The 140300-nt window shown below is 54.4% G+C and overlaps 1 protein-coding gene across 3 annotated transcripts; it reads left to right on the plus strand.

The window, feature by feature from the left end:
* Positions 1-3808: 3808 nt before the first annotated feature.
* Positions 3809-101204, plus strand: ARHGAP32 (Rho GTPase activating protein 32). 3 transcript variants are annotated; one of them, XM_071576108.1, is made up of 17 exons: positions 3809-3889; positions 7569-7661; positions 10215-10337; positions 12059-12136; positions 18540-18621; positions 54316-54465; positions 73017-73119; positions 81145-81289; positions 82462-82544; positions 84413-84520; positions 87668-87813; positions 89933-90134; positions 90957-91102; positions 92021-92095; positions 93376-94215; positions 94854-95710; positions 96815-101204. In XM_071576108.1, exons 2-17 carry the CDS (start codon positions 7581-7583, stop codon positions 99047-99049), a joined length of 5454 nt encoding a protein of 1817 aa, XP_071432209.1. In that variant the 5' UTR covers positions 3809-3889; positions 7569-7580; the 3' UTR covers positions 99050-101204. The 3 variants fall into 3 exon arrangements, with proteins under 3 accessions (XP_071432209.1, XP_071432210.1, XP_071432211.1); XM_071576109.1 differs by having other exon boundaries at positions 96818-101204; XM_071576110.1 differs by lacking the exons at positions 3809-3889; positions 7569-7661; positions 10215-10337; positions 12059-12136; positions 18540-18621 and adding an exon at positions 35481-35709.
* Positions 101205-140300: the final 39096 nt, after the last annotated feature.

Raw genomic sequence — 140300 nt, forward strand, 5'->3', positions numbered from 1 at the left:
CTTTCCATGGGGTCAAACTGGAGTGACTTTTGCCATGGATTTTCAGCTCATATTCTGGTCTCCATCTCCACATGGCCTGGAGGGTTCAGGAGAGCATCCATGTGATCCCTGGGAGGAAAGAAGCAGCTGAACCAGAAGAGAAGGGTCTCTCCCTGCCTTAAAATAAATAAATGTGAAGTGCTGGAGAGCAAAGAGACTGTGGGGCAGGAGGGTGGGCAGAGAGGGGTCCTGTGGGCACAGATGGGGAGAAATCCAGCTGCAAATGGGGGGTTTATTAATCTTTATTGCAGAATTTCAGCATCCAGGGTTTGGTGGTTTATAAATCTTTATTGCAGAATTTCAGCATGCAGGATGACTCAGGATGGGTCAGGGATGGCTCAGGATGGGTCAGGGATGACTCAGGATGGCTCAGGATGGCTCAGGGATGGCTCAAGGTGGCTCAAGGATGGCTCAAAGATGGCTCTGATGGCTCAGGATGTCTCAGGGATGGCTCAGGGATGGCTCAGGGATGGCTCAGGGTGGTTCAGCATGTCTCAGGATGGCTCAGGGATGGCTCAGGCATAGCTCAGGGATGGCTCAAGGATGGCTCAGGATAGCTCAGGATGGCTCAGGGATAGCTCAGGATGGCTCAGGGATGGCTCAGGGATGCCTCAGGATAGCTCAGGGATGGCTCAGAATAGCTCAGGATAGCTCAGGATGGCTCAAGGATGGCTCAGAATAGCTCAGGATAGCTCAGGGATGGCTCAGGGATGCCTCAGGATGGCTCAGGGATGGCTCAGAATAGCTCAGGATGGCTCAGGGTGGCTCAGGGATGGCTCGGGGTGGCTCAGAGATGGCTCAGAGATGGCTCTGATGGCTCAGGATGTCTCAGAGATGGCTCAGGATGGCTCAGGGATGGCTCAGGACAGCTCAGGGATGGCTCAGGATGGCTCAGGGATGGCTCAAGGATGGCTCAGGATAGTTCAGGGACAGCTCAGGGATGGTTCAGGATGACTCGGGATATCTCAGAATAGCTCAGGATGTCTCAGAGATGGCTCAGGGTGGCTCAGGGATGGCTCAGAGATGGCTCAGGGATAGCTCAGGACAGCTCAGGGATGGCTCAGGATGGCTCAGGGATGGCTCAAGGATGGCTCAGGATAGTTCAGGGACAGCTCAGGGATGGTTCAGGATGACTCGGGATATCTCAGAATAGCTCAGGATGTCTCAGAGATGGCTCAGGGTGGCTCAGGGATGGCTCAGAGATGGCTCAGGGATGGCTCAGGGATAGCTCAGGATGGCTCAGGGATGGCTCAGAGATAGCTCAGGGCTGGCTCAGGGATAGCTCAGGATGGCTCAGGGATGGCTCAGGAGGGCCCAGGATATCTCAGGATAGCTCAGGGATGGCTCAGAGATGGCTCAAGGATATCTCAGGATGGCTCAGGGAGAGCTGTGCTGTTGCTTAGCAGCTGCAGAGCTGCAGTTTGGAGGTGCCAGGCAGAGGGTCTGGGTTACCTTCGTGCCGCTCTCCGACTGTGGTACTGCCCCTCCCCATGAGCTGTGCAGCACAGGAGGAGCATCCCAGGGGACACGGTGGGGCCAGAGCCAGCAGTGCTGCCATGGGGTAAGCTGTCCCTCTGATCTGCACCTTCTCCTTGCTGTTGCTGCCTCGTGGGTGGGATGGGGTTCAGCTGGATCTGGGAGTGTGGGGGATCCGTCACACCGACTGCTCCAGCCATTCCTCTCCTCACATCTGACTCTCCCTGCCTTCAGTCCTTCTGGACAGTGCTGTGGAACGTGCTGGCAGATCTCCAGGCCAGCACCTGGAGTTAGGGACAGGCTGGGCAGCATTTGGCAGATGGGGTTGTTGTTTGGGTGGTTCCTTTGAGGTGGTCCTGGCACGTCCAGATCCAGCACCACAGGGATTCCCAGGCTGTGGTTCCTCATGGTGGTGACCAAACGTGGCACAGCTGAAGGTCACACTGGAGCTCAGTGAGACAACAGGGACCTCCTGATTGCAGGAGATGGAGGAATGGGCAGGGCTGACAGCAATCTGCTGAGAATTAGACTTCTACTCCTGGCTTTGTTTTTCTCCTTTAGACAGAAGGTAAAGTGGCATAACGGGAATTCCAAAGCATTTGTGTGCTGTGCAGGTGCCCCCTGTGTAGGGCTGTGAAATGTGGTGATTTCCTGTGAGCTGAAAGCAGAGTTGATGAGCACAGAACGTGGTCAGGAGTTGTCTGAAATGAATTTGACAGAATATACACATTTACAATTACCTCAGAGGGTTTGGGTTTGAACATGAAAGTGCTGCTTGGAACTTTGCTGATAAAGAAATGAATAGCAGAGCTGTGGTTGGCATTTCAGGGCAGGCCATGTCCTTTGTATGCCAGGGCAGAGGGCCCCTGGCACAGCTTTGCCAGTCATGTTGTGTCCCCTCTCCCACCACACATTCCCTGCTTTCTGCCCTGCTTGCCAGGCATCCCTGTGCCACTTGGAATCCTTTGCTGTGTGACCTGGAGCAATTTGATTCCTTGATTCCTTCCACATCTCTGGAACTGTTCAAGTCTGAGTTGGAGCAACCCGGACTGGTGGAAGGTGTCCCTGCCCATGGCAGGGGGTGGAAAGGGTGGATCTTTAATGTCCCTTCCAACCCAAACCACTCTGGGATTCTGTGATTAAAGGCACTGCTTTAACCTGTAAACTGCTGCATTATTACAACACTTTTTATTGATCACGGTGGGCTGTGAAGCATTTAAAGGCATCAGGAGGTATGAAAAGCTTCACAAAGCAGCTTATTCTGTGCTGCCACTGTCCCTTCCCTGTCCCCTGGGGCTGTGGTTTAATTGGGGACATGCTCTGCCCACAGCTGGCCTTGTTCAGCATGGGCTGGGTTTTAATCCAGCTGAACCCTTGCCTGGGGCACCTGAGAGATGTTTTGCAAGCCTCAATCTTGCTTCAGATCCCAAAGCTCCTCTCCTTTTGTCTTTGCAGAATCTCATTTCACGCTGTTGATACAACCCCTTTGTCGTTTACATTGGGCAGAGACACCTTGTGCAGGAAAATGCCACAAAGTCCTGGGGGACAGGTGGAGGTTAAAGCTCAGGATCAGCTCAGGGTGCCTGTCAGTGTTGAGGAATCATTTGGACAATGCCCTTCACAACATAATTTCACCTTTGATCCATCCTTAAGTGGTCAGGGCTAGATGATCATTATAGGTCACTTCCAGCTGAAATCTCCTCCTTCCCCTCCTTTCCCTCCTTCTCCTCCTTCTCCTCCTTCCCTTCCTTCCCCTTCTTCTCCTCCTTCCCCTCCTTCTCCTCCTTCCCCTCCTTTCCCTCCTTCACCTCCTTTCCCTCCTTCTCCTCCTCCTTCTCCTCCTTCTCCTCCTTCTCCTCCTTCTCCTCCTTCTCCTCCTCCTTCTCCTCCTTCTCCTCCTCCTTCTCCTTCTCCCTCTCCCTCTTCCTCTCCTCTCCTCCCTGAGTCTCCTACCCCTGAAACACTTCCATCAAAAAGAAAACCAGGAAATCAATGCCAGGCCACATCCAAGCCCTGGGCAGCTGCTGCCAATGGGCCCTTGGGAACAGTTGCTGGGCAATGGCCCAGAGGGTTTGGAATGCCCAGCTTTGGGCACACCCACACAGGGACAAACTGGGCACACCTGCTCAGCTGGGACAGATGCTTTGAGAAGAAAGTGCTGCTTCTGCACAGGTTTTGCTCTCCTAACCCAGCTGGTGCTGGGTGTGGAACAGTGTCCCTCTGCTGTGCCCTGCAGGGAAGGAGCTGGATCGTGAAGAGGAGCTATGAGGATTTCCGGGTGCTGGACAAGCACCTCCATCTCTGCATCTATGACCGGCGCTTCTCGCAGCTGGCAGAGCTGCCCCGCTCCGATGGCCTGAGGGACAGCCCCGAGGTAAGGCGGCACTCTGGGCACAGCTGTGGCACTGGCAGGGCACCTGCAGCCACCTCCAGGCACCTACACCCACCCCCAATCACACAGAGCCAATTCCGGTCACCTACAATCATCTCCAGTCACAGCCACCTCCAGTTACCTCCAGTCACCCTCAGTCACCTCTGGTCATTCCCAGTCACTTCCAGTCACTTCACGCCACCTCCAGCAACCTCCAACCTCCAGTCACCTACAATCATCTCCAGTCACAGCCACCTCCCGTCACCCTCAGTCACCTCTGGTCACCCCCAGTCACTTCCAGTCACTTCCAGCCACCTCCAGCAACCTCCAACAACCTCCAGTCACCTACAATCATCTCCAGTCACTTCCAGCCAGCTCCAACCACTCCAGTCACCTCCAGCCACCTCCAATCACCTCCAGCCATTTCCAGTCACCTCCAGTCACCCTCTGTCACCTCCAGTCACCGCCAGCCACATCCATCCACTTCCAGCCACCTCCATCCACTTCCAGTCACTTACAGCCACCTCCAGCCACCTCCAGTCACCTCCAGCCACTTCCAGTCACCCCCAGTAACTTCTAGTCACCCCCAGTCACCTGCATCCATCTCCAGCCACCTCCAGCCACTTCCAGTCACCTCCAGTCACTTCCACTCACCCCCAGTCACCTACACCCATCTACAGCCATGTCCAGTCACCTCAAGTCATGTACAGCCACCTCCAGCCACCCCCAGTCACCTACAGTCACATACAGCCACCTCCAGTCAGCTACAATCATCTCCAGTCACTTAGAGCCACCTTCAGGCACCTCTAGTCAGCTACACCCACCTTCAGTCACCTCCAGCCATCCTCAGTCACCTCCAGTCATCCTCAGTCACCTCCAGTCACCTCCAGTCATCCTCAGTCAACTCCAGTCACCTCCAGTCATCCTCAGTCACCTCCAGTCACCTCCAGTCACCTCCAGTCATCCTCTGTCACCTCCAGTCACCACCAGCCATCCTCAGTCACTTCCAGTCACCTCCAGTCACCTCCAGTCATCTCCAGTCATCCTCAGTCACCTCCAGTCACCTCCAGTCACCTCTAGTCATCCTCAGTCACCTCCAGTCACCTCCAGTCACCTCCAGTCACCCTCAGTCACCTCCAGTCACCTCCAGTCACCTCCAGTCACCTCCAGTCATCCTCAGACACCTCCAGTCACCTCCAGTCATCCTCAGTCACCTCCAGTCACCTCCAGTCACCTCCAGTCACCTCCAGTCATCCTCAGTCAACTCCAGTCACCTCCAGTCACCTCCAGCCACCTCCAGCCATCCTCAGTCACCTCCAGCCATCCTCAGTCACCTCCAGCCATCCTCAGTCACCTCCAGACACCTCCAGTCAGCTACACCCACCTCCAGTCATGTCTAGCCACTCCCAATCATCTCCAGCCACTCCAGTCACCTCCAACCACCCTCAATCACCTCATACAAATTAATTAAGCTGCCAAGTCTGGAATGGTTATTGAGAGTATCAAGAAAGCAGCTGTTGGTACCTGAGATCCTAATTGTTTTTTGTCTTTGGAAATGTTGTCAATCATGTGGATGTTTCCTGACTTTGGCAGCTCAGCATTCCTGGGCAATCTGCTGTCCAAGGCTGCAGCACTGCAGGAGCCCTCCCACTGGGAGTGCCTTTTAAACTGAATATTCCTAGAGCTGCTTTTTGATGCATCAGTGCAGGATTTAAATGTTTTTAAAAGGCTGTTTTTCCTGCATGGCTAAGAGGTGCTTTTCATTTCTTGACTTACTGTCTCCACCTGGAATATGAGGAGCTGAAATTCCTTTGGCTTCTTTCCTGCTGATAATTGAAAGGTTTATTCATGTCCCAAATAATCTCCTGGAAAGTACCAGGTGCATCTTTTGGGAGGACATGGAGGGAGAGGCAGGGAAAGGGAAAGGAGGGAGTTCCAATCCAAGCACTCCAAGAATCACCTGTCCAGGAACTATAAATCAGGATCTGTGTTCCCTCAGTGCTCAAGGGCAGGGTTTGCTTTGGAGCCACACACAGGGGTTGAAATGAATGCCCAAGGAATTCCACAGGGTGTTTTAAATTGGATACAGGGAGCTGGTCCTGCAGCAGACAGACACATTATTCCTTCCTTGGGCTTCACACAGGCTGTGTCTGAAGAGAATTTAAAGTTTTTAACCTCTTAAACTCAGCAGAAGCAGCAGGATAACAAATCCCTGGGTTCAGTTTTTATTGTATTTTATTCTATTTTATTGTATTCTTATCTCTTGTGTCTTTATTTGCACAACTGATTTAATATTAATGGCTTAGAGCATGAGCCCAAAAATCTTCAATTTTGGTATTTATGACTCCACTGATTTCTTAATGCACTCTCAGTACTCTCTCCTTGCCTCACAGTTACCTCCTGTTCACTTCAATTTAATGTAGAATCAGAATCCCAGACTGTTCTGAGCTGGAAGGGACCCACAAGGACCATCGAGTCCAACTCTTCAGTCAATGCCCCACACAGGGGATTGAACCCATGACCTTGGCATTGTCACAGCCAAGTTTGAACCAACTGAGGTGGCTCCAGCCATTTCAATGGATTGCAAGAGCCAGGCCTGATCTCTGCCAAGCTGTAATTTGGGATGGCAGCATGGTTGGCCTTTGCAGAGGGGAGGAGGGGTGTGAGTTGCTTCCTGGAGATGATAAATCCATGAGATAAAGCAAGCCCAGATCACGGACATGGAGCTCGGAAAGCGTCTGGTGGCACTGCAGGGAAAGGGGTCACAGCTCCACTGAACAAAGGGGAGTTGGACAGGGGGCTGGGAGGGACTTCCGGGTCAAGCCCTCCTCCTTTTCCCACCCTGGGATGGCCACCTAATGTCATTCCAACACTGGTCACAGAATCCCAGACTATTCTGAGCTGGAAGGGACCCACAAGGACCATCGAGTCCAACTCTTCAGTCAGTGGCCCACACAGGGGATTGAACCCATGACCTTGGCATTGTTACAGCCAAGTTTTAACCAAGCACAAAGGATGTGGAGTCCAAAAGATGGAGAGCTGCTCTGTGAGATGCAGCTCTGCAGCTGGGGGGTGTCTCATCATGGATTTCGTTTTGGACTGGCCACACTGGAGCAGATGTTTGAGCAGGACAATGTTTTGAACAGCCCTGCAGACTCTGGGCTACAATAGTGCCTTATGACCCTGTCTCTGAGAGACCTCAGAGCTTCTCTTCAATAACAACAAGGTCACTGTTCACTGGGGACAGTGCTGAGGGTGTTTTTAAATCCCTGTTTGAAATATTAGTCTTTCCCCAGGGGTGAGTGTGAGATGCCACATCCTTGAGGGTGGGTTTGGTTTCACCAAGGGGCTCTCAGGTGGACCATGACATGGTGTGAAATCCCTGAGGAGAGAAGAGCTTTAGATTGGAGGTATCCTGTCAAGGCAAATCATGAAAATCCAAATATCTCATGAAAATCACATTATTATCCTCCCAGTGAGCTGCTTCTTTCCACCTTTCTGGTGCAATCATTCCCACCCTGCTGGAGCTTCATGTGACACAAATTCCCTGCAGAAAGGAACAGATTTCCATGACTCCTGCCTGTGGCAGGGGATGGTTTCTGCTCTCTCCAAGACTGGTTTCTCCTCTCTCCAGAGCCTGCTGTGCTAACAGGGGTGTGTTTGTGTGTTTGCTCTGTCCCAGCTGGTCACCCAGATGCTCATGGCTTACCTGGCTCGACTCTCAGCCATTGCAGGCAACAAGATCAACTGTGGCCCTGCCCTCACCTGGATGGAGGTACAGTACAAACCTGGGCTTGTCCTTCCTTTCCTCACCACAAACCTGCTCCCTTCCAAACCTACAATCCTCCCAGACCTGTTGGTGCCACTGAAATTCCCATCCTGAGAGCTTTATTCCCCCATTCCCAGTGTGGTGGTGGCCACAGAAGGGAGAGGGCACAGAATCAGAGCCAATATTGGAGCTTTTTGCCCCCTCCTGCTTGGATTTTGCCACCCAAACCCACATTGTTCTGCTGCACAACCAAAGGAGGTGGCAGTTCCAGTGGGGCAGAGACTGGGCCAGTGGGCACAGGGCTGGCTCTCCAGAAGCAGAAAGCTCCCCCATCCTTTCCCTGCCCCTTGCCAAGGCTCTGCTGCAAGTGTGGCACATTCCTCAGGCTGTTGGAGCTGCCTCAGTTGGGTTGTTGGAGCTGCCTCAGTTGGGATACTGGAGCTGCCCCTGTTGGGCTGTTGGAGCTGCCTCTGTTGAGATGTTGTAGCTGCCTCTGTTGGGATGTTGGAGCAGCCTCTGTTGGGATGTTGTAGCTGCCTCTGTTGAGATGTTGGAGCAGCCTCTGTTGGGATGTTGGAGCTGCCTGTGTTGGGATGTTGGAGCAGCCTCTGTTGGGATGTTGGAGCAGCCTCTGTTGGGGTGTTGTAGCTGCCTCTGTTGGGATGTTGGAGCTGCCTGTGTTGGGCTGTTGGAGCTGCCTCTGTTGGGATGTTGGAGCTGCCCCTGTTGGGATGTTGGAGCTGCCTCTGTTGGGATGTTGGAGCTGCCCCTGTTGGGATGTTGGAGCTGCCCCTGTTGGGATGTTGAAGCTGCCTCTGTGGGGATGTTGTAGCTGCCTCAGTTGGGATGTTGAAGCTGCTTGAGTTGTGGTGTTGGAGCTGCCTCTGTTGTGGTATTGGAGCTGCCTCAGTTGGGCTGTTGGAGCTGCCGCTGTTGGAGCTGCATCAGTTGGGATGTTGGAGCTGCTTCTGTTGTGGTGTTGGAGCTGCCCTTGTTGAGAAGTTGGAGCTGCCTCTGTTGTGGTATTGGAGCTGCCTCAGTTGGGCTGTTGGAGCTGCCGCTGTTGGAGCTGCATCAGTTGGGATGTTGGAGCTGCTTCTGTTGGGGTGTTGGAGCTGCCTCTCTCGGGATGTTGGAGCTGCCCCTGTTGGGCTGTTGGAGCTGCTTCTGTTGGGCTGTTGGAGCTGCCTCTCTCGGGATGTTGGAGCTGCCTGTGTTGGGCTGTTGGAGCTGCCTCTGTTGGGATGTTGGAGCTGCCTCTGTTGGGCTGTTGGAGCTGCCCCTGTTGGACTGTTGGAGCTGCCTCAGTTGGGCTGTTGGAGCTGCCTCTGTTGGGATGTTGTAGCTGCCTCAGTTGGGATGTTGTAGCTGCCTCAGTTGGGCTGTTGAAGCTGCCTCAGTTGGGATGTTGGAGCTGCCTCAGTTGGGATGTTGGAGCTGCCTCAGTTGGGATGTTGGAGCTGCCTCAGTTGTGGTGTTGGAGCTGCCTCTGTTGGGCTGTTGGAGCTGCCTCAGTTGGGCTGTTGGAGCTGCCTCAGTTGGGCTGTTGAAGCTGCCCCTGTTGGGTTGTTGGAGCTGCCTCTCTGGCTGTTGGAGCTGCCCCTGTTGGGATGTTTGCCTGCCCTCTTTGGTTATTATTTGTCCCTGTGAGAGCTCCAAGCTGGTGGCCCTGCTGACAGAGCCCCCCTTGTCCTGCAGTGCCACTCTGGTTGGTGGCAGCTGCAGCTGCAGCTCTGGGTTGGTGCCCTTGTGCCCCTGGAACAATAGCCCCGAGTGGAAGGAGGGCAGGGCACTCTGGGCTCCAGCTGTCCCTGCCCAGCCTGGGCACAGGCACGTGTGGCTTCCCATTCCTGCACTCCAGGAATAAAACCAGCTCCAATTAGGCTGGGGCAGCTCATTTTTAAATAGTTGGGATGAGGGTGGGGAGTGTGTTTTCCTTCAGTTCTGCCCCTCCTCACCCTGAGATCTCTGGGGAAGAGAAAAATCCTGGAAAGCTTCTCAGGAAGTGCGAGAGGATTTACAGCAGCCCAGTGGACCTGGAAGTCACAGCAAAGCTCCTGGAGCACAACATAACCCCTGGGATGAACTGGGGATTCAATCCTCCAGGATTGGACACCAGCACAAAACTCTGGGAATTCTGGAAGCAGGCTGATGATTGCAAGGCAAATACAGGAGTGGGAGAAAGTTGAAAGCCACCCCCAGTTTTGGGTTGACAGAATTTCCTCTTCTCCAGCATTAATTCCTGGGGGAGAATTTTTCTCTGTTGCCCTTCGAGGTGCTGCAGGACAGGCAGTGTGGGTTGGTGTCCAGGGGGGTGTGGACCCTCCCTGGGTGTGCTGTGTGGGCACAGAGCTGCCCAAGCACAGCCCTCCCCTGCCCAGTGTGGGCACACAGGACCTTGGGCAGCTCCCTGGCTGAGCTGTCTGTGCTGTCTGTCCTGGGGCCTGAGCTGGGCTGTCTCTCTGCATCACTTGAAGCCTTTGCCATGTGTGAGCACCAGAAAAGCCCCTCCCCACTTGTCCTCAGCTGTCTCACACTGTGCTGTGCTCTCTGTTCCAGATTGACAACAAGGGCAACCACCTGCTGGTCCACGAGGAATCCTCCATTAACGTTCCTGCCATTGCTGCTGCCCATGTCATCAAGAGATACATTGCTCAGGCAGCAGATGAGCTGTCCTTTGAGGTAAATAAAGCTCTGCTGTTCCTCGTTGTCCTGCACACACGACTCTGTTTGGGGTTCTGTGCCCATCAGGGATGTGCTCAGCCACTTCCAGAATGTTTGGGGAGGTGAAACTTGGAAGATTGGGGTAAATATTCGACCTGCAGTGGGTTGGAGGCAGGGAGAGAGGCAGGGAGAGGGGCAGGGAGAGGAGCAGGGCAGGGAGAGGGGCAGGGAGAGGGGCAGGGCAGGGAGAGGGGCAGGGCAGGGAGAGGGGCAGGGAGAGGGGCAGGGCAGGGAGAGGGGCAGGGAGAGGGGCAGGAGCAGGGAGAGGGGCAGGGGCAGGGCAGGGAGAGGGGCAGGGAAAGGGGCAGGGCAGGGAAAGGGGCAGGGCAGGGAGAGGGGCAGGGCAGGGAGAGGGGCAGGAGCAGGGGCAGGGAGAGGGGCAGGAGCAGGGCAGGGAGAGGAGCAGAGAAAGGGGCAGAGCAGGGAGAGGAGCAGGGCAGGGAAAGGGGCAGGGAAAGGGGCAGGGCAGGGAAAGGGGCAGGGTGGGGAGAGGATCAGGGCAGGCAGAGGAGCAGGGAAAGGGGCAGGGCAGGGAGAAGGGCAGGGAAAGGGACAGGGCAGGGAAAGGGGCAGGGAAAGGGACAGGGCAGGAAGAGGAGCAGGGCATGGAGCAGGGCAGGGAAAGGGGCAGGGAAAGGGAGTGGAGCAGGAGCAGGGAGAGGAACAGGAGCAGGGAGAGGAGCAGGAGCAGGGCAGGGAGAGGAGCAGGAGCAGGGCAGGGAGAGGAGCAGGGCAGGGAGAGGAGCAGTTGTTTCCACTGCTCTGTGCTGTTCCCCAGCCCAAATCAGCCCTCTGTGTGTGGGGTGTTCTCCACTGTCAGTGGCAGCTGCACCAGGGGCTGAGTGGGATTTGCCCCCCAGGGGGAGAAGCACACCCAGTGTCTCCCCTGTCTTAGGGGACAATTGCTTTGCTCTTGGTTCACTGTTCCCTTGAGGAAATCACTTCCCTGTGGCTCAGTTAGCCCTGATGAAAGCTGGGGATGTGTCTCCTTGTCTGTCACACACTCTGAGATCCATCAGTGTACAACATCTGGGCAAAGCTGGGCATTCCTGGCCCCAGTTTTTGCTCCTCCCTGCAGGGTCTCTTCAGGTTCTGCCCCTTCCCATCCCTTGTCCCAGAGCCCACACAGCTGGACTCAAACCAAGTCAAATGGAGCATTGGTGGTTGTGATTTCCTTTGGAACTGTTGGAGCATTCCATCTTGAGGGGAATGTGCAAAGCTTCAGAAAGCTGTTTGGTCTCCTTGGCCACTTTGCACCCCTTTCCACCTCTCCTCTGCTCACACCCTGACCAGCCCAGCACATCTGGGGCACCTCTGGAGCTACAGAGGCAGCTCTGAACCTTTGGCTGTGAGAACAAACAAGGAGACACATGGCAGTGCCTACACACAGATGGGCAGGGCATGTAGTTAAAATTAGTTCTGCTACTCAAGAATATTTTCCAAAGTGTCTGACACCATCCCTGCAGTTTAATTAGAAAAATTCTGTGCCCCTGGGCAGAGATCCTGCTGCTCCTCAAGGCCCTTTCCGTGGGAACAGCTGGATGATCCAGTGACTCTGCTTGGCTTTGCTTTTCTTTGGCTTTTTTGGAGGAGTTGAAAGGTTTGTGCAGTGCTGGAGGGTGGATTGGGGGAGTTGTGCTCCCTGCAGGCTCTGGGTGATGCTGTCCCATCTTCTGCAGGTGGGAGACATCGTGTCTGTCATCGACATGCCCCCCAAGGAGCTGACCTCGTGGTGGAGAGGGAAACACGGATTCCAGGTAGGCACAAGCCCCAGACCTGGTGGGGAGAGTGCAGTAAAGGCAGGAGAGTCAGCAGGAGCTGCTGTGCCTGCCCAGGGTTGGTGTGGGGAGGAGCAGGGGGTCCCTGTAGCTTGGGCTGCAGCACCCCAGGGCTCTCTGATAGCTTTGAAATAAATAACTGCTAAAAGCTTTTTGTCTTTTTAGCAGCAAAGGTGTTTATTGACAATGTTGGAGGCACAGCCAGTTCATCCTGGGCAAAAACTTGCCTGACTTTTTGTGTAAAATGAGCCATTTATAGTCTTAAGTTCATAGTTTACACCTTCTAATTTCCATATTAATGACTGGGTGAAATCTTGGGCAGAGCTTTCCTTTTGGCTTGAAATTTGGGTGGTGCTCTCCTGACTTCATCCCTCAGGTGGTCTTGAAGCAACTTCACAGAATCCCAGATTATTCTGAGCTGGAAGGGACCCACAAGGACCATCGAGTCCAACTCTTCAGTCAGTGGCCCACACAGGGGATTGAACCCATGACCTTGGCATTGTCACAGCCAAGTTTTAACCAACTGAGCTGATCTCAGGGTCATCATCACTGTTGGTCTTTGCCTTTTCTTTGTTCAATGGCATGACCTGTCAAACTTGCAAAATCTTGGCTTTAACTCTCCAAAATCTTGGTTCTTTCCCATTTCATCCTATTGAAGTGTCCAACTCACTTTAAAGTGTGGCTTCTGCCAGGGGAAATTGAAGTTGGAGAGCAGAAAGAAATTCTTTGCAGAGAGAGTGCTCAGGGATTGGAATGGGCTGCCCAGAGAGGGGGTGGATTCCCCATCCCTGGAGGTTTTTCAGCGGAGCTTGGCTGTGGCACTGAGTGCCATGATCTGGTAAAGGGACTGGAGTTGGCCCAAGGGTTGGACTTGATGATCTCGGAGGTCTTTTCCAACCCAATCCATTCTGTGATTCACATGGGCAGGAGTGCCAGCCATGGCCCTGTGTGATGGACAGATGTCCTGATGCTTGTGGCAGCTCTGCTGCTCCCCCTCCCAGGCAGCTGACACTGCTCTTCACATCACCCTGGTCCTTCCAGGAGCTCAAAGCAGCTCAGGCAGAACATTGGCCACACTTTGAGTGTTGTGTTCAGTTCTGGGCCCCTCAGTTGAGGAAAGAGATTGAGGGGCTGGAGCGGGGCCAGAGAAGAGCAACGAGGCTGGAGAAGGGACTGGATGTGGCACTGAGTGTCCTCTGAAACACCTCCAGGGATGGAGAATCCACCATGTCTTGATCCAACCCTACTGTGATTACCAGCCCAGGGCACTGAGTGCCAGAGTGATCCCACTGGGGTTGGATCAAGGGTTGGGTTTGATAATCTGAGGTCTCTTCCAACCCAACTGAGAAGAGCAACGAGGCTGGAGAAGGGACTGGAGCACAAGTGCTGTGGGGAGAGGCTGAGGGAGCTGGGGGTGTTCAGGCTGGAGAAGAGGAGGCTCAGAGGTGACCTCAGCACTGTCTGGAACTGCCTGAAGGGAAGTTGTGGCCAGGTGGGGGTTGGTCTCTTCTCCCAGGCACTCAGCAATAGGACAAGGGGGTACGATGGGCTCAAGCTCTGCCAGGGGAAATTGAAGTTGGAGAGCAGAAAGAAATTCTTTGCAGAGAGAGTGCTCAGGGATTGGAATGGGCTGCCCAGAGAGGGGGTGGATTCCCCATCCCTGGAGGTTTTTCAGCTGAGCTTGGCCGTGGCACTGAGTGCCATGATCTGGTAAAGGGACTGGAGTTGGCCCAAGGGTTGGACTTGATGATCTCAGAGGTCTTTTCCTTTCTATGATTCTGTGTCTGGAGAGGAGGAGAGCAGGAACTGGGAAAAAATCCCCTATTTCAGCAAACAGGATAAAAAAATCACTTCTTGACTTGGTTTGTGCTCTGAAAGCAGCTGTGGTGGTGTCTGTGGGCAGGACATGCCCTCCTGCCTGTGCCCACCCTTTGGGGCAAGGGCAGGGCTGTGGGCTGGGCTGGAGCAGTCAGGGCACAGCAGGGCTGCCCCATGGGTTGCCATGGCATCAGAGCTGCCCCCAGGAATGACTCCCTGGCTATCCATGGCATCTCCATGGCATCTCCATGGCATCTCCATGGCATCTCCATGGCATCTCCATGGCACAGGCCCTTCCTCCCTTCCCTGAGCTCCCAACTGCACTGCAAGACAGTCCTGGGCAAAACCACCCACGAGGCTTCTCAGCATCTCCTCTGCTTGAAGTAAAATGATTTTAAAAGATGTTTTTCCTCAAGCCTCTTTCTCTTCAGCCACCCTGAGTGTGAGTCACTCCTTTCTTTGCAGGATTGTTCCCTAAATTACAGCCACCTCCACGTTCCCTCTTTGTTCTCCTCTGCTTTTGCTTCGTGCCTTGTCTTCTCCAGCAGTGACTCTGTGGCAGCTGAACCACGTGGGACAGGACAGGCCCTTGGTGGAGACACAACTCCTGGGGGTGTTCTGAGCAATCCTGGGCTTTAGGGAAGGTTTTTTAATCAGGATTACAGGAGCTTGAGGGGCTGGGAGACTTCCAGAGGATCCCTCAGTGGTTGGAAGGGACTGTAAAGGTTGTTTCATTCCAAGCCCTGTCCACCAGCCCAGGTTGCTCCAAGCTCCATCCAACCTTGGACACTTCCAGGGATGGGGCAGCCACAGCTTCTCTGAGAATTCCATCCCAGCCCCTCCCCACCCTCACAGCCAGGAGTTCCTTCCCAATATCCCACCCAGCCCTGCCCTCTGGCAGTGGGAAGCCATTCCCTGTGTGCTGTCCCTCCCTCCCTTGTCCCAAGTCCCTCTGGTTTCCCAAAGTCCAGGCTGCAGACCCATCAGGAAGGGATCATGAACAACTATCACCCCACACAGACATTTTCTTTGGTGACTAAAAGAATTCAGAGGAGTTTGTGGCCAGGCTGTTCACTCCCTTTGACCAGAGCTCAGGGACCAACAATCCCATTCCCCCTTAACTGGTGTCCCTGGAGTGGGACAGCACCTGAGCAGGGGCTGCTTTGGCAATGAGGTGGGTTATGGAGTCCCTTGGCAAACAAAACAGTGCAAATTCTGCTCAGGGAGACCAAACAAGCAGTAAAAAGTTGCTGTTTCCCTGTTAGATTTTGCTTGACCGCCACCAGGAGAAGAGAGAACTTCTGGACTGAAATTCAAACCACCCTTTGGATTATGTCAAAAGAAAAAAAAAACAACAAACCAACTAAAATGCCTCAAACAACGTTTGATTTGATATTTTTGTTGCTGCTCCTTTCTCACTTGTCTCAATTCCCTGGAAATGGTCACTGTCTAATTAGTGTGATACCGGGGAATTATTGCTGGGAAATTATTCCTGCATTTTCCCCTTAAAGCCTCATAGAATCACAGAATGGATTGGGTTGGAAAAGACCTCCAAGATCATCAAGTCCAACCCTTGGTCCAACTCCAGTCCCTTTACCAGATCATGGCACTCAGTGCCACGGCCAAGCTCAGCTGAAAAACCTCCAGGGATGGGGAATCCACCCCCTCTCTGGGCAGCCCATTCCAATGCCTGAGCACTCTCTCTGCAAAGAATTTCTTTCTGCTCTCCAACTTCAATTTCCCCTGGCAGAGCTTGAGCCCATCGTGCCCCCTTGTCCTATTGCTGAGTGCCTGGGAGAAGAGACCAACCCCCACCTGGCCACAACTTCCCTTCAGGCAGTTCCAGACAGTGCTGAGGTCACCTCTGAGCCTCCTCTTCTCCAGGCTGAACACCCCCAGCTCCCTCAGCCTCTCCCCACAGCACTTGTGCTCCAGTCCCTTCTCCAGCCTCGTTGCTCTTCTCTGGCCCCGCTCCAGCCCCTCAATCTCTTTCCTCAACTGAGGGGCCCAGAACTGAACACAACACTCAAGGTGTGGCCTCCCCAGGGCTGAGTCCAGGGGAAGGGTCACTGCCCTGGCCCTGCTGGCCACGCTAGTTTGGATCCAGGCCAGGATTCCATTGGACTTCTTGGCCACCTGGGCACACCTGGGCACACCTGGGCACTGCTGGCTCATGTTCAGCCTCCTGTCAATCCAACCCCCAGGTCCCTTTCCCCCTGTCCCTCTCCAGCCACTCTGTGCCCACCCTGAGCTGCTGCAGGGGGTTGTTGTGGCCAAAGGGCAGGACCTGCACTTGGCCTTGTTGAACTTCATCCCATTGGAATCAGCCCATCCCTCCAGCCTGTCCAGGTCCCTCCTGCCCTCCAGCCTGTCCAGGTCCCTCTGCAGGTCCCTCCTGCCCTCCAGCCTGTCCAGGTCCCTCTGCAGAGCCCTCCTGCCCTCCAGCAGGTCGACACTCCCTCCCAACTTGGTGGCAGCAGCAAATTTGCTGCTGATGGACTCAATCCCCTCATCTAAATCATCAATAAAGATGTTAAACAGGACTGGACCCAATACAGACCCCTGGGGACACCACTGGTGACCAGCTGGACACAGCCCCATTCACCAGCACTCTCTGGGCTCTCCAGGCAGCTCCTGACCCAGCAGAGGGTACACCTGTCCAGGCCATGGGCTACCAGCTTTTCTAGGAGTATATTATGGGAGACAGTGTCAAAGGCCTTGCTGAAGTCCAGATAGACACACCCAGAGCCTTCCCCTCATCCACCAGGTGGGTCACCTGATCGTAGAAAGAGATCAGGTTGGTCAGACAGGACCTGCCCCTCCTAAACCTGATGTACCTTCTAGTTTTGGCAGCCAAATGCAGATTTATCCAGAGGAGGAACTGCAGGACTGTTGGCACCAGCAGCCTGTGCCTTCCCCTGGGGAAGGTGTGCAGGGATCTTTTTAACCTTCAGATGACCTTGTGTTTATCTGAATTTATACTCCCCTGGCTATTAAGTTTTGGCCATTGCCAAATCCTTTAATCCTGGCTCAAGCCCTAACAGTGTCTTCCTGCATCTGTTGGGATTAACTCTTCGACTAAACTCCTTTATTTATACAAAATCATGGAAAACTTCCCATGGGAGGGAAAGCATCTTTGAACTGGGGGAGAACGAGGCTGAAACTTTGGGGTGTGACCCTGGTGATGATCTCTGGGGATGAAAGTTAGAATAAATCAGTCAGAAAATTCAGTTCATTGGACTGTCAGCAGTGAGGGGACACCAGGGAGTTTGTCACCACCAACACGTGTAAAAATTGTTGTTCCTTAGAAAATAATTAGTGGTGGGAATGTGGTAAAAACGGTGAGAAGGTAAAATGTTGGGTTTGGGAAGGGCTCTGAGCCCTGTGGAGGCAGAGACACAACCCCCCAGGGGCTTCATTCCTGAGTTCCTGCTCGGTGTGTTGGGCAGTGCCTCCAGAAACAGGAGGAATGTCATGGCCCCAGCAAAGGAGAGGAGCTTTGGTTGCAGTGAGGGGGCTGAGGTTGCATTTAAATCCAGATTTAGGTGATTAATGGGAGGTTGGGGGCCCAGCACTTGAGGTTTCTTTACCCATCTCAGGCATAGACATTGGGGCAGTTCCTGAGAATGAAATAATAAATAATAAATAATAAATAATAAATAACTATGATTTGAAAAGTTGTTTCTCTTCTCTTCTGCTGGTCTGTGCTGGTTTAAGGGTAAACCTGTAGGAGAAACAAACCCAACACAAAGAGATTATAAATCAGAGTTACAATTTAATAACAATATTCCAATCAATGCAATGGCACAAAGAGAAATTGGGTTTAACCCCCAAGCCCAGCAGTCTAACCCAGCCCCCTGGGGCACAAACACAGGGGGGTTTGGTGGCCCCTGTGCTGAGCCCCACGTGGTTCCCCCGAGGCCAAAGGCAAAGGAAGGGACAAAGCTGTTGGTGCAGATGATGGCACAGTCTGGGCCAGAGTGGTGGCTCCTCCTGGCCAGGGGCTGCTCCTCCTCTGCATCCAAGGAGTGGTCCCAGAAGTCCCCAAAGCCCCAGATTGTGTCCCCTGAGGTTTGGGTGGGAGCCCCCAGTGCCTCCCCCAGGGCAGGGAGTTCCACCCTGGGGGATCTGACTCTGGCAGTCAGGGGGGATTTTGGAATGGTTGCTGGCCCATGGGCAGAGCTGAGCCCTCAGGTGGGTGTGGAGGTGCCAAGGAGTCCCTGCAGGGCAGTTCTCCCAGCTCCTCTGCCAGGCTTCTTTCCCAGCCAGCTCCCAGCCTGAGGGCTCAGCTGTGCCCTGGGCAGCTGCTGCCAATGGGCCCTTGGGAACAGTTGCTGGGCAATGGCCCAGAGGGTTTAGAATGCCCAGCTTTGGGCACCCCCACACAGGGACAAACTGGGCACACCTGCTCAACTGGGACATGGTCTTTTGATGATTGATGATGTCATGGAGCATCAGGCAGGGGGGATCAGGGAACATGTTTTGCTGGTTGAACAGATCAGAAAACCCCTTCAGGCCATGCCCCCACTCCACTCAATGCTCTTCCTCTCTCTGTTCCCTCCAGGTTGGATTTTTTCCCAGTGAATGTGTTGAACTCATCAATGACAAAGTTCCTCAGTCCGTGACCAACTCGGTGCCAAAACCAGGTATGTGAGAGACCTTTCTGGGTGCAGTGACCTGAGGTGGAGTTCCCTCTGTGCTGCTCCATGCTCAGTGTGTCCCTGACATGTGTGTTGTGTGTTGGTCGCCCTCTGTGCTCCCTCTCTGTGTTTCCCCTCTCTGAGCAGCTCCCACTGTTGTGTGAACTCATTTCAATGTCCATCTCCTGCCTCACCTGAAGGATTTGAAGCCTGGAAAGGACTGAAGACACTTTGAGCAATCTGTAATTAGGATTTCAGGCAACATCCCAGTTCTGGCTCAGAATATGATGTGCAGAGCACATCATGGGACAGTGTGGAGCTCTTGGCCACCAAGGACTCTCCACACACAGGACTCCTGGTGGTGGTTGGTCGTCCCTGGCTCTAGTTGGGCTGAGGATGGAAAGCAAAGAGCTTCCTGCCCTGGGTTTCTATTATTGTTGCTAATTAGAGGATTAATGTGCATTTTAATAGAGCCATAAAATATTGCAGTGGTCTCTGCTGCAGCTCAGATGGGGCTGGAACTCAGGGAATGGCAGGGGAGGGTTGGGATGGAGGGAATGGGAGAGGAGGGTTGGGATGGAGGGAATGGGAGAGGAGGGTTGGGATGGAGGGAATGGCAGAGGAGGGTTGGGATGGAGGGAATGGCAGGGGAGGGTTGGGATGGAGGGAATGGCAGGGGAGGGTTGGGATGGAGGGAATGGGATGGAGGGAATGGCAGAGGAGGGTTGGGATGGAGGGAATGGGAGAGGAGGGTTGGGATGGAGGGAATGGGAGAGGAGGGTTGGGATGGAGGGAATGGGAGAGGAGGGTTGGGATGGAGGGAATGGCAGAGGAGGGTTGGGATGGAGGGAATGGCAGGGGAGGGTTGGGATGGAGGGAATGGCAGAGGAGGGTTGGGATGGAGGGTTGGGATAGAGGGAATGGCAGAGGAGGGTTGGGATGGAGGGAATGGCAGAGGAGGATTGGGATGGAGGGAATGGCAGAGGAGAGTTGGGATGGAGGGAATGAGAGAGGAGGGTTGGGATGGAGGGAATGGCAGAGGAGGGTTGGAATGGAGGGTTGGGATGGAGGGTTGGGATGGAGGGAATGGCAGAGGAGGGTTGGGATGGAGGGAATGGCAGGGGAGGGTTGGGATGGAGGGAATAGCAGAGGAGAGTTGGGATGGAGGGAATGGCAGAGGAGGGTTGGGATGGAGGGAATGGCAGAGGAGGGTTGGGATGGAGGGAATGGCAGAGGAGGGTTGGGATGGAGGGAATGGCAGAGGAGGGTTGGGATGGAGGGAATGGCAGAGGAGGGTTGGGATGGAGGGAATGGCAGAGGAGGGTTGGGATAGAGGGAATGGCAGAGGAGGGTTGGGATGGAGGGAATGGCAGAGGAGGGTTGGAATGGAGGGAATGGCAGAGGAGGGTTGGGATGGAGGGAATGAGAGAAGAGGATTGGGATGGAGGGAATGGGAGAGGAGGGTTGGGATGGAGGGTTGGGATAGAGGGAATGGCAGAGGAGGGTTGGGATGGAGGGAATGGCAGAGGAAGGTTGGGATGGAGGGAATGGCAGAGGAGGGTTGGGATGGAGGGAATGGCAGGGAAGGGTTGGGATGGAGGGAAACTCTGCCTGGAAACTGTTCTCACTGCCTGGGGAGGGCTGTGTTTGCAGCAGGGAGAGAAAACGGGGCATACAGAGGAGTTTTATTCCATTCTGAACAGTCCAACTAATAAGAAAGGATATTGGTTTTGCCTTGAGTCAACAATGAAATGTATTTGACAATGAAATTGGGATTCAGGAGCCTTTGGAAGGTGCCTGGGGAGGGGTATTTTCTCCCCAGTCCTGTGTCTTGTTTTATTCATGTTCAGGCCTGTAAGAAAATGCTTTTTTAACAGTTGGGATGCAAAAACTGCTTTCCTGACTGTTTCTATTTATGGAAAATCCCTGTAAAACTCCAGGAAGGGTCTGTGAGCTCATCAAACCCCACATTTCCTTTCTTCTAAATTCTTCCAGTATCCTGTACAATATTCCAATGATACTTTCTCAGCCTGAAAGATTATCTTGAGTTCATATCCAATATTTCCCAGGTAATGCTGCCAGTTTACCTGGATTTCAGTGCCACAATAGGTGGAATCAGCTCCTATTTAGGAAGAGCTTTGGAGATCCAGGATAAAGGTTGCATTTGACTTCCAGACATTCAATCAGAAGTGCATCTTGGAAACATTCAGAAGGAAAAATGGGAATGGCTGCTCTGCTTGTTTCTTCTAAGGGAATATTTGGGAGTTGGCCGGAGGTTGTGGCTGTGTTGACTCTTCCCATTCCCCCCTGTCCATCTCTGGTTGGTCTGTTTTTGGGAACAGTGTTTTTGTGTCTCTGTGTTCTTGTTGTCCCCACTCATCCTCTTGGCACACTCAGTCACAGGCAGCTCATCTCAGCTCTCCATCAGTCCATTCTTCCTCCTGACCCTGAATATTCTGGCTGTGCTGGTTGAAAGATAAACCTGCAGGAGAAACAAACCCAACACAAAGAGATTATCAGTCAGAGTTACAGTTTAATAACAATATTCCAATCAATGCAATGGCACAAAGAGAAATTGGGTTTAACCCCCAAGCCCAGCAGTCTAACCCAGCCCCCTGGGGCACAAACACAGGGGGGTTTGGTGGCCCCTGTGCTGAGCCCCACGTGGTTCCCTCGAGGCCAAAGGCAAAGGAAGGGACAAAGCTGTTGGTGCAGATGATGGCACAGTCTGGGCCAGAGTGGTGGCTCCTCCTGGCCAGGGGCTGCTCCTCCTCTGCATCCAAGGAGTGGTCCCAGAAGTGCCCAAAGCCCCAGATTGTGTCCCCTGAGGTTTGGGTGGGAGCCCCCAGTGCCTCCCCCAGGGCAGGGAGTTCCACCCTGGGGGATCTGACTGTGGGAGTCAGGGGGGATTTTGGAATGGTTGCTGGCCCATGGGCAGAGCTGAGCCCTCAGGTGGGTGTGGAGGTGCCAAGGAGTCCCTGCAGGGCAGTTCTCCCAGCTCCTCTGCCAGGCTTCTTTCCCAGCCAGCTCCCAGCCTGAGGGCTCAGCTGTGCCCTGGGCAGCTGCTGCCAATGGGCCCTTGGGAACAGTTGCTGGGCAATGGCCCAGAGGGTTTGGAATGCCCAGCTTTGGGCACACCCACACAGGGACAAACTGGGCACACCTGCTCAGCTGGGACAATGGTTTAACAACATCCAACCCCACATCTCCCATTCCACCTCATCCATCCATTTGTTTCGTGTCTTTTCCTACCAAGCAGCATCTTGCTGGGGCCAAACTTCCCTTCTGGGGTCACTTTGAGGGGCTTTAGGGGCAGTTGTTGCTGGGGGAGCTGCTGATTTCAATGAGGAAACAAAATAAATCAGAGCTGCATTTTGTACTGGGACACTGAGAGTGAACAAATGGGGCATAAGAAGGAAATGTTCCATTTTTTTACTTTTCCCAGCTGAAAAATAAGCCTGATCTGGTAAAGGGACTGGCGTTGGACCAAGAGTTGGACTTGATGATCTCAGGGGACTTTTCCAACCCAATCCATTCTATGATTCTCTGTTGGTGGTTTCCCCATCCCTGGAGGTGTTTAAGGTGACACTGGACGTGGCACTGAGTGCCATGATCTGGTAAAGGGACTGGAGTTGGATCAAGGGTTGGGCTTGATGATCTTGGAGGTCTCTTCCAACCCAGCTGATTCTGTGATTCTGTGATCTCTGGCTGTTGGACACACAGGCCACTGAAGCACCTTCAGAGGGCACTACCTGGGCTCCTTTGCAGTGCTGAGCTGCAAATGAGGGTGTGGATGTCTCCAGAACTCTGCATGTGACAGGCCTTGCTTGGCCACCCCCTGAGTGATGGGAAGTTGTGGCCAGGTGGGGGTTGGTCTCTTCTCCCAGGCACTCAGCAATAGGACAAGGGGGCACGATGGGCTCAAGCTCTGCCAGGGGAAATTGAAGTTGGAGAGCAGAAAGAAATTCTTTGCAGAGAGAGTGCTCAGGGATTGGAATGGGCTGCCCAGAGAGGGGGTGGATTCCCCATCCCTGGAGGTTTTTCAGCTGAGCTTGGCCGTGGCACTGAGTGCCATGATCTGGTAAAGGGACTGGAGTTGGCCCAAGGGTTGGACTTGATGATCTCAGAGGGCTTTTCCAACCCAATCCATTCCATGATTCTGTGATTCTATAATTTCTAAACCTTCAGCAGATCCTCAGTCTCATGCAGGGCAAGCAATGAATAACTCAACAGCTCTGCCCAACTTCATGGAGGAGTTCCAAATTCTTGTCTCATCCTCTCATTTCATTCAGATCGAACAGGGAGAGATGCTCTTCCAAGGCAGGACACACCAAAGGGGGCTGGTGGTGTCCCAGCTCCTATAAATGGCTAATTTGCCTTTTTAAAGCATCAAGAACAGATTAATGTAGCTCAGCAAACCCAGCCCAAATAATGCCCTGAGCAGGAGGCTGGAAATTTTATCTCCTGCAGACTCTGTTCAGTGCTGAGTGAATTCATTTGAAGGGTAAAAAATTCCAATGGAGTTTCATTCACTGTCTTGGAACTGTTGGAATCAGAACAGGCTCCCCAGAGGTGGTTTTTTAATCTCTGGAGAAAAAAAAAAATTGTTGGGTTTTTGTCTTAATAAAAATCAGGAAGAAGGAGGTGCCAACATAACTAAAATTCTGCAGCTGCTCCTGTTGAACAACCATTTGGGCATCATGTCCTAATTAGTACCTTAATTAGGAAAATATGGGAAGTTAAATGGTCATAATTAATGCCAGTCTCGTTAATCTGATGTCAACAAATGGGTAGTTTGGTCTCCAGGCAACTGTGTCATTAATGAGGAGCAAATTGATGGAGCCAGAACAGGACTCCACTTCCAGCAGGGAAGGGCATGAGGAGCCTGCCCAGGGGGCAAATCTGTGTGCCCAGGGCTGCCAGGAGGTATAACTGTGTGCCCAGGGCTGCCAGGGGGCAAATCTGTGTGCCCAGGGCTGTCAGAGGGTATAACTGTGTGCCCAGGGCTGCCAGGAGGTATAACTGTGTGCCCAGGGCTGCCAGGGGGCAAATCTGTGTGCCCAGGGCTGCCAGGGGGTATAACTGTGTGCCCAGGGCTGCCAGGGGGCAAATCTGTGTGCCCAGGGCTGCCAGGGGGCAAATCCGTGTGCCCAGGGCTGCCAGGGGGTATAACTGTGTGCCCAGGGCTGCCAGGGGGCAAAACTGTGTGCCCAGGGCTGCCAGGAGACCAAAACTGTGTGCCCAGGGCTGCCAGGGGGCAAAACTGTGTGCCCAGGGCTGCCAGGGGGTATAACTGTGTGCCCAGGGCTACCAGGGGGCAAAACTGTGTGCCCAGGGCTGCCAGGGGGTATAACTGTGTGCCCAGGGCTGCCAGGGGACTAAAACTGTGTGCCCAGGGCTGCCAGGGGGCAAAACTGTGTGCCCAGGGCTGTCAGGGGGTATAACTGTGTGCCCAGGGCTGCCAGGGGGCAAAACTGTGTGCCCAGGGCTGTCAGGGGACTAAAACTGTGTGCCCAGGGCTGCCAGGGGGTATAACTGTGTGCCCAGTGCTGCCAGGGGGTACAACAGTGTGCCCAGGGCTGCCAGGGGGTACAACAGTGTGCCCAGGGCTGCCAGGGGGTATAACTGTGTTCCCGGGGCTGCCAGGGTGTATAACTGTGTGCCGAGGGCTGCCAGGGGGTACAACAGTGTGCCCAGGGCTGCCAGGACACCAAAACTGTGTGCCCAGGGCTGCCAGGGGGTATAACTGTGTGCCATGGGCTGCCAGGAGACCAAAACTGTGTGCCCAGGGCTGCCAGGGGGTATAACGGTGTGCCCAGGGCTGCCAGGGGGCAAATCTGTGTGCCCAGGGCTTTCTGGGGATAAAACCTGTGTGCCCAGGGCTGCCAGGACACCAAAACTGTGTGCCCAGGGCTGCCAGGACACCAAAACTGTGTGCCCAGGGCCCCTTCTCACAGGTGGATTTTCTGCATTTTCTGCTGGTGGATTTTCTGCATTTTCCTGCAACTTCAGGCTCCAGATCTTGAGAGGGTGACGATGCTTCTCACCCCCTGTTTCGGTGGCCACGTGGCTTTTCGTCTGTGTCTCACAAATAACCTCCTTCTCCCCCCACCAGCTGCTGAATTTCTAAATATAAAACGTTTTTCTTCCCCCAACTGGGGCCTCAGAGGGCTCTTTGCAGAGTGTTCCAAACCCTCTGTGACCACTCGAGGGAGGAAAGGACTTGCTTGGATGAGAGAGGAGAGGGAGGTGGTGGAAGCTGCAGTTCTGTGGCACTGGGAATGTGCCCAGATGTGGGTGGGAGCCCAGAACAGCTGGGTAGTGTTGGCATTGCCATGGCAACACCCTGCAGCTTTTCCCAGGGAATATTGGGGAAAATCAGAGTGTTCCAGAGGCTCTGAGGAGCTCAGATGTGGCCCTGGGGCATCTGATGTGCCCAAATTCAGCCTCACTTATTGGGAGGCCTTTGGGCATCTCAGTGCATTTGTTTGGTTCAATCAGACCTGGGCTTTTGTTTCTGCTTGGGGAAGAAATAAATGGAATTTTAGGAGAGGCCTATCCTGATACCCAACAACTGGTGAAACAGTTTATTAAAGAGGGCACTGCTTGTGCAATTCAGAGATTAAAGTGCTTGGTAAGTGCCAGGAATCTCTTCTAATTGTGTTTCAACTGCCTGCAAATCTTCTTGTGGTTTCTGTGTGAAGCTCTGCCTCTGTTTAAATCCTCCTCTGCATTCCCTTTCTGCCTCCTGAAGTCACCAAAGGCAGATTTATTTTTAAACTGGGCTTTAGGGCTTTGTTTCCCTGCCATAACAAATGCTGGGTTCGGGCTTTAAGGAAAAAAAATAATATTATTTTGCTGGTAGTTTTTGTCTTGGATACATTAGGAATGTCCAGCTCCTCCATCCATAATTTTCTGTTGCACTGTTGGTTTCAGGGCAGTGAGTCCTGATTTTCCTGCCTGTGGATTGTTCAGGAATTACCTGATTTTAGGAGGAGGGGATTTATTGAACAGCTCTGAGACTGGTTAGTCTTTTTAGGTCTTTAAATCTTCATTCCAATCAGCAGCATTTCCCAGGGTTTGCCATTTCCTTGAAGTCTTCTCTTTGCCTCCTTTTTTTTTGGAGTGATTCTTCCCCTTCCCTTGTTCTGGCAGAGATGGAAAGGGTTGGGAGCTGTGGGAGTATCCAGGATTCATCTGCTGCTCCATGGAATGGGCAGCAGAAAATCTGGGGTTCTGCTGGAAAAGTAGGAGTTGGGAAGAGCAGCTCCTGTGTATGGGAACAGATCCAGTCTGGAATCCTGGATTGTGTTCCCTGGGAAGGCTGGGTGGGATTGGGAGCAACATCTGCCCTGACTGGGAGCAGATCCATCCTGGAATTCTGGATTACAGTCCCTGGGAAGGCTGGGTGGGATTGGGAGCAGCATCTGCCCTGCCTGGGAACAGACCCAGCCAGGAATCCTGGATTGTGTTCCCTGGGAAGGCTGAGTGGGATGTGGGAGCAGCATCTGCCCTGCTTGGGAACAGACCCAGGCAGGAATCCTGGATTGTGTTCCCTGGGAAGGCTGAGTGGGATGTGGGAGCAGCATCTGCCTTGCTTGGGAACAGACCCAGGCAGGAATCCTGGATTGTGTTCCCTGGGAAGGCTGGGTGGGATGTGGGAGCAGCATCTGCCCTGCTTGGGAACAGACCCAGGCAGGAATCCTGGATTGGGATGTGGGAGCATCTCAGGAGCAGCAGCATCTGCCCTACCTGGGGACAGATCCAGCCTGGAATTCTGGATTACACTCCTGGAATTCTGGATTACACTCCCTGGGAAGGCTGTGTGGGATGTGGGAGCAGCATCTGCCCTACCTGGGAACAGACGCAGCCTGGAATCCTGGATTGTGTTCCCTGGGAAGGCTGAGTGGGATGTGGGAGCAGCATCTGCCCTGCCTGGAACGGATTCAGCCTGGAATTCTGGATTTCAAATCCCTGGGAAGGCTGGGTGGGACTGGGAGCAGCATCTGCCCTGCCTGGGAACAGACACAGCCTGGAATTCTGGTTACACATCCCTAGGAAGGATGGGTGGGATGTCAGAGCATCCCAGCAGCAGCACCTGCCCTGCCTGGGAGCAGATCCAGCCTGGAATCCTGGATTTCAAATCCCTGGGAAGGCTGGGTGGGATTGGGAGCAGCATCTGCCCTGCCTGGGAACAGATCCAGCCTGGAATGCTGGATTGCACACCCTGGGAAGGCTGGGTGGGATGTGGGAGCAGCATCTGCCCTACCTGGGAGCAGATCCAGCCTGGAATTCTGGATTACAGTCCCTGGGAAGGCTGGGTGGGATGTGGGAGCAGCATCTGCCCTGCCTGGGAGCAGATCCAGCCTGGAATCCTGGATTGTGTTCCCTGGGAAGGCTGAGTGAGATTGGGAGCAGCATCTGCCCTGCCTGGGAACAGGCCCAGCCAGAAATCCTGGATTGTGTTCCCTGGGAAGGCTGAGTGGGATTGGGACCCAGATCCTGGATGACACATCCCTAGGAAGGATGGGTGGGATTGAGAGCATCCCAACGGCAGCAGCACCTGCCCTGCCTGGGAGCAGATCCAGTCTGGAATCCTGGATTACACATCCCTGGGAAGGCTGGGTGGGATTGGGAACAGCATCTGCCCTGCCTGGAACGGATCCAGCCTGGAATCCTGGATTGTGTTCTCTGGGAAGGCTGAGTGGGATTGGGAACCGCCCAACAACAGCATCACTTGACCACAGTGGGGTTGGATCAAGGGTTGGATTGATGATCTCAGAGGTCTCTTCCAACCCAGCTGATTCTGTGATTCTGTGATCTCTGGCTGTTGGACACACAGGCCACTGAAGCACCTTCAGAGGGCACTACCTGGGCTCCTCTGCAGTGCTGAGGTGCAAAGGAGGGTGTGGATGTCTCCAGAACTCTGCATGTGACAGGCCTTGCTTGGCCACCCCCTGAGTGAAGGGAAGTTGTGGCCAGCTGGGGGTTGGTCTCTTCTCCCAGGCACTCAGCAATAGGACAAGGGGGCATGATGGGCTCAAGCTCTGCCAGGGGAAATTGAAGTTGGAGAGCAGAAAGAAATTCTTTGCAGAGAGAGTGCTCAGGGATTGGAATGGGCTGCCCAGAGAGGGGGTGGATTCCCCATCCCTGGAGGTTTTTCAGCTGAGCTTGGCCGTGGCACTGAGTGCCATGATCTGGTAAAGGGACTGGAGCTGGACCAAGGGTTGGACTTGATGATCTTGGAGGTCTTTTCCAACCCAATCCATTCTGTGATTTAAAAAAGGCACTGCAGGTTTAGGGACCTGGGAAGGAGGTGAAGATACACTTTGGTTCTGCTGGTTTGGTCAGATCTTCCTTTCTTTTCCAGCTAAAGTCAAAAGGGACTTTTCTCCCCTTTCCAAGCCCTGCTGGAGCCCTCCCAGCCCCCACAAGTGCCATGTGTGCCAGGCCAGGGCTTTGCAGGGCACAGGGGTGTTGGCTGGTGGCACCAGCTGGTGGCTCTGGTGACCTTTTGGCCCCTCTGTGCCATCCCAGGAGGGCCCAGGTGAGGGGTCAGGGAAGGAGCTCTGTCTCCAGCTCCCCACCAACTTTACATCCAGGTTTTTCCTGGCATAGCTGAGTCTGCTGGAATGATGAGAGAGATCACACACAGTTTGTGCCAAAATCTCCAACCAGGCCACCCCACCCCTCCTGATGGGGGCAGAGGGTTCCTTTGGCAGCTCTGAGTGTCCCAGGGGAAGCAGCAGAGCCCTGGCAGTGGAGGAGCATCCTCTGCTCCATCCCAGTTTATCCTCCAGCCCCACTGGGAGGCGCTACTGGTGTAAAACCAGCACTGGGAAGTGCCTGGAACACCAGGAGAGAGGAGAGAACATCCCTGTGTGTGGTCACTGAGGGGTCTGGAAGGAGCTGGACTCACAACCAGCAGCTTTAGGGCATCTCACACTTTGACAGGTGATTCAGTGGTGAGTCTTGGCCTTGTTCCTTGGGAATTTTAGCTGGAAAAGAAGAGGAGCAAGGGTGGTGTTTGGCTCCATGCACAGCTCAGAAACAACTACCCAGACCTGTGATCTGTTCAGGTAAGAAGGAGCTGTGTGGTTGTTTTTTATGGAAGTATTCCTGATATTTGGGGCTTGGAGTTGTTGGATCCACCAAAACAGGATGAGCAGTGTGAAGGCAAGGGGTGAAACTTGGCTCAGTGCAGGGGTGTTGGAGGCATCAATGTGCTATTAATAAGGCCAACTTCCTTTTCACATGTTCTCTGCTGCTTTCTCACTCTCCCCTTATTCAGGTTGGGGGGTGGGTTGTTATTTTTAAACTTCATGTTTGTTCCTTTTCTCACAAGCTCTGTCAAAATGGGACTCCACTCTAATAATAGTTGGCTGGAGCAAAACTCTGCAGTTGTGCTGAAAGCTTTGAAATCCTGGCAAGAGGAGGGAGTTTGTTCTGCTCTGCTTTTCCTCTGCTTTTCTCCTGAATAATTCTGTAAATTAGTGTGGGAGAGAAGTTGTGGCTTGGAAGGACTTTGAGGCAGCTTTAACTTGAGGTATTGCAAGAAAGAGATCCCAGATTATTCAGAGTTGGAAGGGACCCTCAAGGACCATCCAGTCCAACTCTTCAGTCAATGGCCCACACAGGGGATTGAACCCATGACCTTGGCATTGTTGCAACCAAGTTTTAGCCAACCTGAGACCCCCTGTGAGTTCTGAGGACCCCCAGCCTTGTCCATCACGTTGTCTTTGCAGCCTTGGCACAGCTCTCAGAAAATCCATGATTTTCACCATGTTTTCCCATTATTGATGTGATGATTTTTTTTAAGAGAAGGTGGAAGAGATACCTGAGGTCTGGGGTCCTCTCCCTCCTTCTGCTGCAGTGCCCTTTGGGATCAGGGGGGTATTTGCTGCCCTGGCAGTTCCCCCTTTAATCCCAGAATCCCAGACTATTCTGAGCTGGAAGGGACCCACAAGGACCATCGAGTCCAACTCTTCAGTCAATGGCCCACACAGGGGATTGAACCCATGACCTTGTAATAACAACCAAGTTTTAACCAACTGAGCTGATCTCAGGTGATGGCACAGCTCTGGTCTCTGCTGCCCTGGGCACATGTGGATTTATGGAGGTCATGCCAGTGCAGGAAAGCTGATCCTGGAAGTTCCCAAAGGATGAGCAGCCACCGAATCCCCTCTCTGTGCACAAAGAAGGGGCTCTGATTCCATCCCACACGGATCAGTGATGGTCCATCTGCCAGAAAGTGTCTGTGTGACACCAGGAGGAGAGGCTGAGGGAGCTGGGGGTGTTCAGGCTGGAGAAGAGGAGGCTCAGAGGTGACCTCAGCACTGTCTGGAACTGCCTGAAGGGAAGTTGTGGCCAGCTGGGGGTTGGTCTCTTCTCCCAGGCACTCAGCAATAGGACAAGGGGGCACGATGGGCTCAAGCTCTGCCAGGGTAAATTGAAGTTGGAGAGCAGAAAGAAATTCTTTGCAGAGAGAGTGCTCAGGGATTGGAATGGGCTGCCCAGAGAGGGGGTGGTGAGGTTGGACGTGGCACTGAGTGAGAATCCACCATGGCTTGATCCAACCATGTCTTGATCCAACCCCACTGTGATCACTGTGGCACTCTGTGCCATGGGCTGGTGATCACAGTAGGGTTGGATCAAGGGTTGGATTGGTGATCTCAGAGGTCTCTTCCAACCCAACTGATTCTGTGATTCTGTGATCTCTGGCTGTTGGACACACAGGCCACTGAAGCACCTTCAGAGGGCACTACCTGGGCTCCTCTGCAGTGCTGAGGTGCAAAGGAGGGTGTGGATGTCTCCAGAACTCTGCATGTGACAGGCCTTGCTTGGCCACCCCCTGAGTGAAGGGAAGTTGTGGCCAGGTGGGGGTTGGTCTCTTCTCCCAGGCACTCAGCAATAGGACAAGGGGGCACGATGGGCTCAAGCTCTGCCAGGGGAAATGGAAGTTGGAGAGCAGAAAGAAATTCTTTGCAGAGAGAGTGCTCAGGCATGGAATGAGGTGTCCCTGTCCATGACAGGGGTGGCACTGGATGGGCTCTCATGTCCCATCCTGGGATTTGATGATTTCAACCCCGTGCCATGAGATCCTGGATGTCAGACCTGGCTGGTGGGAGGTGTCCCTGTCCATGAGATCCTGGATGTCAGACCTGGCTGGTGGGAGGTGTCCCTGTCCATGGCAGGGGTGACACTGGATGGGCTTTAAGGTCCCATCCTGAGATTTGATGATTCCACCCCCGTGCCATGAGATCCTGGGTGTCAGACCTGGCTGGTGGGAGGTGTCCCTGTCCATGAGATCCTGGATGTCAGACCTGGGCTGGTCTCACCTCTGGGAATCCAATCCCAGCTGTTTAAGGTATTCCATGGAAACCTCTTGCATGATGTGCTGCTCTCTTGGGGGTTTTTTGTTGGTTTTTTTTAGTTTTTTGTTGGGTTTTTTTTAGTTTTTTTGTTGGTTTTTTTTGTAGTTTTTTTGGGTATTTTTTAGTTTTTTGTTGGTTTTTTTTAGTTTTTTTGTTTTTTTTTTTTAGTTTTTCTTGGTCTTTTTTAGTTTTTTTGTTGGTGGTTTTTTTTAGTTTTTTGTTGGTTTTTTTTAGTTTTTTGTTGGTTTTTTTTAGTTTTTTGGTTGGTTTTTTTGTAGTTTTTTGTTGTTTTTTTAGGTTTTTTGTTGGTTTTTTTTAGTTTTTTTGTTGGTTTTTTTTGTAGTTTTTTTGTTGTTATTTTTTAGTTTTTTGTTGGGTTTTTTTTAGTTTTTTTGTTGTTTTTTTAGGTTTTTTGTTGGGTTTTTTAGGTTTTTTGTTGTTTTTTTTAGGTTTTGGGTTTTTTTAGTTTTTTGTTGTTTTTTTTTTAATTTTTTGGGTTTTTTAGTTTTTTTGGGTTTTTTTAGTTTTTTGGGGTTTTTTTTTAGTTTTTTGTTGTTTTTTTTTGTTTTTTTGTTGGTTTTTTTTAGTTTTTTTGTTGGTTTTTTTTGTAGTTTTTTGGTTTTTTTAGTTTTTGTTGGGGTTTTTTTAGGTTTTTTGTTGGTTTTTTTAGTTTTTTTGTTGTTTTTTTTAGTTTTTGTTGGGTTTTTTTAGGTTTTTTTTAGTTTTTTTTAATTTTTTGTTGGTTTTTTTAGTTTTTTGGGTTTTTTAGTTTTTTGTTGGTTTTTTTAGTTTTTTGTTGGGTTTTTTTGGTTTTTTGTTGTTTTTTTTTTATTTTTTGTTGGGTTTTTTTTTAGTTTTTTGTTGGTTTTTTTTAGTTTTTTTGTTGGGTTTTTTGTAGTTTTTTTGTTGGTTTTTTTTCTTTTTTTTGTTGTTTTTATGGGGAGTTTTTGGTTTTGTTTTTTTTTGTGGAGGATGCACCTCTTGCACTTGCTTAATAAATAAAAATTAGTGGCTTAAAATCGTGTGGTGAGAGAAATGAGGAGCAGCAAGTGATCACTGATGATGATTTTATTATTATTTTCTTATCTTCAGAAGCAGCAGGAGGCCCCCCCAGTTCTGTGCAGGTGCAGAAGAGCCACATGGCTCAGGTTTCCTTCCTCAAGGGAAAGGATTTTCCAACCAAACGAGGATTAGGGATGTTCCTTCACAGCCAACAAAGTGCAGGGTGGGGGGCAAAGGTGTTTGTACCCCAGGGAATCAAACCCCTCCTGGGACTGCAAAGGGAGACCCAACTCTGCAGCTGGGGCAGTTCTGGCTTATTGGGGTGCAGCTTTTCCATCCAGCACAAACGGGATTGGGACCCCCTGGCCTTAGTTTGGGTGGGCATGGAGCAGTTTGGCACCACAGGGGTCAGGTTTGGAGGGTCCTTCCTAACCAAGCCTGGCCTGAATGAAAAAGGGGGAAAAAGGGATGTTCAGAGATGTGACACATCCTGACAGTTCTGGGGAGCTCATTCTGCTCTGCCCTCCTGGGGCTGTTTGGAATTCCTTGGACATTTGGAATAGCCTGGCTTTGGTGTGCTAATTTTGGAAAGGATTTCCCACCTTTTACCTGCTCTGCATTCTTTGATGCTGTTTGGGAATGGAAGTGCATTTTCCATGTTTTTGGTGTGCTCATTTTGGGGAGGATTTCCCACCTTTTATCTGCTCTACACTCTTGGATGCTGTTTGGGAATGGAAGTGCATTTTCCATGACTTTGGTGTGTTCATTTCCCCATTTTGGGGAGGATTTCCCACCTTTTATCTGCTCTGCCTTACTGGTGCTGTTTGGAATTCCTTGGACATTTGGAATAGCCTGACTTTGGTGTGCTCATTTCCCCATTTTGGAAAGGATTTCCCTTCTTTTATCTCTCTGGGTGCTGTTTGGGAAGTGCATTTTCCATGTTTTTGGTGTGCTCATTTCCCCATTTGGGGAGGATTTCCCACCTTTTATCTGCTCTGCATTCCTGGTGCTGTTTGGGAAGTGCATTTTCCATGACTTTGGTGTGTTCATTTCCCCATTTGGGGAGGATTTCCCACCTTTTATCTGCTCTGCCTTACTGGTGCTGTTTGGAATTCCGTGGACATTTGGAATAGCCTGACTTTGGTGTGCTCATTTCCCCATTTTGGAAAGGATTTCCCTTCTTTTATCTCTCTGGGTGCTGTTTGGGAAGTGCATTTTCCATGTTTTTGGTGTGCTCATTTCCCCATTTTTGGGGAGGATTTCCCACCTTTTACCTGCTCTGGATGCTGTTTGGGAATGGAAGTGCATTTTCCATGTTTTTGGTGTGCTCATTTTGGGGAGGATTTCCCACCTTTTATCTGCTCTGCACTCTTGGATGCTGTTTGGGATGTGCATTTTCCATGTTTTTGGTGTGCTCATTTCCCCATTTTGGGAGGGATTTCCCACCTTTTATGGCTGGGCTGGATAGGGAGAACATCCCTGGCATGGGGAGTTGGTGTCAGGGAGAAGGTTTTGTGCCTGGAATTGTGCAGAGAAGCGGATTTGGGAGTCCTGCTTGGCTGCTGAGCTCAGACAGGCTGTGCCAGTGAAAACAAGTCCAGCAATGGGCACCAAGTGCCATGAGGAGCTGGAAACAGGAGCTGGGAGTCACCAACCAGCTCTGGAAGGGGCACATTTGCCTGAGGAGAAAGCTGAGCCCTGAAAGAAAAGTTTCCCCCCTGATCATGGAGGTTTCTGCAGATGGAGTCCCAAATTCCTCCTTAATCCCTCTGTGACCCTGAGGTTGTGCCCCTTCCTCTGCTGAGCCCACAAAGGGTGTGCCAGTGTGTGCCAGTGTGTGCCAGCAGTTCCTGGGCTGGAGATCCCAGGGGCTCAGCCTGCCCCAAGCACAGGGCACAGCTGAGTGCCCAGGTGATAAATGCAGGTGATGCCACAGCTGCAGTGGCACTGCCAAAGGCCTGGCTGAGGCTTCCTGCCCTCCTTGGCAGGGGTGGCAGCACAGGGGGTGAGCTCAGGCCGTGGTGTCCCTGCCCTGGCACAGCTGGCATGGACCTGGGCTGGATCTGGGTCACTCTGAAAGGCTCCCTGTCCTTCTGCTTGGCTTTTAACCAGCACAGCTCCAGGAGAATGTGGAGTGGAGTTGGTTTTCAGTGCTGTGATCAGTGCATTAGACCAACCTTTGTTTATATTGATACTTTTCTTTATCTGTCCATTAATCCATTCATTAATTTAGTTTTCTAATAGTTATTATTTTTAGAGTTTTAGGCTTTGCTTCATTTATATTTCTATCCATAAACTTCCCACAGATGCACCGGGTGCTGCCCCCCTACCCCACCCCATGTCCCCATCCCTCCATCCCCCCATCCCTCCATCCCTCCATCCCATCCCTCCATCCCCCCATCCCTCCATCCCATCCCTCCATCCCCCCATCCCTCCATCCCCTCCCTCCATCCCATCCCTCCATCCCCCCATCCCTCCATCCCATCCCTCCATCCCCCCATCCCTCCATCCCATCCCCCCATCCCTCCATCCCTCCATCCCCTCCCTCCATCCCTCCATCCCATCCCTCCATCCCATCCCTCCATCCCCCCATCCCTCCATCCCATCCCCCCATCCCTCCATCCCCTCCCTCCATCCCTCCATCCCATCCCTCCAATCCTTCCATCCCCCCATCCCTCCATCCCTCCATCCCCCCATCCCTCCATCCCCCCATCCCTCCATCCCATCCCTCCATCCCCCCATCCCTCCATCCCCCCATCCCTCCATCCCATCCCTCCATCCCCCCATCCCCTCCCTCCATCCCTCCATCCCATCCCTCCAATCCTTCCATCCCCCCATCCCTCCATCCTTCCATCCCTCCATCCTTCCATCCATCCATCCATCCATCCATCCATCCATCCACCAGTCCCCACATCCCCTCATCCCCCCATCCCTCATCCCTCCATCCCTCTGTCCCCCCATCCTTCCATCCCCCATCCTTCCATCCTTCATCCCTCCATCCCCCATCCCTCCATCCTAAAACCCCCATCCCTCCATCCATCCATCCCTCCATCCCCAAAGCCCCATCCCTCCATCCATCCCCAATCCCCCATCCCTCCATCCCCCTGTCCCTCCATCCCCAATCCCCCGTCCCTCCATCCCCCGTCCCTCCATCTCCCGTCCCTCCATCCCCCGTCCCTCCATCCCCAGTCCCCCGTCCCTCCATCCCCCCATCCCTCCATCCCATCCCTCCATCCCATCCCTCCATCCCCCCATCCCTCCATCCCTCCATCCCCCCATCCCTCCATCCCATCCCTCCATCCCCCCATCCCTCCATCCCTCCCTCCCTCCCTGCGCATCCTCTGCCCGCCCGGGAGGCACCGGGAGGAGGGAGCGGAGCGAGCGCGGGGGCGCAGCGGGAGCCGGGCAAGGAGGGAGGGGGGAGGAAAGGAGGGAGGAGGAAAGGAGAGAAGGAGGAGGGAGAGAGGAGGAGGCACCTGCGGGAGGAGGAGCGGCGAGGCCGGGGAGGAACTTGGCAGGAGCCGCAGAGGAGCTGCGAGCGCTCGGCGAATCCCGGCGGAGCCCCGGGACCGGGACCGCACCAGGACCGGGACCCGCACCGGGACCGGGACCGCACCAGGACCGGGACCCGCACCGGGACCGGGACCGAACCGGGACCCGCACCGGGAGCGCAGCCGGAGCCGCCCCGGGCCCCGGACGGGACACCCGAGCAGGGCAGGTAGGGCAGCCCCGGCTTAGGGGAGGAGGATCCGCGAGTATTTTTAGGTGCCTGCGCCCACTTGTTGCTTGGTAACTCGCCAGGTATTTAATGCGGAATTAGCGGCTTGGAGCGGGGTCTGTCCTGGCGCTCGGCTCGGGCTTTAGGTTGGACATCGGGAAAAATTCTTCCATGGGAAGGTGGGGAGGTTTTGGAACAGGTTGCCCAGGGAAGTTGTGCTGCCCCATCCCTGGCAGTGCCCAAGGCCAGGTTGGACAGGGCTTGGAGCAGCCTGGGCTGGTGGGAGGTGAACGAGATGAGCTTAAGGTGCCTTCCCACCCCACATCCTGGCGTTCTGCGGTGCTGTGACACCCCTGTTGGTGCCAGGCTGTGCTGGGGGTGCCCTGCAGGGGTGATGCCAGGGAGTGCTCAGATGCCTCCTGCTGTGGAGGGGTGGCCTGGGATCCTGTTTGCAGCCGGAGAAACCGCCCTGGTGTCCGTGATTGCCAGTGACTCCCTGGCTCCTGGCTGTGACCTGTGTCCTGCTGGGACAGGAGATCCCAGGGATCTGTGTGCCCATGGGCAGCTTCCCTGGCTCCTGGCTGTGCCCCGTGTTCCTTCTGGGACAGGAGATCCCAGGGATCTGTGTGCCCCTGGGCAGCTTCCCTGGCTCCTGGCTGTGCCCCGTGTTCCTTCTGGGAGAGGAGATTCCCAGGGATCTGTGTGCCCCTTGCCAGGTGCCCTGGCTCCTGGCTGTGATCTGTGTCCTGCTGGGACAGGAGATTCCCAGGGACCTGTGCACCCCTGGGATCTGTGTGACCCTGGGCAGCTTCCCTGGCTCTTGGCTGTGTCCTGTGTTCCTGCTGCGAGAGGAGATTCCAGGGATCTGTGTGCCCCTGGGATCTGTGCACCCCTGGGATCTGTGCGCCCCTGGGATCTGTGTGCCCCTGGGATCTGTGCACCCCTGGGATCTGTGCGCCCCTGGGATCTCTGCACCCCTGGGATCTGTGTGTCCCTGGGATCTGTGTGCCCCTTGGCAGCTTCCCTAGCTCCAACCTGTGTTCCTGCTGGGAGAGGAGATTCCAGGGATCTGTGTGCCCCAGGGATCTGTGTGCCACTGGGCAGCTTCCCTGGCTCTTGGCTGTGCCCTGTGTTCCTGCTGGGAGAGGAGATTCCAGGGATCTGTGTGGCCCAGGGATCTGTGTGCCCCAGGGATCTGTGTGCCCCTGGGCATCTTCCATGGCTCCTGGCTGTGCCCCGTGTTCCTGCTGGGACAGGAGATCCCAGGGATCTGTGTGCCCCAGGGATCTGTGTGCCACTGGGCAGCTTCCCTGGCTCTTGGCTGTGCCCTGTGTTCCTGCTGGGAGAGGAGAGCCCCAGGGATCTGTGTGTCCCTGGGATCTGTGTGCCCCTGGGCAGCTTCCCTGGCTCCTGGCTCCAACCTGTGTTCTGCTGGGACAGGAGATTCCAGGGATCTGTGTGCCCCCGGGATCTGTGTGCCCCAGGGATCTGTGCACCCCTGGGATCTGTGTGTCTCTGGGATCTGTGTGCCCCAGGGATCTGTGTGCCCCTGGGATCTGTGTGTCTCTTGGATCTGTGTTCTCCTGGGATCTGTGTGCCACAGGGATCTGTGTACCCCTGGGATCTGTGTGCCACAGGGATCTGTGTGTCCCTGGGATCTGTGCACCCCTGGGATCTGTGTGTCCCTGGGATCTGTGTGTCCCTGGGATCTGTGCGCCCCTGGGATCTGTGCACCCCTGGGATCTGTGTGCCACTGGGCAGCTTCCCTGGCTCCTGGCTGTGCCCTGTGTTCCTGCTGGGAGAGGAGAGTCCAAGGGATCTGTGTGTCCCTGGGATCTGTGTGCCCCTGGGCATCTTCCCTGGCTCCTGGCTGTGATCTGTGTCCTGCTGGGACAGGAGATCCCAGGGATCTGTGTGCCACTGGGATCTGTGTTCTCCTGGGATCTGTGCACCCCTGGGATCTGTGCACCCCTGGGATCTGTGTGCCCCCGGGATCTGTGTGCCCCCGGGATCTGTGTGCCCCTGGGATCTGTGTGCCCCTGGGCAGCTTCCCTGGCTCCTGGCTCCAACCTGTGTTCTGCTGGCACAGGAGATTCCCAGGGATCTGTGCACCCCTGGGATCCGTGTGCCCCTGGGCAGCTTCCCTGGCTCCTGGCTCCAACCTGTGTTCTGCTGGCACAGGAGATTCCCAGGGATCTGTGTGCCCCAGGAATCTGTGTCCTGCTGGGAGAGGAGATTCCCAGGGATCTGTGCCCCCGGGATCTGTGTGCCCCTGGGATCCGTGTGCCCCAGGGATCTGTGTGCCCCAGGGATCTGTGTGCCCAGGGATCTGTGTGCCCCTGGGCAGCTTCCCTGGCTCCTGGCTCCAACTTCTGTTCTGCTGGCACAGGAGATTCCCAGGGATCTGTGTGCCCCAGGGATCTGTGTGCCTCTGGGATCTGTGTGTCTCTTGGATCTGTGCACCCCTGGGATCTGTGTGTCCCTGGGATCTGTGTGCCACAGGGATCTGTGCACCCCTGGGCAGCTTCCCTGGCTCCTGGCTCCAACCTGTGTTCTGCTGGCACAGGAGATTCCCAGGGATCTGTGTGCCCAAGGGATCTGTGTGCCCCTGGGCAGCTTCCATGGCTCTTGGCTGTGTCCTATGTTCCTGCTGGGAGAGGAGATTCCCAGGGATATGTGCCCCCGGGATCTGTGTGCCCCTGGGATCCGTGTGCCCCAGGGATCTGTGTGTCCCTGGGATCTGTGCGCCCCTGGGATCTGTGCGCCACAGGGATCTGTGTGCCACAGGGGTCTGTGTGCCACAGGGGTCTGTGTGCTACAGGGATCTGTGTGCCCCTGGGATCTGTGTTCTCCTGGGATCTGTGTTCTCCTGGGATTTGTGTGCCCCTGGGATCTGTGTGCCCCTGGGCAGCTTCCCTGGCTCCTGGCTGTGTCCTGTGTTCCTGCTGGGAGAGGAGATTCCCAGGGATCTGTGTGCCCCTGGGATCTGTGTCCTGCTGGTAGAGGAGATTCCCAGGGATCTGTGCCCCCGGGATCTGTGTGCCCCTGGGATCTGTGTGCCCAGGGATCTGTGTGTCCCTGGGATCTGTGTGCCCCAGGGATCTGTGTCCTGCTGGGAGAGGAGATTCCCAGGGATCTGTGCCCCAGGGATCTGTGTCCTGCTGGGAGAGGAGATTCCCAGGGATCTGTGTGCCCCAGGGATCTGTGCACCCCTGGGATCTGTGTGCCCCTGGGATCTGTGTGCCCCAGGGATCTGTGTCCTGCTGGGAGAGGAGATTCCCAGGGATCTGTGCCCCCGGGATCTGTGTGTCCCTGGGATCTGTGTGCCCCCGGGATCTGTGTGCCCCTGGGCAGGTGCCCTGGCTCCGTGGTTGGCTTCTCCTGCCAAGCAGAGAGCGATTAAACGAACACCCTTCCCCCTCTGCCCCTCCTCGCTCATTGGTTTCCCTGTTTCCCTTTAACTAATCTCTGCTCCAGGTTCCCATCGCACCCTGCTCCGCACCAGGGCCGCGGCTGTAAACTGGTTTATTGGATTCCTCCAGGGTCATGGGAGTGCGGGGGGCAAAGCAGAGCTGTTCAAAGGAGCCCCTTTCCTGCCCGGGGTGTGAGGATTCCCTCCCAAATCCCAGGGCAGGAGGAATTCCAGCCACTCCAGGCTCCTGCGTGTTCCTGGAGCTGCAGGGCTGGATCGTTTCCCTCTGGGATTTATCCCTCCCTCCCAAAGGGGCAGCGGACAGATGGGCATGGCTGGGATCAAACGAGGGCGGGACCTAAGGGGGGTTTGGGTCAGTTTGGGGGGGAATTTGGGGGGATTTTGGGGGATTTTTGGGGGGGATTTTGGGGCTGAATTTTGGGGGGATTTTGGGGCTGAATTTTGGAGGTATTTTGGGGCATTTGGGGGCATTTTGGGGGGATTTTGGGGCTGAATTTTGGAGGGATTTTGGGGCATTTGGGGGCATTTTGGGGGGATTTTGGGGCATTTGGGGGCTGAATTTTGGGGGGATTTGGGGGCATTTGGGGGCTGAATTTTGGGGGAATTTTGGGGCATTTTGGGGCTGAATTTTGGGGGGATTTTGGGGCATTTGGGGGCTGGATTTGGGGGGGATTTTGGGGTGGATATTTGGAGGCATTTTGGGGGGATTTTGGAGTGGATTTTGGGGCATTTTGGGGGGATTTTGGGGCATTTGGGGGCTGAATTTTGGCTGAATTTTGGGCGGTTTTAGGGGTGGATTTTTGGGGGTGAACTTTGAAGGGTTTTGGGGGATGATTTTTGGGAGCTTTGGGGGCCGAATTTTGGGTGAATTTTTGGGGGATTTTTGGGGGGGATTTTGGGGGGATTTTGGGGCATTGGGGGCTGAATTTTGGGTGAATTTTGGGCGGTTTTAGGGGTGGATTTTTGGGGGGATTTGAGTCATTTTGGGGCTGAATTTTGAAGGGTTTTGGGGGATGATTTTTGGGGGCTTTGGGGGCCGAATTTTGGGTGAATTTTGGGTGAATTTTTGGGGGATTTTTGGGGGATTTTGGGGCCGAATTTTGGGTGAATTTCTGGAAGTTTTGGGAGTGAAAATGGTGATTTTAGAATGGGGGATTTGGGGCATTTGGGGGGAATTTGGGGTCATTTGGAGGGGGATTTTTGGGGTGGATTTTTGGGCATTTTGGGGGGGATTTTGGGGTGGATTTTTAGAGGGATTTGAGTCATTTTGGGGCTGAATTTTGGGGGGATTTTCGGGGTGATTTTTGGAGGTATTTTGGGGCTGAATTTTGGGGGCATTTTGGGGTGAATTTTTGGAGGTATTTTGGGTGAATTTCTGGAAGTTTTGGGAGTGAAAATGGTGATTTTAGAATGGGGGATTTGGGGCATTTTGGGGGAATTTGGGGTCATTTGGAGGGGATTTTTGGGGTGGATTTTTGGGCATTTTGGGGGGGATTTTGGGGTGGATTTTTGGAGGGATTTGAGTCATTTTGGGGCTGAATTTTGGGTGAATTTCTGGAAGTTTTGGGAGTGAAAATGGTGATTTTAGAATGGGGGATTTGGGGCATTTTGGGGGAATTTGGGGTCATTTGGAGGGGGATTTTAGGGGGATTTTTGGGCATCTTGGGGCTGAATTTTGGGGATTTAAATTTCAGTAGATTTTTGCATAGCACTTTCCTTTTTTCTCTTGCCCCCCTCTCCACACTGGGGCATTCCTAAGCATTAATATTCCTGCTGCTGTTCAGCAGGAAGGGGCTTCCTCTTTCAAACTACCAGCCCTTCGTCTGCTGCAGCCCCGGGGCAGGGAATGCACCCTCTGGAAAATGGAATTCCCAGGGAGAGGCTGTTCCTGTCATCACAGGAGCCACTTTCCAAACAGCCACTGCTGATATTTGTTCAGCAAACCCCCTCAAAGCCACAGTTTGGAGAACTGAATGCCCTGCAGGGTCTGATTGTTTGTGACAGAGAAGACAAGAGGCCTCCCCTTCTCCTGCCTTCCCACCCCTGCCTGACCTCCTTTGTTCTGGACATCCCATCCCACCCCACCCCACCCCACACCATCCCATCCCATCTCACCCCATCCCATCCCATCCCATCCCATCCCATCCCATCCCATCCCATCCCATCCCATCCCACCCCACCCCACCACCCCATCCCATCCCATCCCATCCCACCCCACCCCACCACCCCATCCCGTCCCATCCCACCCCACCCCACCACCCCATCCCATCCCATCCCATCCCATCCCATCCCATCCCACCCCACCCCATCCCACCCCACCCCACCCCACCCCATCCCGTCCCGTCCCATCCCATCCCACCCCACCCCACCCCACCACCCCATCCCATCCCATCCCATCCCATCCCACCCCACCCCACCCCACCACCCCATCCCATCCCATCCCATCCCATCCCATCCCACCCCACCCCACCCCACCCCACCACCCCATCCCGTCCCATCCCATCCCATCCCACCCCATCCCATCCCATCCCATCCCACCCCACCCCACCACCCCATCCCGTCCCATCCCATCCCATCCCATCCCATCCCACCCCACCCCACCCCACCACCCCACCCCATCCCATCCCATCCCATCCCATCCCATCCCATCCCATCCCACCCCATCCCATCCCATCCCATCCCATCCCATCCCACCCCATCCCACCCCACCCCTTTTTTCCTTTGTGAACAAAGAGGCTGGTTTGAAACCAAAGCCCTGCACTGGGAAGAGAAAGGAAAAGAATATAAACCAGGCCGAACAATAGGGGTTATCTGCATTCCTAAGCCTTGAAAAGCCGATTTAATTCACCTCAAATCCCCAACTATTCGGCCCAGTTGTCACTTCTCAGTGAAGTTTTTCCCACTTTCAGCTGGATGAGGAGGAGGTGTGGGGAAAATGCCCTTTGCAGCCTCTTGGAGCCGTTGCTTCCTGTGTAAAGTGGCTGGAATTTGAGTGGAACTCCTGCATGTGGTGGTCTGTTCCCAGCCCAGGGAGTGGAAATTCTGCTTCCAAGGGCAGGATAATCTCAGGGGGTCAGAGGTGAAGTGTGAGCAGGTTGGAAGGGCAGGGGTGGGAACAGGGGAGTGATGCCAGCCCGGGAAGGGCACCTGGTGTGGTTTGACAGGAGCTGGGCTGGCTCTGAACTGCTGCCCTTGGGGTGGTGAGAGTGGAGAGAGGCAGATTTGGGAAGGGGCTGGGAGAGCAGCTGGGATGGGATGGGGTGGGATGGGATGGGATGGGATGGGATGGGGTGGGATGGGATGGGATGGGATGGGATGGGATGGGATGGGATGGGATGGGATGTTCCTTGTCCTGCTAGACTGGGAGAGCAGCTGGGATGGGATGGGATGGGGTGGGATGGGATGGGATGGGATGGGATGGGATGTTCCTTGTCCTGCTAGACTGGGAGAGCAGCTGGGATGGGGTGGGGTGGGATGGGATGGGATGGTGGGATGGGGTGGGATAGGATGGGATGGGACGGGATGGGATGGGATGTTCCTTGTCCTGCTAGACTGGGAGAGCAGCTGGGATGGGGTGGGGTGGGATGGGATGGGATGGTGGGGTGGGGTGGGAGCGGATGGGATGGGACGGGATGGGATGGGATGGGGTGGGGTAGGATGGGATGGGATGGTGGGGTGGGGTGGGATAGGATGGGATGGGACGGGATGGGATGGGATGGGGTGGGGTAGGATGGGATGGGATGGTGGGGTGGGATGGGGTGGGGTGGGATGGGATGGGGTGGGATGGGGTGGGATGGGATGGGATGTTCCTTGTCCTGCTAGACTGGGAGAGCAGATGGGATGGGATGGGATGGGATGTTCCTTGTCCTTCTAGACTGGGAGAGCAGCTGGGATGGGATGGGGTGGGATGGGATGGGGTGGGATGGGGTGGGATGGGGTGGGATGGGATGGGATGTTCCTTGTCCTGCTAGACTGGGAGAGCAGATGGGATGGGATGGAATGGGATGGGATGGGATGGGATGGGATGGGATGTTCCTTGTCCTGCTAGACTGGGAGAGCAGCTGGGATGGGGTGGGGTGGGATGGGATGGGATGGGATGGGATGGGATGGGATGGGATGGGAAGTTCCTTGTCCTGCTAGACTGGGAGAGCAGCTGGGATGGGGTGGGGTGGGATGGGATGGGATGATGGGGTGGGGTGGGATAGGATGGGATGGGACGGGATGGGATGGGATGGGATGGGGTGGGGTAGGATGGGATGGGATGGGGTGGGGTAGGATGGGATGGGATGGTGGGGTGGGATGGGGTGGGATGGGATGGGGTGGGATGGGGTGGGATGGGATGGGATGTTCCTTGTCCTGCTAGACTGGGAGAGCAGCTGGGATGGGGTGGGATGGGATGGGATGGGATGGGATGGGATGGGATGGGATGGGATGGGATGGGGTGGGGTAGGATGGGATGGGATGGGGTGGGGTAGGATGGGATGGGATGGTGGGGTGGGATGGGGTGGGATGGGATGGGGTGGGATGGGGTGGGATGGGATGGGATGTTCCTTGTCCTGCTAGACTGGGAGAGTGGATGGGATGGGATGTTCCTTGTCCTTCTAGACTGGGAGAGCAGCTGGGATGGGGTGGGATGGGATGGGATGGGATGGGATGGGATGGGATGGGATGGGATGGGATGGGATGGGATGGGATGAGGTGGGATGGGATGGGATGTTCCTTGTCCTGCTAGACTGGGAGAGCAGATGGGATGGGGTGGGATGGGGTGGGGTGGGGTGGGATGGGATGGGATGGGATGGGATGGGATGGGATGGGGTGGGGTGGGATGAGATGGGATGGTATGGGATGGGATGGGATGGGATGATGTTCCTTGTCCTGCTGGGAGCACCACAGACCCAGAGTGTCCACACCCTTGGGCTGAGTAAAGGCACAGCCCTGGGGACACAGAAGACGTTCTTAGGCTCTGATGGAACTTCTTCCAGCTGAACTTCCCCTGCCCCTGATGCCTGAAGATCCTTAACATATTTTATTATATTAGTGCCTGCAGAATGGCTTGTTGTGTGGTTCAGTGTTGTAGTAGTTGCTCATCTTTGTAGTTTAAGACTAGACAAGATAGAATCTTGCCAAGCCTCTAAAAGGGGGGAGATGGTGCCTGAAGATCCTCGAGGTTTTTATATATTGCACATTTTACTGTAGCTGTATCATTTCTCACCCCTGAGGCAGCAGGTGCCAGTTTGTGCCACATCCTTGAAATTCTCTGTAACATTCTTTTCAAGGAGGAGGTTTTAGCAAGGACTTCTTGTTTGGGAAGAGATCTTGTAGTCAAAGCAGGATAGAAGGGCCAAAACCCTTGGAGAAGCTCCAAAGGGACACACAAAGGCTGGTGTGTCCATTGGATAATTAATTAGTGTTATAGATTGGTCAGAACCCTGTGCTGGATGTGCATCTGTGCATTTTCCTGCACTTGAAAGTGTTTCTTAAAGGGCCTGCTCTCTATTTTATCTCTACTGATGTTGTCTGGAAAGTTCTTTCCCTTCCTGATGGAATCAAACTCTTGGTTTCTTCCCAGGGTCTTCCAAGGCCTTGCAGAAGAAGCTCCAGGATCTGCCAAACTCTTCCTTGCTCAGCTTGTGCTGTTGGTTCCTGTCACATCCTTTCCCATCACTGTCCCCTCCCACTGCCAGGGCTGGGGCTGATCCCTCTGCCCTGATCCCACTTGAGTGTTGGAGAGTCCTGGGGGTGCTCCAGGCTCTGTGTGTGTGTCCAGAGCACTTGCTGTGCTCAGGGTGGGCTTGGGGCACACTCAGGGGTTTGGTTTGGGGGGTCTCCTGTCCCAGAAGGAGCAGGAATGATGTGGGAGAGGCTCAGGCTGCAGCTCCACCTCTGCCCTGGGGAAGGTCCTGCCTCAGGGAAGGTTCTTTCCCTTCCTCATGGAAAGTTCTTTCCCTTCCTGATGGAATCAAACTCTTGGTTTCTTCCCAGGCCTTGTGGAAGAAGCTCCAGGATCTGCCAAACTCTTCCTTGCTCAGCTTGTGCTGTTTGTTGGTTCCTGTCACATCCTTTCCCATCACTGTCCCCTCCCACTGCCAGGGCTGGAGCTGATCCCTCTGCCCTGATCCCAGTTGTGTGTTGGAGAGTCTTTGGGTGCTCCAGGCTCTGTGTGTGTGTCCAGAGCACTTGCTGTGCTCAGGGTGGGCTTGGGGCACACTCAGGGGTTTGGTTTGGGGGGTCTCCTGTCCCAGCAGGAGCAGGAATGGTGTGGGAGAAGCTCAGGCTGCAGCTCCACCTCTGCCCTGGGGAAGGTCCTGCCTCAGGGAAGGTTCTTTCCCTTCCTCATGGAAAGTTCTTTCCCTTCCTGATGGAATCAAACTCTTGGTTTCTTCCCAGGGTCTTCCAAGGCCTTGCAGAAGAAGCTCCAGGATCTGCCAAACTCCTCCTTGCTCAGCTTGTGCTGTTTGTTGGTTCCTGTCACATCCTTTGCCATCACTGTTCCCCTCCCACTGCCAGGGCTGGAGCTGATCCCTCTGCCCTGATCCCACTTGAGTGTTGGAGAGTCTTTGGGTGCTCCAGGGTGGGCTTGGGGCACACTCAGGGGTTTGGTTTGGGGGCTCTCCTGTTCCCAGAAGGAGCAGGAATGGTGTGGGAGAGGCTCAGGCTGCAGCTCCACCTCAGCCCTGGGGAAGGTCCTGCCTCAGGGAAGGTTCTTTCCCTTCCTCATGGAAAGTTCTTTCCCTTCCTGATGGAATCAAACTCTTGGTTTCTTCCCAGGCCTTGTGGAAGAAGCTCCAGGATCTGCCAAACTCCTCCTTGCTCAGCTTGTGCTGTTTGTTGATTCCTGTCACATCCTTTGCCATCACTGTCCCCTCCCACTGCCAGGGCTGGAGCTGATCCCTCTGCCCTGATCCCACTTGAGTGTTGGAGAGTCCTGGGGGTGCTCCAGGCTCTGTGTGTGTGTCCAGAGCACTTGCTGTGCTCAGGGTGGGCTTGGGGCACACTCAGGGGTTTGGTTTGGGGGCTCTCCTGTTCCCATAAGGAGCAGGAATGGTGTGGGAGAGGCTCAGGCTGCAGCTCCACCTCTGCCCTGGGGAAGGTCCTTCCTCAGGGAAGGTTCTTTCCCTTCCTCATGGAAAGTTCTTTCCCTTCCTGATGGAATCAAACTCTTGGTTCCTTCCCAGGCCTTGTGGAAGAAGCTCCAGGATCTGCCAAACTCTTCCTTGCTCAGCTTGTGCTGTTTGTTGGTTCCTGTCACATCCTTTTCCATCACTGTCCCCTCCCACTGCCAGGGCTGGGGCTGATCCCTCTGCCCTGATCCCACTTGAGTGTTGGAGAGTCCTGGGGGTCCTCCAGGCTCTGTGTGTGTGTCCAGAGCACTTGCTGTGCTCAGGGTGGGCTTGGGGCACACTCAGGGGTTTGGTTTGGGGGGCTCTCCTGTTCCCAGAAGGAGCAGGAATGGTGTGGGAGAGGCTCAGGCTGCAGCTCCACCTCTGCCCTGGGGAAGGTCCTGCCTCAGGGAAGGAGCTCCTGGAGCAGAGAGGGAGGGCAAAGGCCCCAAATGATGGGAGTCTTGAGACTCCTCTGAGGCTGTGGCTGCTGGAGAAGGGACAATAAATGGTTGGTTTAGACTGTGTTGAAAGCTGAGGTGAAGATCCATGTGTGAGGACACCTGGTAGCTCTGTCATCACCAACAGGGCATGTGTGCCACTGGCATCACTGAGGAGTGACAAATCTGAGAGAGATGAACCTGCTCTGGTGTCACCTCATGGCTTAGGTGGCATCTGGAGTGTTCTCCCTGTCTCCCTGGTTTGCAAGTGTGTGGACAGTTCTCTAATGCAGTGACTTGGTTGTTGATGATAAAAATTGACTTTTTTTGTCCTTGAAGCTCCACTTGAGGTTCCAGAAATTTGCTGACCAGTGACACCATCCATGGGGTACAGTTTAGGGGCCACATCAGAATCACAGACTCAGAATTCCAGACTATTCTGAGCTGGAAGGGACCCACAAGGATCATCGAGCCCAACCCAAGTCAATGGCCCACACAGGGGATTGAACCCATGACTTGGCATTGTACAACAGCCTCTGGACTTCTTCTGAAATGGGGTTTCTCCTCCAGTTCTGTGAGTTGTGCAAGTCCCAGAGGTGCATTCAAGTTCCAGCCCCACATTCCCCTCAGTGGGAATGCAGCACTGCACAAAGGTTTTGGTGTCATCTCACATGCTTGGGTGTGGTGGCAGCCTGGGCATGCAGAGTCAGGGAGCCCTGATATGCCCAGGTGAATGTGGGTGGAAAGTTGAGAGTGTCTCCCTGATGGGCAGGGCTGGTGTTTGGTTCTGCTTCTGGCAGTCCCTGGGTCACAGTGTCATTCTTTAAGATGATCCTTCATCTCCAGGGTGGGTGAGGTCAGCAGGACTGCATTAAACTCTGCTGGCACTCAGGGCTTCAGCCAAATGAGGTGGGAATGAAAGAGAAAAGGCATTTCAAGTGACTCTTGATGTTTTCTCCACATTGCCCAGTTTGGCCCCCTTGCCTCCCAGTGCCACTGCTGGTCCTGTCATCTCCTGGTGTCACCCAAACTGCTGATCCTTGGGTGCTGAGTGCCCTCATATGAGGGGTTTGTTTCCAGTGCCCCTCCTTTTCCAGGGCTGGCCTCTGATCACAGAATCACAGAGTGGATTGGGTTGGAAGAGACCTCCGAGATCATCAAGTGCAACCCTTGGGCCAACTCCAGTCCCTTTACCAGATCATGGCACTCAGTGCCACGGCCAAGCTCAGCTGAAAAACCTCCAGGGATGGGGAATCCACCCCCTCTCTGGGCAGCCCATTCCAATCCCTGAGCACTCTCTCTGCAAAGAATTTCTTTCTGCTCTCCAACTTCAATTTCCCCTGGCAGAGCTTGAGCCCATCGTGCCCCCTTGTCCTATTGCTGAGTGCCTGGGAGAAGAGACCAACCCCCAGCTGGCCAGAACTTCCCTTCAGGCAGTTCCAGACAGTGCTGAGGTCACCTCTGAGCCTCCTCTTCTCCAGGCTGAACACCCCCAGCTCCCTCAGCCTCTCCCCACAGCACTTGTGCTCCAGTCCCTTCTCCAGCCTCGTTGCTCTTCTCACTTGGGTTGGAAGAGACCTCAGATTATCAAACCCAACCCTTGATCCAACCCCACTGTGATCACTCTGGCACTGAGTGCCCTGGACTGGTAATCACAGTGGGGTTGGATCAAGACATGGTGGATTCTCCATCCCTGGAGGTGTTTCAGAGGACACTCAGTGCCACATCCAGTCCCTTCTCCAGCCTCGTTGCTCTTCTCTGGCCCCGCTCCAGCCCCTCAATCTCTTGCCTCAACTGAGGGGCCCAGAACTGAACACAACACTCAAGGTGTGGCCTCCCCAGTGCTGAGTCCAGGGGAAGGGTCACTGCCCTGGGCCTGCTGGCCACGCTATTCCTGATCCAGGCCAGGATCCCATTGGCCTTCTTGGCCACCTGATGCCAGCTTTCCTTGGCACTGCAGCCCCATCCTTCATTATTTCCTCCCCCCCAGTTGCACCCTGAGGCTCAGGAGTTTCCTGACCCAATTGCAGCATCACTGACACTCCCTTAGCCAGCTCTGCTTTTTCCCCCCTCAAATACAATTCAAACTTGTAAATAGAATTAATAGCACACCCTTGTCAGCCCTTGCACCTTTGGAGCCTCCCCCCTGTCTCAATGAGCCTTCAGCTCCATAAATAACTGATTTGTAGCTCCTCAGCCTATAGCCCTTCCCTTGGGGTGGCTGTGCTGCCCTGCAGGGACTCACCTGGAGCTGTCCTGGGCTCTGTTTGTTCAGGAGGTTGGGCTGTGTTATCTCAGTGCTCCTTGATGGCCTCAGAGGTTGTGAAAAGATCACTCATGTCTTGAAACTGGAAAATCCAGCAGATTTCTTGGTATCAAACCCAGGTGTTCTGCTTTTGTCATTCTTACCCTTTTAGAAACACTCAAGAACTTTGGCAGCAGAGCATGGAAAGAGGTTTTGCCTTTGGAAATAGCTCCTGGTTCTTAGCTGTGTTCTTTGATTGCCATGAAGAACATTCTGCAGGCAGTTCAGGCTGTGGCTCAGCCTCGTGCCTGGCACTGCAGATGGTGCTTTAGCTGAGGGAAGGCTGTCAGTGTGCTTGGAATTTGCATCTCCTCTCTCTGGAGGAGGAGGGATGAGACCCAACTGCAGCAGAAGCTCAAGGCATTGTGCAATCTGGGCATGATCCACCACCAGGCTGGTGGTCAGCAGAGCCTGGAGAAGAGGAGGCTCAGGGGAGACCTCAGCACTCTCTACAAGTCCCTGAAGGGATGTTGTACCCAGGTGGGGGTTGGTCTCTTCTCCCAGGCAACCAACAGCAGAACAAGAGGGCACAGCTTAAGCAAACACTCCTTTAATTAAAGCCCCCCCAGCCACAGTTTGTCGTGCTCAGTGCTCTGTGTTTGTGAAATGAGTGAGTTGGGCTGATTGCTGAGGATGCAGCAGGTTTGTTGGGGCAGATTTCAGGGGTTCAGGTGATGCTGAGGGATCAGGGGGGTGTCACTTTGTGCAGAGGGGGAAGGTCGCTCTGCTCACATGTGGTAGTTGGATTATTTTATATATAAATAGAGGGACTGCATCAATACCTGGCAAAATAGAAGGAAAAATACTCAGCTGTGGAATGGGGTGGAACCATCAGGAAGCATCACATGGGACAAGGTGTCTCCTATTGCCTGGCTGAAGGACTCTGGAGAGGGTCCAGAGAAGAGCAACGAGGCTGGAGAAGGGACTGGAGCACAAGTGCTGTGGGGAGAGGCTGAGGGAGCTGAGGGTGTTCAGCCTGGAGAAGAGGAGGCTCAGAGGTGACCTCAGCACTGTCTAGAGCTGAAAGGATGTTGGTAGCCAGGTGGGGGTTGGTCTCTTCTCCCAGGCAACCAACAGGAGAACAAGAGGGCACAGCCTGAGCTCTGCCAGGGGAGGTTTAGGTTGGAGATCAGAAAGAAATTCTTTGCAGAGAGAGTGCTCAGGGATTGGAATGGGCTGCCCAGAGAGGGGGTGGTGAGGTTGGACGTGGCACTGAGTGAGAATCCACCACATCTTTATGCAATCACGTCTTGATCCAACCATGTCTTGATCCAACCCCATTGTGATCACTGTGGCACTCCGTGCCATGGGCTGGTGATCACAGTAGGGTTGGATCAAGGGTTGGATTGGTGATCTCGGAGGTCTCTTGCAACCCATCACAGCTGAGTCTGTGATCCCTTCAGCACAGCTTTCTGTCCTGTTTTCCCTGGCTGTTGGACACACAGGCCACTGAAGCACCTTCAGAGGGCACTACCTGGGCTCCTCTGCAGTGCTGAGGTGCAAATGAGGGTGTGGATGTCTCCAGAACTCTGCATGTGACAGGCCTTGCTTGGCCACCCCCTGAGTGAAGGGAAGTTGTGGCCAGGTGGGGGTTGGTCTCTTCTCCCAGGCACTCAGCAATAGGACAAGGGGGCACGATGGGCTCAAGCTCTGCCAGGGGAAATTGAAGTTGGAGAGCAGAAAGAAATTCTTTGCAGAGAGAGTGCTCAGAGATTGGAATGGGCTGCCCAGAGAGGGGGTGGATTCCCCATCCCTGCAGGTTTTTCAGCTGAGCTTGGCCGTGGCCCTGAGTGCCATGATCTGGTAAAGGGACTGGAGTTGGACCAAGGGTTGGACTTGATGATCTCAGAGGGCTTTTCCAACCCAATCCACTCTGTGATTCTGTGATCTCTGGTCCCAGATGTTCCCACACTGCCCCAAAGGAGCCAACACTCCAAGCCAAGCCAAGGATGTGGGAGCAGCAGGAGCTGGAGCTGGGCACACACAGTGCCCAAGGTGCCTGCAGGAGCCTGGGCAGGTGCAGCAGGAAATGCAGCTTCCTTAGTGCCAGGCTGTGAGGAGAAGCACAAAGGGCACTTCCCAGTGACCCACTTCACTCTCCATGTGCTTGGGGCTCTCGTGGTGGCTGGACTTGTGTCCTTGTTCTTGTCATCACAGTTCCTTTTGAGTGGTTTTTATCAAGTGAAAGTGAAGTTAATCACCTTTAACACCTTTTCTGGCTTCTCCCAACACTGGCACGAGGGAAATGCTGCAGCATCAGAAAAAAGCAGCATTTTGATTGGATTTTTCTCTTTTTTATAGCAAATCAGTGTTCATTCGTGAAGGTTACTGGAGACAGAGGGATTTTTTTTAAACTCTATCTGTGGAATTTTAAAATATCTCTTGAAGATCTTTATGCCCTGAGTGGAGATGAGTGAGATTTTTGCTGTGTTGGTTGGTCCTTCCTCCAACCCAACATCCTGCTCAGGGAATGCAGGATGGTGCTGTGCTGGTTCCACACTCTGCTTGGGGCTTTCAGGGCTGGATAAATCACCTTCCAAAATAGAATGTGCTGTGGCAGGAGGAGAGGAGGAGAATGTCTTGTTGCTAAGGAACATGACAGAGAACTGGGGGCTGTGACTCAGTTCTTGGCTTTGTATCAGCTCAGCTCAGTGAGATGTGGGGCTGCAGGGGGGGGGTTTTCCAGGTGGGAGGGGATGGATGTTAAATCCATTTGCTGGTGTTTGGAGGAGGGTCAGGGTGGCTGATGCTGAGCCCTCTGTGCTCACACCATTAAATGTGAGTGCACAACCCATGGCCAAACCAACCCAGTTTCTCATCTCCTGATTCTGCTCTTTCTTCAAAGGACTCTCTTGCTCCACTTTCCCTCCCTGCAGCAGTTTAATTTTAGAGGAGAATGGCCCTGGAGGGACTGAAAGGAAACATTTTTGCATGCCTGGCTGTGAATCTCCCTTCAGAGAGGATGGATTTCTCTCTGGGACTGTGATACCTTTCCTGATGGTGTTCCCTCACCTTTTTCCAGCTCAGTCCAAACCCAGAATATTAGAGATGGCAACAGGGCAGGAGGGAGGGGCTGTCTGGGTGTGGGACGGGGGGTTGTTCTCCCTTAAAAAGGCTGATAAGGCTGGAGGGGACAGGCACAGGGGTTGGGAAGCAGGGAGAGGGTTTGGGAAGCAGGCACAGGGGTTGGGAAGCAGGCCGAGGGTTTGGGAAGCAGGCAGAGGATTTGGGAAGCAGGCACAGGGTTTGGGAAGCAGGCAGAGGGTTTGGGAAGGAGGGACAGGGTTTGGGAAGCAGACAGAGGGTTTGGGAAGCAGACAGAGGGTTTGGGAAGCAGGCAGAGGGTTTGGGAAGCAGGGACAGGGGTTGGGAAGCAGGCACAGGGTTTGGGAAGCAGACACAGGGTTTGGGAAGCAGACACAGGGTTTGGGAAGCAGGCAGAGGGTTTGGGAAGCAGGGACAGGGTTTGGGAAGCAGGCAGAGGGTTTGGGAAGCAGGGACAGGGTTTGGGAAGCAGGCACAGGGTTTGGGAAGCAGACACAGGGTTTGGGAAGCAGGCAGAGGGTTTGGGAAGCAGGGACAGGGTTTGGGAAGCAGACACAGGGTTTGGGAAGCAGACACAGGGTTTGGGAAGCAGGGACAGGGTTTGGGAAGCAGGGAGAGGGTTTAGGAAGCAGGGAGAGGGTTTGGGAAGCAGGGAGAGGGTTTGGGAAGCAGGCAGAGGGTTTGGGAAGCAGGCAGAGGGTTTGGGAAGCAGGCACAAGGTTTGGGAAGAGCTGGTAGAGGGTTTGGGAAGCAGGCAGAGGGTTTGGGAAGCAGACAGAGGGTTTGGGAAGCAGGCAGAGGGTTGGGAAGCAGGGACAGGGTTTGGGAAGCAGGGACAGGGGTTGGGAAGCAGGCACAGGGGTTGGGAAGCAGGCACAGGGTTTGGGAAGCAGACTCAGGGTTTGGGAAGCAGGGAGAGGGTTTAGGAAGCAGGGACAGGGTTTGGGAAGCAGGGACAGGGTTTGGGAAGCAGGCACAGGGTTTGGGAAGCAGACACAGGGTTTGGGAAGCAGACTCAGGGTTTGGGAAGCAGGGAGAGGGTTTAGGAAGCAGGGAGAGGGTTTGGGAAGCAGGGAGAGGGTTTGGGAAGCAAGCAGAGGGTTTGGGAAGCAGGCACAAGGTTTGGGAAGAGCTGGTAGAGGGTTTGGGAAACAGACAGAGGGTTTGGGAAGAGCTGGTAGAGGGTTTGGGAAGCAGGGACAGGGGTTGGGAAGCAGGGAGAGGGTTTGGGAAGCAGGGACAGGGGTTTGGGAAGAGCTGGCAGAGGGTTGGGAAGCAGGCAGGGGGTTTGGGAAGCAGGGACAGGGTTTGGGAAGCAGGGACAGGGTTTGGGAAGCAGGGACAGGGTTTGGGAGGGTGTCCTGGGGGAAGCTGTCCTTGTCCTGGATGGAGCTTGGAGCAGCCTGATCCAGTGCAGAGTGTCCCTGCCCGTGACTTCAAGATGAGCTTTGTGGTCCCTTCCAACACAAACCATTGTGGGGTTCTGTGCTCCTGTTCAAAGTCTGTCCCTGGTCCTGGGGGGCAGCTGAGTGAGGTGGGAGATGCTGTGCAGAGGGAGAAGGTTGCTCTGCTCACATGTGGTAGGTGGACTCAGGGTTATTTTATATATAAATAGAGGAACTGCATCAATAGCTGGTAAAATAGAAGGAAAAATACTCAGCTGTGGAAAGGGATGGAACCATCAGGAAACATCACATGGGACAAGGTGTCTCCTGTTGCCTGACTGAAGGACTCTGGAGGGGATCCAGAGAAGGGCAACGAGGCTGGAGAAGGGACTGTGGGGAGAGGCTGAGGGAGCTGGGGGTGTTCAGCCTGGAGAAGAGGAGGCTCAGAGGTGACCTCAGCACTGTCTGGAACTGCCTGAAGGGAAGTTCTGGCCAGGTGGGGGTTGGTCTCTTCTCCCAGGCACTCAGCAATAGGACAAGGGGGCACGATGGGCTCAAGCTCTGCCAGGGGAAATTGAAGTTGGAGAGCAGAAAGAAATTCTTTGCAGAGAGAGTGCTCAGGGATTGGAATGGGCTGCCCAGAGAGGGGGTGGATTCCCCATCCCTGGAGGTTTTTCAGCTGAGCTTGGCCGTGGCACTGAGTGCCATGATCTGGTAAAGGGACTGGAGTTGGACCAAGGGTTGGACTCGATGATCTTGGAGGGCTTTTCCAACCCAATCCATTCTATGATTCTAAGTCTGTTCCTGTAAATAATTGCTGTCAATGTTCCTGCAGTCCATCTGCAGCAGAAGTCCTGCCAGCTGTGGGCTGAACTGGTGCTTCTGTTTTGCTGTGCAGTGTCCAAGAAGCACGGGAAGCTCATCACCTTCCTCAGGACATTCATGAAGTCGCGGCCAACGAAGCAGAAGCTGAAGCAGAGGGGGATCCTCAAGGAGAGGGTGTTTGGCTGTGACCTGGGGGAGCACCTGCTCAACTCTGGCCATGATGGTAAGGACCACTCTGCTCCTGTGGGCACCTCCTGGCATGGGGGGGGGTGGGAGGCACAGAGGGCTGGGGACAAATGGGCAACGAGAACCAGGGGCTGGAAGGGGAACTGGAGCAATGAGGAGCAAACGTTGTGGTGTGATGTGAGAAACATCTTGGTCCATTGTTGGAGGGAGCACTGAGGGTGCCTGGAACTGCTCAAGAGGAGTTTTCAACTCTTGAAGTCTTCAAATAATTTTTTTTCCCAAGGAAACCAAGATTTATTTATATGTCAGTGATTAATTAACTCATGGGTGTTTTACATCCCTGCCCTTCCCTCACTCTGTTCCTCTCTGTGAGTCCAGCACAGTTTGCAGGGTGAGTCCTTTCCTGCCTTTTCCACAGAATTCTCAGGAATTACTTTTCATCCCAGCTTCCTTTTCCCTCTGTTTGGTGGGGTGAGATTTCTGGTTCCCTTCTGGGTCCCTTTGCCCTCCCCAGAGCCCTTCAGGAAGGGGCAGAGGAGAAGAGCTCTCCCTTCCAGGGAAACGGGACACGGTTGGTTCTGTTCATCTTCAGAGGAACTTCAGTTCCCCTTGCAGGGTGTGGTTTTTCCCTGAGGTTTTGGGATTTGGTTTTCCTGAATTTTTGGGATGTTGTTTTGCCTGAATTTTTGGGATGTGGTTTCACCTGAATTTTTGGGATGTGGTTTCACCTGAGTTTTTGGGATGTGGTTTTTGTTTGAGTTTTTGGGATTTGGTTTTCAGCTGAGTTTTTGGGATGTGTTTTTCTCCTGAGTTTTTGGGATTTGGTTTTTCCGTGAGCTTTTGGGATGTGATTTGCCTGAACTTTTGGGATTTGGTTTGCCTGAGTTTTTGGGATTTGGTTTCACCTGAGTTTTTGGGATGTGGTTTTTCCCTGAGTTTTTGGGATGTGGTTTTTCCCTGAGGTTTTGGGATTTGGTTTGCCTGAATTTTTGGGATGTTGTTTTTGCCTGAATTTTTGGGATGTGGTTTTTGTTTGAGTTTTTGGGATTTGGTTTCACCTGAGTTTTTGGGATTTGGTTTTTTCCTGAATTTTTGGGATATGTTTTTTCCCCGAGTTTTTGGGATGTGGTTTTTACCTGAATTTTTGGGATACATTTTTTCCCTGAGGTTTTGGGATGTGGTTTTTACCTGAGATTTTGGGATGTGGTTTCTTTGGGGTTTTGGGATGAGGTTTTTCCCTGAGTTTTTGGGATGTGGTTTTAGCTGAGTTTTTGGGATGTGGTTTGCCTGAATTTTTGGGATGTGGTTTGACCTGAGTTTTTGGGATGTGGTTTGACCTGAGTTTTTGGGATGTGGTTTTGACCTGAATTTTGGGATTTGGTTTTTACCTGAGTTTTTGGGATGTGGTTTGCCTGGGATTTTGGGATGTGGCTTTTACTTGGTTTTTGGGATGTGGTTTTTGCCTGAATTTTTGGGATGTGGTTTTGACCTGAGTCTTTGGAATGTGGTTTCTTTGGGGTTTTGGGATGAGGTTTTTCCCTGACTTTTTGGGATGTGGTTTTGACCTGAGTCTTTGGAATGTGGTTTTCCTGAATTTTTTGGATGTTGTTTTTGCCTGAGCTTTTGGGATATGGTTTTCACCTGAGTTTTTGGGATGTGGTTTGACCTGAGTTTTTGGGATGTGGTTTTGACCTGAATTTTGGGATTTGGTTTTTACCTGAATTCTTGGGATGTGGTTTGCCTGGGATTTTGGGATGTCATTTTTACCTGGTTTTTGGGTTGTGGTTTGACCTGAGTTTTTGGGATGTGGTTTTCCTTTCCCTGATACCCACCCTACCCCTGCCCTGGCACAGCTCCAGCCATTCCCTGGGTGCTGTCCCTGCCCTGGCACAGCTCAGGCCATTCCCTGGGTGCTGTCCCTGCCCTGGCACAGCTCCAGCCATTCCCTGGGTGCTGTCCCTGCCCTGGCACAGCTCCAGCCATTCCCTGGGTGCTGTCCCTCCTCGGGCACAGCTCCAGCCCTTCCCTGGGTGCTGTCCCTGCCCTGGCACAGCTCCAGCCATTCCCTTGGGTGCTGTCCCTGCCCTGGCACAGCTCCAGCCCTTCCCTGGGTGCTGTCCCTGCCCTGGCACAGCTCCAGCCCTTCCCTGGGTGCTGTCCCTGCCCTGGCACAGCTTCAGCCATTCCCTTGGGTGCTGTGAATTTTCCAGCCATTCCTTTGGGCTCTGGGAGTTTTCCAGCCATTTCTTTGGGCTCTGGGAGTTTTCCAGCCATTCCTTTGGGCTCTGGGAGTTTTCCAGCCATTCCCTTGGGCTCTGTGAGTTTTCCAGGCATTCCCTTGGGTGCTGTGAGTTTTCCAGCCATTCCTTTGGGCTCTGTGAGTTTTCCAGCCATTCCTTTGGGCTCTGTGAGTTTTCCAGCCATTCCCTTGGGCTCTGTGAGTTTTCCAGCCATTCCTTTGGGCTCTGTGAGTTTTCCAGCCATTCCCTTGGGCTCTGGGAGTTTTCCAGCCATTCCCTTGGGCTCTGGGAGTTTTCCAGCCATTCCCTTGGGCTCTGTGAGTTTTCCAGCCATTCCTTTGGGCTCTGGGAGTTTTCCAGCCATTCCTCTGGGCTCTGTGAGTTTTCCAGCCATTCCTTTGGGCTCTGGGAGTTTTCCAGCCATTCCTTTGGGCTCTCTGAGTTTTCCAGCCATTCCCTTGGGCTCTGGGAGTTTTCCAGCCATTCCCTTGGGCTCTGTGAGTTTTCCAGCCATTCCTTTGGGCTCTGGGAGTTTCATGGAGCTGTGAGATGCACCAAATCCCTGATTCCTGAGGAAAGCTCCTTCCCTTTGTGGGTAGAGATTCTTTTATCCCCCAAAATTCCCTCTTGAAGGAAACCAAACAGCCCTTACATTTACCTCAGCCCCAGAGAGGAGGGTTGTGCTTGCAGAGGGTGTTGGCTGAGTGTGGGAGCTGCTCCATGTCCTGCCTTGTGCCTGGGAATATTCCCACATGGAGCTCCCCCAGTGGGAATGCAGGGATGGGTGAGGAGCAGCTGGGCATGTTGTCCCTGGGGGAAGTCACAGGGTTGGAGTGGACCAGGGGGAGCTGCAATTCCAGGAACATTCTGCTCCATGGGATGGGGCAGCACCACCAGGGAAAAGCCACAATCCCCCTCTGGAGGGAGCACAGGAGGGGTTAATCCTTAATGGACTTACCACTGCTGGGAATGCTGTGCTGGGAATGCCAGGATAAAATGCCAGCTGTTCTCCAATGCCAAGGATGATCCTGTTGCCTGGGAATGCTGTGCAGGGATTGCCTGGATGAAATGCCAGTTGTTCTCCCATGCCAGGAATGCTCCTGTTGCCTGGGAATGCTGCTGGGAGTGCTGTTCTGGGATTGCCTGGATAAAATGCCAGCTGTTCCAACATGCCAAGGATGCTCCCATTGCCTGGGAATGCTGCTGGGAATGCTGTGCTGGGAATGCCTGGATAAAATGCCAGCTGTTCTCCCATGCCAGGAATGCTCCTGTTGCCTGGGAATGCTGTACTGGGAATGCCTGGATGAAATGCCAGTTGTTCTCCCATGCCAGGAATGCTCCTGTTTCCTGGGAATGCTGTGCTGGGAATGCCTGGATAACATCCCAGCTGTTCCCCCATGGCAAGGATGCTCCCATTGCCTGGGAATGCTGCTGGGAATGCTGTGCTGGGAATGCCTGGATAAAATCCCAGCTGTTCTCCCATGCCAAGGATGCTCCTGTTGGCTGGCACTGCTTGCCACTCCTGTTGCCTGGGAATGCTGTGCTGGGAATGCCAGGATAAAATGCCAGCTGTTCCCCCATGCCAGGAATGCTCCTGTTGCCTGGGAATGCTGTACTGGGAATGCCTGGATGAAATGCCAGTTGTTCTCCCATGCCAAGGATGCTCCTGTTGCCTGGCACTGCTTGCCACTCCTGTTGGCTGGGAATGCTGCTGGGAATGCTGTGCTGGGATTGCCTGGATAACATCCCAGCTGTTCCCCCATGCCAGGAATGCTCCTGTTGCCTGGGAATGCTGTGCTGGGATTGCCTGGATAACATCCCAGCTGTTCTCCCATGCCAGGAATGCTCCTGTTGCCTGGCACTGGTTGGGAATGCCCTTCCCTCTCAGCACAGGCTCAGCCCTGTAGGCTGAAAGCAAAGGCCACTTTCTGTACCTCTCTGTGTGTCTGTCACGTTGATGCATCACCAGCTCCCATCACTGGGCAGGATAAATTTAGAAATGTCATTTTTAATTGATAAGTTTCCCCCCAGTGAAGGATCTGTGCCTCGTTTTTGTAATTACAAAACCCCAGTGATTTGAAGTCAACAGGAAGAGGAACTGACTTGTTGCTGAAGACATAAATACCTTCAAAAGACAAAGTGGATGGAAGGAGGGAGGGAGGGAGGGATGGATGGATGGATGGATGGATGGATGGACGGACGGACGGACGGACAGATGGGATGGATGGGATGGAGGGGTGGATGGATGGATGGGATGGAGGGGTGGATGGATGGATGAATGGATTGGATGGATGGATGGATGGATGGATGGATGGATGGATGGATGGATGGATGGATGGATGGATGGATGGAGGAAGGGATGGATGGATGGATGGATGGATGGATGAATGGATGGATGGATGGATGGATGGATGGATGGATGGATGGATGGATGGATGGATGGATGGAGGAAGGGAGGGAGGAAGGGATGGATGGATGGATGGATGGATGGATGGATGGATGGATGGATGGATGGATGGATGGATGGAGGAAGGGAGGGAGGAAGGGATGGATGGATGGATGGATGGATGGATGGATGGATGGATGGATGGACGGACGGATGGATGGAGAGATGGATGGATGGATGGATGGATGGATGGATGGATGGACGGACGGACGGATGGATGGAGAGATGAATGGGTGGATGGATGGATGGATTGGATGGATGGACGGACGGACGGATGGATGGATGGATGGGGGGATGGATGGACGGACGGACGGACGGATGGATGGACGGACGGACGGATGGATGGACGGATGGATGGATGGATGGATGGATGGATGGATGGATGGGGGGATGGATGGATGGATGGGGGGATGGACGGATGGATGGATGGATGGATGGACGGACGGACGGATGGATGGATGGGGGGATGGATGGACGGACGGATGGATGGATGGATGGATGGATGGATGGATGGATGGATGGACGGACGGATGGATGGATGGGGGGATGGATGGACGGACGGATGGATGGATGGATGGATGGATGGATGGATGGATGGATGGATGGACGGACGGATGGATGGATATCTTCCTATGAGGCTGCAGCTCACAACTCAGGGGTGTATCTCATGTTTCCTGACAAGCCCATCTAGTGCAGCTGTCAAGGACACTGGGAATGTCCCTGTTCTGCCTCCCTAAACAGTATTTTATATATATCTGTTTATGTTACGCAGTTTTGGCTTGACAACCTCATTGAGCTCATCCCCTTCCCTCCATCCTGCTGTCCTGGCTGTCCCTTTTTTAGGAGACTGAAACCAGGCAGCCTCACACATGCCCAAATCAGCTTTCTTTGGGTATTTCCTGATTTATAGTAATTTTTTAATCCAAAATCCATCTCCAGAGGGCTCTGACAGTGGCTGGAGCTGCACTCGGAGCTCTGGCAGGTGAGCTGGGAGCTCACACCCATCTCTCCCACACTTCTGTGGCCTTGGGGAACTGGTTTGTTATCTGCCATTCCATCTCCAGGCTTGTAAAATCAAACCAACAGCCCTCGAGGTGTCACGAGGTGAATTCCCAATACCATGATCTCCTTGGGTGATCAGGAGGGTGATATAAATATCCAGGAGTATTTATATTTATTCCAGTGTTAGCACAGATTGGCATTTGAGATCCAGGTGTGAGTGTCTGTAGGAACTAAGAAAACTCACCTGTGTTTTCCCTCTGTTTGTTGGTTGGGTTTCCATCCCAAATCTGAATATTTCACAGGTTTTGGGACCAAAACTGTGCCAGATTGGCTGGAATTCCCTGTGAGCTGTGGCAGGGGCAGTGGTTGAGGTGCCTGAATGTCCCTTTGGGTGTGGTGGTGGTGTCTCTGTGATGGCAAAGATGGATCAGCAGCCCAGGAAAAAGGGCAATAAATGCCCCAAACTGGAGATGAGCAGAGAACAATCCCCTTCCTGCAGATGCTGCACAGACTGAGCACAAGTGGAGACTTTGAAAGGCCAAGAGTTTGGAGCTATTTTGGGCAAATTTCCAACCATAACAGGGACTGTTTCTGCTTCCCCCTCTGCCCTCTGAGTGGCTGGAGCTCCAGATCCCTGGGACAGGGTCAGCATTACAAAGGGCTCCATGGAGAAAGAATTCCTTGTTTGGGGCCATCCCTGCAGAAAGGGCTGAGCAGGGAACACAACCCTGTGCTGCTTGAACAGGGACAGTGTCTCTGTCCCCTTCTCTCCCCCCCTTGTGCAGCTGTGAGGAGAGAATTCTGTGTGCCTGAGTGACCCAGGGCACAGCAGGGAGTTGAAAATTAATTTGCATTTTGACCTGTGGGGGGAAGAAGCACGAGGGGAGTGGCACAGTCAGTGCAGGAATTGCTTGTGCTCTTGTCCTGCTGCTCCCAGCAAGGGCAGAACTGGAGAACTTCTGCCCCTCCCAGCTGAGGGGAGTGTAAATAAAAATAAATAAAAATAAGTGAAGAACTCCAGCACACAGGGCAAGTCTGAGTGTATTTGTAGGATCTTATTAGATAGCAGGAAAAATGTCTTCACTGAAGGAGTTCTCAAGCTCTGGAGCTGCCCAGGCTGCCCAGGGCAGGGCTGGAGTCCCCAGCCCTGGGTGGATGTGGCACTTGGGGACAGGGCTCAGAGGTGGCCTGGGCAGTGCTGGGGGAGCAGTTGGGTTGGATGGGCTTGGAGGGGCTTTGAGTGATTCTGTGATCTCTAAAAGCCAAGCCCAGAGAGCTGGGGGGACACAGCTTGGCTGTCCAACATCTGCAGGTGTTGCTGGAAGTGCAGTGAGTTCCCTTTGGAGCCCTGAGATTCCAAACACTCCGGAATGTCACTGATCCCCTGACAAACTCTTGGCCTGACCCTGCCTGATGCAACCCAGTGTTGCTATTGCTCAGGCTTGAACTTTGCCCTTTGCTTTCCCACAGAGCTGCCTGAGCTGCCATAAAAGAGAAGTCCAGGCTGGAAAAGGAGTCCAGCTGTGCTCCTGGGTCCAGCTCCTGGGTCACAGTTCCCTCCTCCAACACCTTCCCAAGTGCCAAAGTCCAGCTCAAATCAGTGTGTGTGACCAGGAGATGGGGCAGCTCATGGGGTGGGTTTTCCACAGTGGGAATCATTTTAATGTGGGTCAGTTCTTGGACATGAAGGAGAGAGAACTGAAGAATTGTGGAATCAGAGACTGGTTTGGCTTGGAAGGGAATTTAAAACTCATCCCATGGGCAGGGACACCTTCCAGTAGCCCAGATTGCTCCAAAGCTCATCCAACCTGGCCTGGAACACCTTGAGATTCTGGAAGGAAAGTGGATGGTTGGTTGGTGATGTGTTTCTGTCTTACCCCTGGTGGTTCAGGCAGCAGGACAGGGATTTAGGAGTGAGAAGAGATCTTTTGAAATGGGATGTATTTCTGAGCATGGAGGGACTGGTGGGATCTCTGTGCCTGTGAAGGGACACGTGCAGGTGAAAGGTTATGTGGCAGAGAACAATAAAAGTAAATTCCTTAACTGTGTGCTGGATTACACCTTGGTGTGCCCTTCCCTGGTTGGCACCTTCCTGTGCCCTTCCCTGGTTGGCACTTTCCTGTGCCCTTCCCTGGTTTGTATCTTCCTGTGCCCTTCCCTGGTTGGCACCTTCCTGTGCCCATCCCTGGTTGGTACCTTCCTGTGCCCTTCCCTGGTTTGCACCTTCCTGTGCCCTTCCCTGGTTGGCACCTTCCTGTGCCCTTCCCTGGATTACACCTTGGTGTGCCCTTCCCTGGTTGGCACCTTCCTGTGCCCTTCCCTGGATTACACCTTGGTGTGCCCTTCCCTGGTTGGCACCTTCCTGTGCCCTTCCCTGGATTACACCTTGGTGTGCCCTTCCCTGGTTGGCACTTTCCTGTGCCCTTCCCTGGTTGGCACCTTCCTGTGCCCTTCCCTGGTTGGCACTTTCCTGTGCCCATCCCTGGTTGGCACCTTCCTGTGCCCTTCCCTGGTTGGCACCTTCCTGTGCCCATCCCTGGTTGGCACCTTTCTGTGCCCTTCCCTGGTTGGCACCTTCCTGTGTCCATCCCTGGATTACACCTTGGTGTGCCCTTCCCTGGTTTGCACCTTCCTGTGCCCATCCCTGGTTGGCACCTTCTTGTACCCATTCCTGGTTTGTATCTTCTTGTACCCATTCCTGGTTGGCACCTTCCTGTGCCCTTCCCTGGTTTGCACCTTCCTTTGCCCATCCCTGGTTGGCACCTTCCTGTGCCCTTCCCTGGTTTGCACCTTCCTTTGCCCATCCCTGGTTGGCACCTTCCTGTACCCATCCTTGCTTGGCACCTTCCTGTGCCCATCCCTGGTTTGCACCTTCCTGTGTCCATCCCTGGTTTGCACCTTTCTGTGCCCTTCCCTGGCTGGCACCTTCCTGTGCCCTTCCCTGGATTACACCTTGGTGTGCCCTTCCCTGGTTTGCACCTTCCTGTGCCCATCCCTGGTTTGCACCTTCCTGTGCCCTTCCCTGGTTGGCACCTTCCTGTGTCCATCCCTGGATTACACCTTGGTGTGCCCTTCCCTGGTTTGCACCTTCCTGTGCCCATCCCTGGTTTGCACCTTCTTGTACCCATTCCTGGTTTGTATCTTCTTGTACCCATTCCTGGTTGGCACCTTCCTGTGCCCATCCCTGGTTTGCACCTTCCTGTGCCCATCCCTGGTTTGTATCTTCCTGTGCCCATCCCTGGTTGGCACCTTCCTGTACCCATCCTTGCTTGGCACCTTCCTGTGCCCTTCCCTGGTTTGCACCTTCCTGTGTCCATCCCTGGTTGGCACCTTCCTGTGCCCATCCTTGCTTGGCACCTTCCTGTGCCCATTCCTGGTTTGCACCTCCCTGTACCCATCCTTGCTTGGCACCTTCCTGTGCCCTTCCCTGGTTTGTATCTTCCTGTGCCCATCCTTGCTTGGCACCTTCCTGTGCCCTTCCCTCTGAGGGGAGGGAAATGCTCCACAAAGGAGGAGTTTGAAAGGGGGTTCCTGGAAGAAGTTACAGAATTAACTATTGCAGGTTTTTACCCGGGGGTTTGTAAGGAAATCCTCGGGCAGTTTTTTGGACTTGATGGTCTTTAAGGTCTTTTCCAACCTCAACACTCCTAAAATTGAGTTGATTTGGGGGTAAAAGCATCTGTATTTCTTCAGGTGAGGATGTGCCATGTTGGTTTTTACACAGTCCTGTGTTAATGGCAGGGGAGGTGCCATTTCTGTGCCTCATTCAGACACCTGGAAGTTGGCAAAGTCTCAGCTGGGCACAGCATTTCAAGGCAGGGGCACATCCAAGCTGCAGTGGCACCACTTGGGTGTCCTTGGGGTGCTTCATCCCCTGCCTGTCCTGTTCCTACCTGTCCTTCCTGGCTGATCCAAGGACAGCCAAGACTGAGCTGTTTCCATCTTCATTTATCTCCTGGCTGATGGTTTCAGTTTCCATTCTTGTGCCTCCAAACAACCCTCTGTCACCCAGTCCTGGATTTTCCAGGAGTCTCCTGGCACAGTTCCTGGCTGGTTCAAAGACATCCTGAACAGCCAAGACTCATCTGATTCCATCCTCATTTTATCTCATGGTAATGGTTTCAATTTCCATTCCTGTGCCTCCAAACAACCCTCTGTCACCCAGTCCTGGATTTTCCAGGAGTCTCCTGGCACAGTTCCTGCCAATCAAGGACATCCTGAACAGCCAAGACTGATCTGATTCCATCTTCATTTTATCTCATGGTTGATAGTTTCAGTTTCCATTCTTGTGCCTCCAAACAACCCTCTGTCACCCAGTCCTGGATTTTCCAGGAGTCTCCTGGCACAGTTCCTGGCTGATCAAGGACATCCTGAACAGCCAAGACTGAACTGTTTCCATCCTCATTTTATCTCATGGTTGATGGTTTCCATTTCCATTCTTGTGCCTCCAAACAACCCACTGTCACCCAGTCCTGGATTTTCCAGGAGTCTCCTGGCACAGTTCCTGGCTGATCAAGGACATCCTGGCCAACCAAGACCCATCTGATTCCATCTTCATTCATCTCATGGTTGGTGGTTTTCAATTTCCATTCTTGCAGCTCCAAACAACCCTCTCTTACCCAGTCCTGGATTTTCCAGGAGTCTCCTGGCACAGTTCCTGGCTGATCAAGGACATCCTGAACAGCCAAGACTGATCTGATTCCATCTGCATTCATCTCCTGGCTGATGGTTTCAGTTTCCATTCTTATGGCTCCAAACAACCCTCTGTCACCCGGTCCTGGATTTTCCAGGAGTCTCCTGGCACAGTTTGTGGCTGATCAAGGACATCCTGGACAGCCAAGACTGAGCTGTTTCCATCTTCATTCATCTCATGGTTGGTGGTTTTCAATTTCCATTCTTGCAGCTCCAAACAACCCTGTGTCACCCAGTCCTGGATTTTCCAGGAGTCTCCTGGCACAGTTTGTGGCTGATCAAGGACATTCTGGCCAACCAAGACTCATCTGATTCCATCTTCATTTTATCTCATGGTTGATGGTTTCCATTTCCATTCTTATGGCTCCAAACAACCCTGTGTCACCCAGTCCTGGATTTTCCAGGAGTCTCCTGGCACAGTTCCTGCCAATCAAGGACATCCTGAACAGCCAAGACTCATCTGATTCCATCTTCATTTATCTCCTGGCTGATGGTTTCCATTTCCATTCTTGTGCCTCCAAACAACCCTCTGTCACCCAGTCCTGGATTTTCCAGGAGTCTCCTGGCACAGATCCCCCTTTGTTCAGGTGGGGCAGGGCAGTGGTTTTCCATTCTCCTGAAGGTTTAGCTCCCTGGGTGAGTTTGGTATGTGTGGAATTCAGCTGAGGAGCAGCACTTTGGGTGCTCTGGGTCATTACCCAGCCCCAAGGTGGGGTCAGTCCCTGTTGGCTGTTGGGAAAACCAGGAGAGAGCTTGGTGGGAGGCCTCGTGCCCCCAGGCTGAACAAATAGTTCTGATTCCAGAGATGTGTTGAGAAAATAAAGCACCAGCAAACCTCCCCAAACCCAGGGAGGGAATGTTCAAAAGGTTCAGAAAGGAAAAACAACAAGTCAAGATGACAGGAAAGGAAATGTGTCTGATCCTGCAGAGTGAAACCCACCAAACTGCTGCTGCCTGTTTATGGCAGAGAATGAACCAGCTCAGGAGCCCTCAGAGGTGCTGATGCCCTGAGTGACCCCTCCCAAAAACACGACTCTGAGGCACGTTAGTGTGGGGTAAGATAAAAAGCAAAGGTCCTTTACTAACACAGGCCTACAGCCCACAGGAATACAGGATGACATCCATGTGTCCCAGTTCTTGTTTCCATGGCTTTTATAAGAAGATCCCTCCAATCATTGCTTTACACATTTCCCAGTCCAGCCCCAGTCCCACCCCTGGTCCAACCCCCTGGAATTGGGTCTGGGGTCGTCAAGACCCTCTGTCTTCATCAGCTCTTCTTCCTCAGGCACACAAAGGTCTCTTGGAGTTCATCCAGTTCTGGCTTTTGGGTCACTCTGACCTGTGTTTATGTTTCATTCTGTGGGCCTCTGATATCATAGAATCACAGAATGGATTGGGTTGGAAAAGACCTCCAAGATCATCAAGTCCAACCCTTGGTCCAACTCCAGTCCCTTTACCAGATCATGGCACTCAGTGCCACGGCCAAGCTCAGCTGAAAAACCTCCAGGGATGGGGAATCCACCCCCTCTCTGGGCAGCCCATTCCAATCCCTGAGCACTCTCTCTGCAAAGAATTTCTTTCTGCTCTCCAACTTCAATTTCCCCTGGCAGAGCTTGAGCCCATCGTGCCCCCTTGTCCTATTGCTGAGTGCCTGGGAGAAGAGACCAACCCCCACCTGGCCAGAACTTCCCTTCACTCAGGGGGTGGCCAAGCAAGGCCTGTCACATGCAGAGTTCTGGAGACATCCACACCCTCATTTGCACCTCAGCACTGCAGAGGAGCCCAGGTAGTGCCCTCTGAAGGTGCTTCAGTGGCCTGTGTGTCCAACAGCCAGAGATCACAGAATCACAGAATCAGTTGGGTTGGAAGAGACCTCTGAGATCATCAATCCAACCCTTGATCCAACCCCACTGTGATCACCAGCCCATGGCACGGAGTGCCACAGTGATCACAGTGGGGTTGGATCAAGATGTGGTTGGATCAAGACATGGTGGATTCTCACTCAGTGCCATGTCCAGCCTCACCATCACCTCTCTGGGCAGCCCATTCCAATCCCTGAGCACTCTCTCTGCAAAGAATTTCTTTCTGCTCTCCAACTTCAATTTCCCCTGGCAGAGCTTGAGCCCATCGTGCCCCCTTGTCCTATTGCTGAGTGCCTGGGAGAAGAGACCAACCCCCACCTGGCTATTCAGCTCTTTACCTTGGAAAGGAGTCTAAACAAGATTAATTAACTAAAGGAATTTGAGCTCCCTGTTCTGGGACAGGGGTAGTGATAGAAAGGCATTAAACTTAAACTGTTAGAAATATTAACCCTCTAAAAATCTACAAACTGTGTTCCTAAAATCTGCAAAATGTGAAAATCAGAACAAAACCCCCTTTGGCATCAGTGCAATAAACCTTTCAAAGCAGCTGAGAGATGCTCAGGAAGGAGCTGGATGAGTTCCTGCAGCTGCTGCCGTGAGTTGTGAGGCATCCACCTCCTCCCCAGCCTGCTGCTCTTGTGTCCTGGGGCAGCAAAGGGAGGGAGGGAGGGAAAGGTGATTGATTTGGGCATGGGAGACATGCCCAGTGCTCCCCTGAGGAGGTTGGTGGCCACCTGGCAGTGGGTTTGGTCACCTGGCAGTGGGGTTTGGTCACCTGGCAGTGGGTTTGGCCACCTGGCAGTGGGTTTGGTCACCTGGCAGTGAGTTTTGGCCACCTGGCAGTGGGGTTTGGCCACCTGGCAGTGAGTTTTGGCCACCCTACAGTTGGTTTTGGCCACCTGGCAGTGAGTTTTGGCCACCTGGCACTGGGTTTTAGCCACCCTGCAGTTGGTTTTGGCCACCTGGCAGTGAGTTTTAGTCACCTGGCAGTGAGTTTTGGCCACCTGGCAGTGGGTTTGGTCACCTGGCAGTGGGTTTGGTAACCTGGCAGTGGGTTTTGGCCACCTGGCAGTGGGTTTTGGCCACCTGGCAGTGAGTTTTGGCCACCTGGCAGTGGGGTTTGGCCACCTGGCAGTGGGGTTTGGTCACCTGGCAGTGAGTTTTGGCCACCTGGCAGTGAGTTTTGGCCACCTGGCAGTGGGTTTGGTCACCTGGCAGTGAGTTTTGGCCACCTGGCAGTGAGTTTTGGTCACCTGGCAGTGAGTTTTGGCCACCTGGCAGTGAGTTTGGTCACCTGGCAGTGAGTTTTGGCCACCTGGCACTGGGTTTTGGCCACCCTGAAGTTGGTTTTGGCCACCTGGCAGTGAGTTTTAGTCACCTGGAAGTGAGTTTTGGCCACCTGGCAGTGAGTTTTAGTCACCTGGCAGTGGGGTTTGGCCACCTGGCAGTGGGGTTTGGCCACCTGGCAGTGAGTTTTGGCCACCTGGCAGTGGGGTTTGGCCACCTGGCAGTGAGTTTTGGCCACCTGGCAGTGGGTTTGGCCACCTGGCAGTGGTTTTGGCACCTGGCAGTGGGGTTTGGCCACCCATGGCTCAGTCAGTGACTTCACTACAGAGAGACTTTCTGGGTTCAGTCTTGAAGACCCCATGGCTGAGAAAAGGAATAAAACCACCCTGAGGGGAACAGACACTTTTGTGACTTGCCAGGAAACCTGGCACTGGAGAGGGCTGAGCTGGGCTGAGGAACCACTGGCACCAGTGCCAGGCTCCCTGGGCAGAGGGAGGAGAGACTGAGTGTTACCTGTGCCCACCATGGGTGGTACCTGAGCCCACCATGAGTGTTACCTGTGCCCACCATGGGTGGTACCTGAGCCCACCATGAGTGTTACCTGTGCCTACCATGGGTGGTACCTGTGCCCTCCATGAGTGTTACCTGTGCCCTCCATGAGTGGTACCTGTGCCCTCCATGAGTGTTACCTGTGCCCTCCATGAGTGGTACCTGAGCCCTTTATGAGTGTTACCTGTGCCCTCCATGAGTGGTACCTGTGCCCTCCATGAGTGTTACCTGTGCCCTCCATGAGTTTTACCTGAGCCCTTTATGAGTGTTACCTGTGCCCACCATGAGTGGTACCTGTGCCCTCCATGAGTGGTACCTGTGCCCTCCATGGGTGGTACCTGTACCCTCCATGAGTGGTGCCTGTGCCCACCATGAGTGTTACCTGAGCCCTCCATGGGTGTTACCTGTGCCCTCCATGAGTGTTACCTGTGCCCACCATGAGTGTTACCTGTTCCCTCCACAAGTGGTACCTGTGCCCTCCATGAGTGTTACCTGTGCCCACCATGGGTGTTACCTGTGCCCTCCATGAGTGTTACCTGTGCCCACCATGGGTGTTACCTGTGCCCTCCATGAGTGTTACCTGTGCCCACCATGGGTGTTACCTGTGCCTTCCACGAGTGTTACTTGTGCCCTCCACGAGTGGTACCTGTTCCCTCCACGAGTGGTACCTGTGCCCTCCATGAGTGTTACCTGTGCCTACCATGGGTGGTACCTGTGCCCTCCACGAGTGGTACCTGTGCCCTCCATGGATGTTACCTGTGCCCTCCATGGGTGTTTCCTGTGCCCTCCATGGGTGTTTCCTGTGCCCTCCACACGTGGTGCCTGTGCCCACCATGCCCCTTCCCAAAGGGATCCATCCCGGTGCTGTCACCACTCAGACCAGGTGTCTCATCAGTCTGGTGGTTTTAATTGCAGGAAGCCACAGTAATTAACTGACATTAGCAGAGCTTCAGCGTTGCTGCTGCTCCATCCCAGCAGAGCAAATCTCCCTCAGTTCCCTGCTGGGATTCCTGTCTGGCTCCATTCTGGGACGTGGTTTTTGGATCCAGGAGCCAAAACCTGAGTGCTGAGAAGTTCCCCTGGAGCAGCAGGGCAGGGATTTCTGAGGCACTGAAAGAACCAGTCCCAGCTGCTGGAGATGGAGGGCTTGGCACACCTGACAGGCACAAAATGAAGTCCCAGTCGTGCTGTCATCCTGCCCTTTCAGAACAGGCACTGCTCCCTCCTTGTGTGTGCACATCCATCCAGAAAATGTGTCTTTAGCTAAAGGGCTCGGGATTCAAAGGGCACAGGGATGTTAAACACACATCCCATTGTCAGGTGTCATCTTTGTTCAGGAATCTGGCAAATCAAGTCCCCACCCCAGCTACAGTTAGAGCCCTCCTTGAATTTCAGCCCCTTCTCCCCCAAAATATCCAGGCTATATTTAGCCTAAAGAACACCTTGTCCTGGGAACCAGAGGAGGAGAGGCCTGGAACAAGCCTGCTGGGGTTTTTTCAGGGGCTGTTCATTATTCTCACTGTGCCCAGGCTGTTCCATGACACAGGAGTACCCCAGGCAGGGGGTTGGTGCCTTCCCTCCCCTCCTGCTCAATGTCGTGCCCCCAGGTTGGTGCCAGCTCAGCTGGGCCATCCCTGCTGTTCTGCCATGCTGTGTGTTGGCACAGCTGCATGAACTGCAGGAGGATGAGCTGGGCACACCCAGAGCTCACTCCCAGGGCCAGTCCTGCCATTGGGAAGCACAGACAGATGTTCCAGCTGTGCCCATGGTGGGCAGGTAAACAGGAGAGCTGGTTATGTGTGTGAGTATTGCCCCTCCCTGGAGGGAACTGGGCAGGCAGCAAATGTACTATTTATTTATTTACTTACTTCTTTTTAAAAATTGCTCCTTTTCCCTTTCCTTTCCTTTCCTTTCCTTTCCTTTCCTTTCCTTTCCTTTCCTTTCCTTTCCTTTCCTTTCCTTTCCTTTCCTTTCCTTTCCTTTCCTTTCCTTCCCTTCCCTTCCCTTCCCTTCCCTTCCCTTCCCTTCCCTTCCCTTCCCTTCCCTTCCCTTCCCTTCCCTTCCCTTCCCTTCCCTTCCCTTCCCTTCCCTTCCCTTCCCTTCCCTTCCCTTCCCTTTCCTTTCCTTTCCTTCTTTCTTTCCTTCTTTCTTTCCTTACTTCTTTCAACATCCTCTACCAATTTCAAGGGCATCCCTGCTGAGGTTCCAGTGTGGACCATCAAGGCCATTTGGCATTACCAGGTCTTGCCACAGCAGTTACACCTTGGATGAACTCCCTTGCCCAGTGCTGTGGCCCTGCTGCATCCAGGCACTTGGGAATGCCCACAGTTGGGAATGCTCCTGCTCAGTGCCCAGCAGTGCCCAGGTTTCCTTCTGCCCCTCTTCTGACATTTCCTTGCACCTACAGGGATAGCACAAGGTGGTTTCCCTACCCCCCAAAGAGCAGCCCTTCCTTTCCAAGGCTCTTTTCTTGATGTGTAAAACCTCTGCTTGCCCCAGAGTCTGCCCCTGGTGGAAAACAGTGGGAGATGCTGGAAATGTGGCACCAGAGCCTGCCTGCCTTAGTGCTTGGCACATCCCAGCTTGGTGCAGGGTCTGAGCTGTCCCAGCTGAGCCCGTGGGGTTGGCAGGATTCAGGATTCCCAGGGCTCACTCCATCCTGTGCTCCCTATCCCAGGACACACCTGCAGACTCCAGGGAACCACCTCCAGCTGTGGGTGTTTGATGCTGGGAAGGGGCTGGGGGCACATGGGGCATCCCAGTGCCCAGGGGAGAGGGGCAGAGCTGAGGGCAGGTGGCCTTTACTGTCTTGAGTGTTGTGTTCAGTTCTGGGCCCCTCAGTTCAGGAAAGAGATTGAGGGGCTGGAGCGGGGCCAGAGAAGAGCAACGAGGCTGGAGAAGGGACTGGATGTGGCACTGAGTGTCCTCTGAAACACCTCCAGGGATGGAGAATCCACCAGGTCTTGATCCAACCCCACTGTGATCACCAGCCCAGGGCACTCAGAGGTTGGATCAAGGGTTGGGTTTGATAATCTGAGGTCTCTTCCAACCCAAGTGAGAAGAGCAACGAGGCTGGAGAAGGGACTGGAGCACAAGTGCTGTGGGGAGAGGCTGAGGGAGCTGGGGGTGTTCAGCCTGGAGAAGAGGAGGCTCAGAGGTGACCTCAGCACTGTCTGGAACTGCCTGAAGGGAAGTTGTGGCCAGGTGGGGGTTGGTCTCTTCTCCCAGGCACTCAGCAATAGGACAAGGGGGCACGATGGGCTCAAGCTCTGCCAGGGGAAATTGAAGTTGGAGAGCAGAAAGAAATTCTTTGCAGAGAGAGTGCTCAGGGATTGGAATGGGCTGCCCAGAGAGGGGGTGGATTCCCCATCCCTGGAGGTTTTTCAGCTGAGCTTGGCCGTGGCACTGAGTGCCATGATCTGGTAAAGGGACTGGAGTTGGACCAAGGGTTGGACTTGATGATCTGGGAGGTCTTTTCCAACCCAATCCATTCTGTGATTCTGTGGATGTGGCACTGAGTGAGAATCCACCATGTCTTGATCCAACCCTACTGTGATCACCAGCCCAGGGCACCCCGTGCCCTGGGCTGGTGATCACAGTGGGGTTGGATCAAGGGTTGGACTTGATGATCTCGGAGGTCTTCTCCAACCCAATCCCTTCTGTGATTTGCCCCATGACCTGCTCAGAGCCTGTGCCACAGGACAAACTGCTCAGACCTGGCATTAGGGATCTCACCAGAGGGGCTGTGCCACAGGGGTGGCTGGCACAGGGATGCACAGCCATCCAGGCTTTTCTCAGCCTTTCCCTGCTGCTCACAAGAGCTGGCTCCTGATTTTCTCTGTGTGTTTGGAGTGCTTTTCTCTCCCTTTTCTAAATCAAGTGATTTGTTGCTCCTCCTTAACCTTACAGGGGTGGGCACAGAGCTCCAGCAGTGGCTGTGGGAAGCCAACTGGAAGGGATCAGTTGGTGAAGCATTTGGAATATTAACTTGACACCTAATTATGTCCTCTGGGCTGATTTTTCCACTCTGTCATCCCCTGCTCTGTCTGCACTTTCTGGCAGTGTGGGATATTGTGGAGCTTCTCTGCATCCAGCCACGCTCCAGCACACACTGGGCAGCAAATTAACAACTGGAAAAACTCTCCTGGCTCTGGGGGCCAAAAGTTGCATCTCCCTGATGTTTCTATTTGCTGAAGGCAAACTGTATAGATTATAGATTAAAAGACAGTATTTATTCCATTTTATAGCTCTTCTGGAATGGGATTTAACACCTGATGGGACCTGTCAGCTGTCTCTGCTTGACCAGAGTGGGCTTTTTTCAACCTGATTCATATCCTGGCATTTCTTTATTAAAACAAACACCCCTGACCCGTTTCCTGAAGTGGAATTTCTGCCAGGCTTTCTCCTCCAAGGAAGAACTAAAGCCATGGGGGGAGTTGATGGCACTTGGCAAGACACAGCCTGAACAGGAGCTCAGAGCCTGCTCGACTGACCAGCTCTTGTCCTTCAGTCCCCCAGGTGCTCAAGAGCTGCACAGAGTTCATCGAGAAGCATGGCATCGTGGATGGCATCTACCGCCTCTCGGGCATCGCCTCCAACATCCAGAAACTGCGGTAAGGGCATGGCTGTGCCATCTGTGGGCACGGGCAGGGCATGGCTGTGCTTCCAGGGGCACTGCAGGGCATGGCTGTGCCATCTGTGGGCATGGGCAGGGCATGGCTGTGCCATCTGTGGGCATGGGCAGGGCATGGCTGTGCTTCCAGGGGCACTGCAGGGCATGGCTGTGCCATCTGTGGGCATGGGCAGGGCATGGCTGTGCTTCCAGGGGCACTGCAGGGCATGGCTGTGCCATCTGTGGGCACGGGCAGGGCATGGCTGTGCTTCCAGGGACACTGCAGGGCATAGCTGTGCCATCTGTGGGCACGGGCAGGGCATGGCTGTGCTTCCAGGGGCACTGCAGAGCATGGCTGTGCCATCTGTGGGCATGGGCAATGCATGGCTGTGCCATCTGTGGACACGGGCAGGGCATGGCTGTGCCATCTGTGGGCATGGGCAGGGCATGGCTGTGCTTCCAGGGGCACTGCAGGGCATGGCTGTGCCATCTGTGAGCACGGGCAGGGCATGGCTGTGCTTCCAGGGACACTGCAGAGCATGGCTGTGCCATCTGTGGGCATGGGCAGGGCATGGCTGTGCCATCTGTGGGCACGGGCAGGGCATGGCTGTGCCATCTGTGGGCATGGGCAGGGCATGGCTGTGCTTCCAGGGGCACTGCAGGGCATGGCTGTGCCATCTGTGGGCATGGGCAGGGCATGGCTGTGCTTCCAGGGGCACTACAGGGCACGGCTGTGCCATCTGTGGGCATGGGCAGGGCATGGCTGTGCCATCTGTGGGCACGGGCAGGGCATGGCTGTGCTTCCAGGGGCACTGCAGAGCATGGCTGTGCCATCTGTGGGCATGGGCAATGCATGGCTGTGCCATCTGTGGACATGGGCAGGGCATGGCTGTGCTTCCAGGGGCACTGCAGGGCACAGGCAGGACACGGGCTGTGCTTCCAGGGGCACTGCAGGGCACAGGCAGGGCATGGCTGTGCTTCCAGGGGCACTGCAGGGCACAGGCAGGGCATGGCTGTGCTTCCAGGGCACTGCAGGGCACAGTCAGGACACGGGCTGTGCTTCCAGGGGCACTGCAGGGCACAGGCAGGGCATGGCTGTGCTTTCAGGGGCACTGCAGGGCACAGGCAGGGCATGGCTGTGCTTCCAGGGGCACTGCAGGGCACAGGCAGGGCATGGCTGTGCTTCCAGGGGCACTGCAGGGCACAGGCAGGGCATGGCTGTGCTTCCAGGGGCACTGCAGGGCACAGGCAGGACACGGGCTGTGCTTCCAGGGGCACTGCAGGGCACAGGCAGGGCATGGCTGTGCTTCCAGGGGCACTGCAGGGCACAGGCAGGGCATGGCTGTGCCATCTGTGGGCATGGGCAGGGCATGGCTGTCCTTCCAGGGGCACTGCAGGGCACAGGCAGGGCATGGCTGTGCTTTCAGGGGCACTGCAGGGCACAGGCAGGACACGGGCTGTGCTTTCAGGGGCACTGCAGGGCATAGACTGTGCTTCCAGGGGCACTGCAGGGCACAGGCAGGGCATGGCTGTGCTTCCAGGGGCACTGCAGGGCACAGGCAGGGCATGGCTGTGCTTCCAGGGGCACTGCAGGGCACAGGCAGGGCATGGCTGTGCCATCTGTGGGCATGGGCAGGGCATGGCTGTCCTTCCAGGGGCACTGCAGGGCACAGGCAGGGCATGGCTGTGCTTTCAGGGGCACTGCAGGGCACAGGCAGGACACGGGCTGTGCTTTCAGGGGCACTGCAGGGCATAGACTGTGCTTCCACGGGCACTGCAGGGCACAGGCAGGGCATGGCTGTGCTTCCAGGGGCACTGCAGGGCACAGGCAGGGCATGGCTGTGCTTCCAGGGGCACTGCAGGGCATGGCTGTGCCATCTGTGGGCATGGGCAGGGCACGGGCTGTGCTTCCAGGGGCACTGCAGGGCACAGGCAGGGCATGGCTGTGCTTCCAGGGGCACTGCAGGGCACAGGCAGGGCATGGGCTGTGCTTCCAGGGGCACTGCAGGGCATTGGCTGTGCCATCTGTGGGCATGGGCAGGGCATGGCTGTGCTTCCAGGGGCACTGCAGGGCATTGGCTGTGCCATCTGTGGGCATGGGCAGGGCATGGCTGTGCTTCCAGGGGCACTGCAGGGCATTGGCTGTGCCATCTGTGGGCATGGGCAGGGCATGGCTGTGCTTTCAGGGGCACTGCAGGGCACAGGCAGGGCATGGCTGTGCTTCCAGGGGCACTGCAGGGAGCCTTCCATGAGGATGGAGTGCCAGGAGCAGGGTGCCACTGTGCTGTGATGGTTCATTCCTGCTCCTGGAGCCCCTTGGTGTTTCTCCTCGGACTCCTGGCTCGTTAGCAGTTAATTGGGAATGAGCAAAGGGTCCCTGGCTGCTCCCTGGGTGGGTCCAGCTCTGTGGCCTCCAGGCTGGGAGCTGTTCAATCACAGGCACCTCTCTCGATCCTTTTGTTCCTTATTCCTGTGAAAACAGACACTGAAAACCAGTTTTAATGGAGAAAGATATCCAGGTTACCTTTACCAGAAGCTTCCAAGGTGCACACCAGAAGGTTTCCCCCAGTGACCAGGAATGGTACAACTTTTATAACTTCTCTAGTAATTTATATATGAGATATTAACAACCAACCATGATCTTCATTTCCCTCTTTGCTCCACCCATGGGGACCTTCAGAACTGCCCCCTGGAGATCTTCCAGGACCTCCAGGCCTTCTTCTTAGGTTTTGTCTTCTTGCTATCTACAGGTGGCCTCTCACAAACAGGGCATGAGAAAGCTCACAATATTTGGGGAAGAGCTTTATAGAATCATAGAATCAATTGGGTTGGAAAAGACCTCCGAGATCATCAAGTCCAACCCTTGATCCAATCCCACTGTGATCACCAGCCCAGGGCACTCCGTGCCCTGGGCTGGTGATCACAGTAGGGTTGGATCAAGATGTGGTGGATTCTCACTCAGTGCCACATCCATAGAATCACAGAATGGATTGGGTTGGAAAAGCCCTCTGAGATCATCAAGTCCAACCCTTGGGCCAACTCCAGTCCCTTTACCAGATCATGGCACTCAGTGCCACGGCCAAGCTCAGCTGAAAAACCTCCAGGGATGGGGAATCCACCCCCTCTCTGGGCAGCCCATTCCAAGCCCTGAGCACTCTCTCTGCAAAGAATTTCTTCCTGCTCTCCAACTTCAATTCCCCTGGCAGAGCTTGAGCCCATCGTGCCCCCTTGTCCTATTGCTGAGTGCCTGGGAGAAGAGACCAACCCCCACCTGGCCACAACTTCCCTTCACTCAAGGGGTGGCCAAGCAAGGCCTGTCACATGCAGAGTTCTGGAGACATCCACACCCTCATTTGCACCTCAGCACTGCAGAGGAGCCCAGGTAGTGCCCTCTGAAGGTGCTTCAGTGGCCTGTGTGTCCAACAGCCAGGGAAAACAGGACAGAAAGCTGTGCTGAAGGGATCACAGACTCAGCTGTGATGGGTTGGAAGAGACCTCTGAGATCATCAATCCAACCCTTGATCCAACCCCACTGTGGTCACCAGCCCATGGCACAGAGTGGGGTTGGATCAAGACATGGTTGGATAAAGACGTGATTGGATAAAGATGTGGTGGATTCTCACTCAGTGCCACGTCCAACCTCACCACCCCCTCTCTGGGCAGCCCATTCCAATCCCTGAGCACTCTCTCTGCAAAGAAGTTTTTTCTGCTCTCCAGTTTCCCCTGGCAGAGCTTGAGCCCATCGTGCCCCCTTGTCCTATTGCTGAGTGCCTGGGAGAAGAGACCAACCCCCAGCTGGCCAGAACTTCCCTTCAGGCAGTTCCAGACAGTGCTGAGGTCACCTCTGAGCCTCCTCTTCTCCAGGCTGAACACCCCCAGCTCCCTCAGCCTCTCCCCATAGGGCTTGTGACTTCAGGATTTGAGCAATGTAGAAGAATCTGTGCAATTTATGTGGTTGTCACAAGCTACAAAAACCCACTAAATCCTTGGGCATCACCTTCGTCAGGCTGTTTTTCCTCCTGCCTTTGGTGTGGCATGTTCTGTTGTGCCCAGTGGGCTGTGGGTAATTCCAGTGCTGATCCAGAGGTGGCTCAGGGGCATTTGGCATATGCAGAATATCCTTTTTGAACCAGTGGGCAGGTCTGAGCTGGGACAGTGAGTGTACAAAGCCCTGGCTGGGTGGGTTTGTTCTGCCTCAGATTAATCCTGTTTCTCATGGCAGCAAGTCCTGTTTTAAAAATCTGCTCCTGAGGGGGTTTTAAGCAGGATCCAAAGGCTCCCACTGGGGCTGTGGCTGAATAAAACCTTTGCCTTTGCTTCAGTCACATCCCTTTAACTCCTCATTTTGATTTGTGCTGGACCATCCCAATCTCTGCCCTAGTCCATTTTTTCCCTTTGTGTTGCCAAGACCATTTTCTCCTTCGCTGTGTATCGAAGGTGCTTTAAAAACGATTTTCCAAGGCTGAAATGACATCACCATTCCCTGTTGCACTGCAGAGAATGAAGTGCCAGCCTGTTGTCCAGCCTTCTGAGGAGTTCCAGAGATAAAAGGGAGGGAGTGCATGACATAAGTTATTGACACTGTCCCTGTTCATCTAAATCAGGGCAGATTTTCAGTGTTTCATTAGTGCTGTGTTGCTTTAGTTCCCAGCTGTATAAACAGGGCACTGGGCTCATTTCTGAGCTGTGTCCTTGCAAATGAATCCCTGTGCTTGGGTTTCCCACAGGAGGATTAGAGCTCTTGGATTGAAAGGGCTTTTTGCTTGGAGAGCAAGTTGGAGAGAGGGAGATTTCCATGGGTCAGGGGCTCCCCTTGGGCAGGGGGGTTGGTATCTGTGTGTGCCAGGGGGCAACCAGCCAGGGTTGGTTTGGGATGTCTGTCCCTGTATCCTGGGAGATGGAGAGTTGTGTTCTTCTACTAACAGAATCCTCCTTCAGGGTCAGAAGAAATGACATGTAGTTCTTGAAACTGCTGAGAGGAGAAGGGCTGGGCTAGTGGGAGTTCTCTCTCTTCTCTCCATGTTCACATCTGAATATTCATGATGGGAGATTTATTCCTGAGCAAATACACCGGAGTAGGGCAGGATATGGGCAGAGGATTTGAGTGTCCCTGCTGTCCCCTCTGAGCTGTTCTCTGCAGCCAAATGCAGGGAAGAGGTTTCTCTGCCAGGTATGAGCAGGGCATGAGTGAGAAGGTGCCTGTGGATGTGGTGAGTGCTGAACACTGAGGGCTGGGGGGGAAAACAGGAGCCTTCCCTCCCTTTCCTTCTGTGCCTTTGGGATTAGGAGCAGGGGTTGGATGTCCATCCTCTGCTGCCCCTCCCTCTGGCAGGGTGGAAAGGCTTCCCACCCACTGTGTCCCTGTCTGGGGATGGAAGGAGCTACTCCTAATGCTGGGAGGGATCAGCTCCAACCAGTCATAGAATCATAGAATGGATTGGGTTGGAAAAGACCTCCAAGATCATCAAGTCCAACCCTTGATCCAACCCTTGATCCAACCCCACTGTGATCACCAGCCCAGGGCACTCCATGCCCTGAGCTGGTGATCACAGTAGGGTTGGATCAAGACATGGTGGATTCTCACTCAGTGCCACATCCACAGAATCACAGAATGGATTGAGTTGGAAAAGACCTGCAAGATCATCAAGTCCAACCCTTGGTCCCTTTACCAGAACATGGCACTCAGTGCCACGGCCAAGCTCAGCTGAAAAACCTCCAGGGATGGGGAATCCACCCCCTCTCTGGGCAGCCCATTCCAATGCCTGAGCACTCTCTCTGCAAAGAATTTCTTTCTGCTCTCCAACTTCAATTTCCCCTGGCAGAGCTTGAGCCCATCGTGCCCCCTTGTCCTATTGCTGAGTGCCTGAGAGAAGAGACCAACCCCACCTGGCCAGAACTTCCCTTCAGGCAGTTCCAGACAGTGCTGAGGTCACCTCTGAGCCTCCTCTTCTCCAGGCTGAACACCCCCAGCTCCCTCAGCCTCTCCCCACAGCACTTGTGCTCCAGTCCCTTCTCCAGCCTCGTTGCTCTTCTCACTTGGGTTGGAAGAGACCTCAGATTATCAAACCCAACCCTTGATCCAACCCCACTGTGATCACTCTGGCACTGAGTGCCCTGGGCTGGTAATCACAGTGGGGTTGGATCAAGACATGGTGGATTCTCCATCCCTGGAGGTGTTTCAGAGGACACTCAGTGCCACATCCAGTCCCTTCTCCAGCCTCGTTGCTCTTCTCTGGCCCCGCTCCAGCCCCTCAATCTCTTTCCTCAACTGAGGGGCCCAGAACTGAACACAACACTCAAGGTGTGGCCTCCCCAGTGCTGGGTCCAGGGGAAGGGTCACTGCCCTGGTGCCCTGGGCAGGTGCTGCTCTGCAGGCAGGGCAGGCTCAGTGCTGGGGCTGTGCTGAGGCTTCGTGGTGCCCTCTGGGTTGCAAACTGCCTGGTTTGGATGGAGCAGAGTCAGGGGTGCTGCCCCCAAGCCCAGACACAGCAGTGGGTGCAGTGTTGATTAGAATCTCAATGATCACACACACAGAATCCCAGACTATTCTGAGCTGGAAGGGACCCACAAGGACCATCGAGTCCAACTCTTCAGCCAATGGCCCACACAGGGGATTGAACCCATGACCTTGGCATTGTTACAGCCAAGTTTTAACCAACTGAGCTCATCTATCCATCCATTCATCTATTTATCTATCACTCTATCCATCTATCCATTTATCCCTCTATCTATCTATCCATCCCTCCATCCCTCCATCCATCCATCCCTCTGTCACAGAATCCCAGACTATTCTGAGTTGGAAGGACCCACAAGGACCATCGAGTCCAACTCTTCAGCCAATGGCCCACACAGGGGATTGAACCCATGACCTTGGCATTGTCACAGCCAAGTTTTAACCAACTGAGCTCATCTCAGGGTCAGGCAGAATCAACCCAAAAATCCTTGTAGCAACCTCAGGGTCCAGCAGGACCAGCCATGTTCTCCCATCACCACACTCCCTAATTTGAGACAGCCCTTTCCACTGCAGCCCTCAGCCTTCTGAGCTCAGCTTTTAGTTCAGAAATGTTTGTGATTTGGGGTTTTTTCCCTCTCTCTGAAAACCAAAGGGATTTTCTTGATGTGGTTCCTACTTCTTGCTCTGGTATAGCTGGCACTGCTTATGTTCACTCCTTGCCACCTCCCTTTTCTGTTCCAAGGCTGACAAGTGTGAGGGTCACAATAACTACACGATCCCAGTTATGGGGATGGAAACTGGAATGACTTTATTGAACAGTGACACACAATATAAAGGCAGAGGGGCTCGGGTATGTTGAACAGGGCAGGGTCTGGATTCCTGGTGGTTCATCTTGAGGAGAGCAGATATCTAAAGCTGATCTGTTATTGATGAACACAAGGGAGAGAAGAACAAAGTATTATGACAGGTCTTGATTCAGAGCAAGGGGCACACACACAGGCTACATTTCTTTTTAAATGCAAAGAGAGCAGATAAGTGGTGTTTGCCAACTTCATTAAGTTCTCTCCTCACCCCATGGCAGGGGCAGGCTCAGCTCACCAGGCTGTGCCCCAGGAATGCTGCACACACTGATTTCCACGGGCAGCCCCTGCCCATGGCACTGCTCTTGGCATGGCTTTGTCCCTGCAGTTCCCAGGCCTTTGAAGTGCAGAGGAACAGCAGCTTTCAGCAGACCCGTGGGCAACCCCAGGCACAGCCCTGGGAGCTCCACAGATTGTCCTCATGGGCTTTCTCTGAAGCCTTTGTGAAAAGCCCTGATGCAGCACAAGGGGTTGCAGCCAACTGGTTGTAAAACTGACTGAAAATGCCTTAGTAGAGAAAAAAAAAAAAGTCTGATTTTTTGCAAACTCCCCTCTAGCAGCCCCAAAGCTGTGGGTCACGTGGCTTTGGTGCCTGAGGGTTCCTTTTGGCCTGTAAATCAGGAAAGCCTTGCTTTGCTGGGCTGTGATTTGTGCTGGGGATGGTTCCACTCCTCCTCCTCCTCCAACCCCTTTGCCCCTTTCTCGTCTCCAGCCACGAGTTCGACTCGGAGCAGATTCCCGACCTGACCAAGGACATCTACATCCAGGACATCCACTGTGTGGGCTCCCTGTGCAAGCTCTACTTCAGGGAGCTGCCCAACCCCCTGCTCACCTACCAGCTCTACGAGAAGTTCTCGGTGAGTCCCTGGCAAACATGAGCCATTCCCAACCCAGAGGGGCTCAGGTGGAGCAGAGGGACACTGAGGGGACCTCCAGCCAGCTGGCCCTGCCTTCCAAACCCTTTCCTCTCTCTGGGTTTCCTTGGTTTGAGGCTTTTGGAGCAATCTGAAGAGCACATCTCCAAAATCACCAGCCTGGCAGCACACACTGGTCTGTGCTGCCCACACACCACATCACCCATCCTGCCATTGCAGAAGGCAGTGCAGAGACTTCAGGGAGTTTGAGGTGCCTTTTCTGGTCCCCTTTAGGTCCCTCCCAAGTTACCTTTGTATCCTGTGCCACAGTGTATTGATTCCACTTCCCAGTGGAGGACACCAGCCAGGAATTCCCTGATAGCACAGAATCAGCTGGGTTGGAAGAGACCTCTGAGATCATCAAGTCCAACCCTTGATCCAACCCCACTGTGATCACCAGATCATGGCACTCAGTGCCACGTCCAGTCTCACCTCCAGGGATGGGGAATCCACCCCCTCTCTGGGCAGCCCATTCCAATCCCTGAGCACTCTCTCTGCAAAGAATTTCTTCGTGATATTCAACCTAAACCTCCCCTGGTTCCATTCCCCAGGGATTTCTTGAACAAGAGTGAGAGTGGAACCAAACCCCCTCTGCAAGGCAGCTGACCTGAACAATTAAGATTTGTTTTAATTGATTGGGTTGGAAAAGCCCTCCGAGATCATCAAGTCCAACCCTTGGTCCAACTCCAGTCCCTTTACCAGATCATGGCACTCAGTGCCATGGCCAAGCTCAGCTGAAAAACCTCCAGGGATGGGGAATCCACCCCCTCTCTGGGCAGCCCATTCCAATCCCTGAGCACTCTCTCTGCAAAGAATTTCTTTCTGCTCTCCAACTTCAATTTCCCCTGGCAGAGCTTGAGCCCATCGTGCCCCCTTGTCCTATTGCTGAGTGCCTGGGAGAAGAGACCAACCCCCACCTGGCCACAACTTCCCTTCAGGAAGTGTCCCAGTCATGACTTTGCCCCTCTCACAGGAGCCACGTGGTGCTCTGAGCCCAACCCAGACATCTCTCCCAGGGGGAGGGAAGAGCAGCCAAACCCCCCTGAGTGCTGGAGAAGGTGCAGGAGGAGGTTTGGGGCTTTCTTTGCAGTTAACCCCTCCCTGCCTCCTTCCAGGATGCTGTTTCTGCTGCCACAGATGAGGAGAGGCTGGTGAAGATCCATGATGTGATCCAGCAGCTGCCCCCTCCCCACTACAGGTGAGGGCTGGGATCTGGGGAGGGGGAAGTGATGGGACTCCAGTTTCTCTCCCAAGATGTGTTTCTGCAGATTGAAATGGTTGTTTAAATTGATAATTCAATCAGCTCCTTACCAAACACTCTGTACTATGCATGGGCTTATTTGACTTCCTTGGAAACTCTGGATAGGAGGGAAATACAACCTTGATGATAAATAGTTTTATTGCTGGGAGGGCACAAAAACAGCCATAGGAATGACACTAAAAAAGTGAAATGTAGCCCAAAAATAAACTTGATTTTTCTCCAGTCTCCCTCTCCCAACAATAATAGTATGTAGGAAATAATAACAGTTCTCTGTAGTGTAATTAATTATGTTAGTGTTAATTAATTATGTTAGTGTTATGTTAATTATGTTATTATATTAGAATAACTAACAGGGTGTTCAAAAATCACCACTTATAATACTAGATTCCAACTAATTAGTATTAATTTGCCCTATGTGGTAATGAGTCCTGACTAAGAGTAGCAACATTTTAACAGTCTTTAGTATTCAAAATTATGGCAAAAGGCACCAGACAAATGGATGTGGTGATTGGTTCTAATAACTACACATTATCCTGTATGTTAGTGAGAGTTTGAATAATATTAGTAACTATTACTGCATTATAGGCACAATTAATTATTGTACTATATGTTAATTTGCAGGACTAGTTAGAATTGTGTCCCCTCAGGGCTGTAGATGGCCAGTTGTAACACACAAAAATAAATATTGATAACTATTTCTGATCATTTGTGCTGCCAAATATTTAAATTTCAGTTCTTGGGGTATATGGGGATTAGCTGGACAACTGCAGTGCTGCACCTGAGTGCTGGAAATAACTAATTACAGTGGTTAACTAGGATTTAACTAATTGGTATAAGCTACAACTGGTTCTTCTTGCTCCTTAAATAGCACTGGTTGGTCAGTGGAGCAGCTGGTCCTTTTAGTGACTAATTACAGTATTTATTTGTGTTAATTAGGGGAGTGTAGCCTTCTCAAAAATAAACTCAGCTGCTTTGTTTGGTTTCTCTGGGGCATTTCACCTTTCCCTAAAAGGACTTGGACTGTCTGGGCTGGTTAAACTGTGTGAGTGCTGGGCAGGAGGCACAGCCAAGCCCGGGATGTGGAAATGCTCAGCCCTTCCTGAGATTTGCTTGAAAAAAAAGGGGAAAACCACTTTATTTTTGTGAGAAGTTGCAGGCAGAAGATGTGAGGTTTGTTCCCAGCCAGAACCATCTGTCTTCACTTCAAGGCTTGTGGAATTTTGAGCCCCCAAACTGCCCCCTCTGCTCCATCCCCTTTCCCCAAACTGAGGATACAGAACTCAGCACTGAGGAGGATGGGGCAGCATTTTCACTGCCACCTCCCTCTCCTCCTCCCCAGGGTGTTTACTATCTCAAAAGCCATTTTTTGATGGGAACACAACCCTCTGAAGTCTAACCTTGTGTCTGCCTCACCCACCTCTGACAGACCCACAGCCAGTGGTGGTTCCATCAGCAGAACTCGGGTCCGGTTTGGTGTTTGATATCCTGAGGTGTCTGAATAAATCCCCCTCCTCTTCCCAGGACTGCATTGCACATCCCTCCCCTGAGCAGCTCCCCAGGGCTGTCACAGCCCTGCCAAGAGCCTGTTTTTGGGGCTGTTGTGTTCTCCTTGAGCCTGGGCAGAGCAGGAGGGAGTCCCTCAGCCCAGCCCTGTGTTTGCTGAAGACGCTTCCCCGTGGTCTGGAGTTCAGTGTTTCCTTCTGGGAGCTGTCAGACCAGAAGGAAATAATGAGCTGCTTTGCTGTGCTGTCACAGCCTGGCTGTGCTCACTGGGGCTGAACATCTCCCTCTCTGCTCTTTTCCAGGACACTGGAGTTCCTAATGAGGCACTTGGCTCGTCTGGCTGATTATTGCTCCATCACCAACATGCACACCAAGAACCTGGCCATAGTCTGGGCTCCCAACCTCCTCAGGTACTCTGGCCTTCTCCCACTCCATGTTCTCCCATTTTTATGGTTATAAAACCAGACAGAGACCTGCTCTCTGGAAAATCCTGATTTCCAGCAGCTGGAAAGAGCTCTTCATAGAATCATAGGATGGATTGGGATGGAAAAGACCTCCGAGATCATCAAGTCCAACCCTTGGTCCAACTCCAGTCCCTTTACCAGATCATGGCACTCAGTGCCACGGCCAAGCTCAGCTGAAAAACCTCCAGGGATGGGGAATCCACCCCCTCTCTGGGCAGCCCATTCCAATCCCTGAGCACTCTCTCTGCAAAGAATTTTTTCTGCTCTCCAACTTCAATTTCCCCTGGCAGAGCTTGAGCCCATCGTGCCCCCTTGTCCTATTGCTGAGTGCCTGGGAGAAGAGACCAACCCCCAGCTGGCCACAACTTCCCTTCACTCAGGGGGTGGCCAAGCAAGGCCTGTCACATGCAGAGTTCTGGAGACATCCACACCCTCATTTGCACCTCAGCACTGCAGAGGAGCCCAGGTAGTGCCCTCTGAAGGTGCTTCAGTGGCCTGTGTGTCCAACAGCCAGGGAAAACAGGACAGAAAGCTGTGCTGAAGGGATCACAGACTCAGCTGGGTTAGAAGAGACCTCTGAGATCACCAATCCAACCCTTGATCCAACCCTACTGTGATCACCAGCCCATGGCACAGAGTGCCATGGGCTGGTGATCACAGTGGGGTTGGATCAAGACATGATTGGATAAAGACATGGTGGATTCTCCCTCAGTGCCACGTCCAACCTCACCACCCCCTCTCTGGGCAGCCCATTCCAATCCCTGAGCACTCTCTCTGCAAAGAATTTCTTTCTGCTCTCCAATTTCCCCTGGCAGAGCTTGAGCCCATCGTGCCCCCTTGTCCTATTGCTGAGTGCCTGGGAGAAGAGACCAACCCCCACCTGGCCAGAACTTCCCTTCTTTTCTTCATCCTCCTTTGAAATATGGGAAAATACTCTAAGCAGGATTTGAGACCAACTGGCAAGTTCCTGAGCTACCCCAAAACCACCCCAGGTGTTCTGGCTCACACAGCCCAGTTCCACTGAGTGGAGCTCAGTCAGTAGAGACAAGCAAGAATTCCCTCAACCCTTTTTTCTGGAGGATAATTTCCCCTCTCCTGATTAAATGAGACTCCTGTGCCCTTGAGCATCCCAAGAAATTCTTCAGTGGCATCACTGATTTCCCACTGCAGAAGTCTCCAAAGCCTCTCTCATGTGACAGCTTTTGGCTGCAAGAATTCAAACTTACTGAAATGATCTTGCATAAATCTGTCCCCTTAAATTTGTTTCCAATGTGCACAACAGGGTAGTTAAAAAGTAATGATGTTATTTAAAAAATTTGCTTTACAAGGAAAAAGCAAAATCACCCTGCCCTTTATTGTATGGATTTCTGAACTGCTTTTCTTACCAACCCGAGAAACCTGAGTGTGCAGTTCATCACAGGATCTCAGAATGGTTTGGGTTGGAAGGGACCTTAAAGCTCACCCAGTGCCACCCCCTGCCATGGACAGGGACATCTCCCACCAGCCCAGATTGTTCCAGCCCTGTCCAACCTGGCCTTGGGCACTTGCAGCCCATGCAGGTTTGCTCCTCTCCCCTTTCTGGCACTTCACCCACAGGCAGTTGAGTGATCTCGTGTTTGAGTCTGCCTTGGGGAATCTGAGGCATCACTGAGCAGGATCAGCTGCAGACATTCCCTGCTCCAGGGAAAATCCCACAGTGAGGTTTGTACAGTGGCATTAAACTGTGCCAGTCATGGTGTCTGGAAGTGAGTTAACAAAAAGCTCCCTGGGGTATTCAGTTTATTTACCTTCAGCCTCACACCCTTTTTCTTTCTAGCCCAGTGTTCTTGCCATTGCTGGAAAAAATCTGCCTTTTAGTCCCTACAATCAGTACAACCATTTGTGTCCCACTGTGCTGGGACTCAATGCCATCCCTGCCCCTGCAGCCTGAGCAGGAGCAGCACCCCTGGCTGCCCCAGCTCCATGTGGTGCCCCAGCTCCATGTGCTCCCCATTTCCAGGTCCAAGCAGCTGGAGTTGAGCAGGAGCAGCAGCCCTGGCTGCCCCAGCTCCATGTGCTCCCCTCTCCCAGCTCCATGTGCTCCCCCAGCTCCATGTGCTCCCCTCTCCCAGCTCCATGTGCTGCCCCAGCTCCATGTGTTCCTCTCTCCCAGCTCCATGTGCTCCCCTCTCCCAGCTCCATGTGCTCTCCACCCAGCTCCATGTGCTCCCCTCTCCAGCTCCATGTGCTGCCCCCTCCAGCTCCCTGTGCTCCCCTCTCCACCTCCATGTGCTGCCCCCTCCAGCTCCCTGTGCTCCCCTCTCCACCTCCATGTGCTCCCCTCTCCAGCTCCCTGTGCTCCCCCAGCTCCCTGTGCTCCCCTCTCCACCTCCATGTGCTCCCCTCTCCAGCTCCCTGTGCTCCCCCAGCTCCCTGTGCTTCCCCAGCTCCCTGTGCTCCCCCAGCTCCATGTGCTCCCCCTTCCAGCTCCATGTGCTCCCCCAGCTCCATGTGCTCCCCTCTCCAGCTCCATGTGCTCCCCTCTCCAGCTTCCTGTGCTCCCCCAGCTCCATGTGCTCCCCTCTCCAGCTCCATGTGCTCCCCCCTCCAGCTTCATGTGCTTCCCCAGCTCCCTGTGCTCTCCCAGCTCCCTGTGCTCCCCTCTCCAGCTCCCTGTGCTCTCCCAGCTCCCTGTGCTCCCCTCTCCAGCTCCCTGTGCTCCCCCAGCTCCCTGTGCTCCCCTCTCCAGCTCCCTGTGCTCCCCCAGCTCCATGTGCTGCCCCAGCTCCATGTGCTGCCCCAGCTCCCTGTGCTCCCCTCTCCAGCTCCCTGTGCTCCCCCAGCTCCCTGTGCTCCCCCAGCTCCATGTGCTCCCCTCTCCAGCTCCCTGTGCTCCCCTCTCCAGCTCCCTGTGCTCCCCTCTCCAGCTCCCTGTGCTCCCCCAGCTCCCTGTGCTCCCCCAGCTCCCTGTGCTCCCCCAGCTCCATGTGCTGCCCCAGCTCCCTGTGCTCCCCCAGCTCCCTGTGCTCCCCCAGCTCCCTGTGCTCCCCCAGCTCCATGTGCTGCCCCAGCTCCCTGTGCTCCCCTCTGCAGCTCCCTGTGCTCCCTCCCCAGGTCCAAGCAGATCGAGTCTGCCTGCTTCAGTGGCACTGCTGCCTTCATGGAGGTGAGGATCCAGTCGGTGGTGGTGGAGTTCATCCTCAACCACGTGGATGTTCTCTTCAGCTCCAAGCTCAGCTCGGTCATCCGCGACGGGGCAGGTGTGTGGCTTCCTTGGGCACCTTTGGGATATGTTTTTATTCTAATCTGGAGGACACAGGTTATGATGTCAGATTCCAGGGTTATGATTCCAGGGTTATGATGTCAGAACCACACAAATACGACCTGGTTTTAGAAGTTGCTGTCAGTACCTTGCCTAGAAGGCAAGGACAGAATCAGCTGGGTGAGAAAAGACCTCTGAGATCAAGTCCAGCCTTTGACCCAACACCACCAGACCTTGGCACTGAGTGCCACAAACTTTTCCAGGACTGGTGACTCCACCACGTCCCTGGTCAGCCCATTCCAATGCCCAATCACCCTCTCTGTGAAGAACTTCTTCCCAGTGTCCAACCTCCTCTGGCGCAGCTTAAGACTGTCCTCTTGTCCTGTTCCTGGTTGCCTGGGAGAAGAGGCTGACAGAAGGACATCTCAGAGTGCACAGAGTAATGTCTGGCTGCTGCTTTTGGGTCCTACCACTGAGAAATTGCAAGAAATCACTTAGATCTTTGTCCCCTCTGCTCCCTTCCCTTCTTTTTAAAGCCACCACCATCCATGCTTCTGAATCCTGACCCATTTGAGCTCCTTTACACCTCCCCTTGGAACACAAGCAGAAATTCAGGATTTAAAGCAAGCTCTCTGTATTCAGGGATGTTGATGCTGAGGAATTTAGTCTTGCTCTTAATAGGGGCTATTTTGACACCTGCTCTACTGGTTTTTCATCTGGCTGAGCAGCCACACAGCTCAGGGTGGTGTTGCTTCAGGGTGGGCAATAAACCACGACACATTTGTGCCCAACCCTGGGGCACCTGAGACACACTCAGCCTTGGAACCTACAAATTCCCTTGAGTAACCCAGACCATATCCCTGTTGCATGGAAAAGGAGCAGAGTTCCACCAGGAAGAAGGTTTCCTCTGGATGTGAGATCAGCAGAGGGGCCACCACAAGCTGTTCTGCTCCTAAGCAGCATTAAGGGTGCACCATCTGCCTGACAACCTGCCCTGCCCATGAACCAAGCACAGCCCATGCAGTTACCACCAGCTGGGCAGTGCAAATTGCTGCTCCTCCACTCTGTTTGCTGCTCCCCTCTTTGAAACAAGCCCCATTTCTGCTTAGGAGAGCAGAGTTGCTCCAAGTGCAGCTTTTGTTCCTCCTGGAAGGGAATTCCAAGTCAGCAGGAGCCAGAGTTTGGCTGAGCAGTGGCAGCCCCCAGCAGGCTGGCTCTGCCAGAGCAAGATGAGCATGCACAGAATCCCAGCCAGATGATTAGCCAGGCTTAGAATGGTCCATGTAAATCAGCTAATTGTTTAATGATGTGGTCACTCACATCCAGTGGGCTTGGACACCAAACTGGCAGGGAGAAGGGCTGAGCTATTTGGCAGCATTTTTAGCAGGAATGCTGGACTGCAGCTCAGCTTCAGGAGCCTCTGGGACTGAGCACAGCTCCTGCAAGAGGTGAAAGTGGTGCTGCCAAGGCTGTGTTAAGCCACAGTTCACCCAGGGCAGCATTTCCAGCTCACACACTCACCCCAGAGCATGCACACCTCCCACAGGAGCCGTGGGAAGGGAACCAACAGGATGTTCTGTGATGGCACATCTCCCCCACACCCCCAAACTGCTCTGGGAGCAACCCTGGAAACACTGGCACAGGAGCAGTGGCCTCAGAGGAGAGCTGCTGTCATCTCTGCTCTGAACTGACAGCACCAACAGCAACTACTGCCACAAAACTTGCCACGTTCATCCCCCAAAACAGGGGCAGGACACAGCAGGTGGTTTGCTGGGTGCACCTGCACAGGGTTTGCAGCAGCTCCAGTCACACCTGGCATTTCCTGTATAACCTGGGAACGACCCAGCCAAGCTTTATACAAAGAAAAACCATCCTTCTCTATAGGTTAAAGTATGTCACAAAGCTTTCTAATCTATCCTTTGCTTCTTTTTTTTTTTTAACACACCAAGCTCCTCAGTCAGAGATTCTTGTTGTCACAAACACATTTCTGCCCACGTGGTTGGGCTGACAAAGGCTTAGAGAAACACAGCCCCTCCCTGGACACACAAAGCTGAGCTTTGATCCCTGCACTGCTGTTTCTGACCCTCCCTGCTCCCTGTGCTTTCTCCCCCTTGCAGGGCACAGCTCTCTGTCCCGGCCCAAGTCTCTGCTGGTGTCCTCTCCCTCCACCAAGCTGCTGACTCTGGAGGAGGCCCAGGCACGGACCCAGGCCCAGATCAACTCTCCCATCGTGCCAGACAGCAAGTACATAGAAGTGGGAGAGGGCCCAGCAGCTTTGCAGGGGAAATTCCACACAGTCATAGACTTCCCATCTGAAAGGTAGGGACAAGTTCCTTCCCAGCACGTGTTTGTTTGGAATACAGCAAAAACTTGCTGATGCTGACTGAGACTGGTCATATGAGTGTTTTTCCACCTGCTTTGGACTCTGTGAGTATTCAGCTTGGATCAGTGGCTTTGTGGACTTTATTTACATGTGCACCACTCCCTTCTTTGTAGCAGGGTTGTCATTAAATGTATAAATCCATGTTGTGTGTGAGGCACAGAGATGCACTAGTCACACAGAAGGAGGTGTAAGCACAGTGACCACGTGGAGGCTTTGGGGTGTTCCAGGTTTCAGGACTTAAGTGCCTGGAACAACTCCAGATTCCCCTCAAAGTGGAGCAGTTGCACAGGCTTGGTTACACTAGAAGTTAAATATTCAGTGGGAGGAGGTGAAGGTGATTTTGTAGCACGAGTGAGAGGTGCTTTGGAGTACCTTTCATGGAGTCATAGAATGGATTGGGTTGGAAAAGACCTCTGAGATCATCAAATCCAACCCTTGGTCCAACCCCAGTCCCTTTACCAGATCATGGCACTCAGTGCCACGTCCTTTGTGGCTGCACAGATGCCCAGAGAGCTGGGGCATCTCCCAGCTACATAAAGCCATAAACCCCATCCCTGAGCTGCTGTCCTGGACAGGCAGGAGCCTTTGCCTCACAGAGTTGGGTGGAATTCACCCAGCAGGACTCCAGGGCTGAGCTGCAGGAAGGAAAACGTCCTCAGCTGTTGGGAGGAAGTTGTTCCTAAGCAGAAAGCAGAGAGTGCTGAGGGTCCTGCATTCAGCTTCCCCCTCCAACCCCCTGCTCTGTTTGCTCCCCCCAGGAAGAGGCCTCCCAGCAAGATGAAGAAGTCCCCCGTGGGCAGCTGGCGCTCCTTCTTCAACCTGGGCAAGTCCTCCTCGGTGTCCAAGCGCAAACTGCAGCGCAACCCCAGCGAGCCCTCCGAGATGAAAGCCATAGCCCTGGCAGGTGAGCTGGGTCTCCTCCCAAACTCTGGGCTGTCAGGCAGTGTGCTTGTACCTCCTTCTAGCGTCCAAACCAGGCATGGCACTCCAGGGAGCTGCTCCTTCCCAGCTGGATCTCGGGCAGCTCCGGAGCCTGGCAGAGCTCACAGCTCTGCAGCTTTGCAGGGACAATATGTGGGTGCTGCTGGGATAAGACTCGGAATAATTCCTTCTGAGACTCTGGAGTATGAAATGAGAGAATGAGAGGACAGTTCTGGCTTCCTTTGCTGCCCTAAAAAGATTAAATTAGGGAAAGGCACCTTCCTAACCAACACCCTCTGTACCAGTGTAAGGAGAACACATCCAGCAACCCTCTGTAGCCATAGGATACGTGGGCTGAATTCTCAGCCTTTTCCATGGATGATCTTCTGTCTTCTTACAAATTTAAAGATAAAAACAGTGTGTTTTTGCAGCAAAGCACACCACAAATCCCAAAACGTGGGCCAGTGAGAGCTTTTATCCCATTTTCTCCCTGGTCTCATTTTCAAATTACAACCCTCCCACACTATAAATGCCCCTTGGCACTGTCTCCTTGGAGACTGAAGTCGTGCTTGTTTGGTGCCCAGAAAACAAGTTGTGTAAATGTTTTCTTGCCCATTTTTGTGGGGTTTTCCTTGCTGGCAGTTAGCACAGGCACATCCAGAGTGTGTAGCAGGATGATGTGGGGAGTTGTTCCCCACCCTGTCACCTGCAGCAGTTCCATTTGGGTGGGTTACCTTTCCCAGCACTCCAAAATGAGCATCAGAAACCCACCCCCAAAGCAAAATTGCTCTCAGGCCAGAGTTGCTAGAAACCTATTTGTATTTTCCCTGCCATCATGACACAACTAAATATAAAGCAGTGTCTCAACTCAGCCTTTCCCTGTCTGGGTTCCTCCCCTCAGGTGGACGAGGAGACAGCGGGACCCTGCGCTCGGCCAAGAGTGAGGAGTCTCTCAGCTCTCTGCATGCTGTGGATGGTAAGGCAAAGTCCTGCCTGCTCTTCCAGTGACTGGGGGCTAAAGGAGGCACTGGGACCTTCCTGGGTGCAGGGATTCCACAGGGCACGTTTTCCAGCCCCCCAGGGAAAGCTGCACTTGCTCATTAACAAGAAATGGGTGTCAAGAAATGCTCTTTTTCTCCTTCTAAGATAAAGAACCAAACCTCTTAACACCTGAGATCAGCTCAGTTGGTTAAAACTTGGTTGTAATAATGCCAAGGTCATGGGTTCAATCCCCTGTGTGGGTCATTGACTGAAGAGTTGGACTCGATGATCCTTGAGGGTCCCTTCCAACTCAGAATAGTCTGGGATTCTGGGATTCTGGGATTCTTGCTCTGGTGTAGCTGGCACTGCTTATGTTCATTCCTTGCCACCTCCCTTTTCTATTCCAAGGCTGACAAGTGTGAGGGTCACAATAACTACACGATCCCAGTTATGGGGATGGAAACTGGAATGACTTTATTGAACAGTGACACACAATATAAAGGCAGAGGGGCTCGGGTATGTTGAACAGGGCAGGGTCTGGATTCCTGGTGGTTCATCTTGAGGAGAGCAGATATCTAAAGCTGATCTGTTATTGATGAACACAAGGGAGAGAAGAACAAAGTATTATGACAGGTCTTGATTCAGAGCAAGGGGCACACACACAGGCTACATTTCTTTTTAAATGCAAAGAGAGCAGATAAGTGGTGTTTGCCAACTTCATTAAGTTCTCTCACTGGTGGTGCTTTCTAAGGTTTTGGTGTTTTCCATTTTTGCATTCCAGCAGATGAGGCAGCACCATGAAGGAAAATGCACATTTAAACTGATTTTTCTTACACACAGAGCTCTGTTTCAGACTAAATCAGACCTGGCAACTGCTCTAAGAGTGAAACAAATGTAATAAGCAGTTACTGCTGGCATTGCTGTTGTGTGCAGGGTTTACCTTGCTTTCATAGAGTCATAGAATCAATTGGGTTGGAAAAGACCTCCAAGATCCAACCCTTGGACCAAGTCCAGCCTTTGGTCCAACTCCAGTCCCTTTACCAGATCATGGCACTCAGTGCCACGGCCAAGCTCAGCTGAAAAACCTCCAGGGATGGGGAATCCACCCCCTCTCTGGGCAGCCCATTCCAATCCCTGAGCACTCTCTGTGGAAAGTTTTTCCTGCTCTCCAACTTCAATTTCCCCTGGCAGAGCTTCACCCCCCCTGCCTCCAGGCCTGCCCTGCTGCCCACCAAGCCTTTGCCATAACCCCTCCCTGTGTCTCCTCATTCCCAGGTGAATCCAAACTGTTCCGGCCCCGACGGCCCCGATCCAGCAGCGACGCCCTCTCTGCCTCCTTCAACGGGGAGCTGTTGGGCACCATGAACCGCTGCAACTCCTACGACAACCTGCCCCACGACGACAGCGACGGCGACGAGGGGCTGGTGCACGTGCCCGCCCTCATCTCGCCGCGCTCCTCCGAGGACGTGGACCTGAGCCCCCCCGAGATCGGCGTGGCCAGCCTGGACTTCGACCCCATGTCCTTCCAGTGCAGCCCCCCTCAGGCAGAGTCCGAGTGCCTGGACAGCAGCACCTCCCTGCTGGAGTCGGTGGACATCACCAAGGAGAAGCCGAGCCTGCTCAAGAAGGATGTAGAGTCCGGCAGCCAGTCGCAGACCCCAGGCAGTGCCACGAGCTCGGAGCCAGTCTCCCCTTTCCAGGAGAAGATGAGTCCCTTCTTCACGCTGGAGCTGAGCCCCACGGAGGAGCAGCCCTGCAAACCCCTCACCTTCTCGCCCAAGATGGGCCGAAAGCCCATCAAATCTCCACCACTGACCGCAGAACCCACGGCCTTTGTGCTGCCCAGCCGTGTGCCAGAAGGGCCCATCGCATCCAGGAACTCCTCTGCTTCCAGCTGGAGCAAAGGGATTGGCATCACTGAGCTCACAAACAGGTCCCCAACCCAGATGTCCTTGCCCCTGAAAAGCAGTGACACAGGAGCAGGGGAAGGAGCCCACCAAGAGCTGCAGCATTCCCAGCTAGTGGCTGCTGGCAAGGCAGAGTTGCCAGAAGAAGGGGAGAGACCCATGCCAAGCAGTCAGACTAAGACTGTACCCTCTGGACACACACAGCCAGGTACAGTGCATTTTCCTCCATTCTTTCTTTAAGTTCCAAGGGGACCTGCTCTCAGAACCGCCCTCCTCGGCGTGCCTTTTAGGAGAGGGGATGTGCCCATCAGTTCTGATCACGAGTGTCTTGCAGGGCTGTGCAGATCAGGAGGGTCTTAACCTCTGCCTTCTCCCCACATCACACAAATCTTGGATAATTTTCCATAATGCTTTATGTGCCACTTTTTTCCCCCCCATCCTGTCATGTGTGAAAACCTCTAGCATGTCCTTCTCAATCATTTCAGCCAATAAGACCATCTAAGGCTTTGCTTTTTTAAATTAAAAATCTGCCAACACTTGAAGAAGGGACCTTTTCTCCTAAAACCTTCTGATCAAAATTATTTAAGGTTATCTCATTCTCTGCTACCTCCTTCCTACCTCTCTAGAAATGCAAGAGGAGCCTTTAGACAATCTCTTGTGGTTTTTTTCCTCTTTTTGCTGAGCTGCTGTGCTGCTGAGCAGCGTTTGCATGTCAGACCCAAGAAGGAACTGCCACTGTGAAAGCGTGGAGAGCATCTATATTTTTATAATAGTCGTTAAGGTTAAGGTCACTCTCCTTTTTGGGTAACATAAAATCACTCTCTCTCTCAATTTTCCCCCCATTAGGAGCAGTTGCCCTCGACTCCCCCCAGGATCCTGTTCCCGTCAGTTCTGTGTCTCTTATCCCTCCTCCTCCTCCGAAAAACGCGGCGCGCATGCTGGCCCTAGCGTTGGCCGAGTCCGCGCAGCAGGCGTCCGCCCACTCCCACAAAAGGCCAGCAGATGCCCATGCTGAAAGCACAAATAACGGAGAGGCTGAAGCTGGCACAGCTCTAGAAAAGCTCCATCTCTCTGCTGGTGTTCCAGACAAGCTCCACCTGTACACTGCTCTGCCCGAGAACCGACTCCACTTCCAGGCCGGGGCGCCCGTAGAGCAGGAGATCCAAGGTAGCGGCACAGCCGGGGAGCAGAACCACCCACCTGGTGCACCTGGGAGCCAGGACCCCGCTCCTCTCCACGTGGGCATGTCTGGGGATGTGCCTGGCAGCAGAGAGGCAGAGCAGGAGCAGGCCAGCTTCCATCCTGGCAAGGCTGGGGACAAGGAGCACTTCCCCGCACCCACGGGGGACTGGGAGCACGCAGCACACCCGGAGCGGGAGGTGCCCGCCACGGAGCTGGCGGTGGACAGACCCCACCTCCGGGCATGCATGGCAGGGGACAAGCTCCACACTCCCACCTGCACAGCTGAGGACAACCTGCAGGGTCCTGCCGTGGGCGCCACCGCAGACAAAGGCGCCCCGGTGCCGTATTTAACCACCATCCCCAGCACACCTGCCGAGCCCTCGCAGGGAGATGGCACCGCCCCGGCCGTGCCACGCACAACCACAGCCTGCCAGCCCACCCCAGCACAGAGGCAGGACCACCAGGCAGCCACGGGACAAGTGCCAGCAGCGTCCAGCAAAGCTCCGAGTGGCTCTGCTCAGGTACGTCCTTGTGCGGGCACGGCCGAGCTGTGACTGCAGGGGTTGAGCTCTGGGGGAGTCTGTGCCCAAGAAAGGGACATTCCAGGTGCTGGAAGTGCTGTGGGGACAACACAGACAAACACACCGGAAATCCTGTGCTGGTTTGCTGAGGGAACATCCCAACATACCCACTCCTCTTGGTTTTAAGGAAAAAAGTGTCTGCAGTGGGGAGTGGTGTAGGGAATGCTAGTCCAGGAGAGCCCAGAAACAGGAATTTTTGCATGCTCTGGCAATCTGCTCTTCCAACATATTTAGGAGGTTGACCAAGTAGCAATAGAACAAGAGGACATAGTCTTAAACCTCCCCTTGTGCAGCTTAGGTTGGGCATTAGGAAGAAATTCTCCACAGAAGGGGTGACTAGAGAGTGGAAGGGGCTGCCCAGGGAGGTTTGGAGCCCCATCCCTGGAGGTGTCCAAGAAATGACTGGACATGGCACCCAGGGCTCTGGGCTGGGGGGGCAAGGTGGACATTGGTCAAAGATTGAATCTGATGAACTCTGAGGTCTTTTCCAACCTCAGTGGTTCTGTGATTCTGTTGAACAAAGCAGGTCAGGTTCCTTGTGCTGAGGTTCCTCATGCAGCGTTCCCTCAGAATTCCAAACCACCTCAGCCCTATGGAGCATGTCCAGCTGCAGCCTGGCTGCAAATGCAGCTCTGTAGCCACACTTAGGACAGGGATTTCTGCTCTGTTAGACCATTTGATCTGTTCACCAGGGCCTGAGGAGGCTAAACCCAGGCACGTTTTCATTGGGATGATACATTTAGGAGCAGAGCAGCTAACATAACACTGGGAGCACTGGGTAAATGTTTGAACCTGTTGCTCTAAAGAGACAGCCACGTCCTCCCCTTCCTGCAGCTTGACATTTGCAGAACACACCAGCTGTGATGTGTCCACACTGCCCTTGCTGAGAGGGGGAACCTGCGCACCCCTCCTTGCACAGCAGGCAGAGTCCAGGCACAGAGGCACTGAAATTGGGCTGAGCCATGTCATGGTCTGTGATATTTTAGCTACAGAGCAGGAGTGGGGAAAGCTGCCCGTTCCTGACTTCTGCTGCTTCCCTCCCAGCAGGTGTGGAGCACCACTGCCCCTGAGAAACCCCCGGAGCCCGCACCCAGCTTTGTCCCAGAGGGCAACTCCACGGCCCGTGGCTGCTCCTCCGTGCCCGGTGTCCCCCAGAGCCACGTGGAGAAGCCCCGGGAGCCCACAAGGGCACCACCGCTGCACCTGCGCTCCGAGTCCGTGCCCACCCACCCCTCCTACGGCTTCGCGCCCCCGGTGCCACCTGTGCGGACGCTGGAGAGCAAGATCGCCGCCGCCATGCACTCAGGCAACTCGGACACCATCACCAACGCCAACTACCACGCCTTCCTGGCCTCCTCCATGCTGGCCTCATCCGTGGAGGAGGCACTGCTGCCGCCACCGCCGCCGCCGCCGCCGCCCAAACACGCCGTGTACGTGCCGCATCCCAAGCCGGAGAGCATCCCCGAGCCCGCGGGGCCGGAGTACCTGCACGCCAAGCCAGCGGCCATGCACCAGTACAGACCCGAGAGCGTCCCCCCGCACGTGTACCACGGCAAGCCCGACCCCCTGCAGGCGTACCCGCCGCGCTCGGAGCCACCCGGCTCGGCGGGCACGCGCTACAACACCTACGGCACGCAGGGCAAGGGCGGCTCGGCGCTGCACGCCAAGCCCCGCGCCCGCCCAGACTTCATGCCCTCCGTGAGCCCCACGGGGCTGCGCAGCGCCGGCTATGCCGAGGACGCTCCGCCCTACCCCACCATCCGCAGGGTGCAGTCGCTGCACGTGCCCGCCGCCGCCGCCGCCATCCGCTCCGTGCCCATCTCCCGCACCGAGGTGCCGCCGGATGACGAGCCGCTGTACTGCCCGCGCCCGCTCTACCAGTACAAGCCATACCAGCCCCACTCCGACTACCACGTCACGCAGCTCCAGCCTTACTTCGAGAACGGGCGCGTCCACTACCGCTACAGCCCCTACTCCAGCGCATCCTCCTACTACACCGACGGCGGCTTCTACGACCTGGACCCCTACAGCACCGTGCGGCTGCGCCCCTTCCACGCGCTGCCCACCCGCGACCTGCCCTCGTACGCGGCGCGGCTGCAGGGCAAGGGGCTGTCGCGCTACCCCAGCCTTGCCGCCTACCCGCGGGCAGGGCTCATCACCCCGCTGGCAGGGAAGGAGCACAGCTTCGTCAGCAGGGACGTGCCGCCCGCGCCCGACGCCAAGCACCACGTGTACACCTCGTGGGACCTGGAGGACATGGAGAAGTACCGCATGCAGTCCATCCGCCGCGAGAGCCGAGCGCGCCACAAGGCCAAGGCGCCCGTGATGTCGCAGTACGACAACGTGGCACCGCCGCTGCTGCCCGAGGAGCTGGGCGGGCTCGACGCCGTCCACCTGCGCAGCAAGTCGGACCCCGGCAAAACCGGGCTGCTCACGGTGGCAGAGGGCAAGGAGGGCGGCCGGTACCCAGGCAAGGCGGGCACCCCCGAGGGGGATGAGCGGTACTACCTGCAGCACACAGAGCCAGAGCCTGACAGAGCCCACTACCACGGGGGCTACGGCAACGGGCAGCCCGAGAAGCCGTGCCTGCCCCAGAAGCAGAGCAGCATCCGCAGCAGGAAGATGCACGAGGCGGGCGGCGGCACCAGCGAGCACAGGACGCACTTGCAGCAGGAAGCGAGCCATAGGCAGCCCCCCGAGCCCAAGAACGGGCCCCCCTACCCCGAGTACAGGCCCAAAGGTGGCCCCGAGCCCGCCGAGCCCATGGGCTACCAGCACTCGGGCAGCAAGTACATCCCGGCCGGGCAGGACACCCTGAGGCTGAACCACAAGGAGGGCAGGCTGGCAGAGGACAGGCCAGACGTGGAGAGGTCCCGAGCCAGGCCCCCCGTGCCCGTGGAGAAGCACTCCAGGGACTGCTACAAGGAGGAGGAACACGGTGCCCCTCCCGTGGCGCCGCCGCCCAAACCCGAGCGCAGCCACAGCCTGCGGATGCAGCACCCCGAGCCCATGGAGAGGGACCCTGCCCTGCTGTACCCCTACCAAACCCTGGGCAAGCGCCAAAGCACTATGACTGTGGTGTCCCAGTACGACAACCTGGAGGATTTCCACACCATGCCTCAGCACCAAAGAGGGGGCTATGCTGGCACGGGGGGCTTCGTGCCCAGCGGCTTCGCCCACGTGCACGGCAGGACTTACGCCACGGCGCTGGGGCAGGGCGCGTTCCTGCCCTCCGAGCTGTGCCTGCAGAGGCCCGAGACGGAGGTGCACGTCGAGTGAGCTGGAGGGGGGGACGAGGGATAGAGTCTAAGCAGCCTCTGCTGGACAGTGGACTGTTTTATTTTTTCAGTGATGGCAAAAAAACCGAAACAAAACAAAAAAAACCCACCCCGACCCTGCCCCTGTGAGCAAAGCAAAGCCCCTTCAGTCCCTTCAGTCCCTTCAGCTCCTTCAGTCCCTTCAGCCCCTTCAGTCCCTTCAGCCCCTTCAGTCCCTTCAGTCCCTTCAGCTCCTTCAGCTCCTTCAGTCCCTTCAGTCCCTTCAGCCCCTTCAGTCCCTTCAGTCCCTTCAGCCCCTTCAGCCCCTTCAGTCCCTTCAGTCCCTTCAGCTCCTTCAGTCCCTTCAGCCCCTTCAGCTCCTTCAGTCCCTTCAGCCCCTTCAGCCCCTTCAGCCCCTTCAGCCCCTTCAGCCCCTTCAGCCCCTTCAGTCCCTTCAGTCCCTTCAGCCCCCACACACTGTTTTTATGTAGTAGACCTCTTAGCTTTTTCATGTAGTTTTGAGACAACTGGAAGGACAGGGCAGGCTGTTGGCACACAGGGCAGGCTGTTGGCACACAGATGTGGCCACAGGGGCTGGGCAGGGCTGGGGCAGGTGCTGTTGGCAGGGAGGGAAGGCGTTTTTCCCGCCCCAGATGTGACATTGGCAGTGCCCGTCGCTCCCTCCCCACGTGGTGGACTGTGCAGGCAGGTCTTCTCCTGGGGTCGGTGCCCTTCCCACTGCTGGCTCCCAGAAAAGGGCTCCATAACCCTCTCTGAGTTGCACAGCAGGAGTGGGCCAACAGCTGGGCAAGGGGCAAGGCTGCCCCAAGGACTTTCTCCTTGGTTAATGCTCAGGTCCTGCCTCTCCCTTGGGCATGGTGAACCCTCTGCAGTTGCTCTGAAGTGAGTGGGAGCCTGTTTTTCACTCCAAGCCGTGGAATAGGCTTAAAGCAAGCTCAGAACTCAACACACTTGTTGCATTGCTTGCTTAACAAGCTGCTTCTGCTTGCAAGCAGGGAAATTACTCTGCATTTCTGTGTTGTAAGCAGTGGCCAACTATGGGAGCCAAGTAGGGCAGGTCTGCATTTCTCACACCAAAAGAGAGAAAACACAAAACTCCTCCAAACCCTACTCAGGCAGCTGGGAACAGCACGCCCATCCCATGCCAGTTCCTCCTTGCTGCTAAGCTGTGTGTGTCCAGATGAGCTCATTCCATCTCGTGGCTGGCCAGGCTGTGTCATCTCCCTACAAAAAGCAGCCCAAATAAAGCCAGAAATGTCCATGGCATTCTGTGCAGCCTGTAAAGCAGAGCCCACCTTGCCAGCTGTGGGAGTGATGAGTGCCCTGCATGAGCAGCTGCCCTGGGCCGGGTCCTGCAGCTCTTCCAGCAGGGAATGCTTCTGCTGCCCTTGCCCTGAGGGCCTGCAGGCTCTGTGTAACCTCTCAGTTCTGTTGGCAAAGGGCTCCCTGTGGAATTGGGGCACACAGGGAGCAGTGACGTGCTGTCTGTGCTGTGTGTCGCCTCCCACCCCCCAGGGAGCAGGGACAGAAGGCCAGTGCACTCCAGAACACACTCCTGACAGTGCCCAAGCTGTTGCAAAGCTTTCAGGTTGTCCAAGCAGCCAGGCAGCACCTCCTGCTGCCCCTCAGACTCCCCAGGACTCAACCCCCCTCCTTAGAAATAAAGCACATCCATCCCATTTAGGCAGGGCTTGCAAGCAATACTTGAGATTTAGGAGTTTTTTAATTGTTCACTGCTAAATTCCAAGGCCATTCCTGTTCTGTGTGGCTGAAGAACTGCTCTACCTGTTTTGAATCTCTCATGTTTTATTAAAAGCCTGGAGGTCCTGCAGTGAGCACACAGCTGCTAAAGGGAGCTTGGGTGATGTTTTTGAACAAAAAGTTTCATGGCTATTTTGGGACTTTTAAATCCTAAGGCAAACCTGCTTCTTGTAGCTGACTAGTCTGTAACTGTTTGCTTCTTTTAACCTTGGAGCCTTGTCTGGGGCTGTTTCAGTAACTACCTTCTGGTTCTGTTTTATTGTGCAATGCTGATGTTCTAAGCATTTTGTTTAAGGAGAGTTCTCACATGTTATGGAACGAAATCTGACAGTAGGGAAAAAAGAAAGAAAGAAAAAAAATAGAATAAAAGAAGAAAAAAAGAAAAGAAAAAAAAAGAAAGAGAAAAAAAAGAGAAAAAAAAGAAAAAAAAGGAGAAAAAAGCAGCACTGTGATCCAGGTTACCACAATGTCCTCGTGAGGAATTCCCAGGTAGAGGGGTTGGGGGTTTTGGTGAGGGAAAGCTTTTTGCAATGTTTTCTTTCAAGGAGAACTGCCAGAAATGCGCAGGAGGGGGCCATGGGGTGTGCCAGCCTGTGTCCCTTGCTGGGCACTCCTGGGCAAGGCTGCCCTGCCCAGCTGCCTTGGGATGAGCTGCATCACCCCCTCCCCAGGGCTGGGTGGCAGCACAGTCCCCCCACAGCTACCAGTGCCCTGCCAGGTCTCCACTGAGGCAGGGCCAAGGGTTTGGTTCAGGCTCTTTGGGATTCAGGGAATGAGAGCTGCAGGTGGAACCTCTCTCTCCATGAAAGCCTTAACTCCCCTCCCGCCCTCACCCCCTCCTGACCTCCTGATTTTGGCCTTACATTCACCAGGACTATCCTGCCACTGCAGGGGGCTCAGCCCAGCTCCCACCAATTGTGACAGCCTCTGGATTCTCCTGCTCCAAGCCACTGTCTCCCTGTAGAGACCAAGTGCCATCCTTGGACAGGCTGTGCCCCTGCCCGGGCTGGGCTCTGCCCGTGCTGTCAGAAGTGCCAGGGGTGAAGCACCCATGGGAAACAAAGCTCTCAGCACCTTCCCTAAAGGGCTTCTGGAAGTGCACCCCTGGCCCCCTGAGCCAGGGGGCTGCTACAAACAGCCTTCCTGGGCATGGGAAGGTCTCCAGGAAAAAAAAAAGCCAGTGGAGAAGTGACCACCCCCCTCCCTCCAGGGTTTGCTCTGAGGGCTGGAAGCTCTTGGAGAACCCAAACTTGTGTCCACCACTGCTGAGCCAATTAAATTAATTCAACAGAATTAAAAAACAGGTGGAGGCAGCAGCTTTTCCCAGGTAACACAGATGAGCACCTTCCTTTTAGTGTCGCTGCTTCCCATGGCCTCATTTCCCCCAAAGCCATAGAGGGAACTCTGCAGTTCTGCTCCTGCTCTGGGCTTGGCCTGGTGGTCCTCAGAGAGTGGGACATCCTCATTAACTGGTTCAGGATAGAGCATCTGTCTTTCCAAAAGTCAGAGGTGAGGTTGGAAAGGGGGAGGTGACACCAGGTGTCTCAGTCAGAGGGAAGAGCTGGAGGAGGTGACACTTGAGCTCTCAGTGTCCCAGCAGGGGGACAGCAATGCAAATAACCCTCCAATGCAGGTGCAGTTGTGCTCAGGGTCAGCAGTTCCTGCCCACACCTCCAGCGAGGGGGCAGCAGCTCTGCCCCTCAGTGCCCCTGACACTTGGCACGAGCTGTCTGCCCCTCCTGGTGCCAGCAGGGTGCCCCAGCTCTGCATTCTCCCCTCTGCTCTGGAGCGGGATGTGCCATCCCTGGGAGACCCCCCTTGGGAAGGAGGATGCAGATGGTTGGTGAGTGATGAGGGCCCAGTCCCTGTGAAGTCTTAAACAAAGCATTAATTTCTGATTTTTGAAGAGTCTTATCAGGTGAAACCTTTATGCATCTCTGAGAACACCCCCCAACTTTGTGCCTATGTCTTTGCAGGGACCCTCCTTCTCCTCTCAGCGTGGGAAGGGGGATCAGTAAGGGTTGCACACTGGTAGTAAGTTGCTACACAAAACCAAATCCAACTTGAAAACATCCTGTTCCTCTTGCACCCCAGAAAGGGACAGAACCTCAAGAGTGCTCTGCCACTGCCCAGGGCATGGACTGAAGTGATGTGTTTCATGTCAGGAAACCTGGATGAGAAGTCGTTTTCCTTTCGTTCTCGGCGGCTTTTGGGCATGGTCCTCTTCCCAGAGCTCTTCCCAGAGCTCTTCCCAGAGCTTCTCCCACATTCCCAGTGTGAATGAAGGGCATGGTCTGGTGTGAGCAGCACAATTCCTGGTGTGCAGAGTCCTGCCTCGTCCAGTTGGGGGGGAGGGAGAGGGGGAGGGAGGGAGGGAGGGGGGAGAAAAGGGTTGTTTTGCTGTTCATTTTCCTGCTGTAGAAGACTTGATTTTTCTTTCCCTGAGCCGCATGAGAGAAACATCCCAGGAAGTCTTGGGTTACCTTTGGAGTTCCCTTCACTTTTAATTTATATAGTGTCTTTTTTTTTGTGAACTGGTGTAAAATGTATATGCTGACAAGCTCATGTATTTTTATGTAAATATTTTTTGTGGTTTTTTTCCCCCACTTGCCCTCCTCTGTAAATATTTAGAATTCTCATATTCTTCTCACCTTGTATGATGCAGATGTGGTTTTGTTTCTGTTTTTTATTTGTACTGTAATGCAACAATCCAGACTGAGGTGTCTTGTGGTATTAAACAAAAAGCAACAGTCCCACTGAGCTCACACTCAGATGTGCAACTTGACAGCATTAATCAAGCCAGGTTAAAAACTCCTCTGGTGTCTTGGTGTGGGTTTTTTGCCTTGTTAATTAACTGCTTTTACAAAACAAACCAGGAGCAGCCAGTTGGGAGGATCTTTGGAGGGGCTGACAGGCAGCTCAGGGTGAGGGAGGTGACTTTGAACCCATATGCCAAGGCTGGGGCTTGGCTGTGCCCTCCAACCTGGGGCATTGCTGCTTCCTCACAAAAATAACCCAGCCTGGGCTGCTCAGCCTCCCCTTCCTCTCCCCCAGGGAGAAACAGCTTGGCCCTGGCACAGGAAGGGCAGATGAAGGGAGGACAGACAGATGGCACAGGCCACCTTGGCCCTGGGGGATTCTGGGCACTGCAGCAAGAGCGGTCACAGTTAATTAAGAGCAAAAAGGTGATTAAAGGAAGTGAATTTCAGACATTTTTAGCGTTGGAAGAAGGATTTTTTATAGTCTTTTCACCCAGTTAATGTTCTGCTCGTTAGAACTGGTGCCAGGAGTGAAACCAGCCTGATGCTGCTCTCTGGGAGGGTGGGTGAGCCTGGGGGACAGGGGGGACATGGGGGCACATCCAGGGGCCTTTGTGGGCACAGAGGGGCACACAGGCTGTGGAAATATTTGCTCCCACATCCTCACGTTCCAGGCCAGATCTGATCAGCCTCTCCACCTCTCCCTGTGAGGTCCCACCAGCGAGCCAAGCACCCCAATCCCTCTGACCCCAGGGATTCTGCTGTTCAGAGCAGCAGTGCCAGCACCAGGGGGCCCTGCAAAGGATGCCAGCCCCACAGGAACCCCCCTGTGCCCGCTGCCCACCCTGCTCGTGGGGGGTACCAGAGCTGTCCTTGGAAGGCAGAGCACGACTGGGGTGAGTTGGCAAACAAAAATCTTCCCTCCAAAGTCCAGCAGAGAAATTCATCCCTTAACTGAAGTGCTTGTGGCTGCTCAGCTCATCTGGTGCCCAGTGAAAGGACAGTTGGGATTGGTTGGGTCTATCCTAAGGGTTAAATCTGTCCCAGAGGTTAAACATATCCCAAGTTAAATCTTTCCCAAGGGTTAAACCTATCCCAGAGGTTAAAACTCTATCCCAAGGGTTAAAACTCTATCCCAAGGGTTAAAATCTATCCCAAGGGTTAAAATCTATCCCAAAGGTTCCAAACCTATCCTAAGGGTTAAATCTATCCCAAGGGTTAAACCCGTCCCAAGTTAAATCTATCCCAAGGGTTAAACCTGTCCCAAGTTAAATCTATCCCAAGGCTTAAACCTGTCCCAAGTTAAATCTATCCCAAGGGCTAAACCTGTCCCAAGTTAAATCTGTCCCAAGGGTTGAACCTGTCCCAAGTTAAATCTATCCCAAGGGTTGAACCTGTCCCAAGTTAAATCTATCCCAAGGGTTAAAAATCTGTCCCAAGTTAAATCTATCCCAAGGGTTAAACCCATCCCAAGTTAAATCTATCCCAAGGGTTGAACCTGTCCCAAGTTAAATCTATCCCAAGGGTTGAACCTGTCCCAAGTTAAATCTATCCCAAGGGTTAAACCTGTCCCAAGTTAAATCTATCCCAAGGGTTAAACCTGTCCCAAGTTAAATCTATCCCAAGGGTTAAACCCGTCCCAAGTTAAATCTATCCCAAGGGTTAAACCTGTCCCAAAGGTTAAATCTATCCCAAGGGTTAAACCTGTCCCAAAGGTTAAAAATTATCTCAAGAGTTAAATCTATCCTTAGGGTTAAACCTATTCCAAGGGTTAAAAATCTGTCCCAAGGGTTAAAAATCTGTCCCAAGTTAAACCTATTCCAAGGGTTAAAAATCTATCCCAAGGGTTAAAAATCTGTCCCAAGGGTTAAATCCATCCAAAAAGTTAAACCGATCCCAACAGGCTCAGCTTTAGTGGGTGTGGGAACAGCAGAAAAGCTGAACCTGCTGCTTCAAGGAGCACCCCCAGAACCTCCAAAAATGCCCCAAACCAGCATCGTGCCTCTCCAGCAAAACAGGAATGCCTTTAACCCCCTGAGGTGCCAGTTGGCACAGGAGTTACAGGATGGCTTTTCCACCCACCTGGAAGGATTTGGGATGTACCCACTGCTCCAACTGCTGCTGTACTAAAAACCAGAGCTGAAAACTCTCCATCCTTGTCCGCCTGTCCCGAGGAGCTGCGAGTTCCATACAGGGGGAGAAGGACAGGATTCGATCCCAGTGTGTAAGGAAGGGTTGGCAGAACCCTGGGCATGGAATGCCGTTCCGTGCCCAGGTGCCTCCAGCAGACAGCGCTGTGAGACCGCGTTTGCCTCCCAGCCCCGACCCGGCGGGCGAGTCTCGGACATGGGGCCGTTCTGGCAGGTTCTGCTCAGCTTTGCAGCTCCCGACACCCACGGCGGGGTTATTTTGAATTTTTCCTTGTCAAGGAGGGCTGTGGAGATTTTGGTGCCCGCAGCATCCCAGGGGAATGCCCACAGCATCCCAGGGAGTGCCCACAGCATCCTGAGGAGTGCCCACAGCATCCCAGGGGAATGCCCACAGCATCCTGAGGAGTGCAGCATCCCCAGGAGTGCCCACAGCATCCCAGGGAGTGCCCACAGCATCCTGAGGAGTGCCCACAGCATCCCAAGGAGTGCCCACAGCATCCTGAGGAGTGCAGCATCCCCAGGAGTGCCCACAGCATCCCAAGGAGTGCCCGCAGCATCCTGAGGAGTGCCCGCAGCACCCCAGGGAGTGCCCACAGCATCCCAGGGAGTGCCCACAGCATTCTGAGGAGTGCCCACAGCATCCCAGGGAGTGCCCACAGCATCCTGAGGAGTGCCCACAGCATCCCAAGGAGTGCCCACAGCATCCTGAGGAGTGCCCACAGCATCCCAAGGAGTGCCCACAGCATCCTGAGGAGTGCCCACAGCATCCCAAGGAGTGCCCACAGCATCCTGAGGAGTGCCCACAGCATCCCAAGGAGTGCCCACAGCATCCCGAGGAGTGCCCACAGCATCCCAGGGAGTGCCCACAGCATCCTGAGGAGTGCCCGCAGCACCCCAGGGAGTGCCCACAGCATCCTGAGGAGTGCCCGCAGCACCCCAGGGAGTGCCCGCAGCATCCTGAGGAGTGCCCACAGCATCCCAGGGGAATGCCCACAGCATCCTGAGGAGTGCCCACAGCATCCCAAGGAGTGCCCACAGCATCCTGAGGAGTGCCCACAGCATCCCAGGGGAGTGCCCACAGCATCCCAAGGAGTGTCGGCAGCCACAGCGTCCCAGGGGAGTGCCCACAGCATCCCAGGGAGTGCCCACAGTATCCCAAGGAGTGCCCACAGCATCCCAAGGAGTGCCCACAGCATCCCAGGGGAGTGCCCACAGCATCCCAGGGAGTGCCCGCAGCATCCCAAGGAGTGCCCACAGCATCCCAGAGAGTGCCCACAGCATCCCAGTGGAGTTCCCGCAGCATCCCAAGTGTGTCTCCCGGGAGCAGCCCCAGCCCGCAGTGCCACACGAGTGCCAGGCAGAGCAGCCTCGCTCACCCCGAATCCCGATCTTAAATTCCAAGCTCCAAGCGCCCCGCAGGGCTCGGCAGGTCAGAGCTGCTGTTCCAGGGCCCCATCCCTAGAGGGACCCACGATACCTTCACGCTACACCAAAGGACTCATCCAGAAGCAGCGGCTGATGCTGAAAAGCCGCGAAGGTGCCCTGGTGCCCAGTCCCTCCCTTGGAGGGAGCTCCAGCTGGCAAGGGCGCCCTGCTAAGATTAATTAACAGCCAGAAAATGCCCCAGCCCCGAGCCCAGGACCGGTGGCAGCCAGGCCTGTGCCAACACAGGGCTCCAGCCAGGCCGGGGCTGATCCTGAGCCTCCCTTGGCTGGGAAAGAGCCTGGGTTTGGCGTCTCACCTTCCAGCCAGGGGTGGGGACAGGAGGTTGAGGGGAGACCCCACTGCAGGGACAACTTCCTCGGGAGGGGCAAGCACTGAGCTCTGCTCTGTGGGGACCACGGACAGCACCCAGGGAATGGCTGGAGCTGTGCCAGGGCAGGGACAGCACCCAGGGAATGGCTGGAGCTGTGTCAGGGCAGGGACAGCACCCAGGGAATGGCTGGAGCTGTGCCAGAGCAGGGACAGCACCCGGGGAATGGCCGGAGTTGTGCCAGGGCAGGGACAGCACCCAGGGAAGGGCTGGAGCTGTGGCAGGGCAGGGACAGCACCCAGGGAAGGGCTGGAGCTGTGCCAGGGCAGGGACAGCACCCAGGGAAGGGCTGAGCTGTGCCAGGGCAGGGACAGCACCCAGGGAATGGCTGGAGCTGTGCCAGGGCAGGGACAGCACCCAGGGAAGGGCTGGAGCTGTGCCAGGGGAGGGTCAGGTTGGATCTCAGGGAAAGGTTCTTCCCCCAGAGGGTGGTGGGCACTGACCAGGCTCCCCAGGGCAGTGGGCACAGCCCCAAGGCTGCCAGAGCTCCAGGAGGGTTTGGATGATGCTCTGGGGCACAGGGGGTGACTCTTGGGGATGGTCCTGTGCAGGGCTGAGGGTTGGACTGGGTGATCCCTGTGGGTCCCTCCCAGCTCAGCACACTCTGGGGTTCAGTGTTGTGCTCCAGGCAGGGCACCAGGATGGGGGGGCTGTGCCCTGAGTCCCCCCAAACCAGGGGCTGCTGGTGCTTCTCTCCCAGAAGGGCTTGGCAGAATCACAAGAACAGGGCAGGGATGCAGGAGGTCACCCAAATCCCCTGGATTAGCATTCCTGGTGTAAAACCTGCCTGCCAGCACCTCCAACAAGAGGCTGGCACTGAGGGCAAAGCATCCTGCCCACGGCCTGGGGCACAGCCCAGCAGAGCCACACAGGCACTTCTAAGGGAGAATTTGTGATGTGGGGCCACCAGCAACAACCAAAAGAGATGGCAAAGCCCCTCTCATCCTCCCTGGGGCAGCAGGAGTGAGATCCCTGCTCCAGTGCCTCTCCCTGGGCAAGGGCAGAGGGCAGGTCCTGCTCTTTGCTTTGACTGTGCAAGAGCTTCGAGCCTGCTCTGCATCAGGAACTGCCACCAGCTGTCACCAACCCCCTGCCATCACTTCATCTCTCTTTCCTGAGGGGTTTTTTTACCCTCTGCCGAGGTGGGTGCTCAGACACAGTGGGACAAAGCCCTGGGGTCAAGCTGGGAAGGGGTGGGGTGTCCTGGCCAAGCCTTGCCAGGGATCCCCCAATTCCTGTTAAATATGAGGCTCCAGCAGGACTGCTGGGCACACACGGTGCCACTGCAGTGGAGCTGCTCTGTCCTGTGCTGTGACCAAACTACACCCCACCAACCACCTCAAGTCATTAATTCCACAGCTCCAGAGCCCAAGTGAAGGTGGAACCTGCAGGAAACATCCCCTGAATAGGGAATGGACTCTCCTGCAGCTCCCAGGGAAATGAAGTTGCCTCCACTCTGTCATGTGCATCTCGATCCTCTGAGTAACCCCCAACCCCTCCCTGTGCCAGCCCAAGGAAAGTCCCCAGTGTCCAGACAGACACCCTTGAGCCCAGACTGGGTGTCTGTGTTTTATGGATCACATTGGCAGTCAGGACAGGCTCTTCAGGAGCTGCCTGGAAAGGTCTCCTGCCCCACAGAACCTCCTCCAGGCTCTTCTCAGAGCTGCCTGGAAAGGTCTCCCTGCCCCACAGAACCTCCTCCAGGTTCTTCAGGAGTTGCCTGGAAAGGTCTCCCTGCCCCACAGAACCTCCTCCAGGCTCTTCTCAGAGCTGCCTAGAAAGGCCTCCTGCCCCACAGAACCTCCTCCAGGCTCTTCAGGAGCTGCCTGGAAAGGTCTCCTGCCCCACAGAACCTCCTCCAGGCTCTTCAGGAGCTGCCTGGAAAGGTCTCGCTGCCCCACAGAACCTCCTCTAGGCTCTCACAGGAGGTGCCTGGAAAGGTCTCCCTGCCCCACAGAACCTCCTCCAGGCTCTTCAGGGGCCGCCTGGAAAGGTCTCCCTGCCCCACAGAACCTCCTCCAGGCTCTTCTCAGAGCTGCCTAGAAAGGCCTCCTGCCCCACAGAACCTCCTCCAGGCTCTTCAGGAGCTGCCTGGAAAGGTCTCCCTGCCCCACAGAACCTCCTCCAGGCTCTTCAGGAGCTGCCTGGAAAGGTCTCCCTGCCCCACAGAACCTCCTCCAGGCTCTTCAGGAGATGCCTGGAAAGGTCTCCTGCCCCACAGAACCTCCTCCAGGCTCTTCAGGAGCTGCCTGGAAAGGTCTCCCTGCCCCACAGAACCTTCTCCAGGCTCTTCTGGGGCTGCCTGGAAAGGTCTCCCTGCCCCACAGAACCTCCTCCAGGCTCTTCAGGAGCTGCCTGGAAAGGTCTCCCTGCCCCACAGAACCTTCTCCAGGCTCTTCAGGAGCTGCCTGGAAAGGTCTCCCTGCCCCACAGAACCTCCTCCAGGCTCTTCAGGAGCTGCCTGGAAAGGTCTCCCTGCCCCACAGAACCTCCTCCAGGCTCTTCAGGAGATGCCTGGGAAGGTCTCCCTGCCCCACAGAACCTCCTCCAGGCTCTTCTCAGAGCTGCCTAGAAAGGCCTCCTGCCCCACAGAACCTTCTCCAGGCTCTCCCAGGAGCTGCCTGGAAAGGTCTCCCTGCCCCACAGAACCTCCTCCAGGTTCTTCAGGGGCTGCCTGGAAAGGTCTCCCTGCCCCACAGAACCTCCTCCAGGCTCTTCTCAGAGCTGCCTAGAAAGGTCTCCCTGCCCCACAGAACCTCCTCCAGGCTCTTCAGGAGCTGCCTGGAAAGGTCTCCCTGCCCCACAGAACCTCCTCCAGGCTCTTCAGGAGCTGCCTGGAAAGGTCTCCCTGCCCCACAGAACCTCCTCCAGGCTCTTCAGGAGATGCCTGGGAAGGTCTCCCTGCCCCAGAGAACCTCCTCCAGGCCCTTCAGGAGTTGCCTGGAAAGGTCTCTCTGCCCCAGAGAACCTCCACCAGGCTCTTCAGGAGCTGCCTGGAAAGGTCTCCCTGCCCCACAGAACCTCCTTCCAGGTTCTTCAGGAGATGCCTGGGAAGGTCTCCCTGCCCCAGAGAACCTCCTCCAGGCCCTTCAGGAGTTGCCTGGAAAGGTCTCTCTGCCCCAGAGAACCTCCACCAGGCTCTTCAGGAGCTGCCTGGAAAGGTCTCCCTGCCCCACAGAACCTCCTTCCAGGTTCTTCAGGAGATGCCTGGGAAGGTCTCCCTGCCCCACAGAACCTCCTTCCAGGTTCTTCAGGAGATGCCTGGGAAGGTCTCCCTGCCCCAGAGAACCTCCTCCAGGCCCTTCAGGAGTTGCCTGGAAAGGTCTCCCTGCCCCACAGAACCTCCTCCAGGCTCTTCAGGAGATGCCTGGAAAGGTCTCCTGCCCCACAGAACCTCCTCCAGGCTCTTCAGGAGCTGCCTGGAAAGGTCTCCCTGCCCCACAGAACCTTCTCCAGGCTCTTCTGGGGCTGCCTGGAAAGGTCTCCCTGCCCCACAGAACCTCCTCCAGGCTCTTCAGGAGCTGCCTGGAAAGGTCTCCCTGCCCCACAGAACCTTCTCCAGGCTCTTCAGGAGCTGCCTGGAAAGGTCTCCCTGCCCCACAGAACCTCCTCCAGGCTCTTCAGGAGCTGCCTGGAAAGGTCTCCCTGCCCCACAGAACCTCCTCCAGGCTCTTCAGGAGATGCCTGGGAAGGTCTCCCTGCCCCACAGAACCTCCTCCAGGCTCTTCTCAGAGCTGCCTAGAAAGGCCTCCTGCCCCACAGAACCTTCTCCAGGCTCTCCCAGGAGCTGCCTGGAAAGGTCTCCCTGCCCCACAGAACCTCCTCCAGGTTCTTCAGGGGCTGCCTGGAAAGGTCTCCCTGCCCCACAGAACCTCCTCCAGGCTCTTCTCAGAGCTGCCTAGAAAGGTCTCCCTGCCCCACAGAACCTCCTCCAGGCTCTTCAGGAGATGCCTGGGAAGGTCTCCCTGCCCCAGAGAACCTCCTCCAGGCCCTTCAGGAGTTGCCTGGAAAGGTCTCTCTGCCCCAGAGAACCTCCACCAGGCTCTTCAGGAGCTGCCTGGAAAGGTCTCCCTGCCCCACAGAACCTCCTTCCAGGTTCTTCAGGAGATGCCTGGGAAGGTCTCCCTGCCCCAGAGAACCTCCTCCAGGCCCTTCAGGAGTTGCCTGGAAAGGTCTCTCTGCCCCAGAGAACCTCCACCAGGCTCTTCAGGAGCTGCCTGGAAAGGTCTCCCTGCCCCACAGAACCTCCTTCCAGGTTCTTCAGGAGATGCCTGGGAAGGTCTCCCTGCCCCACAGAACCTCCTTCCAGGTTCTTCAGGAGATGCCTGGGAAGGTCTCCCTGCCCCAGAGAACCTCCTCCAGGCCCTTCAGGAGTTGCCTGGAAAGGTCTCCCTGCCCCAGAGAACCTCCTCCAGGCTCTTCAGGAGCTGCCTGGAAAGGTCTCCCTGCCCCACAGAACCTCCTCCAGGCTCTTCAGGAGCTGCCTGGAAAGGTCTCCCTGCCCCACAGAACCTCCTCCAGGCTCTTCAGGAGATGCCTGGGAAGGTCTCCCTGCCCCAGAGAACCTCCTCCAGGCCCTTCAGGAGTTGCCTGGAAAGGTCTCCCTGCCCCAGAGAACCTCCTCCAGGCTCTTCCAGGAGCTGCCTGGAAAGGTCTCTCTGCCCCACAGAACCTCCTCCAGGCCCTTCAGGAGCTGCCTGGAAAGGTCTCCCTGCCCCACAGAACCTTCTCCAGGCTCTTCAGGAGCTGCTGTCCAACCTGTACTGTCCTTAATCTCTCCCTGAAGGTGCTCACAGTGCCCAGGGCTGTGCCCCAGCACAGCAGCCCCAGCTCCTGCTTCCAGGAGGTCACTGTGTCCCCTACAGAGGGACCAGAGGTCTCTCCACCTTCTGCCCAGAGAACACCATGAAGCACCAGAGCCACACTAGAGACTCTTTGCCTTGTAACACCCCAACATCCCTCTCAGACACTTCCACTGCACCAGATCCCAGTCCCCTTCCTTCTGCAGGTCCCAGAGCAGGGGAGAACCCACCCAGGGGTTCTCCAAGGCAGGGGAAAAAGACCTTCCTGAGCTTCCACCCCAATTGCAGTAGACCCAACACAATCCCTGTGGAGCCTCCCCAGCGTCACCTCTCTGGTCTGATTCATGGGGGACCAGGGGAGGGAAAGATGGACCTCCCCAGATTACCCTGTTCTAGTGGGACTGAAAGCACTAATTCCAGACACAGTCAGTGATGCTCCCACCTCTCTGGACAAAGGAAGTTGCTCTCTGGGTAACACAGGCAGCAGGAGATCCTGGGCAAAGGGGCACTGCCCCTGGTGCCAGCTGGGTATTTAGGATTGTAGGCGTGGCAAGTGAGAGAGGGGGAAAACAGGTTGCACAAAGGGGAAGGTTTTTCACATAAAAATGTTTTCATCCATTTTTTAAAGATCCAAGATGCCAGAGAAGAATATTTGACTCCAGCAAGTGCCGGAGCCTGATGCATTATTCAAGCTGTGTGAACGTTTGGAGCCCGGAGACCTGGAAACCTTCACCAAGAACAAGTCTCCTGGCACGTTCCCAGGGAGGAAGTGTGGGTGAGTCGTGTCATCCCGGCAGAGGAGGCAGCTCCAGGGCATGCCAGGGCTGCCAGCTCTGCTCTGCACCTCGGCAGGGACAGCAGCCCCTCCCAGCCCGCGGGCTACACAGCAGATCCCATGGGATGCACCCAGAGCAGATCCCATGGGATGCAGCCAGGGCAGATCCCATGGGATGCACCCAGAGCAGATCCCATGGGATGCACCCAGAGCAGATCCCATGGCATGCACCCACGGCAGATCCCAGTGGGTGCACCCAGGGCAGATTCCAGTGGGTGCACCCAGGGAAGATCCCATGGGATGCAGCCAGGGCAGATCCCATGGGATGCACCCAGGACAGATCCCATGGGATGCACCCAGGACAGATCCCATGGGATGCACCCAGGGCAGGTCCCAGTGGGAGCACCCAGGGAAGATCCCAATGGATGCACCCAGGGCAGGTCCCATGGGATGCACCCAGGGCAGATCCCAGTGGGTGCACCCAGGGCAGATTCCAGTGGGTGCACCCAGGGCAGATCCCAGTGGGTGCACACAGGGCAGTTCCCATGGGATGCACCCAGGGAAGATCCCATGGGATGCAGCCAGGGCAGATCCCATGGGATGCACCCAGGGCAGATCCCATGGGATGCAGCCAGGGCAGGTCCCATGGGATGCACCCAGGGCAGATCCCTTGGGATGCAGCCAGGGCAGATCCCATGGGATGCACCCAGGGCAGGTCCCAGTGGGAGCACCCAGGGAAGATCCCAATGGATGCACCCAGGGCAGGTCCCATGGGATGCACCCAGGGCAGATCCCAGTGGGGGCACCCAGGGCATGTCCCTTGGGATGCACCCAGGGCAGATCCCAGTGGGTGCTCCCAGGATACACCCAGGGAGAAAGTTTTCCTGCCCCACAAGTGTCCAACATAACCAGTGCAAACCCAGAGCATTGCAAAGCAGTGGCACAAAGCAGTGCAGGAATGGGATGAAGCAGCAAATCCACAGGAGGATTGCAAGGGAAAATCAGGGCTCCCCTCCCCCAAACCAACCCTCCCCTCCCCCAATCCAACCCTCCCCTGTCCAATCCAACCCTCCCCTCCTCAAACCAACCCTCCCCTCCCCCAAACCAACCCTCCCCTCCCCCAAACCAACCCTCCCCTCCTCCAATCCAACCCTCCCCTGTCCAATCCAACCCTCCCCTGTCCAATCCAACCCTCCCCTCCTCAAACCAACCCTCCCCTGTCCAATCCAACCCTCCCCTGTCCAAACCAACCCTCCCCTGTCCAATCCAACCCTCCCCTGTCCAAACCAACCCTCCCCTGTCCAATCCAACCCTCCCCTGTCCAATCCAACCCTCCCCTGTCCAATCCAACCCTCCCCTCCTCAATCCAACCCTCCCCTGTCCAATCCAACCCTCCCCTGTCCAAACCAACCCTCCCCTGTCCAATCCAACCCTCCCCTGTCCAAACCAACCCTCCCCTGTCCAATCCAACCCTCCCCTGTCCAAACCAACCCTCCCCTGTCCAATCCAACCCTCCCCTGTCCAAACCAACCCTCCCCTGTCCAATCCAACCCTCCCCTGTCCAATCCAACCCTCCCCTCCTCAAACCAACCCTCCCCTGTCCAATCCAACCCTCCCCTGTCCAATCCAACCCTCCCCTCCCCCAAACCAACCCTCCCCTGTCCAATCCAACCCTCCCCTGTCCAATCCAACCCTCCCCTCCTCAATCCAACCCTCCCCTGTCCAATCCAACCCTCCCCTGTCCAATCCAACCCTCCCCTCCTCAATCCAACCCTCCCCTGTCCAATCCAACCCTCCCCTGTCCAAACCAACCCTCCCCTCCTCCAATCCAACCCTCCCCTGTCCAATCCAACCCTCCCCTCCCCCAAACCAACCCTCCCCTGTCCAATCCAACCCTCCCCTCCCTCAAACCAACCCTCCCGTGTCCAAACCAACCCTCCCGTGTCCAAACCAACCCTCCCCTGTCCAATCCAACCCTCCCCTGTCCAATCCAACCCTCCCCTCCCCCAAACCAACCCTCCCCTGTCCAATCCAACCCTCCCCTGTCCAATCCAACCCTCCCCTCCTCCAATCCAACCCTCCCCTGTCCAATCCAACCCTCCCCTCCCTCAAACCAACCCTCCCGTGTCCAAACCAACCCTCCCGTGTCCAATCCAACCCTCCCCTGTCCAATCCAACCCTCCCCTGTCCAATCCAACCCTCCCCTCCCCCAAACCAACCCTCCCCTGTCCAATCCAACCCTCTCCTCCTCCAATCCAACCCTCCCCTGTCCAATTCAACCCTCCCCTGTCCAAACCAACCCTCCCCTGTCCAATCCAACCCTCCCTTGTCCAATCCAACCCTCCCCTCCTCCAAACCAACCCTCCCCTGTCCAATCCAACCCTCCCCTCTTCCAAACCAACCCTCCCCTGTCCAATTCAACCCTCCCCTGTCCAATCCAACCCTCCCCTGTCCAATCCAACCCTCCCCTCCTCAAACCAACCCTCCCCTGTCCAAACCAACCCTCCCCTCCTCAAACCAACCCTCCCCTGTCCAAACCAACCCTCCCCTCCTCAAACCAACCCTCCCCTGTCCAATTCAACCCTCCCCTGTCCAATTCAACCCTCCCCTGTCCAATCCAACCCTCCCCTGTCCAATTCAACCCTCCCCTGTCCAATTCAACCCTCCCCTGTCCAAACCAACCCTCCCCTGTCCAATCCAACCCTCTCCTCCTCCAATCCAACCCTCCCCTGTCCAATCCAACCCTCCCCTGTCCAAACCAACCCTCCCCTCCCCCAAACCAACCCTCCCCTCCTCAAACCAACCCTCCCCTGTCCAATCCAACCCTCTCCTCCTCCAATCCAACCCTCCCCTGTCCAATCCAACCCGCCCCTGTCCAAACCAACCCTCCCCTGTCCAATCCAACCCTCCCCTGTCCAAACCAACCCTCCGCTGTCCAAACCAACCCTCCCCTGTCCAATCCAACCCTCCCCTGTCCAAACCAACCCTCCCCTCCTCCAAATCAACCCTCCCCTCCTCAAACCAACTCTCCCCTCCAGGGCAGCCAATCTCAGCAGACCAATATTCCAGAGAACCTCATTCTGCTGCACTTCAAGTCATAAATTCAAACATAAGAATGAAAAAAAAACCCCAGAAGTGCCAGACAGGCCATGTTTGGAGGCAGGCAGGCAGCCAGGAGCACAGCCACAGCCCAGGCCTGGCAGCTGGGCACGGGCAGACATCTGCCTTGTTCCTCTCTCCTTCCACTCCCTGCCTGGCACAACTTGCATTTCATTTATTTCCATCTTTTCTGGTGTTTTTTTCCTTCAGATTTCCTCTGAAGGGGACTCTGCCTTTGCAGGGGGGTCTGGGTCAGCTTGCTCAGAGGATTTTTGTTTCCAGCCTTTGGTTTCATGTCTCTGAATGCAGTGCCAGCTCTGCCAGCCTTTGTCCCTGGATCCAGCCCCAAGGGGTGGCAACTGCAGCAGGAGCTGTTTCATCTTCCACCAAAGGGCAGGGCTGGTGGGGAGGGAAGGTTGGACAGGAAAAACAGGTGAGTGGATCCCACCAGGAACACAAATGCCACACTGTGCTGACCAGGAGCTCCCCTTTCTTCTCCACTGCTGTGGAGAAAGTGGAATTTTAATTCTAACAACACCTAATGCAACAATTTCCCAGCAGTGAGGACAAAAAGGCACATTATGGTACAGAGAAGTCACCAACTTCTGCAGCACAGCAAGAGAGGATGGTTTAAACTTTTATTTCCCTTATGTGAAAGATTCCCTTGGAAAAGGAACCAGTGCTAAAGGGCCACCACTTTAGAGAGAAGAAAATATTTTCCTCAGTCAACAAAACAAAAACACTGCAAGAAAATCCCCAATCCATAAACTTCTCCCTTCCAGCTCAGGGATGAGTTTAAGCAGCAGGATGAGGGCAGTGCTCAGGATCCCTCTCACAGTGGGCACTTCTTGGAAGGAAGGGGACATGTCCCTGGGGCTGAGCTCAGCTGCCACCAGCACTGGGCACTCCATCCTGGGAGCATCAGGCAGGAAAAACCACCCAGAGCTTTGTTCAGGGGAGTTTTTTGGGCCCTGCACAGCCCCTGAACTCCTGCCAGAGCTGCAGAGGGGCAGAGCTGGGAGCTGCTGAGGGCACAGCCTGGCATCTGCAGGGCAGCTGGGAATCCTGGAGTGCTTCGGGTGGGAAGGGACCTTTCAAGCTCATCCAGTCCACCTTCACTGAGTGATTTGCACATCAGGGTTTGAGTGACCATCAGCAAAAGAGGGAAAATCCCTTCCCAGAGGGGTTATTTTCTGTTGGTGGAGCAGACACAACACCCGCTGATGCCACAGAAGCCCAAGAGGCTCCGAGTTAACCACTCTTTTTTCCACAGCAGGTTTTGAATAAGTAACAGAGAGCCAGACAACACCACAGAAGGAGAACTATGAAATAGGGGCTGAGCAATGAACACAATCCATCCTGCACCCCGAGAGAGGGAGCCTTGGCAAGGCACAAAGGAGGGGAAAGAGCCTCGGCAAGGCACAGAGGGGGCAAGAGCCTTGGCAAGGCACAAAGGAGGGGCAAGAGCCCTGGCAAGGCACAGAGGGGGCAAGAGCCCTGGCAAGGCACAAAGGAGGGGGCAAGAGTCTTGGCAGGGCACAGAGGAGGCAAGAGCCTTGGAAGGCACAAAGGAGGGGGCAAGAGTCTCGGCAAGGCACAAAGGAGGGGGCAAGAGCCTTGGCAAGGCACAAAGAAGGGGGCAAGAGCCTTGGAAGTCACAAAGGAGGGGGCAAGAGTCTTGGCAAGGCACAAAGGAGGGGGCAAGAGTCTTGGCAGGGCACAAAGGAGGGGCAAGAGCCTTGGCAAGGCACAGAGGGGGCAAGAGCCTTGGCAAGGCACAAAGAAGGGGGCAAGAGCCCTGGCAAGGCACAGAGGGGGCAAGAGCCTTGGCAAGGCACAAAGAAGGGGGCAAGAGCCTTGGAAGTCACAAAGGAGAGGGCAAGAGTCTTGGCAAGGCACAAAGGAGGGGGCAAGAGTCTTGGCAGGGCACAAAGGAGGGGCAAGAGCCTTGGCAAGGCACAGAGGGGGCAAGAGCCCTGGCAAGGCACAAAGAAGGGGGCAAGAGCCTTGGAAGTCACAAAGGAGGGGGCAAGAGCCTCGGCAAGGCACAAAGGAGGGGGCAAGAGTCTTGGCAGGGCACAAAGGAGGGGGCAAGAGCCTTGGAAGGCACAAAGGAGGGGGCAAGAGCCCTGGCAAGGCACAAAGAAGGGGGCAAGAGCCTTGGAAGTCACAAAGGAGGGGGCAAGAGTCTTGGCAAGGCACAAAGGAGGGGGCAAGAGCCCTGGCAAGGCACAAAGGAGGGGGTAAGAGCCTTGGCAAGGCACAAAGGAAGGGACAAGAGCCTTGGCAAGGCACAAAGAAGGGGGCAAGAGCCTTGGAAGTCACAAAGGAGGGGGCAAGAGTCTTGGCAAGGCACAAAGGAGGGGGCAAGAGCCCTGGCAAGGCACAAAGGAGGGGGTAAGAGCCTTGGCAAGGCACAAAGGAAGGGACAAGAGCCTTGGCAAGGCACAAAGAAGGGGGCAAAAGTCTTGGCAAGGCACAAAGGAGGGGGGAAGAGCCTTGGCAAGGCACAAGGGAGGGGGCAAGAGCCCTGGCAAGGCACAAAGGAGGGGGTAAGAGCTTTGGCAAGGCACAAAGGAGGGGGCAAGAGCCTCAGCAAGGCACAAAGGAGGGGGTAAGAGCCTCAGCAAGGCACAAAGGAGGGGGTAAGAGCCTCGGCAAGGCACAGAGGGGGCAAGAGCCTTGGAAGGCACAAAGAAGGGGGCAAGAGCCTTGGCAAGGCACAGAGGGGGCAAGAGCCTTGGAAGGCACAAAGGAGGGGGCAAGAGCCTTGGCAAGGCACAGAGGGGGCAAGAGCCTTGGAAGGCACAAAGGAGGGGGCAAGAGTCTTGGCAAGGCGCAAGGGAGCGGGCAAGAGCCCTGGCAAGGCACAAAGGAGGGGGCAAGAGCCCTGACAAGGCACAAAGGAGGGGGCAAGAGCCTCGGCAAGGCACAGAGGGGGCAAGAGACTTGGAAGGCACAAAGGAGGGGGCAAGAGTCTTGGCAGGGCACAAAGGAGGGGGCAAGAGCCCTGACAAGGCACAAAGGAGGGGGCAAGAGCCCTGGCAAGGCACAAAGGAGGGGGCAAGAGCCCTGGCAAGGCACAAAGGAGGGGGCAAGAGCCCTGGCAAGGCACAAAGGAGGGGGCAAGAGCCCTGGCAAGGCACAAGGGAGGGGGTAAGAGCCTCGGCAAGGCACAAAGTAGCTGCACAGACAAAGACCATCACAATGTGCAGACACAGAGGTGCAAATTGAGATTCCCGAGCCATCCCTTTCCCGACAATTCCCTGCTTTTAAGCACATCCCTTTGTAATCTTTTCCCGGGGTTTGTGCCTCTCCACACACATTATCAGCGTTGCTCCCACCCTCAGCTCCAGCAGCCCCAGTGTCCTTGTTCCCACTTCCTTTCATCTCAGCTCCTGCAGGATGAATAATGGAGCAGAGTGAGCAAAAGCAGCCAGAAAACGTGTCTGGGTGGACTCCCAGCCCAGACAGAAAGGAGCTTAAAACCCAAACTGGCCAAATGAGAAGGAAGCTCTGCTGATTCTTGTCTCCCCACAAAAACACCAGTGGGAAGGAGGCTCTGGCAAAGGCCAATTTAAAGCCCTCATTAGGGAAGAGAAGGAAGAAAATAAAGGATCAGACTTACATTTTTTTTTCCCCTATTGACATTGTGGTTTTCTGGGTGTAACACAGACAAACTCAGCCCCAGAGCATCCCCTGGCACCCTTGTCCTGCCAGGTGCCAGGTGCCATGTGCTGGGGCATCCCTGAGCTGGGCAGGCCCTTAGGGATGATCCATCAGCACCTCTGGGAGCCCCAGGGGGTATCCCAACCTTCCCCCAGCACCTATGGGAGACTCAGGGAGTATCCCAACCTTCCCCCAGCACCTATGGGAGACTCAGGGGGTATCCCAGACTTCCTCCAGCACCTCTGGGAGACTCAGGGGGTATCCCAGACTTCCTCCAGCACCTCTGGGAGACTCATGGGGTATCCCAACCTTCCCCCAGCACCTATGGGAGACCCATGGGGTATCCCAACCTTCTCCCAGCACCTCTGGGAGCCCCAGGGGGTATCCCAACCTTCCCCCAGCACCTCTGGGAGCCTCAGGGGGTATCCCAACCTTCCCCCAGCACCTATGGGAGCCCCAGGGGGTATCCCAACCTTCCCCCAGCACCTCTGGGAGACCCATGGGGTATCCCAACCTTCTCCCAGCACCTCTGGGAGCCCCAGGGGGTATCCCAACCTTCCCCCAGCACCTCTGGGAGACTCAGGGGGTATCCCAACCTTCCCCCAGCACCTCTGGGAGCCCCAGGGGCTATCCCAACCTTCCCCCAGCACCTCTGGGAGCCTCAGGGGGTATCCCAGACTTCCTCCAGCACCTCTGGGAGACTCATGGGGTATCCCAGACTTCCTCCAGCACCTATGGGAGCCTCATGGGGTATCCCAACCTTCCCCCAGCACCTCTGGGAGACTCAGGGGGTATCCCAACCTTCCCCCAGCACCTCTGGGAGACTCAGGGGGTATCCCAACCTTCCCCCAGCACCTCTGGGAGACTCATGGGGTATCCCAACCTTCCCCCAGCACCTCTGGGAGACTCATGGGGTATCCCAACCTTCCCCCAGCACCTATGGGAGACTCAGGGGGTATCCCAACCTTCCCCCAGCACCTCTGGGAGACTCAGGGGGTATCCCAACCTTCCCCCAGCACCTCTGGGAGACTCAGGGGGTATCCCAACCTTCCCCCAGCACCTCTGGGAGACTCAGGGGGTATCCCAACCTTCCCCCAGCACCTCTGGGAGACTCAGGGGGTATCCCAACCTTCCCCCAGCACCTCTGGGAGACTCAGGGGGTATCCCAACCTTCCCCCAGCACCTATGGGAGACTCAGAGGGTATCCCAACCTTCCCCCAGGACATCTGGAAGCCCCAAGGGGTATCCCAACCTTCCCCCAGCACCTCTGGGAGACTCAGGGGGTATCCCAACCTTCCCCCAGCATCTCTGGGAGCCTCAGGGGGTATCCCAACCTTTCCCCAGCACCTCTGGGAGACTCAGGGAGTATCCCAGACTTCCCCCAACAGGACATGCCTTCCCACAGGCTGATCCTTCCCAAAGAGCCAGGCCCTGCTCACAGAGCCCATCAGGTCTGAGGAGAATCACAGAATCACAGAGTCAGTTGGGTTGGAAGAGACCTCTGAGATCATCAAGTCCAACCCTTGATCCAACCCCACTGTGATCACCAGATCATGGCACTCAGTGCCACGGCCAAGCTCAGCTGAAAAACCTCCAGGGATGGGGAATCCACCCCCTCTCTGGGCAGCCCATCCCAATCCCTGAGCACTCTCTCTGCAAAGAATTTCTTCCTGATCTCCAACCTGAACCTCCCCTGGCAGAGCTCAAGCTGTGCCCTCTTATTCTCCTGTTGGTTGCCTGGGAGAAGAGACCAACCCCCACCTGGGTACAACTTCTCTTCAGGGAGTTGTAGACAGTGTGAGGTCACCTCTGAGCCTCCTCTTCTCCAGGAGGATGGATTTCCACACCCTCCAGTTTCTATTCCCAGCCTTGGGAAGTGGGTTTTATCCTCATTTCACTGGAGAAAGAAGAGGGGGCTGAGTCAGTGGGTTTGGGGGGTCAAACAGCACAGGGGACATGGCACTGGTGCTCCACAAGCCACCAGTGTCCCCAGGGGGCCCTGCCACCATTTCATGTCCCTGCCTTCAAACCAAACCCAGCATTGCTTGCTGATGGAAACAGGCCAAAGCTGCAGCTCCTCAGCACTCAAACAGTCCAGGGGCTGAGCCCTCCAACATCTGAGACAGGACCTTCAGAGGTAATTAAGCAGCTAATCAGTCTGGAGCTGGAAGCACAGCTCAGGTTTATCCCTTGTTTGTTTGGCAGGAACAAGAGGAGGAGGCAGAGCTGCAATGGCCTGTGACAGACTCTCCCCTTTGGAATTTTCCTTTGTGCACTCCCAGGACACACCAAAGCACTCTGAGCTCAGGCTCACGCTCTGCAATTGTGTCAGCACTTGAGGAATAGAAATGTCAAAGCAATTAAGTCTCAAGAGGTTCTTTTTCTCTCTACCCATTCAAATTCTGAGGAATATTTCCCAACTTGAGCTTTTCTGAAAAATAATAAAAATGTCAGTATGAAGACTTGGGTTTTTCTTGAAGAACAGGAGAAGGAGAAGGGGAAGGAGAAGGAGAAGGAGAAGGAGAAGGAGAAGGAGAAGGAGAAGGAGAAGGAGAAGGAGAAGGAGAAGGAGAAGGAGAAGGAGAAGGAGAAGGGGAAGGGGAAGGGGAAGGGGAAGGGGAAGGGGGAAGGAGAAGGAGAAGGAGAAGGAGAAGGAGAAGGAGAAGGAGAAGGAGAAGGAGAAGGAGAAGGAGAAGGAGAAGGAGAAGGAGAAGGAGAAGGAGAAGGAGAAGGGGAAGGGGAAGGAGAAGGGGAAGGGGAAGGAGAAGGAGAAGGGGAAGGGGAAGGGGAAGGAGAAGGAGAAGGAGAAGGGGAAGGGGAAGGGGAAGGGGAAGGGGAAGGGGAAGAAGGGGAACGGGAAGGGGAAAGGGAAGGGGAAGTGGAAGGGGGAAGGGGAAGAAGGAGAAGGGGAAGGGGAAGGGGATGGGGATGGGGAAGGGGATGGGGATGGGGAAGGGAAAGAAGGGGAAGGGGGAAGGAGAAGGGGAAGGGAAAGAAGGGGAAGGGGAAGGGGGAAGGGGAAGGGGAAGGGGAAGGGGAAGGGGAAGGGGAAGGGGAAGGAGAAGGAGAAGGAGAAGGAGAAGGAAGAAAGGGGAAGGGGAATTCCGTTCCTTGCTGCCGCCGTCGAAGGGGAGAAGGGGAAGGGGAAGGGAAGGAAGGGGAAGGGAAGGGGAAGGGGAAAGGGAAGGGGAAGGGTCGAAGGGCCTGTCGCTTGTCCTTTCCTTGACGGCTCCTTCTCCTTCTCCGTCCCTGATCCTGTCGGTCCTCCTTCGCCGAGCAGGCCGCCCTCCTCCGGAGAAGCGCCGGCTCCTTCCGGCCTTCGCGGCTCCGTCGCCTTCTCCTTCTCCTGCGCCTTCTCCTTCTCTCGCCCCCTGCCCGAGAAGGAGAAGGGAGGGGAAGGGGAAGGAGAAGCAATCCTCCCCCGGCCGCCGCACCCGCCCTCGCCCGCCCCGCCACAGGCAAAGGCAAAGGACTGGAGATGGTTCAGTAGTAGCGCCTCACCCAGAACTGCCCAACATTTCCCCTCCAGATCAAGTGTTGCCCTTTGGTAACAGACAGCCTTGTTTCTTCTGCCATTTTCCAATGGAAAGACCACAAAAAATATTTAAAAAAAGAACTAAAAGTAGTTGCTGAGCCACTTCAGGTGATGCCTTTACCCTGCCTGCACCCACAGAGATACCAAACCCTGCCAAGGACCTGGGCAGGAGCCTGTTTGGTCAGCAGCAGGCTCCAGGGGACACTGGGAATTGTCTCCTGTGTGCACGGACCATTTTCCACCTAAACAGCCACCCAAGGGCTCTCTCTGAACCACAATGAGCAGCAGAGGCAAACACCTTCCCCTCCTGCAAATGACCTGCCAGGAGGTGCCTGTGGGCACCCTCTGGGCACAGCTCAGGTGTGGCCTCCAAGACTGGGGGGAAACCAAATTGCTGAGCCCCTGTCCCAGCTGAGCAGGTGGGCCCAGTTTGTCCCTGTGTGGGTGTGACCAAAGCTGGGCATTCCAAACCCTCTGGGCCATTGTCTTACATGGCACATCTGCACGTCCTCCAACATCTGCCCCTGCCCATCCTTCATCTGCCCCATCTGCACATCCTCCAACATCTGCCACATCTGCACATCCTCCAACCTCTGCCCCATCTGCACATCCTTCATCTGCCCCATCTGCACATCCTCCATCTGCCCCATCTGCACATCCTCCAACATCTGCCACATCTGCACATCCTCCAACATCTGCCCCATCTGCACATCCTTCATCTGCCCCATCTGCACATCCTCCAACCTCTGCCCCATCTGCACATCCTTCATCTGCCCCATCTGCACATCCTCCAACATCTGCCACATCTGCACATCCTCCAACCTCTGCCCCATCTGCACATCCTTCATCTGCCCCATCTGCACATCCTCCAACATCTGCCCCATCTGCACATCCTTCATCTGCCCCATCTGCACATCCTCCAACATCTGCCCCCATCTGCACATCCTCCAACATCTGCCCCTGCACATCCTTCATCTGCCCCATCTGCACATCCTTCATTTGCCCCATCTGCACATCCTCCAACATCTGCCCCATCTGCACATCCTCCAACATCTGCCCCATCTGCACATCCTCCAACATCTGCCCCATCTGCACATCCTTCATCTGCCCCATCTGCACATCCTCCAACATCTGCCCCATCTGCACATCCTCCAACCTCTGCCCCATCTGCACATCCTTCATCTGCCCCATCTGCACATCCTCCAACATCTGCCCCATCTGCACATCCTCCAACATCTGCCCCATCTGCACATCCTCCAACATCTGCCCCATCTGCACATCCTCCATCTGCCCCATCTGCACATCCTCCAACATCTGCCACATCTGCACATCCTCCACACCTTCTTTATCACTTTTCCACAAAAAAATGTGGATTTTCTCACAGCTAACATCCATGAGGACACTCAAAGGTTAAGATTCCTCTTCTGGTATGACAGGACAGGACTCTGGTCCGCTCAGTCTCTTCCATCTTTTCCATCCCTTCCATCACTTCCATCCCTCCCAACCCTTCCATCCCTCCCATCCCTTCCATCCCTTCCATCCCTCCCATCCCTTCCAACCCTTCCTCCCTCCCATCCCTTCCATCCCTCCCATCCCTTCCATCCCTTCCAACCCTTCCTCCATCCCATCCCTTCCATCCCTCCTATCTCTCCCATCCCTCCCATCCCTCTCATCCCTCCCATCCCTCCCATCCCTTCCATCCCTTCCAACCGTTCCTCCATCCCATCCCTTCCATCCCTTCTATCCCTCCCATCCCTTCCATCCCTCCCATCCCTCCCATTCCTTCCTCCCTCCCATCCCTCCCATCCCTCTCCCCCTTTCTCCCACATCCCTGTTGTTTCACAGGGAAGCTCATTCCTATTCCCAAAGCAGAAGCAACAGCAAATACTGCAGATATTCCACAGCAAATACTGCAGATATTCCACAGCAAATATTGCAGGTGTTCCACAGCAAATACTGCAGATATTCCACAGCAAATACTGCAGATATTCCACAGCAAATATTGCAGATATTCCACAGCAAATACTGCAGGTGTTCCACAGCAAATATTGCAGATATTCCACAGCAAATATTGCAGATATTCCACAGCAAATATTGCAGATATTCCACAGCAAATATTGCAGATATTCCACAGCAAATACTGCAGATATTCCACAGCAAATATTGCAGATATTCCACAGCAAATATTGCAGGTATTCCACAGCAATCCCCTGAGCTGGGAAGATGTTCTGGAGGGAGTTTTATCAGGATCAGATAAGCAGCAGCTCAGCTGCAGGGACAGACACTGGTCAGAAAATATGATTTGTTTTGGCCTCCTCGAGCTGAAAGAACAAACACAAACATATATAAATATCAGAGACAGATGTTGTTGTGCCTTCTGGAAGGAAAAACACCCCCAGAAATGGTTGTCAAGTTTTGAGCTTTAGAATGGCAAAAACAAGCCATGCCAAGCCTCACTAGAAAGCCACATCCCAAAGTTCACAGAAGGGCATCATTTTGGAAGGCAGAAGAACCAAATGCAATGAAGTTGTGACAAGTTTTATTGAAACACCATCCAGAAAGAGGGGAAAAATCCCCAGCAACACCCTTGGCATGGAAGGTCTCACAGGAGGCAGATTTTCTTCAGGTTCTGCTTGAGGGACCACAAGATGTGGGGCCTCCGTGCCCCCAGCTGGCACTGCCATCCCTCATGCCCAAACCCTCACACAGATGCACTCGGGTTCTAAACAGCAATTAAGTTTGAACCCACACTTAGAAACTTAATGAACCAGCTGAGCTTTTGAGCTGCTTTGCAGCTGAAGGATCTGTTGTTTCCCAGCACAAACAAGGCCAGGGGTTAAGTGCAGCTGCTCCACCAGACACAGGCAGGGAGAGGAAAACAAGGGGCTGAGCTAAGAGAATAATCACTTCTACCTCTCTCTGTTCTCAGATGGGCTGGAGCAACTCAGAGCTTCCCTGAACCTGCTCCTGATGGGAAACCCACAAGATTATTCCTGCAAATAATTAGTTATTGATCCCTAAGTTTGCTTAGGGAAAAGCAAGTCAATCTCTTATTCAAGGCACAATTTTTTAGGGATTTGTGACACTGGAATCACATTTTTGGTCTCCTACTGACAAAGAATAACTTCAGGTTTCTTCCTGGGTGAGGGAGGGGTTTGAAATCCCATTTTTTTTCAAAAACAAACATTTTTTTTGTTTCTTCTCCTTCCAATAAATGCTTTTCTCCATTATTTGCTTAAAAGGTTTTGAATATTTCTTGGCAAAAAAAAAAACAACCCAACAAACAAACAGTTATTTTATTAATATTCCAGGAACATTTTCCCAGCATTTAGATGTTCTACCAAACAACAACAGCATTAAGTGAGACTTTGGATTCCTCTCAGAACACAAGGGCAAATCCAGAGGCACAAATGTGGGGACAGAAATGTAATCTCTGCTGTTCATCTGACCCAGTTGAGCAGGAGGGACCAGCTGACCCTGTGTGGGGGTGATCAAAGCTGTGTATTCCACCCCCTCTATTCATTCCCAAGGACAATGGGCCATTAGCAGCAGCTGCCCAGGGAGTCATTGGCACCTTCACACCCAGCCTGAGGGGGCGGAGCTGCCAATGGGCCATCAACAGTTCAACACCCCCTGGTTCCCAGAGTTAATCACCCATTGTGTGAGTCCCCGCCCAGGGGGAGGGACTGAGAGCTCCCTGAGGGTACATAAGTGGTGGGTAAGAAGACCTCGGGAACCTCTCGTCGGATCCAGAGCAGCAGCAAGGACCTCGACAGGAGGAGATCACCGCTCTCGCCCAGACCACAGCCCTCGCCTGCACCAACAGGTTTTTCTTTTCCTTTTGCTCTGGACTTGGGGGAACCACAGGGGTCTCAGCACAAGGGCAAACAAACCCCCTTGGGTTTGTGCCCCAGGACACTGGGTTATACTGCTGGGGTATTGTGAGTTGAAAGCAATTTCCCTTGTGTGTCAGTGTTGTTATTGTAATATTATTATTAAATTTTAGCTCTGACTTATAATCTCTCTCGTGGTGAGTTCATTTCCCCTGCTGGTTCACCTTCAAACCAGCACATCATCACGACAGACAAAGCTCAGCTCACAAACAACACTCACCTGACACACTTTTTATTACAAACCCACACAAATTCCACACCAAAAAAATCCCCCTGATCCTCTCAAGGTCTGTATTCACCAGGAAAGTGCTGAGCCCTCATCACAACCTCTTTCCTTTGGTCCTTTTTCCCCAGAGAAAGGGGAATTAACACTTTTCTCCAGTTCCCACTTTCAAGAAGTGTTTCTTGCCCTCTGGTTTGAGTTCTGGGTGGACTGAACCCCTCCCAGAAAAGCAGAGCAGACTTGGAGTCTGCAGCAATTAGAGGCAAAACCTGAGCAAATTAGCTCTCAAACTTCACCAACTGGTTGATGCTTCCCTGGGATTTGTCTGAAAAGGCTGCCTGGGCCTGATATTAGACTTGTAGAGGAGAAAAACGAAGTATCTGGGGGTGCAGCAGCTTGGCAGGGTGCTCAGCACCTGGCCAGGCACACACAGGTCCTGGCTGCAGGGCAGGGGGCAAGGAGGGCAGCTGGGCTGGCACAATCCTGAATTCCAGAGAGGGCTGGGAGGGTCACACCACAGGGTCATGGAAGGGTCACATGAAAGGATCATGGAAGGGTCACACCACAGGGTCATGGGAGGGTCACGCCACAGGGTCATGGGAGGGTCACGCCACAGGGTCATGGGAGGGTCACGCCACAGGGTCATGGGAGGGTCACGCCACAGGGTCATGGGAGGGTCACGCCACAGGGTCATGGGAGGGTCACACCACAGGGTCATGGGAGGGTCACGCCACAGGGTCATGGGAGGGTCACGCCACAGGGTCATGGAAGGGTCACGCCACAGGGTCATGGAAGGGTCACACCACAGGGTCATGGAAAGGTCACGCCACAGGGTCATGGGAGGGTCACGCCACAGGGTCATGGGAGGGTCACACCACAGGGTCATGGGAGGGTCACGCCACAGGGTCATGGAAAGGTCACACCACAGGGTCATGGGAGGGTCACACCACAGGGTCATGGAAGGGTCACACCACAGGGTCATGGAAGGGTCACATGAAAGAATCATGGAAGGGTCACACCACAGGGTCATGGAAGGGTCACATGAAAGGATCATGGAAGGGTCACACCACAGGGTCATGGGAGGGTCACATGAAAGGATCATGGGAGGGTCACACCACAGGGTCATGGAAGGGTCACATGAAAGGATCGTGGAAGGGTCACATCACAGGGTCATGGAAGGGTCACACCACAGGGTCATGGAAGGGTCACATGAAAGGATCATGGAAGGGCCACACGAAAGGATCATGGAATTTCCTGACCTGGGACCCACAAGGATCATGGAGTCCAACCCTCAGCCCTGCACAGACCCATCCCCAAGAGTCACCCCCTGTGCCCCAGAGCACCCACCATCCAAACCCCCCTGGAGCTCTGGCAGCCTTGGGGCTGTGCCCAGTGCCCTGGGGAGCCTGGGCAGTGCCCACCACCCTCTGGGAGAAGAGCCTTTCCCTGAGATCCAACCTGACCCTGCCCTGGGGCAGCTTGAGATCCCAGAACATGCTGAGCTGGGAGGAACCCAGAAAGGTCATCCAGTCCAACTCCTGGCCCTGCACAGACACCCCAACAATCCCACCCTGTCCCTCAGTGTTGTCCAAACTCTCCTGGAGCTCTGGCAGCCTTGGGGCTGTGCCCACTGCCCTGGGGAGCCTGGGCAGTGCCCACCACCCTCTGGGGGAAGAGCCTTTCCCTGAGATCCCACCTGCCCCTGCCCTGGCACCACTGAGTGGTGCATCCTGCCCTGCCCCAGCACAGAACACACAGCCCTTGGTTTCCAAGCACCCAGTGCTGGGCTGGCACTGGGAAATGGGAGAGGAGCCACAGCTACAGGAGGCACTTGTTGTGCTGAAGGAGTGAAACCACTCAGCAGCTTGGTCAGTGTTTCCTCAGCCTGTGCCAGCCCCAGCCCATGGCAGTGCAGGGCACAGAGCCCTCCTCTCTGGCACATGTGATGAGAGAGCCCAAATCAGTGCCCAGCCAGCCCCACACTCCATGGGATCATCACACAGTCCCAGAATGGGTTGGGTTGGGTTGGGAGGGACCTTAAAGCCCACCCAGTGCCACCCCTGCCATGGGCAGGGACACGTCCCAGCAGCCCAGGTTGCTCCAAGCCCCATCCAACCTTGCCTGGAAAATGGGATCTCATTATTATAACGATGCCTCATAGCTTTGCTTCCTGAGTATAGTTATAAATTTCCTTTGGGAGCATTTCCCACCCCAGCAGGAGAGCCCCTGGTGCAGCTGCACTGCCAGTCCCTCCACACCTTCAGGAGAACTTTGCTTTTAAAGGTCTGCCTGGCCCAGCCCTCTCCTCACTGCCTGCACTCTCCTGGCTTTAAGTGCTCCTTGAGCTCCTTCACATCCCATTTCCTGCTTATCCCCCAGCCTTTCTCCAGCAATTCTCCAAATGGGATGCAACAAAGCCCTGCAGAATTCCTTCATCCTCTGCAATCCCCAGAGCTGCTGGTGTGAAATGTGCTTTTGCAGAGCACCAAGTGCAGCCCCAGAAATGTTGGTTAATGCAAATTCCCTGATCTGTCCCTAAGCCTTTCCTTCCCTCCCTCCCACATCCCACCCCAGCACCTTCACAGCTGATTCCTTTCCACAGGCCATGCAAATCTGCATCACCACACCATGATGGGCTCCACAAAAACTGCATTTCCAGGGCAAAGGAAGGAAATTTCTGTTTGGTTTTGGTTGGTTTTTTTATTATTTCTAGGCATGTTGTGAAAAATGAGAGTTGGTGTTGGATAAATCTGCCTTTAAGGGAACATCTTCCCGTGCAAGCCAAAGAGGAAAAGTACATTTCAAGGTACAAGAGCCCCTTTGATGGCACAGGAGGGGATTAAAAGCTTTGGTTTTCACTGTTCTTGCTGTCAGACTCACACTGGGGGGTTTGTTTGGTGGCTCTGAACTGGCCACCCCTCCCAATACTGAGCACAAAGAATCTGCCCCATCAGTGGGACCCACACTCAGCTCAGTGCTGGGGCACCACAGACCCCACCCTGGGACCCACCAGTCACAGATCAGCATCACAAAATGTTCCTCACAACTCAACCCCACAGGCTCCAATCCCTGCTGGAAGATTCAGGAATATGGAGGAAAACCTGCCCTTGGGCACAGCTTTGGGTGGGAAGGGACCTCAAAAACCATCTTGTTGGAGCCAAAATCCCCATTTCACTCATCCAAACTGCATTTCAGCAGAAATTGATCCTCACATTAGGAGGAGCACAACAACTCAACTTCAGGGAATGAGAAATACAGAACAGGAACATGTGAACTTCTGTATGATCCATATCATATTACAAGGTGCCTTTGCACAAGCTGAGTGCCACTATTCCATTATAGAGGTGGGAGAACTGGGCCACAGATCATCATAGAATGGATTGGGTTGGAAAAGACCTCCAAGATCATCAAGTCCAACCCTTGGTCCAACTCCAGTCCCTTTACCAGATCATGGCACTCAGTGCCACGGCCAAGCTCAGCTGAAAAACCTCCAGGGATGGGGAATCCACCCCCTCTCTGGGCAGCCCATTCCAATCCCTGAGCACTCTCTCTGCAAAGAATTTCTTTCTGATCTCCAACTTCAATTGTCCCTGGCAGAGCTTGAGCCCATCGTGCCCCCTTGTCCTATTGCTGAGTGCCTGGGAGAAGAGACCAACCCCCACCTGGCCACAACTTCCCTTCAGGCACTTCCAGACAGTGCTGAGGTCACCTCTGAGCCTCCTCTTCTCCAGCCTGAACACCCCCAGCTCCCTCAGCCTCTCCCCACAGCACTTGTGCTCCAGTCCCTTCTCCAGCCTCGTTGCTCTTCTCTGGCCCCGCTCCAGCCCCTCAATCTCTTTCCTCAACTGAGGGGCCCAGAACTGAACACAACACTCAAGGTGTGGCCTCCCCAGTGCTGAGTCCAGGGGAAGGGTCACTGCCCTGGGCCTGCTGGCCACGCTGTTCTTGATCCAGGCCAGGATCCCATTGGCCTTCTTGGCCACCTGGGCACACCTGGGCACACCTGGGCACACCTGGGCACACTCTGCTCATGTTCAGCCTCCTGTCAATCCAACCCCCAGGTCCCTTTCTCCCTGTCCCTCTCCAGCCACTCTGTGCCCACCCTGAGCTGCTGCAGGGGGTTCTTCTGGCCAAAGGGCAGGACCTGCACTTGGCCTTGTTGAACTTCATCCCATTGGAATCAGCCCATCCCTCCAGCCTGTCCAGATCCCTCTGCAGGTCCCTCCTGCCCTCCAGCCTGTCCAGGTCCCTCTGCAGGTCCCTCCTGCCCTCCAGCCTGTCCAGGTCCCTCTGCAGGTCCCTCCTGCCCTCCAGCCTGTCCAGGTCCCTCTGCAGGTCCCTCCTGCCCTCCAGCCTGTCCAGGTCCCTCTGCAGGTCCCTCCTGCCCTCCAGCCTGTCCAGGTCCCTCTGCAGGTCCCTCCTGCCCTCCAGCCTGTCCAGGTCCCTCTGCAGGTCCCTCCTGCCCTCCAGCCTGTCCAGGTCCCTCTGCAGAGCCCTCCTGCCCTCCAGCCTGTCCAGGTCCCTCTGCAGGTCCCTCCTGCCCTCCAGCCTGTCCAGGTCCCTCTGCAGGTCCCTCCTGCCCTCCAGCCTGTCCAGATCCCTCTGCAGAGCCCTCCTGCCCTCCAGCAGGTCGACACTCCCTCTCAACTTGGTGTCATCAGCAAATTTGCTGCTGATGGACTCAATCCCCTCATCTAAATCATCAGTAAAGATGTTAAACAGGACTGGACCCAACACAGGTGTCCCCAGCAGCAGAGGAACAGCCACACTCAGGGCTGAAGGTTCCCCAGGCAATGCCCAAACTTCCAAGCTGCATCTGCTCTTACAAAAGTAATGTTTTATTTCAGTATCAACTGAGCACCAAAAGCAACCCCAAGACTTTGCACAGAGGGTTGTGAGTTCCCCACTGGGTCTCACACAGCACCTTTCCAAAGTCACGGTGACATTAAGGAATGTCCCAACTACCTGTTCAAAGCTCTGCTGCTGAGCAAGAAAATCCCCTTGTGTGCCCCCAGAGCACATCAGAACCCCAAAGTTTGGGGCCCTGCGTGGTCAGTGAGTGAGAAGTGGCTCCCACAGCCTTAACACTGTTCTGCACTTCCCATACTCCAAGACCATCAAGAGGAAATCAAGTGTTTGGATTTTAAACACTCCCAATAAGAAGATCTTAAAAAGTGGGCAATCAGTATGCAAAGCGTGGCTGTGCTGCAAATGGGAGCAAATCACAGAGCAAACTGAGGGAGGGAAGAGTCTCAGCCTTTAGTTAAGCACCACCCTGGCTGCTTTCACTGAGGTGACACTTCATAATCTTTAACGCACTTCTAAGGATGCCCTGCTGAAGACCCCGGGAAATTAAACGGGCTCCTTGCCTGGCAGTGGAGGAGGCAGCTGGAACAGCTACAGGATTCCACTGTTCCCTGCCCCAGACAGGCCTGGCACCAGTGGATTCTCCCTCCTCCTTCTCTTCCTCCCGTATTACTGCCCTTCATCATCACAAGGATTCCCAGCCAGTGCCAAAACTCAATTTCCACTCCTTGCTTTAATGCCCTCATTTGTCATCCCTGCATGAGTTCCTGCCCCTGGGGGTCAGCTGCCACCAGGTCTCATTTACAGTTGGCTCTTTCATCATTATTTTTAAAGATTAAATTGCCTCCAGTTCAAGGCAAACAGGCTGGGAACTCCCACAGCCCCGAGGGCACCGAGGTACATCTGATCAGTTCATTTTAGGGTTATGTGCATCTCAGTCCCCACTGACTGCCTCATCCACACCCCACTGCATCATCCAGTTATTCCCATTATTATTCCTTTTAATCCTTGCAAGACACACTGGTTAGGGCAGCTGGATATTGCCATCACATTAAGCTGTGGGAGGAATTTTAACTCTTTTTTGGAGGAAGGATAAGAGTGTGATCCTTTCCTTCATTTGCCTGTCTCAACCACATTTTTTATCTCACAGCCTGACAGCTCCAGAATTTCATTCCTTCCTATTAAATTATATTTCTCTCACAGCCTCTCTCCAATCCTGCCTTGCTCAGTAAAATTCAATGGTAATTAAGTCATGTAAATAGATTAGGGAAGAGCATAAAGCTTCATGTTTCATTACAGCACATGTTTAGTGTAAACAGCACTAAAACTGTTGGGCTGGGGCTGGAGGCTCCAAAAACACAACACCCAACCCGCCACCTGCCCTGCAGAGCACTGAGAAATCACTTCTGCCAGTCAGTGTGGCCATAAAACACTCCCCAGCTTGTCTGCAGAGCCTTTAAAAGGAGTTATTACAACCAATTTTCTTGCCTGGAGCAATCACTTCATCCCCCATCACTCCTTCAGCTGCCTGGGACAAGAGGTGTCTTCACTTCATCCCCCATCACTGCTCCACGTGCCCTTCTGTCCCATTCAGCAGGTGGGCCCAGTTTGTCCCTGTGTGGGTGTGCCCAAAGCTGGGCATTCCAAACCCTCTGGGCCATTGCCCAGCAACTGTTCCCAATGGCCCATTGGCAGCAGCTGCCCAGGGCACAGCTGAGCCCTCAGGCTGGGAGCTGGCTGGGAAAGAAGCCTGGCAGAGGAGCTGGGAGAACTGCCCTGCAGGGACTCCTTGGCACCTCCACACCCACCTGAGGGCTCAGCTCTGCCCATGGGCCAGCAACCATTCCAAAATCCCCCCTGACTGCCAGAGTCAGATACCCCAGGGTGGAACTCCCTGCCCTGGGGGAGGCACTGGGGGCTCCCACCCAAACCTCAGGGGACACAATCTGGGGCTTTGGGCACTTCTGGGACCACTCCTTGGATGCAGAGGAGGAGCAGCCCCTGGCCAGGAGGAGCCACCACTCTGGCCCAGACTGTGCCATCATCTGCACCAACAGCTTTGTCCCTTCCTTTGCCTTTGGCCTCGAGGGAACCACGTGGGGCTCAGCACAGGGGCCACCAAACCCCCCTGTGTTTGTGCCCCAGGGGGCTGGGTTAGACTGCTGGGCTTGGGGGTTAAACCCAATTTCTCTTTGTGCCATTGCATTGATTGGAATATTGTTATTAAACTGTAACTCTGACTTATAATCTCTTTGTGTTGGGTTCATTTCTCCTGCTGGTTTCCCTTTAAACCAGCACACTGGGACAGGAGGTGTCTTTACTTCATCCTCATCACTGCTCCAGCTGCCTGGGACAGGAGGTGCCTTCCCAGTCTAACCTGCTCTGCTGGTCCAGTTTCTCCACTGGACATTTGCAGGACATGCCAATCTAAAGCTCAACAGAACAAACAGATTAATTGCTGAGTGCCAAGCTCAGACTCACAATGTTACCAGTTCCTTCACTATTTCCAACCCCTTTTCCCAGGCTACCAACTCACAGCAATGAAACTTCCCTCAGAGCAAACTCTCAGGACTCAGAGTTATTTCAAAGTCAACAATCACCTTTCTCGTCTTCTTCAGCTCTTGCAACTCCATAACTTTTTCTTTCATGTTTTCCTTCCATCTGTGCTGGTTTGAAGGTGAACCAGCAGGGGAAATGAACTCACCACGAGAGAGATTATAAGTCAGAGCTAAAATTTAATAATAATATTACAATAACAACACTGACACACAAGGGAGATTGCTTTCAACTCACAATACCCCAGCAGTATAACCCAGTGTCCTGGGACACAAACCCAAGGGGGGTTTGTTTGCCCTTGTGCTGAGACCCCTGTGGTTCCCCCAAGTCCAGAGCAAAAGGAAAAGAAAAACCTGTTGGTGCAGGCAAGGGCTGTGGTCTGGGTGAGAGCGGGGATCTCCTCCTGTCAAGGTCCTGCTGCTGCTCTGGATCCGACGAGAAGGTTCCTGAGGTCTTCTTACCCACCCCTTATGTACCCTCAGGGAGCACCCAGTCCCTCCCCCTGGGCGGGGACTCACCCAATGGGTGATTAACTCTGGGAGCCAGGGGGTGTTGAGCTGTTGATGGCCCATTGGCAGCTCCGCCCCCTCAGGCTGGGTGTGAAGGTGCCAATGACTCCCTGGGCAGCTGCTGCTAATGGTCCATTGTCCTTGGGGAATGAATAGAGGGGGTGGAATACACAGCTTTGATCACCCCCACACAGGGTTAGCTGGTCCCTCCAGCTGAACTAGGACACCATCCAAAACATTTGTTTTGGTCCCGATAAGCATCATGAAAAAATCAGCAGTGATTTCCAATATGCTGATGTGCTTCTTCAGAAGCCTTTTCAGTGAATAAATTGGTCCCAAACTAATAGTCCTTGTAATTTATACAGACACCTCCTTGCTCTTCTAAACAGACTTCAGCAGGAACAGAAGGAATAACATCTTTTCCAGATAGATTTGAGTCTGATATAAGTATTTTCTACAGAAAAAAAACATGCTACAGATTTCTCATCAATATTTATATTAAAAAAGCCAAACCAACCTTTCCAAGTCGCTTCCAGATAAAATATATGATGGTAACTCAACAATAACACGATTTTGCAGGTTATGTATTATGTATAAAAGCACATAAATACTATTTACTGTCAGAGGATCAGGTTTCTGGGACGTGGGGAGAAGATGGAAGTATTAGAGCTCAGTCTTCCCTGGATTCCCTCAAGCCCTGCCCTGGATCATGCCATGCAGACAGAGCTGAGGAAAACAAACCACAGCTGGCAACATGAGAGCAGCAAAAGCTTTCCTGGTGGGGTCAGAAATAATCTGCTAATGGCAGCAAAGCCCTTGGAAACATCAGGTAGTGCCTGAAAGATGCAAAGATTTCAGAGACTGTGTGTTACAACGCTGAAAAATGGCTTTTAGGCTCAATAATGTTATTTTTCCCATTTTCCTCTGTGCTGTTTCACCCTTTGCTGTGGAGGACTCGGTGTCATCAGCACCCTCTGCTCGGGGCAGCACTGAGTGGCTGATGCCTGAGGCTGAGCAGGACAATTTACTAGTTCTGTGGGAGGGGGAATTTAAATAAAAATAGGACACTGGAAACCCTACAGGGTTTGCATGTGAAGCAGGGGAGAACTCCTCTTGTTCCTTGTAGGGAAACTGAGGCACAGATCACTGAGATCATCCCACAGGAGCTGCACAGCTTGGACAGGATCAGGGCTGGGATTTTCAGCTTGGAAAAGACCTCCAAGGTCACCGAGTCCTCTCTGTGCCCGATGCCCACCTTGTCACCCAGCCCAGAGCTCTGAGTGCCACCTCCAGGGGTAGGGACTCCAAACCTCCCTGGGCAGCCCCTTCCAATGCCTGCCCAGCTGTGCTGGTTTAAAGGGAAACCTGGAGGAGAAATGAACCCAACACCAAAGAGATTTTAAGTCAGAGTTACAATTTAATAACAATATTCCAATCAATGCAATGGCACAAAGAGAAATTGGGTTTAACCCCCAAGCCCAGCAGTCTAACCCAGCCCCCTGGGGCACAAACACAGGGGGGTTTGGTGGCCCCTGTGCTGAGCCCCACGTGGTTCCTTCGAGTCCAAAGGCAAAGGAAGGGACAAAGCTGTTGGTGCAGATGATGGCACAGTCTGGGCCAGAGTGGTGGCTCCTCCTGGCCAGGGGCTGCTCCTCCTCTGCATCCAAGGAGTGGTCCCAGAAGTCCCCAAAGCCCCAGATTGTGTCCCCTCAGGTTTGGGTGGGAGCCCCCAGTGCCTCCCCCAGGGCAGGGAGTTCCACCCTGGGGGATCTGACTGTGGCAGTCAGGGGGGATTTTGGAATGGTTGCTGGCCCATGGGCAGAGCTGAGCCCTCAGGTGGGTGTGGAGGTGCCAAGGAGTCCCTGCAGGGCAGTTCTCCCAGCTCCTCTGCCAGGCTTCTTTCCCAGCCAGCTCCCAGCCTGAGGGCTCAGCTGTGCCCTGGGCAGCTGCTGCCAATGGGCCATTGGGAACAGTTGCTGGGCAATGGCCCAGAGGGTTTGGAATGCCCAGCTTTGGGCACACCCACACAGGGACAAACTGGGCCCACCTGCTGAATGGGACACCATCCTTTCCATGAGGAAATTCCTCCTGCCATCCAGAATGGGATGCTCCCAGGCACTCAGCAATAGGACAAGGGGGCACGATGGGCTCAAGCTCTGCCAGGGGAAACTGAAGTTGGAGAGCAGAAAAAACTTCTTTGCAGAGAGAGTGCTCAGGGATTGGAATGGGCTGCCCAGAGAGGGGGTGGTGAGGTTGGACGTGGCACTGACTGAGAATCCACCACGTCCTGATCCAACCACATCTTGATCCAACCCCACTGTGATCACCAGCCCAGGGCACGAAGTGCCCTGGGCTGATGATCACAGTGGGGTTGGATCAAGGGTTGGATTGATGATCTCACAGGTCTCTTCCAACCCAGCTGAGTCTGTGATCTGTGATCCCTTCAGCACAGCTTTCTGTCCTGTTTTCCCTGGCTGTTGGACACACAGGCCACTGAAGCACCTTCAGAGGGCACTACCTGGGCTCCTCTGCAGTGCTGAGGTGCAAATGAGGGTGTGGATGTCTCCAGAACTCTGCATGTGACAGGCCTTGCTTGGCCACCCCCTGAGTGAAGGGAAGTTGTGGCCAGCTGGGGGTTGGTCTCTTCTCCCAGGCACTCAGCAATAGGACAAGGGGGCATGATGGGCTCAAGCTCTGCCAGGGGAAATTGAAGTTGGAGAGCAGAAAGAAATTCTTTGCAGAGAGAGTGCTCAGGGATTGGAATGGGCTGCCCAGAGAGGGGGTGGATTCCCCATCCCTGGAGGTTTTTCAGCTGAGCTTGGCCGTGGCACTGAGTGCCATGATCTGGTAAAGGGACTGGAGTTGGACCAAGGGTTGGACTCAATGATCTCAGAGGGCTTTTCCAACCCAATCCATTCTATGATTCTATGAAAGCCCATCTTGCACAACCCCACCCTTGCTGTGATCTCAAAGCCCAAGGTGACAGCTTTGCCTGAGCTAGTGTGTCATGTCCAACAGCTCAGACATTCCTGGTGCTCCCTGTCAAGGGTTTCTGATCCATTGAACCAGGGAGAGGCTCTTTCCCACCGACACGAACCTCTCACGCTCGGTGTGTTCCGACACCTCCTCCGAGGGGATGGAGCAGTATTTGTAGTCACAGCAGGTAAACGAGCTGTGGACAGGGAACACAACTAATTTAATGGCATGAATTATTTACACATACATTCAGGAAAGCCATCTTGCTGCACAGCAGTCCCAGCAGCAGGGATTATTAATTTATAACTCAACTACAGCTACATTAAACACAACGAGGCTTCCATAGAAACTTAACAGTGGAGGCACAGGAAGTGCCTGGCCCAGCCAAGGTTCTCCAGCAAAGCTTCCAGCCAACAATCTGTCACATTCCTTGGGTAAAATGGGACAACATCCACTGGATTGCAGTTGGATCCAGACATGTCTGCCTGTCTGCAGTGCCCAGGCAAAGAAAAGCATCTTTGGGTAGGATTTGCCTTTCAGCTTTTGCCAAGTTCCAAAATAGCAGCAAATTCCTTTAGAAACATCAGTGGCAAACTCTGAAAGAGATAAAAGAGACCAGCCCCACTCCTGCAATGTCCCTCCAGGGCCCCACTCAGTGTAGATCTGATGGGAGCAAGAGGGAAAAGGGACATCCCAGGAGAAGCCTTTGGGGGTGGGATGCTCAGAACAGCAGGATTTGATGAGAAGCTGCAGAAACTAAGGAGGAAAAGGAGGGAACACCTGAGCAGAGAGTCAGGGAGAAGGAAATGGGGCACGACCACCAGCACAGCAGAGTCAGAGTGGGGATTGGGGAATTCAGGCAATTCCAGCAAGGGAAAGCAGGGAAGCAGAATGGTCCAGCTCTCTCCAGAAAAACAAGTGCAGATTGGAAGCCTGTAAGGACCAACCTGGTCAGCAATGAGGAGTCTGGAAAGAGATAAAGAAGAGGCACCTTCCTTATCTGCACAAGGAGCTCCACAGCTCCCCTGGACATGCTTAGCACAGAGTGTGTACATGACAGACACCCAACACCGTGTCCTGCAATCCATGACCTGCTTTTAGGGACCCATGGGCTTATCCCTTGGTTTTCCCAGTGCTCCACCTTCTTAAATCCTGCTTGTGTGTTTTGTACCATCTGCAGAGAAGGAGAAGCCACCACCCCATGTGTGTTCCCAGCTCCCTGAAGAGCAGCTGGACTGCTGCATCCTCACCTGCCTTTGCCCCCAGCAGATGAGTGAGGCAGCAAATTAATCTCCATGCAGAAGGAGCTCAGTTCTTCTTAAGGCCTGGAAACCCTCCCCAGTGCACTGTGAGCAGCATTGAAGGATTTCACACAGCACAACCTCCTGGCAGAGCAGCTCTGCTCTTAACTCTGTGCCCAAGGTGCCAGGGCAGGGTGAGTTGCCTGTTCCTGGTGATTCTGAGTGTTCCTGTTGTCAGGAGAGGGGTTTTGGTGCTTTCTGAATACAGAAATGACCTGACTTTGGGGCCAGAGAAAAAGGCTCCCAAAGGCACTTCAGTCTTCATGAACAGCGAGGAGAAAGTACATGATGAGCCCATTAAAGCAGCTCCTCCTCTGCCTGCCACGGGTCCCTCCCTGGCACTTGCAGGATCTGTGTTTGACCTACTTAGGATCCCTCTGTGGTGCTGCAGAAACCACCAGTCAGTGCCAAACCTTGGGGCAGGAGGAGCATCCTCCTGTGCCAGCCTGGCAGCACCCCTGTCCCCCTCCCTTTAGAGTGGGGAACCTCTTTCCTCCTCATCCTGGGTTAGGACTGTCCTGTTTAAGCTGCCTGCAGGTCCCCCATAGGGGGCATTCAGTGCCACTGCTGTGAGTTCCATGGTGGCAACATCTATTCACAGACTATTCTGAGCTGGAAGGGACCC

The sequence above is a fragment of the Pithys albifrons genome, chromosome 23 (genome assembly GCF_047495875.1).
Source record: "Pithys albifrons albifrons isolate INPA30051 chromosome 23, PitAlb_v1, whole genome shotgun sequence".
Taxonomy (NCBI): Eukaryota; Metazoa; Chordata; class Aves; order Passeriformes; family Thamnophilidae; genus Pithys; species Pithys albifrons.

Excerpts from the sequence above, each read along its gene's own strand:
- ARHGAP32 (XM_071576108.1), top strand. The coding sequence starts at position 7,581 with ATGCTCATGGCTTACCTGGCTCGACTCTCAGCCATTGCAGGCAACAAG. Across the intron at positions 84,521-87,667 it reads TGGGCTCCCAACCTCCTCAG|GTCCAAGCAGATCGAGTCTG; the intron begins GTACTCTGGCCT and ends CTCCCTCCCCAG. Across the intron at positions 91,103-92,020 it reads GAAAGCCATAGCCCTGGCAG|GTGGACGAGGAGACAGCGGG; the intron begins GTGAGCTGGGTC and ends TCCTCCCCTCAG.